At 38.5% G+C, this 114,298-nt stretch overlaps 4 protein-coding genes across 8 annotated transcripts in view; 1 reads left to right on the forward strand and 3 right to left on the reverse strand.

Annotated features, from left to right (window-relative positions):
• Positions 1-4,210, forward strand: part of znf207a (zinc finger protein 207, a) — a 12,778-nt gene extending 8,568 nt beyond the window's left edge. For 2 of the 4 annotated variants that reach the window (XM_059348678.1, XM_059348680.1), the window contains 3 exons: positions 54-275; positions 1,388-1,529; positions 2,114-4,193. In XM_059348678.1, the coding sequence (XP_059204661.1) occupies positions 54-275; positions 1,388-1,529; positions 2,114-2,277 (528 nt within the window). In that variant the 3' untranslated portion in view covers positions 2,278-4,193. Of the gene's footprint in view, positions 1-53; positions 276-1,387; positions 1,530-2,113 lie in introns of all 4 variants that reach the window. The other 2 variants (XR_009395502.1, XM_059348679.1) reach the window with 2 other exon arrangements.
• A 6,346-nt stretch (positions 4,211-10,556) lies between these two features.
• LOC131983652 (zona pellucida sperm-binding protein 3-like) lies at positions 10,557-15,251 on the reverse strand. Its single transcript, XM_059348416.1, has 8 exons — positions 14,766-15,251; positions 14,560-14,675; positions 13,891-13,988; positions 13,169-13,346; positions 12,165-12,282; positions 11,980-12,065; positions 10,791-10,897; positions 10,557-10,702 (listed from the first exon to the last, which is right to left on the reverse strand). The coding sequence occupies exons 1-8, from the start codon at positions 15,147-15,149 to the stop codon at positions 10,644-10,646; spliced, it is 1,146 nt and encodes a 381-aa protein (XP_059204399.1). The 5' UTR covers positions 15,150-15,251; the 3' UTR covers positions 10,557-10,643.
• A 3,934-nt stretch (positions 15,252-19,185) lies between these two features.
• LOC131984113 (zona pellucida sperm-binding protein 3-like) lies at positions 19,186-26,837 on the reverse strand. Of its 2 annotated transcripts, XM_059348994.1 has the most exons (10): positions 26,354-26,821; positions 25,516-25,631; positions 23,910-24,013; positions 23,650-23,824; positions 22,262-22,379; positions 22,105-22,187; positions 21,854-22,023; positions 20,012-20,173; positions 19,486-19,599; positions 19,186-19,411 (listed from the first exon to the last, which is right to left on the reverse strand). In XM_059348994.1, exons 1-10 carry the CDS (start codon positions 26,705-26,707, stop codon positions 19,203-19,205), a joined length of 1,605 nt encoding a protein of 534 aa, XP_059204977.1. In that variant the 5' UTR covers positions 26,708-26,821; the 3' UTR covers positions 19,186-19,202. The 2 variants fall into 2 exon arrangements, with proteins under 2 accessions (XP_059204977.1, XP_059204978.1); XM_059348995.1 differs by lacking the exons at positions 19,186-19,411; positions 19,486-19,599 and adding an exon at positions 19,874-19,926 and having other exon boundaries at positions 26,354-26,837.
• A 14,784-nt stretch (positions 26,838-41,621) lies between these two features.
• On the reverse strand, positions 41,622-111,115 carry tnrc6c1 (trinucleotide repeat containing adaptor 6C1). The gene is made up of 20 exons (XM_059349040.1): positions 111,020-111,115; positions 97,611-97,713; positions 94,847-94,868; positions 76,968-77,321; positions 64,322-66,826; positions 62,112-62,339; positions 60,723-60,889; positions 60,520-60,606; positions 59,416-59,634; positions 56,994-57,143; positions 55,825-55,944; positions 54,957-55,040; positions 54,125-54,365; positions 52,558-52,722; positions 51,410-51,586; positions 50,142-50,291; positions 46,847-47,065; positions 45,118-45,191; positions 44,867-45,006; positions 41,622-44,103 (listed from the first exon to the last, which is right to left on the reverse strand). The coding sequence occupies exons 2-20, from the start codon at positions 97,671-97,673 to the stop codon at positions 43,704-43,706; spliced, it is 5,565 nt and encodes a 1,854-aa protein (XP_059205023.1). The 5' UTR covers positions 97,674-97,713; positions 111,020-111,115; the 3' UTR covers positions 41,622-43,703.
• Between the last annotated feature and the right edge of the window lie 3,183 nt (positions 111,116-114,298).

A 114,298-nucleotide genomic window follows, 5' to 3' on the forward strand; every position in this document is an offset into this window, starting at 1 on the left:
CATTGTCCTTTCAGCTGAGTCTCTCTAATGTGTTTTCTTCTCTCCCCCCTCAGAGCCAGCAGTCAGGGCCCCCCCACGCTCCCCCCTCTTCCTCCTCTGACCCCTCAAAGCCCACATTCCCGGCCTACACTCAGGACGCCGTAGCGGTGGCCAGCCCCAACGCTGGCACCAGTACGGTCTCCAAACCTCCCTCTACCGTGACCAGTAAGCCTGCCACCCTCACCACCTCCAGTGCAACCAGTAAGTTGATCCACCCTGATGAGGATATCTCACTGGTAAGTAGTCCAGCAGCAGCTGTCTTTCTTAATAGCTTTTACAGTAATGCTCTCTATACATCAGAAGACTTTGAAAAGATTTGAAAAAGACTCCTGGAAAACTATCAGCTCACATCTAAAGACAAGAGTTTAGGGTTTTTAGTCCCAGTCTAGTCTCACACTGAGATTTTAGACATACTGTCAATCTTGCAGGGTAACAATTTACAAGACTACAACTAGATTCTTTTAGCAGTTTTTTTTTTCCTACCATGCAATTTTTTCCCCATCATGCTCTTAGTAAAAACGTACAAACTGGAGAAGATGCCACAAAATGCCCCTCACAAAGCTGAAAAAGGGTTTCTGTTTTTATCACATGAAAAGTTGAGTACTTTACAGTAAAAATAGATATAAGGAAGAATAAAGGGAAGTAACATTTAGAAATGAATTCATGATATACATTTATGTCCTATTTAATTATAATGTGTTTAATTGAATAATTATATTTATCAGCTCTATGAACTTTCATTTAGTTAATCATACATTAATCATTGATTATTTATGACTTAATTATGTATACATTTATGTATACATTTTAACTGGGTCTCCTTACTGTTCTCTTTACTAAGAAACATCCAAATATATGACATCACTATATTTTTATTGAGGCATTATTGTGATGTTCCTTTTTCCTGTGGAAGTGGTTTTACTGGTTTTACTGGCCGGTCTGGAACCGGGGACCTTTCCCCCGCTCATCTATTGGTTGGTGATTGTGTTACGTCACTGAGACTTGAGATAATATCAAACACGTTTGATATGATCCAAACCAAGACGTGGAAAAGACTGATATGAAACAGAGCAGATTACTACCTTGAACTTAACCATGGAGATGACGGGAGTGCCATGACTCCAGTAAAACTCCTAGATTTACTTAAGACTTTTAGCTTTTAGTCTGGGACTGGGGAAATCTTTTGGTGTAAACCCAGAATAAGTAGGATTCTGAGGAAAAACTGTTAATCATAGCTAAAGTCTTACTGTTTACATCAAAGTCAATAAGTGGCTTTTCTTGTTTATTTTTTTATTCTTGAGTTTCAGTGTCAAATTATACCTCCTTGTTTGCTTTTTGTGTCTTGTAGGAAGAGTTGCGTGCTCAGTTGCCGAGGTACCAGCGCTGCATTGCCCGCCAAGGCCAGACGCCTGCTACTGTCAGTCCGTCAGTGGCTCCCGTGGGTGGCATGATTCCTCCACAGCAGCCCGGCATGAGGCATCCCATACCTGGTATACACTCCCTGCCTTTTGTTCAGACACAAAACAAAATATATACAGCTATATATACTATATACATCCTTGAAAATGCTTAAATTTAAATGTTGTATTTTCAAGGTTTAAAAAGTGCTTGGATTTTGGATAAAGTGCTTGTAAATGCTTGAAATTCTTACTGTATTTCTCTTGCAATCTGACTATATCCATCTATAGACTATAGATAATCACATGTTCAATGTAAAAAATAATGAGTAGCCTATCTGAAATGAAGACCGTTCCTCCTAAAAGTGTAATACCGTCGCTGTTGGTATGGTTCAGTGAAATCTCCCCCTTTTAGCAACACGGCAGATAATAAACGGTCCGGTAGCAGCTGCCTTTCTTTTTGTTAACGTCGTCATAGAAACAAGTGAAACAAAGCTCAACACGGTAAAGTGCCATTCATATAAAACTCACATTAAACTTTCATATCAAGGTGGGGGCCACAAAATATTGTCACGAGGGCCACGATTGGCCCGCGGGCCGCGAGTTTGAGACGCATGCTGTAAAGTAATATCTATATGATCTTTGAATAAAAAGCCAACAAACCTGTGTGTCCGCAGGCCAATATGGTGGTCCACCTCAGGGGATGCCCGGCTACATGCCAGGTGGGATGCCTCCATACGGACAGGCTCCTCCTGTGGTCCCCCCAGGGTACCAGGGAGCCCCTCCACGGCCGCCCATGGGTATGAGACCCCCTGTCATGTCTCCTGGAGCCCGCTACTGAAGCCTGCCATCCTCTCTTCAATAGGTTTGGACACTCAACCCTTTTCTAATGTCCTCAGCTGCTAGTAGACAAACGAGTATCGGTATTATAGTACCACAACGTACTGTTTATTCTACTACTGAGCTATGAGGAAGAGACACTGAATAAACAGCAAACAAAAGAGCTATAACAGCATCACAGAGCGCATGGGAAATATTTACACTGTACCTAACCAAGACTATGAACTGTTGTTTCAAACCAACTCTGTTCTGTGGCTTTTTTTCCTTCTCATGTTTCATTCAGGTGTATAGAAGTGTAGTAGATATGGTTCGTAGTGTTGTGAAGGCGCTGGAGTTACATGGGCAGTACCCACCCTTTATCAAGGCAAGTTTTTATGTAAATACATTTCTGTTCTAAGCTAAACAGTGAGGCCTTCACAGCACGTAGTGCTGTTGGACCTCGTGTCCCCAACTTTGTTTGGTGAGGGCTTCAGAAAACTGTTTATGCTTTCATTCTGTTTAATGTTCATAGTTTTAATGAGGAGATACTCCCATAACCTTAAATAGTTGAAGTACTTAATGAAGTGGTATGTGTAATGTTGTAAAACTGTATTGTAATAAAATGTGGCAAAAATTTAAGACTCTTCTTTGCGGGACGTTAGTGGGAAAAGAGACGTCACAGCAGGTTTGTACTCCAGTTATAGACGTGGACTTTTGATGAACAATATTGTCAGAAAACGTGCATCTGTGCTGAAATTAAAAATGTTGCTAAATGTTGTAAGCAGTATATTGTTTTTTAAAGAAAATGCTCTGTACATGGCGAGTACATTGTGCAGGTGCATAACTTCGGGGTCGCTGCTGGCTGTAGTGCTAAAACCCAGATTTCTCTTCTCCCTGTAGCGATGCCATGGGGGACTGGCTGAGGCCCTGTCTCAGTGTAGCCCTGTTTCAGCCTGAGGCAAGTCTCACCATTTTCTGTCTTCTCATTCATTACCAGGGGCCCTCACAGCTTACACGCTGTTGGATCTCTATGTCCCCAAACTTGCAGCAAGTTTGGTGAAGGCCCTTGTTTGTGTTGTTGCGTTTAGGCACCATTTTCTTCAATCATGTGACTTATGTTTCTGATTGTTAAGCTCTTAGGTGTCATTCAACCTTTTGTTCCTCTTTTATTGGTTAGTGAAAACATCAGGAAGCTCTGTTTTCATGTAGTAACTTTATACTTAAAGTATGAAGCTTTTAAATGAAGCTTTTGATGTTAACTAGTCCTGAAGTCCACAACAGCTTAATGTCTGAAATGTTCATGGACACCTTTAACAGCCTGTCACATACAGCAATATGTACATAAAATGTTGTTTGGGATGTTTGTGATGTACAAGTGACTTTTCATATGCTTGTAAAAAAATGGCTTTACTACTAAATCCTGTTTGTTTCATCAGCTGTCCTCACTTGATCATTAACTTCTTACATTGAAGGAGAATCCCTACCAGTAACAGGTTAGTTAAAGCTGTAAGTACCACTGCTGTAATTTTAATGTGTTTTGTGTGCACACATAATAATATCAGATCTTAATGTCTGTCACTCTTTTGAAAAAACTAAATGAACCCACACCAATTGTTCAGCAGCTTACAATAATAGCAGCAAGTCGTACAAAACGATCTCAAGACATAACTCGAGGCAGAAAAGTCCATTAAGTTAACCCTTTATTGGGCGAAGAACCGTATTTGGTAACTTCAGTGGCTATCCAAAACAGGGTCCCCATGTCTCTCTGTTAGGTCGTAGAACCACATGGATTTCTCCCAGCTAATCAGCAAAGATCAGGCATTTTTATTATTCTTCAATGACTTGTACGAGGAGAACTTGACTATGACGGCATATTAGCGCCAAGTATGAATGAAAATACAAACCTGGGGGGGAAGGGGGGGGTAATATTTCGAGAAAAAAAGGTGCAAATTTACTAGATTTAAAGTGGCAAATCTGCGTGAAAAAAGTCACAGATTTACGAGATAAAAGTGGGGGGGGGGGAAGCAACTTTTTTCTTGTAGATTTGACACTTTAATCTCGTACATTTATTGGGCGGGGTAATATTTAGAGGGAAAAAAAGGTGCAAATTTACTAGATTTAAGTGGCAAATCTACAAGAAAAAAAGTTGCAGATTTAAGAGATTTAAAGTGGCAAATTGCATGAAAAAAGTAGCAGATTTACGAGAAAAAAGTGGGAAAAAAAACAACTTTTTTCTCGTAGATTTGCCGCTTTAATCTTGTAAATTTATTGGGGGGGGTAATATTTCGAGAGAAAAAAGGTGGAAATTTACTTGATTAAAGTGGCAAATCTACAACAAAAAAAGTTGCAGATTTAAGAGATTAAAAGTGGCAAATCTGCGTGAAAAAAGTGGGAAAAAAACAACTTTTTTCTCGTAGATTTGCCGCTTTAATCTTGTAAATTTATTGGGGGGGGGGGGGTAATATTTCGAGAGAAAAAAGGTGGAAACTTACTTGATTAAAGTGGCAAAACTACAAGAAAAAAAGTTGCAGATTTAAGAGAAAAAAGTGGGGGGAAAAGCAACTTTTTTTCTTGTAGATTTGCCACTTTAATCTCGTAAATTTATTGGGGGGGTAATATTTTGAGAAAAAAAGGTGCAAATTTACTGGATTAAAGTGGCAAATCTACAACAAAAAAATTTGCAGATTTAAGAGATTTAAAGTGGCAAATCTGCGTGAAAAAAGTCACAGATTTACGAGAAAAAAGTGGGGAAAAAGCACCTTGTTTCTCGTAGATTTGCCACTTTAATCTTTTTAATTTATTGGGGGGGGGTAATATTTCGAGAGAAAAAAGGTGCAAATTTACTAGATTAAAGTGGCAAATCTGTGTGAAAAAAGTCATAGATTTACGAGAAAAAAGTGGGGGCAAAGCAACTTTTTTCTCGTAGATTTGCCACTTTAATCTCGTAAACTTTTTATCTCAATATTACCCCCCTCCCCCGGGTCCGTATGTTTTTTTACACATTCCACAGTCCACATTCTGGCTGTATGTAATATCCTCCAATATTCTCGAGGGTTGAAATTTGGAATTTGCAAGTATTTCAATGAGTGCCCTATTAAGGGTTAATACTTGAGTGTGCAGCACATTTCTTTTCCACTAGTTTTTCATGGGAATAATAACCTCCATTTAAACTAATGATGTATTGCTTTACATGGGTAATACAGGCAGAGTCTTCACTGGTAAGTATGGATGCATTACTTCTACTAGATGAGTTAACAGATGCTGCCCTGTTATCTGAAAATATGATTGGCTATCCTGTTGCTGTTGCATTGTCGACAAGTTTTGCGCAATGTAATTAATACAGGCTTGTCTAATAATTTTGTTGGTACTATATACTATGTTGTATTTTTGAATGTGCTGTGGTTTCTTTAATCTGAAGCCTATTTTACAGGGTAAAATGTATTTTTGAGGAATAAAAGAATACAGTATGGAAGCTTTATATTACATTTGTATGGTTTATCTTATCTGTTTTTCTTTTAAATAAAAAAATGGAACAGGAATGTAAAAACTAAGCTACTGTAATTAAATATGAGCAGTGGAGACAGAAATGGTCAGCTAATGCTACTCTGTGTTTTGCACGTGTGTTTTTGTCATAACTGCATAAAAAGTTCCCTTCTTGGGCCATCACAGTGTTGTTAATGTTCATTTTTCTTGCTCCAGCTCTCTTCTGTGTAAAACATGAACTAATGGAGAAAAAGTGTTTGTTAGATTTCACATAAAAGATCTATAAAGTTTGCTTAAGAATAGAGTTCGGTGCAAATCTACATTTTTATTTCATTAGCTTGTTTGGCTAGTTAGTTATTTCATACCTTGTGTGGGAATATGATGATTTCAAGTTAAAAGCTTAATCATGACTTTGATTTTTACGGTCTGTCCCTCGGGATGATGTCTGAATGTATGTCATTTTTCTTTGAATAAACTAACTATGTTATTCTACTTCAAGAATTCTTTATTTCATATTTTGTCTTTTTTTTTGACACTCAACTCCTTCCACATTATTCAACATAGCAACTTCATTCAGTACATTTTTCTGAAATATTCAACATTTTCCAGGATTTTTTCCCTATTTTAGTGGAAGTATGTAATTTTTCATTTTCAGAGGATCATGTAGTAGGAGTGTCCATTATTAAGTTGATTGAATCAAACTTCATGAACGCCAGATGAGAAATGTTTTTTTAATGCTTGAAGAAAAAATGCACACATCATTTTCTTTTTTGTCACTTGTATTTAAGTTTTCAAGTCAATACAGATGATTTAAAAATTAATTTAAAATGTTGCCAGACATCATCTCATATACATTATGAATGGTTACTTTGTTTGGAAAAGCCACCATGATTATAGTATCACTCACACATATAATTAAAAAAGTTTTTGCTGTCAATATCTTGTTAATGTGAGAAAATGTATACAGGAACATTTTCAACAGTGAGGTTTCACAAAGTCAAAAAGATGGACACACACATTTACTGTCAAGCTGCAAGTAACAAGCACAAATTTTGACAGTTTTTTTTCATACAAGAGATTCACATTCAGATAAACTCAATATAAATGACCCTTATTGAGATGTTATCACAAGAGAAATTACAATAAGGGAAATCAACAAAAAAATGTAATAACAAAAACAACATAAATGTTTGAGAACTGGAGTATTGAATATATATACATTAAAATTAATGTGGCATATGTTTTGCCCAACAACTGTATTGCCTAAAATTATCTTTATCTTAAAATGTCATATTTGCAATCTCATGAAATTGTCCGCTTTGTTACACAAAAACACGAGGCAGACTTTCTGTTTACTGCTACAATTCAATCACACCTTTAAGATCAATAACAAATGTACCAACTGCTATATAACTGAAAATATGTTCGCAATGTTCTAAATAATTCTAATGTTCAGGGTTCATACTTGAATGCTTGAAATCCTGGAAAATGCTTGAATTTAAATGTAATTTAAATGTATTTTCAAGGTTTAAAAAGTGCTAGGATTTTGGATAAAGTGCTTGTAAATGCTTGAAATTCTTACTGTATTTCTCTTGCAATGTGACTATATCCATCTATAGACTATAGATAATCACATGTTCAATGTAAAAAATAATGAGTAGCCTAAAACTAGCCTTCTGGCTAACTCCGGCTTTTTTAACCATGTATAAGCATGTGTTTTATGAAATTGCACTGCCCCTTTTAAATAAAATAATAATAATCTGAAATGAAGACCGTTCCTCCTAAAAGTGTTAAGTGAAATCTCCCCCTTTTAGTATGTAAGTACTCATCTAAAACAGGCAATTTACAACCGGTGTAAGATACTGGAAAAGCTTGAAAATTTACCTTGAAAGTCCTTGAAAAAATGCTTGAATTTGACCACTGCTAAAGTGTACGAACCCTGAATGTTGGCACAAAAAATAAAAATAAAAATGGGCTAATGTATTTAAATATCACTGAGAACTTCAAACTCAATTATTGTAAAATGGCAAAAACATTATTACTTAGGGTTTATTTTAATTTTTTCAAATCCCTTAGCAGACCCAAGTTTTTTTTTCTTGACAATGCATTGTTAATGTATGTAAATCAGTCATCTTATGTCTGTTCTTTACTTCTACTTTGTAACACATTTGTTACATTTGTAACACATTTGCTACAATGTTAAAAAAATCCTCTGATTTAATTTAAATTTTTCAAAATGTAAAAAAAATTGATTCCTGATTTCTTGCATTTTATGTTCCTTCTTAAATCACTGTTAATGTTTCTGTGTAAATGTGATATGGCAGACTGAACAGACATGTCTCAACCTGCTTGTTTACAGGGTTTTTTAAAACACTTCTGGCCTCGTGTTTTATTTGGTGTTGTGGGAAATTATATCTGTGAAATTTAGACCTCCAACCTTAACACAGCATATGTATCTTGACTTTTATCACCATAGATATTTAGCCCTCTGGGGTCTGAGCCTATTTGCCCTTTATATACCACATACAAAATGTTGTTATCCATTTTTTTCACTTTAACCCACTTTATTAACATATTGAGCTCAAAAATACACAAAAATCATGAAATCTGAAATAGAATTATACTTTTTATTACAATAAAAAGCACAAATATGCTCAATGAACTGTTTTGAACCTATAAATGTAAACATTGGTTGCAACAAATATGAACATATAAAGATGAAATGCAAATATAATACAACTATACACAAGGAATTCCCATAAAAACATGTATATTTATAGGAATAGTGTTAGCTGATTATCAGATTTAAACTATCATATCTTTGGTTTGACCGAGGAGCATCAAACAAAAGATTTATGAAAGTTTCAAGACAACAGCGCTCCATGTGAACTCTTTTTAAACTGGATGTAATAATGGGTGTTTAGTGCCCTCTAGTGGACACAGCGAGGAACTGTATTCAAAAATGTAATTACACCATATTCACACTGATACCTTGATTATTGTCATGTTGGAGTTTATAGTGTAATCAGGAATATACACTGCCCTTTGATAGGTAAAGTGTGAACTACAGTGTATAGTAAAATACATATTTTAAATGCTTAATTCAAAAGATATCACTAAGATGTTTTGTATAGCTCAGGGATGGGCAACTTAAATGCTGGAGGGGGCCACAGTTTTTCATGGACACTACCACAGGGCCACATATAGGACCGTGCACTTAACCAGATATGATGAAACTGCAATTTTAGATATGCTTACAGTGCAGTAACTTCACATATTTCATGCTCAAATGCATGTTTAACAGTATAAATAGGAATACAAAATGTTTGAAGAAAATACAAAATAACCACTTACTGTGATTTTTTTTTCTCAGTGCAAAAACAGCAGACTAACATTAATTGGTAAAATAAAAGTAATTTTGTGCATTTTTACACTGCACTTTTAAGATTTCATGCTCAATTGCATGTAGTTGTACTGAGGGCCACTTCAAGTGAGGGTGCGGGCCGTATGCGGCCCCTGGGCCTCCAGTTGCCCATCCCTGGTATAGCTGAATCATAAAACTAATTGCCACACGTGTGCTTTTCCTTAAAAGGACCACAAGGGGGCACTGCACTGTGATTGTTAAACGCAGGTTGATTTTGGCTAAATTTTAAGTCAAAGAACGGAGAACATGACAACTTGATTCATTTCTGTTGTAGAGTGTAAATACATTTTAAGTCTGAACAGTGACATGTAGGCCTAGTTATCCACTGATGACATCACTTTTTCTAGTACAAACCTTCAAAATAAAACCAAAAAGACTGGCGTTTTAGTGGTCCACTTCCAATTATATGTCCTTTAAAATATCTGTTAAAAATCTTTACCATTCCATGTTGGTATCAGGTTTTCAGCGTTACCTCACCTATACGTCCAGATAATTAATGTTTAACTTTGACTTACTTGATAAAAATGTTGAACCCAAAAGAAACAAAAGGAAAACATAAAATCTGATCTTGGAAAATATATTTCAATACACAGAATTTTAAATGTTGCAAATATGAATACAAGTTGCAAATATATAACTAGAGATTATCCTCATTTATGTTATATTTTCTACTAAATATATTTGACATCATCTCTGGTTTTACTTGGCCGAATATCATAAAAAAAAAATCTGGTATGGAGTTTCAAGTCAGAACTTTAGAGGAAAGCTGATGGCAAGACTCAATGTTGCTTCATTTTTATGTCGTCAAATCATGAAGAAGTAATGTGCAGGTGATTTCATGGACTCTAGAGCAGCTATTCTCAACCTTGGGGTTGGGACCCCAATTGGGGTCGCGAGATGATTTCTGGGGGTCGCCAAATCATTTTGGAAGTCAGCTCTGTCTCCACTGTGTTAAAGTGTTCTTGTGTTTTAGTCTTTTTGGTCACTTAATGTGTTTTTGGTCATTTTGTGTGTTTTTTGGTCATTTTGTGTCTTTTTTTGGTCAATTTGTGTCTTTTTTGTCATTTTGTTTCCTTTTTTTAGTAATTGTGTCTTTGTAATTTTGGGGGTTTGTTGGTCATTTTGTGTCTTTTTTTGGTCATTTTGTGTCTTTTTTTGGTCATTTTGTGTCTTTTTTTGGTCATTTTGTGTCTTTTTTGGTCATTTTGTTTCCTTTTTTGGGTGATCTGAATTGTGCGTGTGAGATTCTGTTCAGTGAGCGGGGGTCACGGACAACATGCATGTTAAATTGGGGGTCGTGACTCAAAAAGGTTGAGAACTACTGCTCTCGAGGGTTAATAAAACTCCTTTAACAAATGACTGAAAGGACACAAAGAGCTTATTCAGAAGGTAAATTCACTCTCTTGATTCAGGATGTTTTTAATGTCACCCTGTGAAGACAATTAAAAGGGCATCATTTAAATATGGATGTTTATTTTGTTCTACTTGCTGGGGAAAACCATCAGAGGGCCGAGTGTCACAGCTCCACATGCCACGATATCTGAAACATCAATCAAAACGGTCACAGGAGAGAATTTTGCTGCAGAGAAATACAACAAGTTTACACTGTGAAAGAAGTTACAGCGTACCTTCAGGGATCACACGTCTCAGATGAGTTTGATCGTTGGGAGAACTTTTGTAACAGCTACTGCCACAACACCGACACACATCATCACTCCCATCCACATTCATCCATCTAATGAGAAAAATATACACAATTACTCATAAAATGTAACAACTTTACCTTCACTGGGAAAAAAAAATAAAGATTTTTTTGTCCCTGTAATTATTATTTCAATCATCTATATAAACTCTACAAAGAAATACGAATTCAGTGCTTTTATTTTGAAATAGCAGTTTTTTATGTAGTGCATTACTTAGTGATTGTTTGTTATTATGTGTCCTCAGTTTTGTATGAAAATGTAATCATTCGTTCCAAGTAATATTCACTAAACCAGTTCATTGGCTTAATTAGTTGACATTTCCAAGTAAAATGTAATTGAGGAACATCAGTGAATCTGCAATTTACTTGTGTATTTTCATAAAAAAAAGAAGTGGTTATATTAAATAAATATTACTTAGAAACAGCCTGAGTAAAGATTACACTTTCTGTGTGGAAAAACTTGCCTAGCTTTTTTAAAGTAAATGTCACTCCAAATTTTTTTCAGTGTTGTACTCACAGTAAACATACTGTACACTGAAAAAAATTGGAGTGACATTTACTTGACATAAGATCATGTTTTATGACAAATTAATACAGAAAACCAGGTAATTTCACATACACTGTAAAAAAAAAAAAAGAAAAAGATAAATAGCTACTCAATAAAATTGAGGCAACAGATTGCACGCAATATTATTTATTAAATCTAACTACATTACAAGTTGAGTTAATAACAACTTAACAGGAAGTGCCTGTCAATTAAAAACGGACTAATTCTATTGTGTTGGATTCATTCAAAATTCTCTTGATTTAGAATTACAAACACATAAAGATTATATTTAATGTGGTCAAAATAAGTAGATTCTATCTCAAACATCTTTATATTAAAGTTACTTAAACAACTGCCTCAAAATCAAGGACGCATTTATATTTGATACATTTTGTCAAATATATTAAGTCAAATGAAATGACTACAGAATAATTTATTACAGTGTACTTTTTATTGCAACTGTATATCCATAATATGATTTGGCAAAAAAAAAAAACGTTTAAAAGATACTGATCCAAAATGTATTTGCATATCACTAAAACAAAAACAAATGAACAAAACAATCCACCTTGAATGTATATAGTTGCAGGCCTTGTTCACTGGGCTGCTCCTCCACATTTCAGAGGTCGCTTTCAGATAGCAAGTGATAAATATCTAAAATAAGAGAAGAGAAAAAGATCAAGACAGTCATTAAACAGCCATGAGCATTTCCAAGCATTCATAAATCCTGCTAAAGGTTATAAAGTGTCTCACTGAGTTCCTTGGATGGTGGTGAAACAGGAAAGCATCAAGCTGCAGCTGAAGAGACGAAGCTCTTGTTCTGGGTGTGAACAAGGAGTTTGATGCTCCTTCTGCTGCGTCAGCACAGCACCTGATGAAAATTATTCTCTCATTAAAGTCAAAAGCCAGTTTGTTGTTTCACACTGAGCACCACCACCACTCTTATGCTCCCTAAACATCAGAAGACTCTGAAAAGACTTCTGGAAAACTATCAGCTCACATCTAAAGACAAGTGTTTAGAGCATGGGTCTCAAACTCGCGGCCCGTGGGCCAATTGCGGCCCTCGTGACGATATTTTGTGGCCCTCACCTTGATATGAAAGTTTAATGTGAGTTTTATATGAATGGCACTTTACCTTGTTGTGTGTGGAAGGTCCTTTTAATTACTTTTTTTGGTAATTTTGTGTCTTTTTTTGTGATTTTGTGTCTTTTTGTGTCTTTTTGGGGTCATTTTGTGTCTTTAAAATAATTGTGTCTTTTTTAAAATAACTTTGTGTCTTTTTTTGTCATTTTGTGTCTTTTGTCTTTTTGTGTGTTTTTTAGTCATTTTTACATCTATTTTTTGTCATTTTGTGTCTTTTTTTTGTCATTTTGTGTCTTTAAAATAATTTTGTGTCTTTATTATTTTTGGTCATTTTGTGTCTTTTTTAGTCATTTTTACATCTATTTTTGGTCATTTTGTGTCTTTTTTAGTCATTATTACATCTATTTTTGGTCATTTTGTGTCTTTTTTAGTCATTATTACATCAATTTTTGGCCATGTCTCTTTTTTAGTCATTTTTACATCTATTTTTGGTCATTTTGTGTCCTTTTCTGATCATTTTTACATCTACAGTCATGGAAAAATTCTTGATAATAACCAAAACCATTAAGAATAAAACAATCTTGTGTTACGTCACTGCGACAAACCCAAGACTAGGAAAAGACTGATATGAAACGGAGCAGATTACTACCTTAAACTTAACCTTAAAATCTTACCCATGGTTGTCAATGAAGTAGTATCTGGGGAGTGATGATGCGTCAGGTGACAGAGTGGCCACACAGCTGTCGATGAAGAGTCGTCTTTGTCCTGAATCAGGACCGCTGTAAGACGCTTCGAGGTGCAGGAGGTCTCCCAGGTGGAAAACACTGGAGAATCTCTCACCTGTCCAGTCATCTACATGGAGACACAAACTCCACTACATTAGTGGTGGAATGAAGTACATTTACTCAATTACTGTACATTTGTGACATATTATAGCATGACTTTTTTCCTTTCCCAAGGTCTTTTTTTAAAATTGTCAATCATGTATAAAAAAGTTAACAGTACAGAGATAAAATAAATGTCTAATTTAGTTTTTTTTGTCATTTTGTGTATTTTTTGGTCATTGTTTATGCCATGCTGTTGTTAAAGTCAGAGGTTACTTTGAAGAAAGCAAAGTCTAAGCAAGAAAAACCCGAAAATCATAGTAAAAGTGTTCTGATAAGCGCCTCTATAAAATAATGTCTATTTTGTTGCAAAGTATACCAATGAAACTATGATCTTTTTTTGTACAAATCTGATCTTGCTTCCAAACTTTTGACCTGTAGTGTATATAATATACGAGTTTCACTTTCTGAAATGATTGAAAAAATATTGAATTTTTTCATGATATTCTAATTTTTGAAGGATGTACCTGTACTTTAGTCACCACTGTCTGAATGCACACAGCAACACATACCAGTCATCAGCTTGAGAGAGAAATCAGCTGCAGGAAGTTGTGCAGGAGTGGGCAGGCTGAGGGCCGGCTGCTGGGAGCTGCTGCTCACAAGCTGTGTCCTGTCACAGAAAATAATCAGCCGTCAAGTCACAAAAACACTTTTCTGTACAAGATAACATGGTCTCACAGGAATCCGTGAAATAGCCACGGATTCGCTTAACTCAAAATCCGTGGAATAGCCACGGAATCACTCAAATTTCCGTGAAACTGACACGGATTTCGCTACAATGCAAGTTAATGACAGTCATATCCCGTGGCTATTCCAACATACAAAGTGATTATGTACATTCACTGAGTGAATATTTAGAAAATAAAACATATATTTCTCGCTAGAAATGTGATCAAAATCCATTTTAATGCAGAAACTAAGTCAAAATATTGATTTTTTTCACTAAAAATGAAAGAAGTGTCTGCCATGTTTTTTTGTTCTGACCGCCGGGACCTTGAAAGTCACGTGACTTGGACCACGAATAGCCACGGGATATGATTGTCATTAACTTGCATTGTAGCAAAATCCGTGTCAGTTTCACGGAAATTTGAGCGATTCCGTGGCTATTCCACGGATTTTGAGTTAAGCGAATCCGTGGTTATTTCACGGATTCCTGTGAGACCATGTTCATAAGATCTCACCTTTTATAGTAGCAGGATACAGGAACAACAGAATGAGCTTTTCTTGTAATGCCGTGATAACTGGTAGTTGGTGAGATTATCAGCTTGTTTGAGTAAATCACAGAGTCCTCAGATATCTAGAGATGACAATTTAAAAAAACAAAAACAAAGAGCGTCTTGAAAAACAGCAAGACTTTCACCCAAACTGTCCACCACCAATAACTTACAGTTAATTTGGAGCCACAGTTCTGCAGCTCAGCTTCTATTACATATTCAGAGTCACTGGTAGCAGCTACTCTGCACTGACTGTCCTGTGATTGATCCACTCCTCCCAATAAAAGCTCTTCAGGAGACAGCAGGCGGCCATTTTTATACAGGTCGGCCTTCACCACAATGACCATATATGTTTCTGTGCATTGTACACGGACTGGAGATCCATCGTAGAATTCTGGTGCACTTTCTGTTTCAGTTCTCAATGGGACAGATTTATATTCTCTTCCTTCAGCATCGATCATGGGTCCATCTTTCAGAGTTCGAATAGCATCTGCAACACCAAAAGCAAATGATATGAGCAGTGCCAGAGAGGCTGAGTGACCTGCGTGCACCATCATAACAGCAGTATTTTAATAAATACAGAAGGTTCAAAGACTCCACATCAGATCATCCACCCAGAATCTCATATGTTTCCCTGTTCAGACCAGTCGGACCACATGGAGACAACAGCTGGAAGCAATTACTCATTACTGAGATGCATGCATGTGATTGGCCCACCCCCAATGTCACATGGCTGCATATCCTCAATTAACACTGATGCAATGCTACCTATACATCAGAAGACTTGGAAAAGATTTGGAAAAGACTCCTGGAAAACTATCAGCTCACATCTAAAGACAAGTGTTTAGAGTTTTTAGTCCCAGCCTAGTCTCACACTGAAATGTTAGACAGACTGTCAATCCTGCAGGGAAACTATTTACAAGACTACAACTAGATTCTTCTAGCAATTTTTTCCCATCATGTGTCTTTAATGTGTCTTTAATGTCTTTTTTTAAGTAATTTAGTTTTTTTTTGGTCATTTTGTGTCTTTTATTTGTTATTTTATGTCTTTTTTTGGTCATTTTGATACTGCCTCCAGCAGCACCCAGGTAATTTGAGTTTGAGACCCCTGGTTTAGAGTTTTTATTCCCAGCCTAGTCTCAGACTGAGATTTTAGACAGACTTGCAGGGTAACTATTTACGAGACTACAACTAGATTCTTTTAGCATTTTTTCCTACCATGCTCTTGGTAAAAACTGACTAACTGGAGGAGAAGCAGCTTTTGGCTCTAGCTGCTCTAGTGTGTGCAGTGATTTGTGTTGAAAAAACAAACATACAAAAAGAAGAGAAGACGCCACAAAATGCCCCTCACAAGCTGAAAAAGTGTTTCTGTTTTTCTGACATGAAAAGTTGACTATTTTACAGTAAAAACAGATATAAGGAAGAATAAAGGAAAGGAACATTTAGAAATGAATTCATGATATACATTTATGTGCTATTTAATTATAATTTGTTTAATTGATTAATTATATTTATCAGCTCTATCAACTTTCATTTAGTTAATCATACATTAATCATTGATTATTTATTACTTATTTATGTATACATTTATTTATACATTTTAACTGGGTCTCCTTACTGTTCTCTTTACTAAGAAACATCTAAATATATGACATCACTATATTTTTTATTTAGGACTGAGCTTACCAGCATTATTGTGGTGTTACTTTTTCCTGTGGAAGTGGTTTTACTGACTCCAGTAAAACTCCTAGATTTACTAAAGACTTTCAGTTTTTAGTCTGGGACTGTGGAAATCTTGAGGTGGAAGCCCAGCATAATAACGAAAAAGTGAAAGAAAAAAAAGAATTAGAAATAAAGAATAAAAAGAGTGACATTAATAGCCTAATTAAATCATTTAGTTCTAAGTTGGTTACCATTTACCATTATTTTGGCACATATGGCCAGCCCTAAATCATTAAGAGCTTTAAAAAAAAACCAAGTTAAATAACTTTAAACTCTTTAAATGCAAACATGTTCTCTTTGCTTTGGTTGAACGAGCAGCAGAGTTCTGAATTAGTTGAAATAAAATAGAAAATAAAAAGCATTAGAATAACCTCTATAATTTGTTTGAAAATAAAACCATGTAGACATTTTTCAGCATCTTCACAGGACGAAGAATGATCATACTTGGGCAATGTTTAACCCTTCTGCCCTCCTCGGGCATTTTAAGCCATTTTCCTATTTTTTTTTTCATTTGTTGATCATTTTGGCTGTGTTACAGCTTGAGGCATGCATTTTTGCAGGAACTTTAGTAACATTTTTGAAATCCATTGTCATTAACCCTTACATGTCTTTTATACTCCATTGATGCATTTACTGCCCTCTTGTGGCCAAAAAAGGCCACACACAACTGCTGTTAAACCATACATCAATATTTTTTTCATAGATCTCTTAAATCTCTGAAGTCCAGGAGATTTTGGTTCAAATTTGTCAACTTCCCATGCATTCTGCATTTGTTTAGCATCTTTCAGTCTGCCCTTACATCACATGCATGGCTCCTTTTTCTCCACACAAACTTGGCTATCAGATTTTTAATTATATTTTAATTAAGTATAAAGCTGCCAGGAACCCAAAATACAAACGAAAGACAGGTGTCTATGGAAATGCACCATTTATACACAAAAACAGCAGAAAATAAAACTGCAAAATAGTATATTTGCATATAAATTAAAAATAGTAATAGTTTTTATTGAAGAATTCACATTTTAAAAATGGTCTAGAAACAAATGGCACATTGAAAGCTCCCATGATTGCTCTGTCAACTGGCTTTCTCAGCTTGTCTACATATCATATAAATTAAAGTAAATAAAACGTGTATTTTCAATAAATAGATGGACTCCAGAGGGTTAAACAACTTCAGATGAGTTCAAAACTACCAAACATTAATTTTCAGAATTTTAACCATTTATATGCCAGGTTATTATATTTGAATTATTCCATAATTTCTTTCAAAACAAGGGATTACATTTTTTTTGTACTAATCTTTGGAATATCCAAGACTCTAATCACCAAAACCCCAGCGCCCTACTATTATATGGAAAATAATTATTTTCCCAAAGACATTTGTGCTGCAAGATGAGCAGCAGTTTGTTGAACCTGGTCTCAGGAATCTGAAATAGCCACGGAGTCGCTTAATGCTGGGCTTACACCAAACGATTTTCACAGTCCCAGACTAAAAACTAAAAGTCTTTAGTAAATCTAGGAGTCTTACTGGAGTCACAGCGCGCTCCCGTCATCCCGATCGTTAAGTGTAAGGTAGTAATCGGCGCTGTTTCTTATCAGTCTTTTCCTAGTCTTTGGTTTGCGATCATATCAAACGTGTTTGATATTTTCGCAAGTCGCAGTGACGTAACACAATCAACAACCAATAGATGAGCGGTTCCAGACCGGCAGAAAAACCACTTATCATCACAGTATCATCACAATAATGTTAGTAAGCTCAGTCCTAAATACAAATATAGAGATGTAATATATTTACGGCCACAAGCGGGATTTTGGGGGCGCTGTTTCTTAGTAAAGAGAACAGTAAGCAGATCCAGTTAAAATGTATACATAAATAAGTAATAAATAATTGATGATGAATGTGTGATTAACTAAATGAAAGTTGATAGAGCTGATAAGTATAATTATTCAATTAAACAAATTATAATTAAATAAGACATAAATGTATATCATTAATTCTTTTCTACAGTTTCCTTTCCTTTATTCTTCCTTATATCCATTTTTACTGTAAAATAGTCAACTTTTCAGAAAAACAGAAATCCTTTTTCAGCTTTGTGAGGGCATCTTCTCTTCTTTTTTTCTTCTTTTTTTCAACACAAACCACTGCGCACACAAAAATTGCATGGTAGGTAAAAATGCTAAAGGAAATCTAGTTGTAGTCTTGTAAATAGTGACCCTGCAAGATTCACAGTCTTTGTAGAATCTCAGTCTGAGACTAGGCTGGGACTAAAAACTCTTAACACTTGTCTTTAGATGTGAGCAGGTGTGAGCTGATAGTCTTGTAGGAGTCTTTCCAAATCTTTTCAAAGTCTTCTGGTGTATAGGTAGCATAAGTCAAAATCCGTGAAATAGCCACGGAATCACTCAAATTTCCGTGAAACTGACAGATTTCGCTTCAATGCGAGTTAATGACAGTCATATCCTGTGGCTATTTTTTACTATTGGTTTGTTCCAAGTCACGTGACTTTTAAGGTCCCGGTGGTCAGAACAAAAAACATGGGACAGTTCTCATTTTTAGTGAAAAAAAAAAAAAAAAAAAAAAAAAACCTATTGTGACTTTGTTTCTGCATAAAAATGGATTTTGATCACATTTCTAGCGAGAAATATATGTTTTATTTTCTAAATATTCACTCAGTGAATGTACATAATCACTTTGTATGATGGAATAGCCTCGGGATATGACTGTCATTAACTTGCATTGTTGCGAAATCTGTGTCAGTTTCACGGATTCCGGTGAGACCAGGTTGGAACGTTAAACTTTTGTACTTCCACTTCGCTGCTATAACAGTTGCATCATGTCCCATGTGCACTCAAATGAAAATGCAAACAAGCGACGTTTTAATAATTTATTATCTCTTTGGGTCGTTCTCAGCTGAAAGGTCAGAGTCTGTTACATTTACAGGCGACAGCGTGGTCACATCCAGAGTGAGCTCAGCAGTCGGGCTGACGTGGTCGAGTTCTGATGTCACGTTACTGTCCAACACTGCCGACTTGAACTTCAAGCTGGACTCAATGGAAACCTTCTCTAGAGGGGCTGCAACTTCCTCAGCATCTCCATCTGCAATTAGACAAGTGGGATTAAAAAGTGCATGCGACAAAGTACCATTTTAAAAAGAATCTTCATATTTTTACCCTTTGGATCCGTTTCGCTTTTGTCGTCTTTATTTTGCTCAGAATCAAGAGTCTGAACCTCCTCCTGGGCCGGTGCAGATGGAGGATCAGGAAGCAGTCCCTTCTGATTCAGGCCTAAGACAGGAATAGAATTAAGCTTGCCTAATTTGACCTTTTGTTATACACAATTTTTTTTTCAGTATATGACATCCAGAAAATATGGCGTTTCTGTAATTACTGGCCATATTATGCTCCAATTTGTATCTGACTAATTGACCCATTTTAGAATTGTCATAATTGCACATTGGTCATTTTAAAACAGATACAGCTCAACATTTAAAATCACAGCGGCATCAACGTGTGATGATCAGCTAATTTAGAGCAGGAATCTTAAGTTAATAGCTCTAGAAAACCACATATGCAATTAATAAATGCATAAAAGCAGCCCCTTCTGATTCAGGTCTAGGACAGAAACATAATTAAGCTTGAAAATATTTGTCTCGAGGGGAGAAAAAAAAAAGCTCTGTATTAGCGAAGATGATCTTACCAACTCTTCTATCGTTTATTCCACTTCTCCACTTGCTGCCATACAGTGAAGGTCTGCTGATTTTATTGAGTACAGGAGGAAGGTCTTCCACAGGTACAGGCCCACTTTTCATCATGGCTGGCAAAACCATCATGGGACCCACTCTCGCCTCCTGTTCCCACACTGACAAGCAGATACAAGAGTGTTTCACACCTGAGCCGTTTGGTCCACAGGAAATTAACGCTGGTGTGTTTTGTCTGATAGAATATTTTTAGGGTTAGTGTTTTTCTTATATGCACCTGCCTAGAGTGTTTGACCAAAATCCAGACTAACAAAAGGTTTCTCAGCTGTTTTTTGTAGCATTAGATGTCCTTAACATACTAAAAGTTTACTAAAATCTGACCACTAGAAAGGTGTCATTTTGCAGGAAGGCTCACTGGAACTGCACAGATCTTTGGTTGTTAATTCAATAAATAATACAAGTGAAGCTAATAAAGTTCAATTAAATGTATGCATTTTTCAGAATATATGCACAGTATATGACCTTTATTAATGAGTTGGAAATTACGTAAATACATGGCCAAAATGAACATATCTATTTGATCAAATAATCATCTAGCGATATTCTCAATAGCTTTAAATGATTCTTTGACTCAGAAAGTGTAGATTTTGACACCAAGATTGACCTTCTGAGTGGCTTGGAAGATATATTGGTTCTCATAGATTTTATATGGCTGCCATCTCCGATCCACAATCTTGATGAATTGGCTCCCATCAAAAATGTAAACTTATGGTGATAGAGAGCATGTGGAAAAATATGGAGCTTTTGTCTGGCATGTTCCCTTTATTTAGCTCCGCCTCCTGACTAGGAGTGATGGTCATTTTAAAGAGCTGGCGGCCACTATTTTGAAAATGGGGCATTTCTTGGAGTCAGAAATTGGTAAACTTTTAGTGTGTTTTTAAGTGCATCTGATACTACTGTAAACCACTGAGAAACCTTTGTTAGAATTTTTTTTAATTTTTTTTTTTAGGGTTAAACCATATTTACACCTGACTACTCTGCACAATACAAATTCTGTAAGCTCAAAACAGGGTCTTGGTCCGTTTCCAAGTAGTTAAGAAACTAATTAGGGCTGATATGGATAAGACAAAGGAAATAAAGGCAACATTTGTGACTTTTTTGAATCTCACACCCAATACCCTAAACTAAGCATTTTCCAAAAAATTAAAATTAAAACTAGCAAACTATACAAAAAATAAAAAGCATTAGAATAATCTCTATCATCTGTTTTTAAATAAAAGCATGTAGACATTTTTTCAGCATCTTCACAGGACAAAGAATGATCATACTTGGGCAATGTTTAACCCTTCTGCCCTCCTTGGGCATTTTAGGCCATTTTTCTCTTCTTTTTTTCCATTTGTTGATCATTTTGGCTGTGTTACAGCTTGAGGAATGCATTTGTTGCAGGAACTTTAGTAAAATTTTTGAAATCCATTGTCCTTAACCCTTTCAAGTCTTTTATACTCCATTGATGCATTTACTGCCCTCTTGTGGCCAAAAAGGCCACACACAACTGCTGTTAAATCACCATACATCAATATTTTTTTCATAGATCTCTTAAACCTCTGAAGTCCAGGAGATTTTGGTTCAAATTTGTCAACTTCCCATGCATTCTGTATTTGTTTAGCATATTTCAGTTTTCAGCGTTTAAAACTAAAATTAACTGAATTTGAAAACAAAAATTCACAACAAATTTAAAACTAATGAAAAATCTAAAACCATTATAACCTTGCCTGACATCTAATGGTGACGACCAGCCACTAGTGCATGATGCCCATTTGGCCTGGTATAATAAGCCCAACCTGTATTGGCCTTCAGTGCACTCCTCCACAACGGTTCAGGTTCTTCTGGCTTCCCAAACCCACGAGGACCAAACTTGCTGGGGCTGCTGGCCTTACTTTGGATTTGGCCGACTTCGTTTTGGCTTTGACAATGTCCACATAAGTAGTCATTACCATCAGCTGACCGCCATCTGAAAAGCAGTGAAAATTCTGTATGAATATTTACCATTTTGTTGTGCATTTGGACTCATTTCAGACTGGATCTCACTTGCCTTCCATTTAGAGAAGTGCACGCCTTATTTGGTGCCTCTGCATCATTTACTGGCACAGCATTCATGTGACATGTGATGTACAACTGTAAAAATAACACTCAAGTCAAAAAAAGTTTACATAGAGTTAAGACTTGTACCAAATGTCACAGCGTCTCACCTCTCCTTTGTCCTCGTTATGAAACCTGAAGGCATCAATGGACAAGTGGAGTTTATCATTCTGGGTCCTGGGTAAAAACTGGGACCTTGAACCTGGAAGCTGGGAGTCAACCAAGCACCTATGAAGAGGAACACAGAGTCAAAGGTTCATACGCCTGCCTTAAGAGCATGCCTACTGATTTAGCATTGCACAACTTTAAATAAACTTTTGAAAGTTTAAGAATTGTAATAGTTTTAAATCATCTTATTTGGAGCGAAACACTTCTCTACAGTGTAGTTTTAGCTAGACTGGAAGCTCATGTGACCCCATTTTAAAATTTCACCTTTCAACAAAAATGCTAAAGTGTGACTGTTCTGAGCAGGGTCTTTTCTGGACATCCCATAATATGGCGCTTTCCCCTGCTTTTTTTTTGACAAACTATACTACCACATGCATCAAGACTACACTAATTTATAGCATTTCTAGGCATTTTAAAATTTGACTTTACACACACTACATACTATGGCAAGAAATGACAGAAAAAAACATATTTTCTGGGATGTCAAACTGAAAAAAAAAATCATACTATATTATGGTCTAATTTGTATCAAGACTATAATTTTTAGACCCACTTAAAGGCATTTTAGTATTTACCTTTTTTGATAAACATTCTGAAATTCTCATATTTACACATTGCTCATTTTAAACCAACAGCTCAATTAAAATCACAGCGGCATCAACTTGTGATGATCGGCTACATTAGAGCAGGAATCTGCACACTGTCACACTGCAAAAAAGGTGTCTATAAACAAGATAAAAACACTAAATCTGAGGTAAATGATGTTGCTGCATGGACATAATTTCACTTGACAAGATTTCTTAAGATTATTAAATCTAGAAATAAGCATGTTGAACGCTTAAAATAAGAAATTAACTCTTAAAAGATCAATTAAAGGTGCAAGCAGCGATGAACTGGCCCGAGCAGAGTGACCTGACAATCATTTGTTTCTTACCAAGATAAAAAAAAACCTTTAGATTTAGAAGTGTTAGATAATTTCTTGTTCGAAGAGTTAATTTCTTATTTAAAAGTGTTCAACATGCTTATTTCTAGATTTAACAATCTTAATTCAAGAAATCTTGTCAAGTGAAATTATCTGTCCATGCAGCAAGATAATTTGCCTCAGATTTAGTGTTTTTAGCATCCTTTTTTGCAGTGCATATGCAATTAATAATATATATATAAAAAAAAGTTTTAAATCATCTCGTTTGGAGTGAAACACTAATTTACAGTAGTTTTGGCTACACCAGAAGCTCATGTGACCCTTTATCAGATGCACAATACTCAAGACCTGTAAACAAAATATGCAAAATCCTACTATAACGTCAAGCTGCAGCTTTCAGGCACTCACCCATCTTCAACAAAGACGTATCTGGGAACAGAGTATATGTCGGGGTAAAGTGTTGCCACACAGCTGCTCACAAACACTCGGAGCCCCATGTGATGGCCGACTCTGACTGAGGCTTCGATGGCGATGGGATCACCGAGGAAAAACGCGTTGGAGTTTCTTTCATATAGCCAATCATCTGCACAAAAGACAAAAAAAAAAAAAAAGTAAGAGAAAATGGTAAAAAACTAAACATCCCATCATGAGGATGAAACAAAACCCACCAGTCATAACTTTCAAGTCAAACTGCAAAGTTTCCACTGCAGCTTGTGTCGACATGAAGGGGATCCAGGTCGGTGTGAGCGAAGAACTGGACAAACTGTACTTCCTAAGAGTCAGAAAAAGTATTTTAACCTTTTGAAATACAACATTACATTACATGTCATTTAGCAGACGCTAAATGACAACAAATAAAATACAACAACCCAAACTGTATATTATACATGGATACCCCCAGTGTTGGATAAAGTATTTAGATGGTTCACTTAATTAAAACACTGAAATCACTCCACTACAAGTAAAAGTCCTGCATTAAAAACACAGACTCAGTATGCAGAATGGCCTCAGGTTGTTCCATCCATTCCGACTATATTATTGGATTATTCTTTATAGATAAGAGCTCTTTTTAACTACTTAATATACTGTTATGAGATTAAATAAAGTGTCTAATAATTTTAAATTGATCACATTTATGTGAAATCTCATCCTGAAAAGTAACTAAAGCTGTCAGCTAAATGTAGTGGAGTAGAGGTATAACTCTATGCTACGCATAATGATGCCAGTTAGGAAAACAATATTGAGTGTTTTTTGTCTTAAAATAGACAAAATAAAAAACCTGAAGAAATTTTATAACTTTATTTGGAAGTTTTTGGAGTTTGTTGTCCATAGGCAACATTGTACCATAACAGTGCACAAGTGAAAAAGAGTTACCACTTATTTAATAAACATGTAAAAGATTCAGTAGCTTCAACAGGGTACAATACATAACATTTTAAATTATAAAACAAACAGTTTTAACCGGTTTCTTGTCTGAATGTTGCCTGTAGGAAACATTGTACCATTGAACCAACGACCCATTGAAAGGTGAGTAAACCTTCTTTTGATAGTTTCATACAGCCATCAGCAGGAATATATTTTTTCCAGATGGAAAAGGGCCGGGAAATTACATTTTAAGTGATTTTTTGTGGTGCAAAATGGCAATGATGTTTCCTTTGTAAATGTCTGCAAAATAGGGTTTCAATATGGCCTCCTGGAGGTCATGTGACAAATTAAAGCATTGCTATTGGTTCCCTATACTCTTCCCTCTTTTTTAAAGTATGGCATCACTCAAAAAGATGCATTGTAGAAATCTGACAGGCCAAAAATGGGGCAACACCGTACCATAGAGGGTTAAACTTACATTAAACCTCAAAATTCTACACAAGTAAAGTACTTTAGCAAATTAGTTACATCCCACCACTGGATACCACTTAAAGAAATAGGAGTTATTTAACTGATTGAGCAGTTCAGAGACCAGCTCCCTTTTGGTTGGGCCTATAAATCTTGAATTTCAAACACCGGTCTGGCTTACAACATGTAGAAGGTATGCAGTGATTTGCATTGCTCTTGTATAAAGCATGTCCTAGTTACGGCACAACATTTTTCTCTTCAGTTGTTTATAGTGAGTTTAGGTTGCATTTAAGCCACAAGCATACCGTTACCTTACATGCATGTTGGCATTATTGTTCTTCTGTTTTAAGCTTTTTCTATCTGGTATGCCAGAAAGACAAGAGCAGCTCAAGAAGGGCAAGTGTTAAAATGTTAGAAAGAGTCCAGAGAGCTGAAACAGACCTTTCATAATGACACTCAATTGGAATAACAGCCTCGTCCATACGAACCACCCCGTCTGGAGAGGCGGCAGGAGAGTAAATGAGGAGGTTTGTGTAGACCAGAGAGTCCTCAGTCATCTGGAGAGTAGATATGTTGAGAACCACAAGTTGTAATAGGTGATAGATGTCTGAATCAAGGTTATAATAGTGAAGGAAAACTAACGAAATCTAGAATTGAAAACACATTTTTCCTTAACCAAAATGAAAACATTTTCTAAAAAAAAAAAAAAAAAAAAAAAAAAAAAAAAAAAGCTGACCGAAACTGTATTGTATAGTTAGAAAACCAACTAAAGTTATAGTGAAAATGTTTAGTTTTCATCTTTTTTTTTCATACATAAACCTTTTTGGTTGATATCAAATCTTTTTCTCTGGTTTTATGACTTTTACTTATTTGGGCTGAGATGGATAAGACAAAGGAAATAAAGGCACATTTATTGAGACTTTTTTTTTTTTTTTTTTTTTTTTTTTAAATCTGGCACCCAACAAAAACCCCATTACTAAAAACTAAATCACGAATTTGAGGGGAAAACAATCACCAATGTAGGTTACAAAACCTCACTAATTTTACACAAAAAAAAAAAAACATCAAATTTGAGAAAAAAAAAATCTATTTATGGAGGAAAATATTCCAAATTTTACAAGAAAACTCACAAATTTAAGAAAAAAAAAACCCCTCAAATGTCATGAAAAAAACAAATTAAAACTGAAATTGCAAGCAAATTCACAATGAAATTGTGAAAAACTAATGAAAAGCCCAAAACTATTACAACCCTGGTTTGAATTGGGATAAAAAAAGTTACCCAGTGTTTGGTGCCGCAGTCCACAAGTCCAACCAGGATGGTGAACTCGTCTCCTGAAGACGCTGCAGCTCTGCAGTAGTCGTTGTGCTCCACTCCGAGGCGCAGGTCGTCTCCACTAACAGGAGCTCCCACTGCAAACATGTCCGCTTTGATCACAACCTGCAGAGAGTCTGGGTGGCAGGTCACTCTCACAGTGTTCACCTGCTCCTTCTCCTCAGCTGGAGCCTCTTGTTGGTGCTTGGAGCTCAGCGCGGCCTGAGGTCTCTGAGGCAAAGCATGCTGGGAGTAATCTGTGGGGGGAAAAGCAAAGGACGACCCAACAAGGAGGGTGAGGCAGAAATACAGGAGCTCCATGAGTGTCGGTGAAAACAGCAACGTGGTGCAGAATGTGTGACCCACTGCAGGCAGCACACCAGTCAGAGCTCAGGAGCTTCTTGGTCTTTATCCAGACGATCAGCCTCAGAGCAGCGCTGCACACCTGAGTCCCATCAGCCACTAATGAGCTTGTTACATAATGACACTTCTTCTTCTTCTTCTTTGGTGTTTGACAGCAGCAGTTGTGGTATTGTTGACACCTTCAGGAACTCGTCTGCAGTGGTGGAATGTAACTATTTACTCAAGTTCTGTGCTTTATTGCAGGTTCTGAAATTTTAACAGCTTCATCACATATTCAATTCATCCTGCCACATTTATGCATTTTTACAAGAGGCAGTGCCAAAAGAATAAATAAATAAGTAAATAAGATATTCATGTTTGATTGTTTGCTTATTCAATGAATTGTTTCATTGAGTAAAAGAAAGAGAAGAAAAAGGAAAGAAGAAAAAAACAAACTAATTTTTTTTTTTACTTTACTTGAGTACTTCTATTTATGCAACTTTATTCTTCTATTCCACTATGTTTTAACCCTCTATGGTACAGTGTTGCCCCATTTTTGGCCTGTCAAATTTCTACAATGAATGTTTTTGAGTGATGCGATACTTTAAAAAAGAGGGAAGAGTATAGGGAACCAATAGCAATGCTTTAATTTGTCACATGACCTCCAGGAGGCCATATTGAAACACTATTTTGCAGACTTTTACAAAGGAAACAGCTTTGCCATTTTGTGCCACACAAAAAAATCACTCAAAATATAATTTCCTGGCCCTTTTTCATCTGGAAAAAAAATATTCCCACTGATAGGTGAGTAAACCTTTATTTTTGATAGTTTCATACACTTAGACTGTTCAAGACATTAATTTCAATGGGTCGTTGGTTCAATGGTACAATATTTCCTACAGGCAACATTCAGACAAGAAACCGGTTATAAAAGTTCCTTTTATAATGTTTTTAAATTTAAAATGTTATGTATTGTACCTTGTTGAAGCTACTGAATCTTTTACACATGTTTATTAAATAAATGATGTTAAAATTAATTTTAAAAACTTTCTTTTTCACTTGTGCACCGTTATGGTACAATGTTGCCTACGGACAACAAACCCCAAAAACTTCCACAAAAGAATTATAAAATTTATCCTGTGTGTGTGTGTGTGTGTATATATATATATATATATATATATATACACGTCATATATGGACGCCCGTTTTTTTTTCTCTTTTTCTGTTCAAGTTTCTTCATATTGTGTGATGCTTTCTTTCAAATGTTGAAAATGTTTCTTATTGGAAAATAAGTTGCCCCTGAAAGTCGTCTGTTTTCCTTTATTTTCCTTATTGTTTTTTATAGATCACAACTGTTTTCTTGCCACCAGTCTGCCAGTGACTCCTAATCGGTCTACAGGTTTCACTGTAGCTGATAACTGCAGAATTCTGGTGTTAATCATATCAAACAACCAAAATCTTTTCAGATGCATGTACAGTACGTGAAATGAAATCGTATCAAATGGGGGTTTGCGACTGAATGTGTATCAGTTTTTGGGTTTTTGACATGAAAATAGTTTGAGGATCATTTGCTTTTTTTGTTCCTCACAAGTTCCAGTTTTGCATGGTCAAAAGAAAATTGGGTAACGGTTTATAATAAGGTCCTTAATAACCATTAATTAACAAGTAATAAGGCATTGTTCTCGCTTTAGATTCGGTAGTTGCAAAAAGCATAGTTAACTTATAGTTAACTTATAATAGATGAGCAATAAAGTATATTTTAATATCAATAAGCAAACAAAATAAGATTAATAAAGGCATGGCAAAGACATAATGGGTGGGTCATGGGTGTTTGTAATGCCATTATTAACACTTATATAAGCTTATAAACACACAATAATGTTAATAAGCATCTGGTAAGGACTTACAAGGGCCTTATTACTTGTTAATTAATGGTTATTACAAGGACCTTAATATAAAGCGTTACAGAAAATTGTTCTTCCTTTCCTCTATCACAACTGTATTGTCAACATACTGTATACTTGCTTTTCTAATATCAGTCCTGACCATATACTGTATTGACTCAACTTCCCTTTCAGACTACAGACCAGACATATCCGGTGATACAGCATCGAACTGATAATCTCACATCCTCTTTTCTTACTTGATATTATCAGTGTGCTTGTGAAAGCAGACGCAGTTACAGCTCAAATATTTTGCACAATTCTGTCCACAAAGCTCTCAATGCAACATAAAGTATCTTAAAATGTCACTGGTGCTTACAAATACATAGAACAACTTGACTCTGAGAAACATTTAAAGTTGTGTTCAGTTTGTGCGACACCAACCGCAGTATTTCAACGGCACGTCTTGCTTTGAAGTCCTCTTCCTGCTTTGGGGTGAGGAACAATAAATATAGTGAGGCTCTCCGCAAAGCCTCACAAGAGACTGAAGGAAACAGGAGGAGTACAATATGACTTCTTAGTGCGGTTATAACTGAAAAAAAGACCATGAAGTCGAGCTTGGCATCCATTCTTCTTCTCATTCAGCTCTTTCAAGGTAAGAGAAATTCACATCTTAATTAATACTTAGAAAAACTGTAACTTATTTATCTTTAAGTTCACCTTTTTTCCTGCAGCCTAATGTATATACAGGAGTATTTGTTTTGGTTTTTACTTCTCTGTGAGGCTGTACAGCTACATGAAAAACATGCTGACTTGATTACACTAACAGTGATAACATGCTGATGTAAGCAGGACCTAATTAGCACTGAACATTCATGTATTAATATTTAATTTAAATTTTGAGGTTGTATTTACATTTATAACTCAACAAATCTGATTTGTTTTGTGGGTTATAGTTTAAAAGTACCAAAGTACTGGACAAATAGAAATTCAGTTGTTAGGAATGTCGCCACACAACTGGAAACACACAAGCTTTATTGAAGAAGTGCACACTGTGACTTCACATAGTTCTTTTGGAGCCAGAAGTGACCATATTTGGATGAGAGGGGTGGAGCCAAGTTATCAGCAAGTGTGAGTGTGGTTTGCAAGTGTTTAATAGTACAACCGAACACTGAATATTACATTTTAAGAGGAGCAAAATGAACTGAAAACACACTGTGTAAGGTTCAAAGTTGTAACACGAAAAACCCCTAAATCAGGGGTCTCAAACTCAAATTACCTGGGGGCCGCTGGAGGCAGTATCAAAATGACCAAAAAAAGACACAAAATGACAGAAAAAAAACAAAATTACTCAAAGACACAAAATGACCAAAAAAAGACACAAAATGACAGAAAAAAAACAAAATTACTTAAAAAAAGAGACAAAATGACACAAAATTACTAAAAAAAAAAGAGACAAAATGACAGAAAAAAAAACTAAATTACTTTAAAAAAGAGATAAAATGACCAAAAAAGACACAAAATTACTAAAAAAAAAAAGAGACAAAATGACAGAAAAAAACAAAATTACAAAAAAGACACAAAATTATAGCCTGGCTAACAAAATTACTAAAAAAGACACAAAATTACAAAAAAGACACAAAATTATCAAAAAAGACATAGAATTACCAAAAAAAGACACAAATTATTAAAAAAAGACAAAATTATTGAAAAAAGACACAAAATTACTTTTAAAAAAGACACAAAATTACCAAAAAAAAGCAATTAAAGGGACCTTCCACACACAACACGTTATTTACATTATTGGTAAAAAGTGTATTACATTATTGGGAAATGCACTTTTTTACATTATCGGGGAAGTTATGACATTATCAGGTTTATTACATTTTCAATGGACTCAAGTGCAGATTTTTATGACATTATCGGGTTCTACAGTACTTTAACTGAAGTCAGAGATCTGAATACTTCTTCCACCACAGATTTTGAAACTTAAAACTTGTTTTTTTTTTTCCTCCTCCAGCCTGTGCAGAGTTGATCTTCAGGCAGCTGAGGGAGAGCCAGTCCCTGGAGCTCTCCTGCTCCCTTCAGCAGGAGCACAGCAGCCTGACGGGCCTCCACCTGTTCCACCGCAGCGCCCACAGCCAGACCACCCTGCTGTCCATGACGGAGGGCGGCGGGCTGCGGGTCGACCCGGAGATCAGGGGCCGCCTGCAGCTCCGCGGGGGCCTCCACTCCCTGCAGGTCAACGTGAGCGTGTCCCAGCTGCAGCAGAGCGACACGGGGGTCTACATGTGGGAGCTGAGCTACAGAGAGAACCGCTCCGACCGGATCAGAACCAGCAACCGGACGGTGTTCCTGCTGGTCGAGGGGACAGGTACGTGGTTCAGCTCACACCTCACAGGTCAGGGGCGCAGGTGGGATTTTTGAACTGGGGGGGACGAAGCTGTCGCCAAATGATTTCAACTCAATCAGTTATTTTTCCACTCTATGCCTTAACCCAGGGGTCTCAAACTCGCGGCCTGCGGGCTGATTGCGGCCCTCGTGATGATATTTTGTGGCCCCCACCTTGATATGAAAGTTTAATGTGAGTTTTATATGAATGGTACTTTACCGTGTTGTGTGTGGAAGGTCCCTTTAATTACTTTAAAAACTAATAATTTTGTGTCTTTTTTAAATTATTTTGTATCTTTTTTGTTAATTCTGTGTCTTTTTTGGTAATTTTGTGTCTTTTTTAAAATAATTTTGTGTCTTTTTTGGTAATTTTGTGTCTTTTTTTAAATAATTTTGTGTCTTTTTTAAATAATTTTGTATATTTTTTGGTAATTCTGTGTCTTTTTTTGGTAATTTTGTGTCTTTTTTAAAATAATTTTGTGTCTTTTTTTGGTAATTTTGTGTCTTTTGGTAATTCTGTGTTTTTTTGGTCATTTTGTTTCTTTTTTAAATAATTTAGTTTTTTTCTGTCATTTTGTGTCTTTCTGTCATTTTGTGTCTTTTTTCAGGTCATTTTGTCTTTTAAAAAAAAAAAATTTTATGTCTTTTTTGGGAATTCTGTGTATTTCTTGGTCATTTTGTGTCTTTTTTTGGTCATTTTGATACTGCCTCCAGCGGCCTCCAGGTAATTTGAGTTTGAGACCCCTGCCTTAACCAAAATGTGTTTTATTTAAACATTTTTATATGAACCGGAGTGTAAACAACAATCAACATCTTTACATAAATAAAAAGTAGTTTGTACATGAAATTCCCAGTGCAGCCAAACAAATTTACTGACTTGAAGCTGACTCAATGAATGACCCAAAAACATCTCTCCTCCTTTCATCATCCTGTACATACTGCTGGGAAATTTCTTATCTGTCCAGTCTGTCAAGTCTTTAGAACCAGTGTTTCCCACAGGATTGTTTTTGTCGTAAATGTTTGCCCTAAAAGCCTTTAGCACATTCTAATGCCACTATTCCATCTTAATCATTGCATTATTTAATGAATTATTGTAAAGGAGAATAAGGGTTCTGTTTTATTTAAGGCATCATATTTTGACTGTTTTCTTGTAAATTATGTGGTGAACTCTGCTAACACATCCATGTGCTCTTATTTTGAAAGGGGGATCGGGATCACTAGAGCCATCTGCATGCTCACAGCACATTTAGCTGCAGTTAAACCCTCTTTGCTGATTTTAATGCGTCTTTTAATTTCTACAAAATGTTTTTACAGTGTAGCCTCGCCCTAAAGCGTACCTGCTTTATTGGCTATGTTTACTCTAAATAGGAACTTAATTTACTAAATGAACATCATGCTGTATTGAAGAAGGCTTGTAGAACCTGATAATGTAATAAATTCCTGATAATGTAATAAAAATCTACACTTGAGTCCATTGAAAATGTAATAAAACCTGATAATGTAATAACTTCCCGATAATGTAATAAAGTGCATTTCCCAATAATGTAATACACTTTTTACCAATAATGTAATAAAGTATAACACCAAGCACCTTTAGATCTCAAGAAGCTGTTGAATGCATTTGTGTGTCGTCATGGATACCTCGTTTGTGAAAAACGGATGAACGGGTCAAAAGTTAATAAACATTCAACTTTGACCTGTTGGTGGCGCTAGAGCTCTTGAGCTAGAGTTGATACACAGTATCACCACTTGAACCCAAGTAATGGGTGGTCTGCTGTTGAATTATTACAATATTGGGGAATTATTACATTATCAGGATTTGCCAAATGAAGGCTAACCTGATAATGTAATAACCTCCCATTAATGTTATACTTTATTACATTATTGGTAAAAAAAAAAAAAAAGTGTATTACATTATTGGGAAATGCACTTTATTACATTATCGGGAAGTTATTACATTATCAGGTTTTGTTACATTTTCAATGGACTCAAGTGCAGGTTTTTATTACATTATCGGGGTTATTACATTATCTGGAATTTATTACATTATCAGGTTCTACAAGGCTTGAAACTTACGATTAAGACCATAAACATTAGGTAAATCATTAGGTAAATGCTTACTGAGGTCATTTTCTCATTCACTTCAATACAATCAGACTGCTATTGATTTGCAACCAGTAGCGCCATTAGACAGAATGCAGGTGCATGGCATTTTGCATTGGACTAGACACAAATATTGCTGCGGAAGGAAAAGGAGTGGTGGAAGAAGTATTCAAATCCTGTTCATGCTCACAGCACATTTAGCTGCAGTTTAACCCTCTGTGCTGGTTTTAATGTGTGTTTGTGGTGCAGGGAGGTCCTGCCAGTGTTCTCCCAGCTACCCTCCTCTGCTAATGACCATCTGTGCAGTAGCAGGGCTTCTTGTGCTCACACTCGGCTGGCTGGCCATGGAGACATGTGTGAGTATTTACACTTCAATGAGTATTTCACTGAGAGGGATGCACATTTAAGTCAATAGGTCGTTTTTGATGCAAGTCTTCCAAGGTTATAATACTGAATGAAAACTAACTGTAGCGGCACTCCGTTTGGTCTTCCTTCTTAACTGCGCCACTTCTATAGTCAGTCGATACAAACACTCTTTTTCCACGCGAGCGACGAGACATGACAACTTCTTTGTTGTTTTTAAGTAAACATTTTAAATGACAAAGTAATTTACAAGTCTGACGCACGACCAAAAGACTGTGTTGCTTCCACCATTTTCTGACTAAAAACGAAACTTAAGATACACAGTCAGTTACCATAGTTACCACTATATAGTGACATCACAATGTAAAATTTAAAGCATAGAAACATTTTTAACCCTTTAAACATTACTAATTGTACATTTTAAACTAACATACTCTAAGCATTGCATGAATTACAATGAAATTATTATCATTCATTTTTAACTGTTTTAAACTTAAATTATTATTGCTGAACTGGCCCTTATTGGCCCTTACAATAACGAAATAACGAAAACCAGAATTGAAAAAACATTTTCATTAACTGAAATGTAAAAAACAAAATGTTTAAAAAAACAATAACTAACTGAAACTGTATTTTGTGGTTACAAAACTAACTAAAATTATAGTGAAAATGTCCTTCGTTTTCGTCTTTGTCAACTTTTTTCATACGTAAACCTTTTTGGTTGATATGAAATCCATATTCTATCTGGTTTTATGACTTAATAAATTATTGGGGCTGAGATGGATAAGACAAAGGAAATTAAGGCAACATTTATTGTGACCTTTTTGAATCTGGCACCCAACAAATACCCCATTACAAAAAAACTAAAACTAACACTAAAACTAATAAAAACTAAACTAAAACTAAGCATTTAAAAAAATAAATAAAACAAATTAAAACTAGCAAACTCACTCTAAAAACTCATTAAAACTAACTGAATCTGAAAACAAAAATATGTAAAAAATATATATATGTATATATATGTATGTATGTATGTATATATGTGTACAATGTGTATACATACACATATATATGCAGTATATATGTGTATATATACATACACATATATACATATATATGTGTATATATATGTGTGTATATATATATATATATATATATTTTATTATCTCTAAGCCAGAATCATCAAAATTACAAGAAAAACAGGCTTGAAATATTTCACTCTATGTGTAATGAATCTATATAATGTATGAGTTTCACTTTCTGAAATAATTGACGTTGTTGTGATGTTTTGAGCTGTAGCTGTAGACATGAATAGATTTCTAAGAGATGACGGTGTGTGTTGTAGGTGAAGGTGAAGCTGCGGCGTCGTCACAGCCCCCATCCTCCGGCTCCCATCTACGAGGAAATGACCAGGAAGCAGCAGAGTGCAGGAATCCCCCAAAATAACCCCGAGTCGCCCTCACACCTGGAGGAAGTCAACTTCCCCGTATACGCCAACCCAAACATCCGGCAACCACAGGACAACTACTACGCCTGTCCCAGACAGCTCGCCCTCAGACCCTGATGAGACTTCTGGCTTGGCACTAAGTGAAGCAAACATTTGCAGGAAATGAAACCGGCTCATCTGCAGAGATATGATACGAGAGCGATGGGGGACTTCTCATCCAGGAAATAAAAAATAAGAATATAGGCGGATGTGTATATGAAAAACCCAACCTGGTCTCACAGTGGCTATTCCATCATACAAAGTGATTATGTACATTCACTGAGTGAATATTTAGAAAATAAAACATATATTTCTCGCTAGAAGTGTGATCGAAATCCATTTTTATGCAGAAACTAAGTCAAAATATTGAATTTTTCACTAAAAATGAGAGAACTGTCCGCCATGTTTTTTGTTCTGACCGCCGGGACCTTAAAAGTCACGTGACTTGGAACAAACCAATAGGAACAAATATCCATGGAATAGCCACGGGATATGACTGTCATTAACTTGCATTGTAGCGAAATCAGTTTCACGGAAATTTGAGTGATTCCGTGGCTATTCCACGGATTTTGAGTTAAGCGAATCCGTGGCTATTTCACAGATTCTTGTGAGACCATGTTCGAAAAACACCCACCTAATCCTAAAAAAATCAAACAAAAGGTTTCTCAGCATTAGATGTCCTTAATAACATACTAAAAGTTTACTAAAATCTGACCACTAGAAATGTGTTATTTTGCTTGAAGGCTCACTGGAACTGTACAGATCTTTGTGGTTGTAAATGTAATAAATAATACAAGTGAAGCTAATAAAGTTCAATTAAATGTATGCATTTTTCAGAATGTATGCACTGTATATGACTTATATTAATGAGTAGGAAATTCCGTAAATACATGGCCAAAATGAACATATCTATTGGATCAAATAGTCATCTAGTGATATTCTTAAGAGCTTCAAATGATTCTTTGACCCAGAAAATGTAGATTTTGACACCAAGATTGACCTTCTGAGTGGCTTGGAAGATATATTGGTTCTCATAGATTTTATATGGCTGCCATCTCCGATCCGCAATCTTGATAAAGTGGCTCCCACCAAAAGTTTAAACTTATGATGATAGAGAGCATGTGGAAAAAATGTGGAGCTTTTGTCCGACGTGTCCCCTTTATTTAGCTCCGCCTCCTGACTAAAAGGAGTAATGGTCATTTTAAAGATCTGGCTGCCTTTATTTTGAAAATGGGGCATTTCTTGGAGTCAGAAATTGGTAAATTTTTAGTATGTTTTTAAGTACGTCTGATACTACTGTTAACCACCGAGAAACCTTTTTGTTAGAATTTTTTTAGGGTTAAACCATATTTGCACCTGACTAATAATAAGCAGAGCGAAAACCACAGAGACATTTTTTTTAACAGCCAAGAAAAAAATGCTATTTTATTAATATTTGAAAGAAGCTCCATAGTTCATGAAAACATTTGTTTCGGTGCATGTCATTTAACAATCACATTCTATGAGGAGAAAGAGATATACAGAGAGAAAAAATAAAACATTACAAGCCACTGACTTTTCATTAAATCTCAGTACAGACATTTTTACTTAATATTTCCAAAACAAAAAAAAGGCAAAAAAAAAAAAAAAAGAGGAAAAAAAAAAGCAGCCCTAATCCCATCCCCCCATCCCACCCTCAAAAAAAGAAGAAGAAGAAAAAAAACAAAGAGAAAAAGAAAACCCTTGAGGGTGACAGGCTAGAATCCCACAGTGCTAAAGAGTGAGACGCTCATTGGTTTTAGGAATACACAGCATGGCGATGTAGCGCTAGGTCAATCTGAATCAGGGGAAGGAAGCTGGAGGCGGAGGGGTTAACATGAATCACCGCTCCACCCCCACCTCCACCTCCACCCCCTTAAAAATAAAGATAGAAACACATTGGATCCCCAAAACCCCTGCGATAGATCAGCCACTTAGAAGTCGGCCATAAAATCCCCATCTTCTGCCCGCCCGCCCCCAAACACTTGTGCATAGTTTCATGATCCTTTACAACCAGCTCATGTTTTACAAACATCCTCCAAAATGTGAAAAATGTTCCACAAAAGTCTGATTTATCTATTTATAATAATAATAATAATTAATAATAATAATACCCGCTGTGGGAGAATGAGAGAGAGAGAGAGAAAGAAAGAGTAATGCACAATTTTTCCTGATTCAGTCAGGACGGGACCTCATTAAGAAAACACAATAAAGATTCAAACATACAGCATTTTGCATGTTATTCACTGTCTTTCTTCTTCTTTTTTTTTTTTTGAACAATCAAAATCATTGACCTTTTTTTTGTTTTTAAATGTAAAGCAATTTTAATATATAGATTTATATATAAAGCACTCCATTTTCATTTAAAGTCCATTATTTGGTTATTATGTAACTGCTACGGATTTAGAAACAAAAGGTATTTTCTCTTCTTCTGAAATCCATAACTTTCAGTGCTTAGTTTCTTTTAAATCATCCTTTTTTTATTAATTTTTTTTTTTTTTTAACTCGTCATAAAAATGTACATTAAAATGGCGTGGAGTTGGTACTCTGGAACCCTGGCCTTCCTGAGACAAGATCCACTTTTTCGTGTGTGTGCAAGATAGTGAGCAATTATGTCTTTTTTTCTTTTTTCTTTTTTTTCTTTTTATATAAAGGAAAAATATATATAATCAACATAAAACATACAGGCTTCAGATAGTCCATGAAATCAACATTTTGAACACAGAACAAAGAAGGTTAAACAGAACAAGACAACACTGTTCAATCCCAGAGTTCTGAAAGTAGCACAAGAAATCTTCATTCTTTGAAGTGTTGCACTTTTTTAAAAATGGAAGCATTTGTCCTTTTTTTTTTTTTTGTCTTTTTTTCCAACATTCCCATGGTTTAATTCCTTTGTGTTGCTGTTTTTTTTTTCTGTTTTTTTTTTTTTTCGAACTCCAGAAATAAACAAAGTGTTTGTAAACCGTCAGTGGCCTTGCAGGAAAACAAACGACAACATGAGTGAATTTTAAGTGAAAACAGAACGAAAGCTAACAAACCAAAAAGGTAGGCACCTCTGAAGTGAGCCCTAGAAGCCAAGGCTCAGTCTGATGTCGTGTCCTTCACTCTCTCCGTTGCTCAGATTTGGGAGAGCTGAAGTCCTTCTACCCCGATCTATGGCCACAGGTCTGCAAAATACTTTTTTTGCTGCATTTTTTTTTATACATATGTGATTTTTTTTTTCAGTTTTCTCGTTTTTTTTTCAGGTTTATAGTCCGAAAAATGGTGCAATACTCAATTATGATCCATACTTTCTTGGATTATTCCACAATGAAAGCCACTAAGGTAGATAAACATTACATTTTAAAAACACACTTATTTTAGTCCTTGAGTAAACATTTACACATGAACTGTCCCCGTCTCCCCTCAGTACTTGTATCATGTTGTTCGTTTAGCTGGATGAGGGGTGAGGCCGACACTCAGTGCAACGCTAGAGGCTAGTAACAATTAACATCAGAATATATTTTTGACAAGCAAAAAGAAAAAAAAAAACAAAACAAAATCAACAACAAAAGTATACTGAATCGAAAAGAAACAAGGCGGAAATTCCTCCGCTGTAATCACGAGCTCTCGTACATATTTTCACCTCACGCACTACTAAACATTCATTCACACAACATACAGTACAAGCAGCCTTGTGCAAACACTCAAATACAACAGATGTAAATTTGCCTTTATATCGATCTTTGTTTTCAACAACTTTTCAAATTTAATTCACTCTGAACCGATGCTATCAAAAATCTCTGAAGTGTATGAATGAGACAAAAAACCACTACAAAAAGTGTTCACATTACATTATTGGCGCTTCTTTTGATTCAAGTATTTGTTTTTCATTATTTTGTATTACTCTGATATGTTTATGATCTTGTCTTCTGGGAAATATAATGTGGAGGAGGATACACAGGGTGGGGTTAGGGGGGCTTAGGCTAAGTGGAAAACAGAGAGATCTAGCCATATACACACATACACCCATTATGTACTCTTGGTTGTATACTGTATATGAACTAGCATGTGCATATTCAACCCAGGCCTTTGTTTTCTCTTAAAGAGCCATTTTGCTAATTCGGCTCTTTTCGGGGGCCCCTGCCCCAGACCCTTGTCTTATCCTTGATTGAGAAGCAGATTTTGCTTGAGCTCCAGTTGCCTTTGAGTCCGTGTGACTTAAAAAAAAAAGAAAAAAAAACAAGGGAGCGCATCTGATTTCCAACACTAGACAGGTAGATAAGAGTGCAGGCGAGGGGTGTGTGGGAGGGGGGCGGGGCTCTCAGTGCTGGTGCTGCGCCAAAATTAATCCAGGGCACATCTGAGACTCGACCTCCGTCCCAGTAAACCCGTCCTCCCACTCTGCTCCGCTCCCCGCTTTCCGACGCCAGTTGCTTGATTCAAGTCCAGTGTGGAGTAAATGCAGGTTTCCAGGAACAAACAAACACACAAACACAGGCAATAGTGATTGTTTTGTTGAATGATGCGAGTCTAAAGCGACTCTGGAAGAGGGCAAATCCCGTAAAGTTTTAAGACTTGGTACCAAACTTGAGGTGTGTCCCTATTTCTGCTGATACGTTAGGGTCCCTGCTTGGACCTCAAAGCCAGATAAGCAGAAATGTGTTGTAGAACCTGTTGTATATATATATATGCTGTGGCGCCACCTTCAGGTTGGAGGTCCAATTAAAAAAAAACAAATGAACCACCTGGATACAGCTTCCCCGGACGGGGCGAGAAGGCGGCGGCTTGCAGAGAAACAGAACATCTCAGCCTCGGAGTGCACAGCTGAAACAGACTTTTTTTTTTTTTTTTTTTTTTTTTTGTAGTTTCTAGTTTTTGCGAAAACCTTGATGATAAAGAAAAAGATGTTTTTGGTTTTTAAAGAGATGTACCCGATGTGACCCATAAACAGTGCACAGACACATACAGGAACCCCCCCCTCCCCCCCCTCCTCCTCCCGCAGTCTCCACTAAATCTCCAGTCCACTGTTGGTGTAAGACTATTCATCTGTCCTGCCCTGCTCCGACTCATCACGCCTCTTACAGCTGGAGCTTATACACACCCCTGCAGCAATTAAACAAGTCTCGTCACACTAAAGATAAATCAGGATATGGCGAGGTGGAAGTAGATATTTGCAGATCAGTTGGCACGAGACTGAAGAAGTGACCGACCACTAGTGCCTCCAGCAGGTCATTTAGTGTCTTCTAGTAGCTCTGTCCACACAGTGGGAGACTAAAGAGGCCCTTACATTAAATCCAGGAGGGTTTTTTTTTTTAGTTTCAAGGGAAGCTGCCTGGTAGTAAAAGTTGAGAGATAAGTGATTGGCAGATGTTTAAGGGGGGGGGAGATGGCTGTGATTTTCTAGATGGCTGTGAACGAACACCTCCTTGTCTTTTGCATAGAAATGGAAGGCTGTTATCAGTTGAGGTGGTTCTAAGTGTAACTGAGTGCTCCCAGAGTTAAACATAAAGCACCAGTGTGAGTGAGGCCCATCAACACTAAAGGATGTGCGTGTTATGAGACGACAGAGAGCGGAGGTGCCCCAGGATGGACAGAGGAAGTTGGCTCACTATCCTGGAGACTACACAACCTTTTTTTTTTTTTTCCCCCCACTTGATTTCACTCTTCAAACCTCGTAAAGAACTCCCCCAGCAGCCTTTTCTGCTGAGATCTGCAGTGCTTGGTGTGGCCTTGCTGCGCGGCTCAGGCTATATAAACTCTATCGGGTTACTTCTGTGTCCTTATCATGCAGTCGATGCAGAGAAGGTTTGAGAGTATGCAAAACACTGCAATTTTAAAAAAAAAAGTTTCGGTTTAATAATGTATTAATGTGAATTTAAAAGTTTTGTTTTGCTTTTTTTTTGTTGATTTGCAGACAAAAGTTTGGGGTTTGCATTAATACACGATTAATCACGAATGTATTCGTAGATTTTTAACTGCAGTGTAGATCATTCCGCTGTCAAAACGATTCAGTAAAAAAACACAAAAGTAATCCTGATAATAATAATAAAGACCTATAACCTCATACACCTGGACACTACACACTGCTTGTGGGAGGGGCAGGAGAGAAGCTGAACACTGCATAAGGACCAATATTAGAAAGCCATGAAATCATCATCATCATCATCAGAAAAAAACAATCATTATCTATATCATCAATAATAAACAGCAACAATATCAGCAAACGTCATGACAACAATCAAATAAAAATGCACACTGGCAATTCCATAAGTGAAACAAAGAAAAAAAACAAAAAAAAACGCCTCCATCTCTGGCTAAAGTGATCCTTGCAGGAGAGTTGGAGGTTGCTGAGGACAGACTCTGGCGCAGCAGTAGTAGTAGATTTAATACAGGTGGGCCAGTTCTGAAAGAGCTGCTCTTGGCCTGGAGGCCGGGGGGGGTGGGGGGGGGTGGGGGAGGGGAGGAAGAGGAGGGAAGCCAGTCTGTGGGGATCCGCAAGGAGGCAGCGAGAGAGCGAAGAGGGAGGGAGGAAGGGAGGAAAGGAGGAAGGGAGGGAGGGGTGAGGGCTGCTGCAGAGCACTGCACCCTGCAGCAGGCAGGCACTCAGTGGCCACACTATCACACAGGTTGGCAGGGCCTCCAATAGAAAGAAGACAAAAAAAAAAAAAAAAAAAAGGACGAAGAAGATGGCGATCCTCCCTGCTGGATCCAGTAGAACATAAACACGTCGAGTGTCCAGACACCAAGGCTAAAGATGTAACAGTGATATTTACTTTGATAAAAGAGGGCGAGTGCTTCGGGCTCTTTCCCTGCTGCACCCATCGTCAGTTGAGTTCTTTGTATTTCCCTTCACTTTGCTACCATGTTTGACATCCTTCCTGGTCCCACCGACTTGAGGGAAGAAGGATTGAAAAAAAAAAAAAAAAAAAAAAATCTTCACATCCATGTCAAGGTAAAAAATAAGTATATAGAGAAGCCACTAAGCAGATTGCTTTTTTGTCTTTGTTTTATCAGTTTGTTTTTTTTATTTGCCAGTGTTGCTTCTCCTTTCTTCTATTCGTTGGCATTAAGGGTATAACGAGCTGCGACGCTCTTGCTAAGTGCTATATGATAGACCGCCTATCCACAAAAGCTTTGCTTCAAACTTTTCTACCAAATTTGGGCAAAAAAGAAAAAAAAAAAACAAAGGTCATCTGGTCTTCTGGGTAAAAAAAGGAAAAACAGGCTCCTCTCATTTTGGTTTGATGCCTTCTCCCCAAGCACACAAACACACACATACATACACAGAAACACACACACGCACACACACACCTGTCCCTCCTTCTCCCCCAAAACGAGTCACTGGCATAAGTGTGGAGAGTAGGCTGGCAGAAGAAGTGCTTTGTGTCCTTTTCCTCTTGGACAGAAGGTGGTTGAAGACCAGCTCGCTCCTCTCCTGAGCTCACACACTCTTGAAGGGGGGAGATGAAGGGTCGTAGTGGCAGTTTTCGGGGTGGGGGAGGAGGGGGTTTTGCGGGGGAAGATAGCGTTTTTGCAGTTCAATCATTCCTTACAGTCTCCTCTCTGTCTGTCTGTCTGTCTGTGAGAGAGGTGGTGGTAGGGTGCTTGGACGGTAGAGTCTGTGGCTTATATTGCACGTCACTTGAAATGGTGGGAAAAGACACACGCCAGTGGGAAACATTTACGACTTGAGGTTTTCCACAGCATCAGTGAGAGGGTCCGAGACTGAGACTGAGCTGCGAGTTTTTGCCCGCAGACGAGTTGAGGTGCATCGAAGTGTTTGTCTTTTACAGTTCCTTAGTAATAGCAGTGGTTCATTTTTCTTGTCGTCCATCACTGTACATGGTGACGACCCCCCCTCCCTCCCCCCCGCCGCCGGGTAAGATTGACAGACACATTTGAATAATATCATTTCTTAGCTTTGTTTGCAATGGTTTTAAAAAGGAAGAAGAAAAATAAACACTACAAAAATAAATGGCTTGAACACGGCGAACAGAGTTGCATCATTCCCTTTGAGCGTTGTGTGGGGAACTTGATCTGCTTGCACAAAATGCACTGAAGTTGTGAGCTGTGGTTGCTTACGTTGAGCCGCAGCAGCATGTACTCTCCACTCACTGGCTCAGAAATAAGGGTGTGCAAGTGTCCGTATGCTTCTTCACCAAGTACAGAGTGAGTGAGGATAGCAGGGCAGGAAAGAGGTTAAGGCTAATATTAGTGCTGAGAGAAACAAATGTTGAGTCTGGACCAGCTGAAAGTTCGACAACCACTCTGATTGAAGGGTTTTTACTTTGGGAATGATGCCTTTTCATGGATCTCTGAGGTGCAGTATGATTGCCTGAACAGGCAAGAGAGAGATTTACGCTTTAAGTTTAAAGATGGCAGCTCGTCGTTGTGTGTCAGTTTGAGCTAAAGTAGATGTTTCACACGGCGAGTTCCCAAAAAGTACATTTCTGTAAAAAGTTCTCTTCCTTTGTTGAATGAAAGACTTCTTCCTGTGACTCCAAAAGTAAAACACTGTGACCAGAATCTCTCACTGAGATTCACAAAAATAAACTGCAATTGAAATGTCTTTAAAAAAAAAAAAAAAAAAAAAAGGAGTAGAGGAGGTTGGCGAGGGTGAGCAGCGAGGATGTGGCCCCGCCCTCCTCTCGTCTCTCCTTTTCACTGTCACAGCCACACTGATTATCTCCACAATGATTTGCAAGATTTTTGCTCCTGTTGCTGTTGGTTACGCCTTGGCTCTTCGGTCCTACATGGACTCCCCACTCAGCAGGTCCCCAGGCAACAGCGTATTGATTGGGGTGGGGCTCCCCATCACCCGTCCTTCCTCTCCACTGGGGGGTCCCCACAGGCTGGAATACTGCTGCACGCCGCCCCACAGCAGCTCTCCGCCCGTCTTTGCTCCGCCCGTTCCCAGGGACGCGCTACTGCTGCTGCTGCTGCTGCCGTTGTTGTTGTTGTTCCAGTGGGGGGAGTGACCGATGGGGTGGGAGGCTCCGGATCCGCTCCCGCCCATTCTGGTCTGATTGGTGCCTGGACTGGCCTGCCAGCTGGTTGTTCCTCCGAGCGACTGGCCCTGTGCAAAGAAGCGGTTCACTTCCTCTTCCCCGGCAAACTCTGCCAGGATGGTGGTGTTCCCGAGCACGCACCTGGACGGAGGAGAGAGGAAAAGCATACATGAGGTAATGGCTAACGGTGAAGACTTGACATCCAATCTGCCAAAGATAACGACAGTACAAGGTGATGAAATTGAAAGGGTAACGGCTTAAAAATATTTAGGGTTCACTATTGCGGTCATTTAAACCCCATATTGAAAGCCTTGTGACAAAACTGACAAAAGTAACTAACTACTTAGCCAAGAAGTTAGCTAAGTAGTTAGCTTAGCAAGCTACTTAGCTAAATACTTAGCCAAGAAGTTAGCTAAGTAGTTATCTTAGGAAGCTACTTAGCTAAACTAAAATTAGGATTCTTTTTGAGAAACAACTGAGCTCCATCCATCCATCCATTCTCATCCACTTATCCGGGCCGGGTCGCGGGGGCAGCAGGCTAAGCAGGGCACTCCAGACGCCCCTCTCCCCAGCCACAACGTCCAGCTCCTCCTGGACCCTGAGGCGTTCCCAGGCCAGGAGAGAGATATAATCCCTCCACCGTGTTCTGGGTCTTCCCCGGGGCCTCCTACCAGTTGGACGTGCCCGGAACACCTCTAACGGGAGGTGCCCGAGAGGATCCTTACCAGATGCCCAAACCACCTCAACTGGCTCCAGTCGATGCGAAGAGCAACTGAGCTGCCTCTGCCAAATTAATCTTCAGTTTCCAAGCTTTTAGATGATGTACATCACTTCTATGTGGAACCTGTTATCTCCACCCCTAAAAAAATAAGACAAAAATGACTTTAAGGGTTTAGAAACGTACATGTGCAGGGACTTCTGAGCCTTGGCAGCTTCATCCTTGGAGCTGTAGCGCACCACAGCGTTGCCCTGTGTCAGGTTGAGGTGGAATGTGATGAGGGGGCCATGTTGCATGCACAGTGTACGCAGAGTTGAACCGTCAATCTGGGACACAGACAGGCAAACAGAAAGAGTAACGTAACATTAGTGGACAAGTACACTTTATTCTCTGTGAGGCTGAAATGCTTAATTGCAGCTGATTGTATAAAGTGGTACCTGTGGAGTGAGGTTCCTCAGAACCAGCCAGCTACTGGTCCTGGTGGAGCTGTCTGTACTCCACGTGGTACCTGCTGTGGAGAAGAGAGACACACAGATGCTTATACTTAACCCTTTGATGCACAACTCACTGACACCCTTCTAATGCAAAACATGGGTCAAAAATGACCCGCATTCATTTCCCATGTCATTTAATGGTTGCTGTGTGTTTCTGTGCTCTATATTTTGATTTATGATTGAATATTCCAAGTATTCTTCTTTAAATATCTTGTTTATGATAACAACTGATCATTATTTCTGTTTTGCCTCTCATACTTTATGAAGAAAAAAAGTTTTTGTTTTGTTACATAGCTAACTACTTGGCTAAGTAGCTTGCTAGGCTTACTACTTCACCAAGAAATTAGCTAAGTAGTTAGCTTAGCAAGCTACTTCGCTAAATACTTAGCCAAGAAGTTAGCTAAGTAACTAACTACTTAGCCAAGAAGTTAGCTAAGTAGTTAGCTTAGCAAGCAACGTAGCTAAATACTTAGCCAAGAAGGTAGCTAAGTATTTTGCTTAATAAGCTACTTAGCTAAAAAATGGATATGGGTAATTTTTCCCCCCATTTTGTGCATTAGGAGAGTAGTGACACAAAAAGGGATTTTATTTAAAAAGTAATAAAGGAAAACATATAATTAGGATATATGATGGTCAAAAACCTGGAAATACTGAATGATGAAAATAATTTAAGATATATATATAACTAAAAACTCATACATATCAGGTCACTGTAGACCCATGTTGTGCATTAAAGGGTTGACATGCCTGCCTGAAACAAAAACAGTTAACACAACTGACTGGGTGGGGTTGATTTACACCCAGTGTCAGTTGAAACCCTCAAACTGTGATTTTATGCCACATCAAAGTGCAGCTTCCAGTACACTCATACTGCAAACGTAACAACACACACACAGACACAATATGACTCCATGACCTGACCTTTTAACCGCTCACAGCAGAAACAAAGGTCTTAGGCTTTGTGTCTTTGCAGAAAGTCTCAACTGATTTTCATTGATTGACTGATTTAGATTTTTGTTTATGCCCCAAATTGTAAAATGTCCACACTAGGCCTGTACCACATGTCATTGATTTTATGTTTAAAGCTTCTTGTTTTCAGAAGCAGGACAAATACCTTTTGAGAGTGTTGTTAGTGGGGTGTAAAAAGGCTCTGACCAGAAAATGTCTTAAGAAAGACAAACCAACAATAAATGAGTGGATTGATGTAATCTACAATATATATGTTATGGAGAGAATTACATTTAAACTAAGGAACCAAACTGATAATTCTGAAGAGAACTGGTCAAAATGGCTCAGCTATACTGCCCTACAGAGTCTAACTGCAGTAACCACGCAAAGGGTAAAACTGAGAGATTTCCATATTAAACATACTTTTTAAAATTGGTCTTTTGTAATATTAATTTTTTTGAGACACTGAATTTTAGGTCTTCATTAAATGTAAGCTATAATCATTATAATTAGAAGTTTAGAAGTTAATTATAATGTTTCATTTTGTGTGTAATGGATCTATATAATGTGTTATTTCCACTTTTTGAATTGAATTACTGACATAAATAAACTTTTCTATGATATTCTAATTTATTGAGATGCACCTGTATCTTTTTTATTTTGGATGTTACAGAGCAGGTTTCACTCTGATGCCTGGCTTATTAATATTTCACTATGGGACTACCTGTGGTGTAAGAGCTGCTCCAGCCCTGGGCCAGACCCAGGGAGCTGCCCCCCCAGGTTGAAGAAGGCTTGGTGTTGGTGAGGCCTGGTGGGGGGCGGGAAGGGGCCGTGTTGCTGCTCCGGGGGCCCTGGGGGACCTTCCACAGCTCGTGGGACAGAGACGCCTGGCTGTGAGAAATGGGACCTGGAGACCAAGTGGATTTCATCTCCGACAGTTTACCTGGAAGGAAAGAGGGAGGGGAAAGTTGACCTAATGAACCAAGAGACGGAAAGAGAGCTTCTCCGACAGGAAGGAGCAAAATGATCGGACTAAAACCAGGGTTCGTACACTTTTTCAGTGGTCAAATTCAAGCACTTTTCAAGGTCCATTTTCAAGCTTTTCCGGTACCTTACAACGGCTGTAAATGGTATGTTTTAGATGAGTACTTTGATACTAAAAGGGGTAATTTCACCAGCAATGGTATTACACTTTTAACAACTAAAAGTAGTTTGCTTATCTCATAAAACATACTGGTATTAGAGTCTAGGGCAGGAATGTCCAAACTATTCCACAAAGGGCCGCGTGGCTGCAGGTTTTCGTTTCAACCAAGCAAAAGCACAAAGTTTGACCAATCAACTGTCTGAAGACTGAGATCAGTTGATTAACTGAGTCAAGTCTGGTGTGCTGCTGCTTGGTTGGAACGAAAACCTGCAGCCACACGGCCCTTTGTGGAATAGTTTGGACATGCCTGGTCTAGGGGCTAGGAGCAAAAGTAAGCTCACAAAAATCATCAACCGGCAGGTGGTGGAACTAAACACGACCCAAACTAGGAGGAAAGACCCACAAATACTTCAGGAGCCCTCACATCCACTAGGAATCAGAAAAACTCCCTTCAGTAAGAAGATACAGGGTAGAGCAACAAGAAACATCTCAGAAACAAGAAGACGCAGGCGGAGCGCTCTTCATTTCAGATTATAGGCTATAGGCTGTTCAGTTTGTATATTTTTTTTCCATTGAAAATGCGGTTATCTATAGTCAGATTGCAAGAGAAATACAGTTTAGTTTTTTTTTGTTATTATTTTTGTCTAATATTTTGTATGTATTATTTATAATAATATGTAAAAAAATATTATTTATTATTATAAAAAATATTTTTATTTAATTATATTATTTAATACACTAATTTTTAGGACATTTTCAAAGCCATATTAGTGAAAAATTGATGCATAATCCACATGAAAAGGTTTATTTTAATTACAGAAAACATACAATATTGCTCGTTATTTACTGGTTATCTATACTTTTTTTTCTTAAAAATAGGTAGAGTTTAGGTCTCAAAATTCCCACAGAGACGCAGGCGGAGCGGTCTTCATTTCAGATAGGCTATAGGCTGTTCAGTTTGTATATTTTTTTCCATTGAAAATGCGGTTATCTATAGTCAGATTGCAAGAGAAATACAGTAAGAATTTCAAGCATTTACAAGCACTTTACCCAAAATCCAAGCACTTTTCAAACCTTGAAAATACAACATTTAAATTCAAGCATTTTCAAGGATTTCAAGCGTCCGTACGAACCCTGTAAAACAATCCTTCATGTTTGTACAGCACTTTCCATGCCACACACAAGGAGCTCCACTAGATACACTAACACCACAGGGGGAATAAGCACTGCATGAGAGGCAAAGTTGACAGGGAGAGAGCTCAAAGAGGATCAAAGGGACGGGAGACAGGTGGTTCTCCAGTGAGTGTTTGAGGCTCTGGTTGTAAGGTAACAGGCGGGAGAGGAGAATGTTGATTTGCAGAGATTCGGCCACTGCAGTGTGTGTGTGTGTGTGGGGGGGGGGGGGGGGAGGTTATGGATAAACCATGTACCTGCATCGTCCGACTCCGGGGACGACAGACTGAACGAGCTAGTGTAGGCACTGACTGGCCAATCGGTGGAGGGAGGCAGAGCCTCGTTCTGAGATGAAGTGGGAGAGGAGCCTGAGCCGATGCCAGCAAACACAAACAAATAGACAAACACAAACAAATAAGGAAAAAATAGCAGAAAGAGAAAATGGAGTAAAGGAAAAATGCACGACAAATGATGAGAGTAAGCGTAAAGAAGTGAAGAGTGTAAACAGGTAAACGATAAGGATTATAGAAACAGTTAAAAGCAGGAAAATGAAGAACAAAAGAATAAAAAGAAGACTCTCTGGTGGCAGCAGCTGCATGACACAATATTTTAAAGATAATTTGCGTGATAAACCCATTGCTAAAGACTGCGATATTACACTCTGGTCTTTTTTAGATAGTTGAAATAGAGTATCAGGAGAAAAAGTATTTTTTCTTTTTCTTTTTTATAATCAAACAAGCAATTTGTTGTATTCTAGCAGCAGAAAGGCAGACTTGAATACACTTTAGAATCTATTTGTGGCAAGTAATGGTAAAACTTTACAATAACCATCATTTATAAATGGTAAACAGATTATTAAAGTTTAATCATCATTAATAAACCGTATATAGGCCATTTACAATGGTAAATACATAATTTATTAATGTTTAACTAACTTAATCATTTATATTTGGCAAACTGATGGTATATTAATGCATGTTTATAGTTAATTTACCATTAACAAACCAATAAATTATAATTAATAGTTTATTAATAGTGTATAGTTGCACTCATTATAACATTTTAACACCATATTAAGTCTGTTAATGATTTTGAAATGATTCATATGCCTTTTAGAAATTGGTTTAAAACATTTAAAGATTAAATATGTATAGCACTTTGTAAATGGTTAATAATTGGTTTATAAACCATCTATAAACATCACTTAGTTAATATCCTTTTTATTTACTGATCTTATGTAATATTCTAATTTTCTGAGACACTATTATCTCTAAGCCAGAATAATCAAAATGACAAGAAAAACAGGCTTGAAATATTTCACTCTATGTGTAATGAATCTATATAATGTATGAGTTTCACTTTCTGAAATAATTGACCAAAAATATTGAACTTGAAATTATTCATATACCTTTAAGAAATTGGTTTAAAACATTTAAAGATTAAATATGTATAGCACTTTGTAAATGGTTAATAATTGGTTTATAAACCATCTATAAACATCACTTAGTTGGTTATTGTAAAGTGTTACCCAAGTAATAGTTATTCAATGTGATGTGTGCATATTTTCCTTATATTCTGCAGCCTTATTAAAATACATAGGGCTTACTTACTGGGGCTTGTTCTATAAAAACGTATTTCAGGACCATCGCACAAAAATGTCGAAAGACACGTTCTAGCTGAAAGCTCTGTGAGCTGCTCTCACCTCCACTCCGGTCCCGCAGCAGGTAGCGGTTGACATCTTGGATGTTGGTGTTGATGGTGGGCCCGCTGGGGACGCTGCCGGGGGTCACGTTAGGGTCGGTCTCTGGGTCGATGTTCTGGAGGCCCTTCCAGGGCACACCGGGGCAGAACTCTGAAAATCAATATTACAATGTTAGCAAAGTTTGGTTTTTTACTTGTCTTTTCCAGTTTTTCTTTTTCCTGACAAAGTAAGCATGCCAAAACGTCTACATTGAGAGCAAAGAATACAGCAGAATTATTTAATACATCTCAAAAAGTTGTATAGTTCAATGTCTTTTTTTTGTTCATAATTTCAGAAAGTGAAACTCATACATTATATAGATTCATTACACAGAGTGAAATATTTCAAGCCTGTTTTTCTTGTAATTTTGATGATTCTGGCTTAGAGATAATGAAAACACAAAACTCAGTGTCTCAGTATAAAACTAGAATATTGCTGGTGAGTGTAATGTGCTGGTCCTGGGTCAGTGGTGGTTTGGGGCCATGTCCTTTGCTGCTGTTGGTCCACTGTGTTTTCTGAAGTCCACAGTCAACATAGCAGCCATCTAGCAGGACATTTTAGAGTCTTCATGCTTCCACAAGCTCTTTGGAGATGCTGCTTTCATTTTCCAGCAGGACTTGGCACCTGCCCACACTGGCAAAGGTACCAAAAGCTGCTTCAATGACCACGGTGTTACTGGGCTGGACTGGCCAGCAAACTGGGCTGACCTCAACCCCATAGGAGTCTATGGGCTGTTGTCAAGAGGAAGGTGAGAGACACCAGATGAGCTGAAGGCTGCTATAAAAGCAACATGGTGCTGTAGGCTGATCTCCTCCATGACACCAAGTATTAATGCACTAATTCATGATTCAAAAGGAGCCCAACCAAGTATTGATGGAGAGAAATGAACAGACTTTTCAGAAGCCTAACATTTGTGTTTAAAATATCCTTTTTTTTATTGATCGTATGTAATATTCTAATTTTCTGAGACACTGAGTTTTGTGTTTTCATTATCTCTAAGCCAGAATCATCAAAAGTACAAGAAATACAGGCTTGGAATATTTCACTCTATGTGTAATGAATCTATATAATATACGAGTTTCACTTTCTGAAATGATTAACAAAAAACATTGAACTTTTTTGCGATATTCTACTTTTTTGTAGTTGGCTACATGGCTAACTAGATGAAACAAAGAGGTTAACAGTGATCCTCATCTGGCTCAACAGAGACGACTGTAAGTGTTTCTAACCTGGTGGCCAGTTGATATTGGTCCCATTGGCCATCTTGTCACTGGTGCTCTTGCCCTGCCCCCAGCTGTCTGGGGGGACCAGGGGGCTGGTAGGAGACTCTGAGCTGGACATCAGGTTGTAGGGGCTGTAAGAGTCCTCCAGCTGAGGGGGCTTACCAGGGGGGCCCAGATTGGCACCTGAGAAAGTGAAATTAAACATAACATAACATTAAAATAAAACATTTATCAAAGTGTAGAGGTTGAAAACAGTGAAATATGGGAAATGTTTGGATGGCCTGTAAGAAATCAAATGAGGGATGAGGGAGATGTTGGGTAGCAGCAAGTGTTATGAGGATGTGTTTATTTATTTTGATCTTTTTTACACTGGTTGTCATTTTGTGTTGTTGTTTCTTTTCCTTGTGTTGTTGTTTGTATGTATGTATGTATGTATGTATGTATGTATGTATGTATGTATGTATGTATGTATGTATGCATGTATGTATGCATGTATGCATGCATGTATGTATAATTACGGTGTATAGGTAAATTATATTTATGTTTTGTAATACAAGACATGTTTAGACAAGGATTTTAACTTGTCATATTTAAGGAGAGGGTGTGGGAGTTTATAAGTTTTACTTCTTCTCACTCCTTTTCAAATATGTATTCTACATGTCATGTTAAATGTTTTGTCTGACTCTTTTTTTTTATTATTTTGTTTTCATATTCGAAATAAACTTAAATCAATCAATCAAAAAAAAAAACAAACGAAGAAATGGCTGAAGAGGGAGGCACCTAGTGCAGATGAATGGATTGATATTGTGTACAACATCTTTGTAATGGAAATAATTATTTTCAATTTAAGAACACAAAAAGAGGTATTTATTGAAAATTGGCAAAAAATTGATTACATATGTCTCTACCATAAAACTGGATTTCAGGTAATCTCAGATTGGACTATCAGAATACTTTCATTTCTTTGTACCTTTCCCTTTTTTTTGTTGGGTGTTTTCCAATTCCCTTTTGTACGCTTTTACTTTTCCCTTGATATGTTCTGTATTTGTCTTCATGTTTGATTGTTTGTTTGTTCATTTACATGTAAATTCAAAAAACAAAAAAGTAAATAAGAAAGACAAAAAAAAGCTTCACATCAGGCTTTCTTTCCTCACCATGCTTGCCCAGGTTGGGCTCCAGAGGAGAGGAGCTTCCAGAGAGGCTTTCGATGGAGTTGGGATGCGTCCACTGTGAGAGGCGCGATTGAGGCTGGGGGGGTTCCTTCATAGACAGACCTCCCACCTCCATGCAGTTTACATTCATGTTTGGATTCAGTCCAGCTGAGGAGACAGAGAGCTGTTACTACACAAGCCCACAGGGTTACCTATTCTGCCCTTCAAAGACTAACTGCAGTAACTAAATGTTTGGTCGAAACTGAGTTATAACTAAAAATAAACTCTGTGATGTCTGTTTTATATTGTGACAAAGTTTTAAATTTCTATTTTGCTTTATTTCAGACAAATAATCACAAAAATTGCAGTAACTGTGGTTTGCTTTGACTGAGACATTGTAGTCTTGTATTTCTTCAATGTGTTGAATAGGGAAGAAAAGAATAATAGAAATTATAATAAATTTAATCTTAAGTTAATAAGATGTTACACGGGTGTCACCGTGGGTTCTTATGGGTAAAAGCAGTTTTTCCCAGTTTTACCCTTTGTGTAGTTACTGCAGTTAGACTTTGTAGGCCAGTATATATATATGGGTGGTTGACGTGACGCTCAATTTTTGTGTTCCCAGTGACAAATATTACTAAAATTTGATAATATTTCATTAAAATTAATGTTTTAATATGCAGTTCATTCTTCTACATCTAATCCATCTGCAAACAATGAGTATCGTTCTTCAACTATGCAAATATTCTGTTTTGAACATGACATTTGTCCACCGGTGCAACTGTCCTAGGTAGCATTACTTATCTTAAAACAGCTGTAATTTAATGAAAAATGAATCTAAATACATTAAAATACTTGAATGCATGTCATACGAGTGTTTACTTAATTAATCTAGAGGATATAAGTGTTAAGGTCCCTATGTAGAGTTATTATGACACATTACATTTTGTCCGCAAAACTGGTGTCGTCCTGGAGCAACGCCATGATGTAGATATAAAACAGGCATTAATGTGACCACCCCATTACTGAGAGGGGTCCTTCCAGAATCAGGAAGGACAGAAGAATCTCTGGAGCAGGTGGACTGCACACAAGATCACTTCTGTCTCAAATATTTTCATAATATTACTATTTCCGTGCAGTGTTGGAACTGGTCGTCTTGAGGTAGTCCTTTGGTACAACGCAGTTTAAGTATTGATCTAAAAATTTTTTTATCAATTTACATTGATTGATCATTGAAAATAATCTAAATTGATTAAAAATAATAAATAACTAATATGCCTTGGGCTTATCTTTCTTATCTGTCCAACATTCTCTGAATTAGATAATGACATTCTTTATTTTGTTGCACCGGTGGACACATTTTAGGACTACCACACCAAAAGTTAATAATATGCTAAATATATGAAGAATTAGAAATGGACACATTCAGTTATGAATTATTCACATATAAGGGAATGTAATTGTATGTCATTTGACATATATTTTTGAATTATTCTTTTTTTCACTTTGAATTTGAGTTCACGTCAACCACCCATATGCCACTCAGAGAGAAAAGGTATAGGCCACTCACAGAGAGAGTAGGGGCTGTAGGTGTTGGGAGATGACTGCGGCTCTTTGGTCTGCAGGTCAGGGAGGCCTGGAGCCTGGGGGTGACCTGGAAATGAATCCAGGCTGGATTTGGCCCCGCCAGGATGCAGGCCTGAGTGGGAGGGGGGTGGCTGCTGTTGCTGCTGCTTCATCAGCAGGGCCTGGGCCAGCTGACGCTGGTGCTGTTGGATCTGCTGCTGCATGTTATTGATTGTACGTGCAACCTGGGGCGACATCACAATATAGACATAGTTAGGATCTATAACAGGGGTGGGCAATTCATTTTTCGCAAGGGGCCACATGACCAATGAACTAAATTCTGCTCAATACTAATTTAATCTCTTTATGAAATACAGTAAATGATCTGGTTTTGAGCTGCTATTGATAAGGATACATGTTATGATAAGACTGTTAATGTGGAGTAAATCAAATATAGCAGTAAAAAGTAGTAAATACACCAATCACTATATCACTTTTCCATGTATTTATTTACCTTTAGCAAGGTTCCTATTGGTGTTTTTATATTATATAGCTTGTTTTTCATGTACATGTACATTTTCTAGGTGTTTTACAATGTTGTGATGCTTTTATTTTGAAATGAAAAGTGCCGTCCAGTGTGAAACGGGTGCTTTAATTTTGAAAGGTATTAGTAATATAGACATAGGTAGGATCTATAATATGCAGCTGAAATTAACACTTGTTTGGACTGTTTTAACATCAATCAATCAGCTTTATTTAGGTAAAATAATTAGAAAAATCTATACATTTTAGGGTTTTTACAGTGATCAGAGTGGGAAAGAAGAAAAAAAACTTACTTGCTGCTCTTGTTGTCGAATGGGGCCAGAAACGTTGCGCTGCGCCTGCAACATCTGCTGCTGAATTTGTAAACGCTGGTATGCCTGTGTATCAGATAGGAGAATAGTTTTAATGTCAATAGATGTCTACGTCTATATATGAAATTATAACTCAACAGTAACCAAAAATAATAAAAATGGCATGCAACAAAACTGCTTTATCTACATGTACAGAAGAAAGACAGACAAATCTATGTTCTTCGTAACCATTTGCCACGTGTTTGTTTGTTTGTTTTTATTTAGATCCCCATTAGCTTTTGCAAGGAAGCAACTATTCTTCCTGGGGTCAATCATCGTAATTCATTGTGAAAAATACAATGTAGGAATACACAGAATGATAACAGACATGACATACATTATATGAATACATAACATGAAACAAAAATAATGCGCAGACAATACGTAATTACATTTCACGTAAAACATGGTTGACATCACAAAACAATTAAAAAATAAAACAACACAAAAAAGACAGCTGCATCAATTAAAGTTGATATATATATATATATATATATATATATATATATATATATATATATATAACTGTACGTTGAATCAGAGTCTTGGATCTTGGTAAAGTGAAACAACCTCCAACTGCATGCCTTGTTGAATAATTATGATTTTGTTATTATGACATTCTTAATAAAAACATTCAGTAGTGACAAAAATCTAGTTTTCACATCCAACCAACCTAATAATTTGTGCATTTTAATAATAATAATTAGTTCTCCATCCACAAGAAAGAGCTACTCTTGTGTGCTCTACTGCAGGCAATTATACCTACTGTATGTAATAAACCTGGAAGCAGACGAGACTAAATGAGACTCACCAGTTGCAGCTGGTAAAGTTGATTCAGAAGGGTCATATGTTGAGGGTTTATTGGTGAGGTTAAAAGTGCAGGATTCAGACCAATGTTTTTTGCTGCAAACTGTAAGAGCTGTGCTTGAACCTGTCGAAAGAATGAAAACAATTTATTTAGCACAAACAAAGTGAAAAAAACAGAGCATTTGTTTGAGTCGGTGTGTCCACTGCCTATTTGAACACGAGGTCCCGTATCAACTTAGTGTATTAAGGTCCAAACAGCAAAAATAATCTGCTTCCTTGTTTATGAATATGAGTTAGAGCAGCTATTCTCAACCTTGGGGTCGGGACCCCAATTGGGGTCGCCACTGTCTCCACTGTGTTAAAGTGTTCATGTGTTAATGTGTTTTAGTCTTTTTGGTCACTTAATGTCTTTTTTTTTTGGTCATTTAGTGTTTTTTTTGTCATTTTGTGTCTTTTTTGGTCATTTTGTGTCTTTTTTTGATCATTTTCTGGTCAATTTGTGTCTTTTTTTTTAGTTATTTTGTCTTTTTTGGGTCATTTTGAGTCTTTTGGGTCATTCTGTGTCTTTTTTTGGTCATTTTGTGCCTTTTTTGTCATTTAGTGTCTTTTTTTGGTCATTTAGTGTCTTCTTGGTCATTTTGTGTCTTTTCTGGTCATTTTGTGTCTTTTTTGGTCATTTTGTGTCTTTTTTTGGTCATTTAGTGTCTTCTTGGTCATTTTGTGTCTTTCCTGGTCATTTTGTGTCTTTTTTGGTCATTTTTTGGTCATTTTGAGTCTTTTTTGGTCATTTTGTTTCTTTTTTTGGGTGATCTGAACTGTGCGTGTGAGATTGTGTTCAGTGAGCGGGGGTCGCGGACAACATGCATGTTAAATTGGGGGTTGCGACTCAAAAAGGTTGAGAACTACTGAGTTAGAAGACATCCCTGGTCTAGGTCATCAATGGGAAACCCTTACGTAGCTACTTCAAGAAGTAGGAATGTTGCCATTATCATGATATGCATTTTTTTACCCATAAAAAAAATATACCGGTATAATCGTGAACGATACGATATGGCAGACCCCTAATGCTTTTCCTAGTAATGTGTTGTATAGTAAGTGTGTGCGTGTGTCTATTAATATGTGTGTGTGTGTGTGTGTGTGTGTGTGTGTGTGTGTGTGTGTATATGTATGTACCTGAGGGGAGAGAAACTGAGGCACTTGAGCCCGTAGACTAGGCTGAGAGGAACTGAGAGGCGGCACTGACGGGTGAGGAGGCGGCTGCGGCTGCTGCATGGCCCGGGCTTGTGCTGCTCCACCACCGCCAAACATTCCACTCTGCATCTGCTGACAAACAGACAGACAGACCGGGAGTCAAGAGAGACGCTCAACAAGGCAGAATGGAATGGAATGGAATGGAATGGAATGGAACGGAACAGGAGAGAATGGAAGGGAATGGAATGGAATGGAATAGAATAGAATAGAATAGAATAGAATAGAATAGAATAGAATGGAATAGAACAGAAGGGAATGGAATGGAATGGAATGGAATAGAATAGAATAGAATAGAATAGAATAGAAGGGAACGGAACGAAACAGGAGAGAACGGAAGGGAATGGAATAGAATAGAATAGAATGGAATGGAACAGAAGGGAATGGAATGGAATGGAATAGAATAGAATGGAATGGAATGGAAGGGAACGGAACAGGAGAGAATGGAAGGGAATGGAATAGAATAGAATAGAATAGAATGGAATGGAATGGAATGGAATGGAACGGAACAGAAGGGAACGGAATGGAATGGAATGGAATAGAACAGAAGGGAATAGAATAGAATAGAATGGAATGGAATGGAACAGAAGGGAATGGAATGGAATGGAATAGAACAGAAGGGAATGGAATGGAATGACATGGAATGGAATAGAATAGAACAGAAGAGAATGGAATGGAATGGAATAGAATAGAATGCCTTTATTATCACTATACCCATGTACATTGAGATCAAAAGCTGACTCCAAAAAGCAGTGCAACAGTAAATAAAATATATATAAAATACAAAAATATACAATATAAAAAGAGGCAAGTAAATGTAAAGAAAATATATATGATATATACGATAATGTAAACATAGGCAAGAAAGGGAGTTGAGGTGCACAGTCTTCAATTTGCCAAAGCAGATATGATGCTGTACAGTGTCACGCATAAATATGTTGCACATTGAAGGACAAATATTGCACATTGCCAGGTATTGTACATTAAAATATTCATATATATATATATATCATCATTATTTCTTATCTAAGTCTTGCGGGAACTTTAGGTGCATTCTAACCAAGGTTATTATAGTTAACGAAAACTAACGAAATAACGAAAACTAGAATTGAAAAAACATTTTCCTTAACTGACAATACAAATATTGTATTGTAAAATTTTGTGGTTCCAAAACTAACTAAAATTATAGTGAAAATGTCCTTTGTTTTCGTCTTTGTCAACTTTTTTCATACGTAAACCTTTTTGGTTGATATGAAATCTATTTCATCTATCTGGTTTTATGACTTAATAAACTTATTGGGGCTGAGATGGATCAGACAAAGGAAATAAAGGAAACATTTATTGTGACTTTTTTTAATCTCACACCCAACAAATACCCCATTACAAAAAACTAAAACTAACAGTAGAACTAATTAAAACTAAATAGCAAGTTTAAGAGAAAAAAAATCACCAATGTAGGTTACAAAACCTCAATAATTTTACGCAAAAGAATGATCAAATTTGAGAAAAAAAATCTCAAATTTACGAGAACATTTTACAAGAGAAAAAAAAATCACAAATTTAAAAAAAACTCACAAATGTCGTGAAGAAAACCAATTAAAACTAACTGAATTTGAAAACAAAAATTCACAATGAAATTAAAACTAAAACTAATGAAAAATCCAAAACTATTATAACCATGCTCTGAAAAAAAGTCAACATTTATTGCGACTTTTTTGAATCTCGCACCCAATAAATAACCCATTTAAAAAAAAACTAAAACTAATTAAAACTAAACTAAAACTAATCTAAAACTAAGCATTTAAAAAAAAAAAAAAAAAAAAATTAAAACTAGCAAACTCACTCTAAAAATGAATTAAAACTAACTGAATTTGAAAAAAAAAAAAATCCCAACGAAATTAAAACTTAAACTAAAACTAATGGTAAAATCCAAAACTATGATAACCTTGGTCTGAAAAAAAGTCAACATTTTTTGCGACTTTTTTGAATCTCGCACCCAACAAATAACCCATTTAAAAAAAACTAAAACTAATCTAAAACTAAGCATTTTCAAAAAAATAAAAACTAATTAAAACTAGCAAACTAACTCTAAAAACAAATTAAAACTAAATGAATTTGAAAAAACTAAAAATCGCAAGAAATTAAAACTAAAACTAATGAAAATCCAACAGACGCACACTTTGCGATTACGAATCAGAGAAGCCAGTTTTCTATCTTTGAGTCTCCGTCACACTTACTGTCTTACACTTAACTTGGAGCTTTTAATTACTTCCCTAATTCAAATTAATTCATGAAAGTTTAGAACATTATACTGACTCTATATTTTTTATGCAAATGTATGAATTACCTTATCCATGAAGGGCAGGCGGGGGTCTGCCGAGGGGTCTTTGGAAAGCAGCGGAGGCCGAGGGCAGCTCATAGGTTTGTTGATGAGTCCGTTGTTGTAGTCGTGGCCGCCCATCCCCATGCCCCGCTTGTCCAGCTCCGTCTTCTTCTCCAGCAGGGCACTCATGGCCTGGTCCAGGCTCATGTTGTTGCTCTTCAGAGCCTCCTCTGCTGGATCCCTCTGGAGAATCAACAGGAAAGCATCAGTAATGCAGAAACAACTCGATGCCAAAGTGCAGGCTATGAACAAAATGTCTCTTTAACCTCTGAAGTCCAGGAGATTTTGGTTCAAATTTGTCAACTTCCTATGCATTAATTTCTGTCTCTGTTTAGCATCTTTCAGTCTGTCCTTACATCACATGCATGGCTCCTTTTTCTCCACACAAACTTGGCTATCAGTCAGATTTTTCATTTTATTTTAATTAACAAAGTATAAAGCTGCCAGGAACCCAAAATACAAGCAAAAGACACAGGTTTCTATGGAAATGTACAATTTTTTTTTTTTTTTACCATTTATACACATAAAAACAGCAGGAAAATAAATAAATAATAAAACTACAAAACAGTCTATTTGCATGTAAATTAAAAATAGTAATAGTTTTCATTGTAGAAAGAAAATTCACACTTTAAAAATGGTCTAGAAACATAAATGGCACACTGTCAGAGCTCCTATGATTTAGCTTTAACTGGCTTTCTCAGCTTGCACCAATCATATATAAATAAAGTTATTACTGTAAAAGACCATGTGTTTTTTCAATAAAAAGCCAGGGTTAAAACCTTCCTTTTCATCACTTATGTTAAATGGCATCGTTTGGTCCGTGCATTAAATGGCCAAGCACAATTAGGGCTGCAACTAAGTTTGGACATTTTCTCAATTAATAATTTGGTCTTAAAATGTCTTATCAAAACTCAGGACAACATCTTTAAAGTCTAGTTTTATCTAACCAACAGTCCAAACCCATGCACATTGTGCATGTGCTCCGAGCATGATCATGTACAAAAAAAAAAAAATCATAGTGTTGGAATTGATGGATTGAATGGAAGAGCAGCAGTCACTTCAACTCACAGGGAAGCCCATGTCTGTCAGCTGTTTGATGAGACGATTCATGATCCAGGCATCTTCTTGTTTCCCTGGGACCTTCCCCTGGGAGAGCTGATGACACAACTACATTGACTTAATGATACTTTATGATGAAAATGTAATATCATTTCTTTTCTCAAGGACTAAGCATGTTCTGCACTCTGCATGTTAATCGCTGTGCTTCATACCTTCTGTGGGCCCTTTTTCGATGCATTGCCCCAAGAGTTACAGGAGGAGTTGCTCTCCTGGGAGGCAGCGCTGTTCCACATGTCTCCCTCCTCGGCGTCCCACTGACTCCCCGACAAGTTCAGCTCCTCACCTCCACCTCCCCATCCGTCTTGCATAGGTTTGGGGGCTGGAAAACACACAAGAGAGGATGTAAACCAAGCAGTGATGAGGACATTCACATATCTTATGTGGTAACTTTGTATAAAAACTTTCTATAAACTTGAATACCTATAAAAGCAGTTTTAACCCTCTATGGTACGCATTATGATGCCAGTTAGGAAAAAAATGTTTTGAGTGTTTTTGTTGTTGTCTTAAAATAGACTAAATAAACATAATCTGAAGAAATTTTATAATTATTTTTTTTTGCAAGTTTTTGGGGTTTGTTGCCTGTAGGCAACATTGTACCATAATGGTGCACAAGTGAAAAAGAAAGTTTTTAAAATTAATTTCAACATAATTTATTTAATAAACATGTGTAAAAGATTCAGTAGCTTCAACAGGGTACAATACATAACATTTTAAATTTAAAAACGTTATAAAAGGAACTTTTTTAACCAGTTTCTTGTCTTGTACCATTGAACCAACGACCCATTGAAATGAATGTCTTGAATAGTCTAAGTGTATGAAACTATCAAAAATTAAGGTTTACTCTCCTATCAGTAAGAATTTTTTTTTCCAGATGGAAAAGGGCCACGAAATTTGTTTTGACGTTTTGAGTGATTTTTTGTGGCGCAATATGGCAAAGCTGTTTCCTTTGGAAAAGTCTGCAAAATAGTGTTTCAATATGGCCTCCTGGAGATCATGTGACAAATTAAAGCATTGCTATTGGTTCCCTATACTCTCCCCTCTTTTTTAAATTATCCCATCACTCAAAAACATGCATTGTAGAAATCTGACAGGCCAAAAATAGGGCAACACTGTACCATAGAGGATTAATTGTTTTTTTTTTCAAGTTCTAATTTAACCCAAGTAAAATATGAAAGTAAAGCATCCAGCCAGTTGTCCTCTTGCTAGTGTACTTTTTAGTTTTAAAATATATATTTAGATTGAGATAACTCAAAAAGTTACAAAGTTCAAGTCTAGAAAAATAACTAAGAAATAGTTACAAGATATGAAAATGTAATATGCTGCACATTCCTATATTAAACTAATCTCAACAGGCCACTAGGGGGCAGTGTGGATTTGGAGTTCAAATTTCCAGCTTTTGCATCCCTTGTACCATAAAAATATCCTTGATCTCCATGATTGACTCGACTCATCAAGAGAGAATGATTTTAACTTGGTGTCATTATTTCTCAAAACAGTAGCAAAGACTAATTTGTAAAGCCATACAGGTTTAAGTTATTTACCAGGTTTGCAAGGTGCAGATGTCATTGTCTGGTTGCCCCTGCCGTAGCTGTCCGGGTTGCTGTCTCCCCAGCCCCCATGGCTCCCGGTAGATTTGCCCCAGGCAGACGTCCCATTGTCGACGGAGACCGGAGCCGGTGTAGCTTCTCCCCAAGAGCTGTCTCTCTCTGATTTTGTGTGGGAGCTGTGGGAGCTGTGAGAGCTGTGAGAGCTGGGTATCTCTCCCCACCCTGGAGGACACACAGGGAAGGGGCCCGTCAATATAAATACTTCTATAGAACTAAAAAAAAAAAAAACATTTCTGGATAATAAGGCAACCCATTGAATCCCACAACCTTCATTATTGCCGGAAACTGTAAAAACAGAAATTGAATGGATCATGTGTGATGAAGGTGTTTGTTGGGAAAAGTAACCTAATCAAAGCTTAAAGTGGCGATATTTCATCGAAACAACTTTATTCTACATGTCTCATTTCAGAGTGTGCCAAAAATAAAGCATTTGCACCAACCAGATCCTGGAAAAAACACTGAAATCTGTGCTCCTCAGCGCAACTGGGAAGCTATGAATAACTTGGCTGAGACCAAACATCACGTGACAAAACTTCAGTGAAACTTGGACAGAACTGCAGGCTTTTTACACAGAGAAGAGAGGAAGGAAGAGACGCTGTAAGTAGAGGTTGTAAAAATGTTCAATAAGCTCAATATGTATATATACCATGTAGAGCTATTTTTCTCCCCAAAATTTTAGTAACACTTGTGGGCACTTGGAAAAAAGTTTTAAATATCTACATTCCATTTTTTTTTCTTGTCCATGTTAAAAAGAAATCCAAAAATAAAAAAAGTATCAGGTCCGATTGTTTGTGCTGGCTTGTGTAAATAACACAATTTTGCATGGTTTTGTGCTCAACATGAGAGTTTATGATGCTCATACTGTCTTCAATGCAAAATGCTGAATATAAGACTGAATTATATTAATTTCCATGACTTAAGAGCCCCAATCACAGCTCTCTCTCTCTCTCTCTCTCTAAAAATCTGATATGCCTAAAACATACCACTTGCTTCCCTTTCATTTGTTTTACTAGTTATTTCTTATTTGTTGAAATAAAGTGTGCCTCTGGTAAACACCATCAGCCTTCAGTTTTGGAGTGTGGTAGTGCCACTCGTGCAGTGAGGCAGAAACCTGGGCTTGGCTTCGCAGGATGGTTGACAGAGGGAGAAGACACCCATTTAGGATTTGGCGCAGCCTGGCTACTCTTGGCACGAGAGAGACAGCACTGTCTCTGGGCCTGTGGCAGTGCCAGGCTCAGCTTAGCTCTCTCTCCAGGGAGAGGTCAGGTCCTAAAGGCTGCTCCAAAATTATAATTAACACTCAACCTTCTAGTATGACCGGGCGAAGCACCCTAATATTCTAAACGGGGCCTACTGGGATGAAAAAACTCACTATCCCAGCATTTTCTGCCATTAATTATAAATAGTATTAAGGAGTTATCCCTCTTTGTTTTCAACCCACTGTATGCACTCTAACAGCCCTTATGCCAGCAAAAGGGACAGCAAATTTTATTGGAAAGCAGATAAATCCAATGTGGAGCTGGCATGCAGGGTCAAGTGTGGGACAGCAGGGGGCGTTAACCCCCTCTCAGCTCCTCAGGGCTTGCTCCACCTCCTCCCTTCATCAACTGACAGATGGTGGTTCCCATATAATCACACACTTCCGATCCTTCTCAAACTGTTTGTGGTGAATCGCTATTTTCACGAGGCACTTTGTAAACAGCATTCTTGTGCTTCCTTTGGGTACCCATGAGACGTTGCCAGGGTTACCCACACAGACGTGTCTGTTGTTGTGAAATGTGAGGAGCCTCATGGAGGGGACAGGGCTGGCACTGCTTAACTCATTTGGATAGTCAATTAGATGTAAATTCAATGAGGGCAAACTAGGTCAAGATTTTACCTTTAAGTGGATCAAGAGATTGGAGCTTAACAGTGCGCCGTGCTAACTACCCAACCAGCTTTCATGTTTGACACCTTTACTTTGAGCAGTGAAGAAAAAAAGACATGCAGGAAAACGTGTAATTAAACATTTTAAAGATGTGAAATCAAATCACCTTTAAAATCTCAATGCTGACAAACTAATTCATCTATATAGAACAGAGTACGTTGTTGGCTTTGAGGCACTTTTTCACATTGCAAAAATCTGAGTATTAATCATGTCTTACCTTGAGATATCAAGGGGCCCCTGTTGTGTGATGGCCCAGATTGATGTTGGACAACAGGGTCCATGGGTCCACTGGTGGGCCCTGGGTTTTGGGAGTTTTGGGTGTGGTTCTGTAAAGGTGCAGGTGGCCCGTGATAGGGGTGATTGTGAGAGTGGGGATGGTTGTTGTTGTTGTTGTTGGGGCCTGGGGGGTTATTGCCTCCACTGGTAACTTTAGCCTGGGACATTCCTGGATTGTTCCTGTCCCACAGATTTACTGACTTGCTGTAGGTACCAGGGTCACCCCAGGCTGCGGTCCCGTCATCTATCTCCATCTTACGTCGGATTGAAGGTGGGGAGGGCTCTTCCCAGCCTGTAGGCTCAGCTGAAGACTCCTTCTTGCTGCCGGTCCAGCCTCCAGCCTGCTTCACTGGACCGGGGCCAGTCCAAGAGCCTATGCTGCCTCCTCCACTACTTCCACTGGGCCCATCCTGAGGCTTGCCCCCCCATCCCTGTGGAGGACCACTGGGACGCTGGCAAGCTGGCTCTCCCCAGCCACCATTTCCTCCAGCTGCAGGTATCCCAGGTCCTGAAGAAGACATTCCCCAGCCTCGTTGGTTTTCCTTCCAGCCTCCTGGTTCTCCCTCCCACCCTGGGTTGCTGGGACTCTTTTTGCTCTCTTCGGGTTCTCTCCAGTCCCCAGCATTATTGCTCCCTCCACTATTGCCCCAGCTGTGGGATGCTTTGGGTTGATCTCCCCAGCCCTGGGATGGTGCCTTGTTGCGAGAATCATCCCACCCGGTTGACTTCTCCTCTCCCCAGGATTGACCCCCATTCTTGGATAAGTTGGTGGTGGTGGTAGTGCCTCCTGCTGGAGGATTCCCCCAGCCACCAGGGCCACCTTGGGGCTTAATGTTGTTGGGGGCATCTCCCCAACCAGAGCTTGGCTGGTTGTTAGCAGCTATGCTTCCACCCCAACCTGAAGCTCCCTGAGAACCAGGCACATCATTTTTGCTCCCAGGGTCAGTCCTCTGAGAGGGCCCCATGTTAGTGTTGGAGGGCCCATGGGTATCACTTGGAGTGTTTGGGCCAGAGCCCCATGAATCAGCGGCTGCATCATTGTTGCGTTTAGTATTGTCCATGTCCCAGGTGGTGTGCTGGCGAACAGGGGTCTGTCCCCAGCCAGTGTTACACAACACCCTGGGGTCCAGATCCTGGGCAGGCAACAGAGGAGCTGGATTATCTCTGGATGAGGGCTCTCTTTGCTGGGAATGTCCTTCCATGCTGTCACTGCTTCCTGTGCTCACAGCTCTGCTCCAAGGACTAGCCTGTGGATCCTGGGGAGGAGAGCTAGGTGCATCCCAGCCTCCTTGGGGCTCCTCAGTGCGCTGCTTCCCCCAGTTTCCACCAGACTGGTCACCCCAGTCTCCAGAGTTTCCTGCCCCACCTCCTCCACGGCCCCAGCCAGAGTCCCAGCCGGAGGCCTCCTTAGATGAAGGTGCCTTTGAGTCGCCACTATTACCCCATACTGAGCTACCATCTTCTCCATTGACCTGTGGGCCCCCTGGGGGTGTTGGGCCCATGGAACCCAAGCCTACAGGTGCACTACCCCAGCCAGGCAAGTTGCGGATGGGGCTGGGGGGTTCCTGCTTATTAGTGTGATTTGGTCCATCAGTTTTAAGGTTCTGAGGTTCTGAACTGAAAGACACATTCGTGGACGGGGAGGGGTGTGGCTCTGACGTGTCAGAGGCCATTATGCTACCCCAGGCGCTGCCAATCCCCGAGGAGTTGCTGTTAGTGTTGGCTCCGGCACAGGTGCTGGTCTGGGCTGGTGGGGGGCCAGGCGGATTACAGAGGTTGGGTGTAGGTTGAGGAGGTGAAATGGTGTTGGCTCCCCCTGAGCTGCCTCCCCCTGTGCCACCCCCATCATGCCCCAACATGGGCCAGGCAGACGGGTTGGCATTAGGGTTTAGGTTCAAGTTAAAGTTGGTGGTGGAGGATGAAGAAGAAGACCCCCAGCCCCTGCTGCCTCCTCCCCCCACTGGGCTCTCATTCTTCCCTTCACTCCCCACTGAGGACTGAGGGGTGCAATGGGAGGGTCCAGGCCCAGAGCCCCAGCTGCGATTGGCTGGAACCTGGCTGGAGAGCATGCTGGTTCCAGTATGATTGGCAGGGCTGGGCCCACTGTTGGCCTTGCTGCTAAGGTGGTTGGCAGGGAAGTGGCCTGTCTGGCTATTGGCCCCCGTGGCCATACTCACTGTACTACAACTACTACTAGTAATACTGCTGCTGCTGCCGCTGGTCAGGCGACCAGGGTCAGTGTCCAAAGGGCATCCTCCTGGAGGGGCCTGGCTCTGGCTGAGGGTAATGGAAGGCCAAGCCTCTGTGTCTTTCTGGTCAATGATCAGTTGATCCCAGCCACTGAGATTGGTGGAAGATGCAGCACTTGTGGCACTCCTGTTGGCTGGCAGGTGTCCCCAGAGGGGATTATCATACTGGGCTGCCTGGCCACTCTGTGGGGGCAGTTCTGTATGGGAGGAAAGAAAAAAAATAGGACATGAGCAAGAGGACGAGAAAAGAGGGGTATAAGTTAAGGACGTCATCACTCCCACATAGGCTTAGTGAGGTTGAAACACCATGGCAACATGAAAGGTGTTTCCTTATGTGTACACAGACATCACAAGATGCTTTATTAATGAAAATAAATAATGCAAATGCACAGAGAATGACTAATATGATAGCAGTAGGAGTTTCAATTAGAAAATAAATACATTTGTGCACTTCATTCAGACAATATGCACAATCACTAATAGTTTTCATACATTTGTTTACAAATATATGACTCAAGCAAGGAAAAATGCCAAAATAGTTTTGATTCATGATACTAACCCATTAATCATCAAAATATGTTTAAAACTCTTAAAATGGCACTAAAATACCCTGGAATCACTTTAACATAAATTTTGTTCCTTATTTTATCCTTATTTTACCACATAAAGACCCCCTTATTAAAAAAAGTCATGAAAAGAATATTCATGACTGACCACTTCATCCTAACTTTTGAACTTATTTTGAGTGCTTGTTGTTGCAATCCACAATTAAAATGTATATAGTCCCATGGCTAATAGTGATAACAATAACACTTAACAAATCCAGGTGCTATGTATAGGGTTAAAAATGAACCAAATGGAAAACCATACCACAGGCAAAATGTTTTCGTCAGTAAACAATGCATGTTTGTCAAATATGAAAAGAGAAGTCCTAACCCTAAAATCTAGGCACTGTTTCTTCCTAACAGGCCGTCCCAAGAAGAACTCTCATATTTGGGAGCTACGCAAGAGGATGTAATCAATGACAGGAACCATGCAGCTGAGACGTGCTTAACTTCTGACCTCCTAACCATTGCAGTTATGACCTCGATTTGACATGAAGCACAAATACTCTGCACAAGCCTTAGGCAGCCTGTCTCCTTAACAGCACGTCAGCTTCCATCTGCTCTGACAACGCAAAGTAATGCTTCGGCTTATCTTACAGTAGATCACCCTGAAGTGAGTTGAGCCAGCTCTCTGGACTTCCAATGTACATATGGTTTGTGTTGGTACAAACAAAGCCAACTTGCAGATGATAATTGCTGCACTGATCAACCTGCTGCCATGCTGCGGTGGCTTGTTGTTTACAAGTGCTTTCACATGCATGCTTAGTTTGTATGCAAAGACTCCGACTGTGTCACAACAACAACAACAACTATGAGGGTAGTGACAGCGTTTGTGTAGCACCCCCTGTTTTCAAGCTTACTTCAATGCTTGTAACTAAGAGAGAGCGAGGAGGCAGTGAGAGAGCAGGGGGAAAAAAGAGGGCACTGTGTTTCTGACACACACTGCGCTGTCGTTCTGTAGCGTCACTCCACTGAGAAGTGCAGGACCGCCATTTTCTCAGTCCTGAACTACAGCCAAAAAGGCTCTGAGCTACCGCCTGTGTCTCCACCATCGCTGCTTTAATAGCACGCATGTCTCATTCACAATAATAAACAAGAAGCATACGAACTCAACACCGCATGCCCGCGACGCACTGTCGCTGCAGATCGAATGTTTGAAAGTGCTTAATATCCACACAGTTTAGATACAAGCCACCAAAACAACACAGCAGAGGCAGAGAAGAGAGAAAAAGAGGGAGGCTGAAGAGGAATGAAGGGGAGATGTGAAACAGAGTAGGGAAATACCTGTGGAGAGGTGCCTCACAACCATCCTGCAAAGAGCTAGGTTCTGTCCGATGCAACGACCATCCTTGTTTCAATATGTCAACTCGGCTCGTTTCTGAAAAGCTGCCAAGGAGTTGCACAGCTCTTGCGCGGCATGAGACAACCCCCCCCTCCCTCCCTTCCTTCCTCACCCTTCATGCTGTAGGGGGTGGGGGAGTATTGGTGGTGGTGGGGCTTGGTTAACAGCTGAACGATAAAGCCTGGAGACTTTCATTATGCACTCATGAGGCATGAGTTAAAACAAAACAAAAGGGGGACTCTCATAACACCCCCCCTTCAAAACCATCACTAAATATTTAGCCAAGACCACTCCATCTGCAATTAGCACTGCCACCCACAATAGAAAGCCTCTCATATAGCAGTGGCAGGCAAAAGAGAGCAACACAAACCTCACAAAAGCCTGCCGCACCCCCTCCGGTGCTGGAATGACAATTTTGCTCACACAGGCACGTGTTTATGTATGAACAGGCATATCATTAGATCGCACATGATGACAAATGTTTGTTTTTGTTTGAATTTATGACTGCTAGCTTGGCATGATGGGACTATAAGCAACAGCATCGCGCTTTGGGCAGGAAACTGCAGCTTCATGGGGCTGCTTTTGGGTCAAGGACACGAAAGGAGCAAGCTCATATGGATCACAGTGCACGATGAGGTGATCTGGTTCCAAACATGGCACTGCAGCTACAGGGGGGGAAAGGGGCTGCATCGAGAGACGGCAGAGGAAAGCATGTATTAGGCGTAATAGAAAACATAGAGGGTGGAGGATAACCAGGGCTGGCAAAAGAAAAAAAAAGAAAAGCAGCAGTCCCCTGGATCAAGGCTGGTATTGTTTACAAATGATCCCAGCGCCCACGCAACAACACAATAAGTCAATGTTTAGTGGAGAACAGAGCCCCTTTATGGCTGAGCTTCAGCCCCCTGTGCCTCTCCACTGTGAGGACCTAACATGCGGTGAGGTCATGCCGTGCTACTGCATGGCCGCATGCTCCTTTGTGTGTTAACATACACAAAGTGTTACACACTGAATCTACTGTGTGGACTCATGCACGCTGGAAAACAGCAAAACACCACCTCCTAACTGCTCCGAGTGGACACACATGTAACATATGACATATAGTAAAGTGTGTGTGCGCGAGAGAGAAGGGGGGTACAAGGGTCAGGTAAAGAGGGATCATGAGTAATAAAAAAACAAGGACAGAGATGGATGTTGAGAGATGGAAGGAGGAAGTAATCGAGGAGGGCTGTGTGGGCCTCAGCTGCACTGAGCCGGGCTTAATGAAGTCCCCGAGGGGCAGAGAGACTGGACGCTACAGAGCTGACAATGCATGCTGCCAGCCAGATGAACGAGCTCTCTGACAGACACACACACATGGACACACACCTCCCAGGAATGTGCTACCTCTGTGTTTAATGATCGCAATCCCCACCTCCCAATTGTTTTCGGTACACTGAAAAAGAAAAAAGCCTGAAACTGCAGAGGAGCAGCACGAGTGATTATTCGACTTAATTCAAATTAATTGGCAGCTATGGAATTGATGATTGATTTATTGATCATTTTTGCTCAGGCGGAGATGCCTGAAAACTTCACCGGTTCTTGTGTCTAGGCTGTGTTTTGATTTAATGCTCTTCTTTGTCATGTATAATACTAAACCAAATATTGTTATTTTTTATTTTTAATATGTCATCTTGTAAAATATAACGGCAGTTATATATATTATTCAAAATAATAATAATTGAACAATATTAAAACATTTTCATTAGTTGCACTTCAGCTTGAACTACAATTAATTACAATGTATATTTACCTCATGCTTATGTCAGAACAACTGATATTAAAGTACATTGCTTAGAAGAACCAAATTGGGAAATACCTGGAGTTTTTAGGCAGTTTTCTGGACAATTTTGTGTTTCTCACTCTGCATGTGGGATTCAAATATTTCTCTCCCTCTCCACTCTAGGGATGAGGTCATCCACTCTGATTTCTCCATAAGGTAACATTGGGGGGATTTTGTGGAGTTTTTTTGCCAAATAATTTGAAAATCGTTTGCCAAAACCCTTAGAAAAGTCATAGCACACTTTTCATGGCCAAGCCGGTGGATTGGATACCTTTTTAGTGTATGTGCAGGAAAAAAACACAGAAGAAATGGAAGAATAAAATCTAGGATTAAGCCCGGTGGATAGTATATAGTGTGCTTTTTTAAGCACACTCAGTTATTATTATTATTATTATTAGTTTGTGCAACCACTAATGTGAAACATCTTTGAAAAACAACATTTGTCTTACAAAGTATTATCCCAGTGGGCAAATAAAAAAGTTACTACTACTTGTATGTGCAAAGGTTTCTGATACACTGTTTTTGTGTTGCAAAAATTAAAAGGTCTAAAAGGGGGCAAGGGTGGTGCCAAAGCAGAATAGCCGTTTTCAACTACAGACTGAACCAAGAGAGTTCTTGTAGGCCCAGCACACATATAACACTTGGCAGCTTTTTGTTACTGCTACTGTTGGGAATATGCTGAAGTGGCACAGATATTTTGTTGGCTTGTTAGCTGAATTGTATTCATCCTGGAACAAATAGCGGCTTTATGACAGTGGCTGTGGCGAAATATATGCAAGAAATTCTGTTTCATATGGATGCGTTCTTTGTAGCTGCTCTGCTTTTAATGAAATGTTATTATCTCAAGGGAAAAGACTAACAGAGGGACAAAACATGCCTTTTAAAAAGTACACATCTAAGACATCTGGTTGTCGTGTTTGCCTGCGAGTATCCTCTTTCTGCTCCGCCTCTAAAGGATAAACCAGGTCAAGGGCTTTCTCCAGCATGCCAGTCTTAAAATAGCTCACTCTCTCACGCCTCCTACATGAAAAGGGCCCTGGGATATGGTTTGTTAACCAAGCAAAAGGCAACACTGGGTAGGAGAAGGCTATAATAATGGGAAGATTGACAGACTTACATATAGTATGTGCAGCCCGGCTAATCCTGGCTGCCCTGGGGCCAATGAGGGTCTGTGTGAGCTGCGGTGTTCCTATAGAGGAGGTGGAGGAGGTGAACACATGTGCATCAGAGAACAGCGAGCGTGGCGGAGAGAGTGCGAGGAGCAGGGCCATAGAGTGAGCGAGCGAGCGAGGCGAGATTAAAAAAAAAAAAGAATGAGCGAGCGCTGCTGAACATTTGTGGTTAACAGAGAGCTGATGTTTAATCACATCACAAGACGTCCCAGTCCTCTTTGAGGGGATTCCCAAGGCTCTTTTACAGCATCATCAGCAGACTTAAAGAGCACATCAAGTCTAGCATGCACACTCGCTCTCTGTTCCCCACTAGACAAGCTATTAGCACATTAGCTGCACTGTTCTTTCACTTGACAATGCCCGTTTACATTAAGACGCTGTTTGTTGGTGTCGGCCTGTTGTGCTCAGCGAGTGCAATGCTTATGGGTACATTAAACCTTTATGGGCTTTATCTATGAGGTGTTAGACAAATGCAGAAGGGAATAGCTATAAATCTTAAGTGTTAAAGTCAACACATTATAGGATTACAAGCTAATTTTATTCATTAACAGTCAAACTAAATAAGTCAATGAAAGCAGGGTTAGAGGTGGATTGATGCTGGACAAATTAAAGGTAATGTATAGCTAAAAAAAACGCATAAAACTGGACCTAAACATCAAACTTGCAGTAATAAATAAAGGTTCCTCCAACTGCCTTGTATAAAACAATAAAAAATGAATAATTCAATAGCTTAAAATATATAAAATAGATACAAATATATAAAAAACAAACCTATTAGCTTTACTTTTAAGTTCTCATGTGAAAGGTGGAGGCTGCAAAGCCGTCAGCGACTATCAGAGCTCAGTTCTGCCGTTAACGATAGTATGTAAAATGTCCCATCGGCACGGATCATTCAGACAAACATGTTCATCGGTTGATCTCAAGCCATGTTTGTTGAATTATTGCCACACGAAGACTAATACATGCACTTAGTTTGAGTCCTTACAAAAGGGAATTCCCAGTCATTCAACTAAAACCCTCAATGACAATAACCTAATCTTCATCAAGATCATTTAATTACATTGAAATGAAAATCTGAATCCTGACCATTAAAATCAAAACAACGGGTTGCAGCTGATTGCCTTTACAGCTACGGCTGCAACTAGCAATTATTTACATTATGGATTAGTTTGCTGAGTATTCCCCCAATTAATTGATTATCCTTTGGTTTATTAAATGTCAGAAAAGCAGTGACTCACACAGCTATGACTGTAGAGGAAGAGAATGTTTGTGTTTACATATATTCGACCGACCGACCGGCAGACCACTTTTATCAGGCGTACTTTCCAAGACAGCAGACATGTGACCGGGTAATGAAAGACGGGGTGAGGTGAGGTGGAGTCAGCGAATGGAGAGAAAGAGGGAAGGGAATGAATGCCGCTAGTGTGCTTCTACTGTTAGCTATCTGCAAGAAATGAAAGCAGGGAGGGGGGACGATCGTTCTGTCAGCAAACAAGGCTGTAGAGACAGTGATGGAGGTGGGCTTACCTCTTGCACTCTGTATGTGTTTACTGGCATCGCTGCGTATTTTACAAATCAGGAACAAAGCTATACGGTTTTAAAGCGACAGGTTAAATAGTCATGCAAAACATCTCTGTGTATCGCAGCATGCAGCGTCTGTAGAGGTATAGATATAGATATATATATATGTATGAAATCGGTCTTTCAGTCTGGAAGGTTCTCCCGTCTGTCTGTCCTAATGTAATCAGTCAGTTCAAAGACACACAGAGAGCAAAAGCAGAGCAAAGCAGGCCTGCCAGAGAGGGGCGGAGAGAGGCAGCAGCTTTTACCGTAAGCCATGAGTCACTTCAGCCCACAGTACTGGACCTCTGCCATGCTAGCTCTCTCCTTCTCTCTTTCTTTCCTTCTCACTCAGTCTTTCTATCGGTGCCAGGTCAGGCCCACTGAGGCGCTCAGCCAACTAGCTCGCTCCATATTGCTCCTCCTCCAAAAACAGGAAATACTGTAGGGCTGGTCGGCAACGCTCGGCGAAGAGTGGGAGGATGATGATGATGATGATGAGAGGGAGGAGGAGGAGGAGGAAAGGGAAAGGAGGATAAACATCTCATCGCCATGGAGATAGAGCTGCATTCAAATGGCATCAGAGGGGTTGGAGGATGCTCAGACACACTTGTGGTAAAAATATGTTTTCCTTCCCAGACAATGAGAAGTGCCAGGTGCCCTAAAAATACTTCATCATCTTCAAAGAGCTTGTGATACTTTATTAAGAAATAACAGACCTTTACCACTCGGAAATGCATGAGAAGCTGGTTTACTGTGACATGCAGAGCCTCAGGAAGGAAAACACACACACAAACACACACACACACACACACACACACACAGAAAGCTAGCCAGCTGTGTTTACTCTTCATTCTCTACCCCTGTATTCCTCTATCCCCAATTCTAATTCCCAGCCAGGCAGAGTGAAAATAAACAGCAGCACCTGTGATGCAAGTGCCTTCACACAGCTCTACAGGTACAATGGGCTGTTATATTGACAGGGGGGGTACCAATATTGACACACTCGAGAATTGGGATATTATGTTTTGTGATGTTGTATAAATTCTCAAAAACACTGTGTTGGTGTTTAACTACCGTAATAGTTTTACATGCAAAGATTCAGAGCAGACAACGGTTCAGTTTGATACCAGGATTTTGAGATAGTCCACACCAAGGTTGTTATAGTTAACGAAAACTAACGAAATAGCGAAAACTAGAATTGAAAAAACATTTTCGTCAACTGAAATAAAATAAAAATGAGAGTTTATATAAAAAAAACGATAACTAACTGAAACAGTATGTGTGGTTACAAAACTACCTAAAACTAACTACAATTATAGTGAAAATGTCCTTCGTTTTTGTCTTTGTCAACTTTTTTCATACATAATCCAGTGTTTATATTTCTCCACCGCTGAGTGTGCGTATTCCTGCTTTGGGGGCTTCCGGGAGAATAATGAGAATAACCTCACTGGGGCTGAGATGGATAAACCAAAGGAAATAATGGAAAAATGAATTATGACCTCTTTAAATCTCGCACCCAACACATAGCCCATTACAAAAAAAATAAAAGTAACACTAAAACTAATAAAAACTTAACTAAAACTAAGCATTTTCTAAAAATAAAAACTAAACTAAAACTAACAAACTCACTCTAAAAACTAACTAAAACTAACTGAATTTGAAAACAAAAATTCCAAACGAAATTAAAACAAAAACTAATGAAAACTGCTATTTAACTATTTTAACCTTGGTCAGCACCTCTTCCAATACCAAGGAAAAAAAGAACAAAAAAGTAGATATATAGCCACTGTCGTTGCAAAGCATAACCACTTTTTGTGCACAGCTGATGTAAGTCAAACAGCTGTCAGGATGGGTTGTAAATAAGAGCGGCCACATCATGTGTACAATATGTGAGGCCTTTGTTATCTGGCTGTGTGGAAAGACCGACTAAAGCTTGTGGTGTGAGTTAACACAACGCACATGTCTAATAAAAAAAGTGTTTTCCCATTTCCCAACTACTAGAGTGGGGCTGATGGGCGACGACTGAGCCCAACATCAACAACAGTAACAAATGTCAATCAACGGTGCACACGTTGATGTTGTGAGTGCTAATAAAAATGGGCACTAGGGCTGTCACCTTCTCCCAAAGTCAAGTCTGAAAAAAATCAAAGTAAAAGAGAATTCAACTGAACTATTTGAAACTTTTATGTAATCAGAATCCTCTATTATAACCCACTATACAGCTCCTTATGGTACAGGGAGCAAGATGCCTGAGTATTAATGAATTAGTACCACACACATCATCAGTATCTTCACAGGAGTAGCCTTTAACGAGATTACAAAATACTGAAAAATATATTTAGAAAATATGATTTTTTTAGTCTGTATAAATAAATAAAAATCATACAACAAAATATAAATCATAAATCTAAATGTAGTGTAATTTGCAAATCTCAACAGTTTCCAAATACAAAAAAATTACTAAGTATTAGCAAATAATAAAAAATAATTTTGTATATTTTATAGTGCAATGTGATCAACCTCGTCCACTTTGAGAGCTGAATGTGAACAAAAACTTCACATAACCGCACATATTTTTCATAAAAGCCCAAATTTGGTGCCTCTCACACATTCTAATGCCACTATTCCATCATATAGACTGATCTTATCATTGCATATTTTAATTAATTATTGTAAAGGAGAATAAAGGTTCTTGTATGTTTTATTTAAGGCATCTTATTTTGAAAGTCTTCTTGTAAATTCTGTGGTGGACTCTGTTAACACACTGTGCTCTTATTTTGAAAGCTGCATGTGTTTAGCGACAGGAAGTAAAAGTTGCTTTTTCGTGATTAAAACAACTTTAATTGTTAGTTAATGTTAGCTCGCGGCTAACGAACGGCATAATGCAGCAGTGTGTTTGGACTCTGACGGCCCGGACAGGTAGATAGGATTTAGTGCAAGAGAGATGATGTGGGGACGGGACTGATACAGACAGCTAGGCAGGGCAGCTGGGTATATTCAGTGTGTGTGTAAGAGTGTGAATGCGCCTCATGTCTCGGAGAAGGAGTTGGGTCAGGGTTTTGACTGACTGACGGGTGACAGACACTCTGCTGAGCAGAGACACAACGCAAAATAACCTTATATTATGAATAGTGTAGATATACTTTCAGTAGCTTGAAATGTGACATTAGCGCAGCACATGAGACTATAGCGGGCCGCCACAGTCTACGTCAGGGATGGGCAACTTAAATGCTGCAGGGGGCCACAATTTTTCATGGACACTACCACAGGGCCACATAGAGGACCATGCACTTAACCAGATATGATGAAACTGCAATTTAAAATATGTTTACAGTGCAGTAACTTATCATTTTTTCATGCTCAAATGCATGTATAACAATATAAATAGGAATACAAAAGGTTTGAAGCAAATAAAAAATAACCACTAATTGTGATTCCTTTTTTTTTCAGTGCAAGAACAGCAGACCAACATTAATTGCAAGAAGTCATTTTGTGCATTTTCACACTGCACTTTTAGGATTTCATGCTCAAATGCATGTAGTTGTACTGAGGGCCACTTCAAGTGAGGGTGCGGGCCGTATGTGGCCCCCGGGCCTCCAGTTGCCCATCCCTGGTCTAGGTAATTAATGGGAACCCTTACGCCACTACGTAAAGAAGTAGGAATGTTACAAATATCATGATATGCATTTTTTTTACCCATAAAAAAAAAATACCGGTATAATCGTGAACGATACGATATGGCAAACCCCTACATAATACACTCATTGCATTCCCCTTTTTAAATCTCTTGCAAAAAAATGTGAGACGATGACTCGCCAACAGAGTGTCTCGGCTGACCTGTAGGCAGGCTGGCTGTGGAGGAAGAGGAGCAGGAGGGAGAGGAGTGTATGGCTACTGCTGCTGCAGGTTCAGTAGTGGCGGGACGTCCCGTGGTGGTTAGAGGCAGGGTCCCGGAGGGTAGAGGCTGGCCCCTCTTCAACAGCTGCTTGTGCTCCTGCTGACGGAAGCGTGGGGGCACCTCTCTTGGCGGGTAGCGCTGCTGGAGCAGAGACTGGGGCTGCTGTGCTGTCTGCGGCTGACCTCCAGAGGGGGCGCGCTTGCCATTGCCACTGCTTGGGGGTACAGACGGGACGGCTCTGGGGTTGACGGGGGAAGGAGGAGGGGTGGGGTCGAGCTTGGCAGAGTCTGGCACTGTGGAGGTGGGAGGGTGGTGGGGGGTGGGGGGAGCAGGTAACAAGAGAGCAGAAATGCAGGTATGAGGGAGGTAAAGGAGCATTAGGAAAAGCAGAGTTGTTGAGCGCACACTAGTGCCAAAAAAAACTATTGACTGAGTAGGAAATAAAGACTTTACTGATGGTTTTAATGATTGTTTAAGTACATTTGTCTAAATTCAACATTCTTAAAAGCAAAAAAACCGGACCACCAAAGAACAATAGATTACTGTTAGTTGCTGCCCTTGCATATAACTAAAAAAAAAAACAACCAGTCATCGATATAGCTCAAGTCTTTTCTGAAACAAAAACTGCTGTGGCTGAGCATTTCCTCCGCTGCCTCTTTTCAAAGCCGTGGCCACTTCTGGATGAGGACCAGGATGTTAAATTCAGAAAGGCAAATGAGGAGAAATGCACAAGATTAGCCGCCTCTCCTGGCTGGCTGAAGCTCGACGTTAGGCAGCGGTCAGTCTAAACACATGGCTGCTGTTTGGAGAACCAAAGAACTGTAATAATCTCAGGGTGGTACTGTAATAAACCTTCAGCCGTTAGGGACGCCAAGACACACAACTCTCACAGTCTGCCATGGTGCCTCGTCACAGATTAGAAGTGATGAAGAGGTCAAGTACTAGATAATGGACTTGGATCTTCTGGCTGCATTATTGTGGACTATTGTCTCCATTAGGATAGAACTGGAAAGAGTACTCAGCCCCATCAACATAAGCTATTCATGGTTTGTGGCAGGTTATGGCCCCTGAAATGATCACCTCTCAATGCTCTACCAAAGCTGTTAAGTTATTAACTGCTCGTGCGGCTGCTGAAGCCAAGTGCTCATGTCCCACTGGCTTTAGTTACCCTTAGCAACAGAGTGTGATTTTCTCTCTCTCTCTCTCACACACACACAAATAGTCAGTACAATTTTCTGTGTTCATCTATCTTAAATCTGCAATAACTGATTTTTTGGGCCACTTCAGGGCGGTGAAAAAAAAAGGTGTGAACACAACATTGACATATTTAACTTGTTAGCAACAGCTACTTATTTACTCATCCAGCAGTTACAGAGAAACGTCATTCATTTGGAGTCGTGTGGCCAATATTCCCTTTTATTTTTTTATTTTTTTATTTTTGCAGCAGTCTCCAACAAGAGATTTTCTTAGTGGATTTAACACTTAAACGAAGGGATGCAATGGATCAAAAACTTACAGCTTGGATTGTGTATCATGGTTTTGAGCCACGGATCGGGTCATTTTTCAGACCAGCAAAACAAAAAAAGAAAAAAGAAAAGGGGGGTAGGGGGTGAACAGTTCCCACTGTTCTCCCATCCCCCCTTTTTTTGGTTGCTGATAGCGTATCGTTCTTTTTTAAGGAAGCAGAGGTTACTGGGTTTGTCTGCAAAATAATCACCAAGATAATGATAGGGTAAGATTTGGATCAGTTTCTAACTTTTTTTTTTCACCAATATAATATAATTTCATTTTTAATGGTGTTTCGGATGAAAAAAAAAAGGGGGGGGGGACCTCATGGGACCTCCTGGTCACTGCCTCAGTTATTTAGTTATTTATGTATTTTTTGCAAGAAAATGCCCAAACGTGCAAGAGAAAGGTAGGTAATCCTGTGATATTTATTATCATTTAATGAAAAAATGCATACAGGTGCATCTCAATAAATTAGAATATGATGGAAAAGTCCAACTCCAGTAGTTCAAGTCAAACAGCCCCAATCAAATACTGAGTGCATACAGATGGACATACTTTGCAGAGGCCAACATTTCCATATTAAACATACTTTTTAAAATTGGTCTTTTGTAATATAATTTTTTTCGAGACACTGAATTTTAGGTCTTCATTAAGTGTAAGCCATAATCACTATAAATAGAATAAATTAAATAAATTAAGACATGAAACGCACATTCTGTGTGTAATGGATCTATATAATGTGTTATTTCCACTTTTTGAATTGAATTATTGACATAAATAAACCTTTCTTTAATATTCTAATTTATTGGGATGCATCTGTAATTGTAAGCCGTCAGTTTTGTGTCAGTTTTCCCCCATGCATTAAAAATTGTACTGAATATTGATATTTTCCAAAATCTTTTATCACAGTCAGAAATTCCAGTTTTGTGACAACTCTAACTGATTAAAGCCACTTTAAAGACAAACTCCACAGTCAAATCTGCACACAAGCAATGTCCCTTTACGTGCCAAAAAAAAAAAAGAAAAACGTAACCAAAGGTGTTAAGAGTAAAGTCCTCAGCAGGCTAACATACTGTAGCTGTATGTGGAAGTGGAAGGTCAGAGGTCACCGCTAAGTCAAACAGGATGATCAGCTTGGGGTCACAGAGCCGCTGCTGGGTGAGATGCATGATGGGACATAAAGCACGCTGGATAATCGCCTCAGTACATTTCATTACATAATAGAATAAGCCGGTAAACTAGAATGTAAACAGGATGCAAAAATGTGTTTAAAACTAACACGTACTGCACAAGAACAAACCCTCGCATCAGCTGATCGGACATAATGTGCACTCAGCCAAAATGGTGTTTGAGTTCTTGCTGGTAATAAAATACAGGAGGGAGGGAGGGAGGGGGGGGGGGGGGAGGAAGAAAAAGAAAAACCTTGTCAAGGCAGCGACCAAAAGAAAAAGAAAATCTTTGTGTGGCCGGAATGAGTTATAAAGAGCAGTGCTTCGCCATTGGCTGCCGTCCCGAGTGTGTGCAGTGAAGCAATGAATAACTCGCACACATGCGGCCAGCCCGACACACACAAAAACAAAGAGTTATGTAATGCTGAGGCCCACACTGAGGGGAGAGGACAGGATGGTGTCGTGGAATATACATCCACACACACAGCTGACATGTAACAACCAATTACTTCCTCGTTTTTCTCTGTATGTTTGTGTCTGTCATGCATGTTTCGGGGGGGGTTCCTATGTGATTTTTGCCCCTCTATTGGCTACAACCATTGTCTGCATGGTCTGGTCCAGTTTCACCCGCATCTGTCTGCGTGTCTCCCTCTCCCTGCAGCTCAGGGATCACAGGGGGAAGCTCGCCTCTCATCGGATTTCTCTACATCGACTCCATTTCCGTTCTTGTGCTTCATCCCTCCCCATCTTCTCCCTACTCCCTTTCCCCATCATTCACTGTGATCTACTATTATCCTCTTGTCGTTATTACTACATAAAGGGGCGGGAAAAAAAAAGATAATTCCCGGCCAATTCAGCCCCGCTGGTTTAAAGAGGTGATTCCCTCTGAAAAACAGAGGACTTTGCGGTCTCGCCACAATGTATAATAATAGTTATGAAGGCGATCGTTATACAGTTGGGACTCTCTGATGTGTGACGTAGATTCTTCTGGAAGCTGGGGGGAAGGGGGAAGCTGGCTGGCTGCTCCGACAGCCAATCGGAGGGAGGGAGAGGGAGGGAGAGCGAAAGAGAGAGCTGACGTATGGGAGGAAGGGAAGGAGGTAGAGCAGCAGGGAGGGTAAGTGATGAGGAGAATTGTGTGTGTGTGTGTGTGTGTGTAAGACAGTCTCCACCCCCTTGTGCGTTCCACTGCGCGCTCGAGTCTCACTGCCTGAAACCAGCTCTGGTCTAAATCCGCTTACAATTAGAACACTATTTGCCTGTAGTATGGCATGCCGTGCTGGATTCTTCTTCCCAAGACAATGACAAATCCTGCACATTTATAGTAGCGTCTATGTGACTGATGCATTAATACAAAATGTCATAATACTTGCAAATTATGTTAAAAATCATAGATTGAATCTGGTTAGGAAGTCAAAAAACAAACAGGTAAATACCTCTGGCAACAGCAAGGTGTGACTTATTAAGCACAAGAAGTCTCACAAGGCAGTGCTTTGCAGAAATAAATAGAAAAAACGAGTTCTGAGTCACTTGCTCTGACAGCCTATTTGCAAAAACACAGTCCTCAGCTGTGCGAGTGCACAGGAGAATTCCCAGTTCATCAAAGATGCACATCAAACCGTGGCCTTGGGGCTGTGTGCGCTTCACGCAGAGGAAGACATGGCTTTTTCCACTTTAAAAAGGGGTCTTAATTTTCTGAGAGGAAAGATGATAGCATGCTTGCTTGACGGTTTAAGACCTAAAGGTTGGGGGGAGGTTGTCTGGGAAGATATCAGAGAGTTGAAGGTGGAAAAAAGCTAAAGAAAGGGTGGAGAGCACTGATGCTCCCCTTCTGTCTTCCTCTCGGCCGAAAGTAGAAAAACAAACCACATGACCTTGAAGATAAAGGATCCTTCTGTGTGTGAGCTTTATGAGTGGAGGTCCACAGATAGTAACTGCTCAGGACCCTCAGGAGAACCTGATACTTTCATAGGTAGACTGGTCCATGAAAGTACCATTTAAAATAATGCTTTGTACCGACTGGTTGTAAAACAACTACAGCAACAACTTTACAAGTTAAATGCATCAATTTCACCAAATTCCACAATCAGAGTAGGGCTGGGCGATATGGACCAAAAGTCATATCCCGATATATTTAGGCTGAATATCTATATAATATGTATATGCTGATAATTTTATCGCAAAGTGAGAGCAAATGTTCAATCAAAGTCAAATATGACATGTCACAAGTGCTTTTACTAAAACCGTTTATAAGTTGTTGTTTTTTTTTTTTTTTTTTTTTTTTTTTTTTTTTTTTTTTAAAATCAAAGCTCCATAAAGTGCACATTTAAATAAAAAAATATCTTAAATAAAAATAGCCTATGAAATAAAATAGGCCAATCTTTTTCTGAAATAAATATATTTTGAGAAAAGAATAAAGAACATTACAAAATAACTAAATATGACAAACCCTAGTAAGGGCAGCATTTATATACATATATTAAAAAAAAACCTGAACTATATCGATATATGCGATATGGTCTAATTCCATATAACATTTAAAAATATATCGATATATCTTTTATATAGATATATTGCCCAGCCCTAAATCAGAGTCCCAAAATGGTTGGCAAGTTTGAAAATTGTGTTTTCTTAAAAATAAAAATAAATAAATAAATAAAAAGTAGACAAAATTGCACCATTTATCAAAGACAGGAACTGTAAAAAGAGGAAATATCAACGGATTATCAACTTTCCAACGGTCTTTGAACCAATTCAAAATTTCATCAAAATCAGTGATTCATTATTATTCATTCAAGAATGTTTGCACTAACCACATACTGTAAAAATAGAAAGAAAAAAGGTAAAAAAATAAGCACAACTGGGAAGTCATGAATGATTCTGCTGAGACCAACAGTTGCATGATAAAAAATAAAAATAGCAAAACTTCAACTAGCTGAATTGCAGGCTGCTTAAACAGAGCACAGAGGAGAGGACAAGAGTCAATTTTTGTAATTTACTTCAAAATCATAATTGTGCTGTTTCAATGAGAGGTGCAGGAGCTCAAAAAAAAAAAAAGGTGCTGCTCATCTGAACTTCATAAAGCTTTTCAACACTTTCGACTCAGGGGGCATTTTCCTCTTGCTGGAAAATGTAATATTGTGCAGACAGCATGCCATTTAACAATTGATACTGGCACAGCTTCAAAGGTGGACCTGAGTAAAAGTGCTTGGGAGATGGATCACTGCCGATTCCAATACTATCAGTGCACGTCTACCTAGAGGTTTAATAATAGCACCATGCTGACTCTGCTCGTCTTGCTCTCAGGTGGAGTATACGAAGATACACATGCAAAAAGTCCAGATTGTTAGTGATTATAAGCTTTCTGTAGCTGAGCTTTTAATCAGTCAAGTTATGGCCTGAATGGAGCTTTTACAAAGAACGACTTGTTCCTCTGAACTGTGTTGCTGTGGTTCAATGTCCAGCATGCCTCCTACTCAACAGGCAGGTTCGATGGCTTCTAACAAGAACAGACTTTCGTTTTATAGAGATGGTATTAAATCAAATAAACTAATTCTGTATAACACCCTTTACACACCAGGGAAGAAAGGAAAAAAAAATACATTTATATGTGTTGATATATTCACCAATAGAAATGGTTATCTTCTTTACTTTGCCAAATGGTGTCATAATTTTTAAGGACACTATTTTGCGAGACCAAATGGAGCAATTGATCTATATAAATATTTTTGTATGGTACCAAAAAGGTTGGGATCAGGCGGCAACCTCCTGGTCTGAGCAGGGAGGCGAACCAGAAAGTGCCTTAAGCTGCATTTTACCGAAAATTCCAGCAGGGGGCGCTAAGTGTGGCTGCAAAAACATTTCTGTCCATTCATTTCAATGCAAAATGAGAAAACTTCTCACTGGATTTATTACCTCAGAAATGTTTTTTAGGACAACACTATGGTCTCAATCACTAGTAAAAAAAATCTTCTTCAAGACAATTTGATGTGAATAGCTCCATTTAATGGCCCCGTTTAGAAGATAGAAGAAAATAGAAGATAAAGAATCGTATGATTTGGGGCGGGGCTACCTTTGATTGACAGGTCACTAACAAGGCGAGCCGTCATCAGGAGAGAAGCAGAACAATGCGTATCCATGGCAACGTGTCAATAAAGTAATATATAACGTTATATCGATATAAAAAAGGACGTTTAGCGGTTTGGTCTCATAACTTTGACCCTTTCACTGTATTTTCACTTAATGACTAGTGTAACACTGAACTCGATGCCTCAAACGAGCCACAAACCAACGGGTGATGTCACGGTGACTACGTCCATTATTCATATACAGTCTATGGTTGGGATGCTGTATAAAATATAAATACAAACAGAATGTAACAAATTCAGAATTTAGAGTTTATTTAGTTTAAAGGTTATCAGATTGGACAAAAAATATATAGTCTTTGTCCAGTTTTCAATTGAATATATGTCAAAAAGGGTTAGCGAATGGCTGCATACTGTTTTATTTACCTTCAAAACAATGTCCTTGGAATCAGGGTTTTATAATAAAAACATGCTATATCATAATATATTCATATCTTTTATGTCTATTGCCCAGCCCTAGGCTCAAAATCTTTAAACTGACATGCAATTTATTCGCACACATTATTAGTGTTTGATGTGAAAAGACTTTTAACAGTGCAACAGGAACAAAGATTCTGGAGAAATCTGAAGGACGCAGCTTTAATTACCCGCCCATCAAATAGAAAGCCATATTAAAAAAAACCCACAAAAACATATCCTGTTTCTTGAGTATAAAGTTGACTGTAGCGTTGTCATCCATGTGCATCCAGTTTGACAAACCATCTCTGATAAATGCCTTCTCTTTAGCACACTGTATTTAAAAGGTATCTTATATCTGGTGTTGCTGCCAAAGTGTCATAGTACACTACTCTAACTGAAGCGAAAAAGGAAACATGGAAATTACTGGATCCTTATCAGATGTCTATTAAAGAGGAGGCAGCGGAGAGGGTGTCGACGAATCGTTAGCGGGGGGGAAGGGGAGGCGTGTCTTTAGGGTTCTCCATCTCTTTTCTCCTGTGGGCTTTAAAATGTGAGCAGCGAGCCTCACAAGAGAGAAGATTAAAGGGCTTAATTAGAAGTGAATAAATATGACACTGTAGTTAAGAGAGGGAACACCCTCCCTCGCTGCTTCACATTCAACATTCAGACAAAAATGCTTTTTAAAAGCACTTCATGTCTGACAGCAGTGTGAAGAACACAAGGCTATAAAAGGTCAAATGGTGACTCGATATCTGAATGGTGCAACATAATCGCACACCTGAGTGGTCTAATACAGCCATTCTCAACCTTGGGGTCCCAACCCCAACTGGGGTCGCGAGATGATTTCTGGGGGTCGCCAAATCATTTTGGAAGTCATCTCTGTCTCCACTGTGTTAAAGTGTTCATGTGTTAATGTGTTTTAGTCTTTTTGGTCATTTAATGTCTTTTTATAGTCATTTTGTGGGGTTTTTTTAGTCATTTTGTGTCTTTTTTGGTAATGTTGTGTCTATTTTTGATCATTTTGTGGTCAATTTGTGTCTTTTTTTGGTAATTTTGTTTCCTTTTTTTGGTAATTTTGTGTCTTTTTTGGTAATTTTGTGTCTTTTTTGGTCATTTTATGTCTTTTTTTGATAATTTTGTGGTCAATTTGTGTCTTTTTTGGTCATTTTGTTTCCTTTTTGGTCATTTTGTGCCTTTTTTTAGTCATTTTGTGTCTTTTTTTGTCATTTTGTGTCTTTTTTTTGTCAATTTGTGTCTTTTTGTGGTCATTTTGGATCATTTTGTGGTCAATTTGCATCCTTTTTTGGGTAATTTTGTGTCTTTTCTGACAAATCCCAAAGTAGCAAGTTATTACTTTCCAAGGAGTCTCTGGCTTGAAGCTGACTGTTACACACTCAGGAGGTCAGAATGGACCTTTAAACTTATAGCAAAGGACTTAGATTAAAACTAACAATAAAATATAAAAAAATATATATAAATGCACAGACAGAGAGATGTTTTAGTTGTTGTCTGCTTCATTATTTGTCCAAAATTTGTCGTATCAACTGAGTTTGTATGACCTGAGCTATGAGATTCTGTTCAGTGAGCGGAAAACATGCATGTTAGATTGGGGGTCGCCACTCAAAAAGGTTGAGAACTACTGGTGTAATACACTGTCAGTCATCACTGGTTATTGTCACTCTTGTCTTTTAATTTGCCAGAAGTATCACTATAAGGGCCGGCTGACAGATCCAATACTCCCAGAAGACAGGTGGAAGACAGACAGACAGACAGACAGACAGACAGACAGACAGCTTCCCTGGACTCATCACTCCTCTGTCCCTGGCCTTTTGTGCCAACAGCTGCAGGCCGACCAGATTCCACTGTCTGTTATGATTTAGAGGAATCGATGTGTGAAAGAGAGTGGAACGTCCTGTCCTCCTGACCTGGGCAGTACTCGCTGGGCCGGCGCAATTCAGGAAAAAAGATTGCAGGAAAATGATTGAGGCTGCAGTATTAGCTTCATACAGAAACTGCAAGAGGCTGCATTTTTTTCCGCAGAGGAATGTCGAACGTCTTTTAATATACAGGTACATCTAAAAAAAAACTAGAATATCATGAAAAAGTTAAATATTTTTTGTCAATCATTTCAGAAAGTGAAACTCATATATTATATAGATTCATTACACATAGTGAAATATTTCAAGCCTGTTTTTCTTGATATTTTGATGATTATGGCTTAGAGATAATGAAAACCCAAAACTCAGTGTCTCAGAAAATAAGAATTATGCATAAGATTTTTTTTTTTTTTTTTTTTTTTTTTTTTTAAAGGATATTTTAAACACAAATGTCAGGCTTCTGAAAAGTATCTTCATTTCTCTCCATCAATACTTGGTTGGGCTCCTTTTGAATCATGAATTAGTGCATTAATACTTGGTGGCATGGAGGAGATCAGCCTACAGCACCATGTTGCTTTTATAGCAGCCTTCAGCTCATCTGGTGACTCTCACCTTCCTCTTGACAACAGCCCATAGACTCCTATGGGGTTGAGGTCAGCAGCAGAGGACATGGCCCCAAACCACCCCTGACCCAGGACCAGCACATTACACTTCTGATCAATATTCTAATTTTCTGAGACACTGAGTTTTGTGTTTTCATTATCTGTAAACCAGAATAATCAAAATTACAAGAAAAACAGGCTTGAAATATTTCACTCTACATGTAATGAATCTATATAATGTATGAGTTTCACTTTCTGAAATGACTGACAAAAAATATTGAACTTTTTCATGATATTCTAATTTTTTTAGATGTAGCTGTAGACTGTGAAATCAACTCTTTAACATCTGTGTGGCCCGTCAGATTACAATGTACCACGAAAAGACATTTAATGAAGAAAAGCTTGTATGCACAATTTATAGTGTAACACTCGACAACAGCCAAATCCAGCTGTTACCCCTGTTGCTCTTTAAAATGTGGTTTATCATCACCACTGCTGCATCCGTTTAAGCCGCGCTTCTTGGGATCAGACATGCAGAAGAGGCGGTGACGATGACAAGCGGCACACTGGTATAAATTTCCCCCCTGATCACACCGCAATTTATGACTCTCCGACACAAAGCGCTGGGCGTAATTAAGCGAATGTGAAACGGCAAATTAATCTGTTATGAAATTACTGCCGCGACACTACTTTATAATAATGTTATCTTTTATTGCGCTATGTAAATGTTCGCCTTGATGTGTATGTATGTTGTGTCCCATCTTTTATAGGGATAAAAACGCACAGCATGAACGGAAACACAATAGCTAATTAACCCTTAGAAATTAACTCTAGTACAGCTTGTTGAAGGCAAAGGCCTCTGCTGTGGCACATAATAGCTATGATGGGGCCAATAATTATGACTTACACTCATCTCTCTGTTACTTTCTACAGGAGCGCTGGTTGGTTCATTGTTGCCTTTTTAGTTCTGGTCCAGTTTTGACAGATTAGACAGTTTTGGCGTCTGTCGTGCTGCATCGTGGATGGATGGGTTTACTTTGTTCATGCTAAAAATCACATAAAACCCTCTATGTTTTGCTTTCAACCCACAAAATAGCCATAAAATAGCTGGAATTGGCCTGGAAGTGGCCTCAGCTTTCACATGATCATAAACAAACTGTAATAATCGAGCAAATGCACCAGTTTAGGTAAGAATGCACCCTTACAGTTAATGCTACTTGTGCTAATAAGTTTATTAATTAATTTCATAATACTACTGCAGTGCCCATCCAAAACGTGCCTGTTATGAATGGGCTGACTCGATCAAAAGTGTTCTTTACAACAGTTACATCACTGCTAGAAATGATCGAGTTTGCTAAAGACGGCAACCTCCGGGTCTGAGCAGGGAGGCCAACCAGATTTATTATCTCAGAAAGTTTTTTTAGGACACTATGGTCTCAATCACGAGCAAAAAATCTTCTTCAAGACAATTTGATGTTAATCGTGTAAATAATGGCCCCATTTAGAAGAAAATAGAAGATAAAGAATCGTATGATTTGGGGCGGGGCTACCTTTGATTGACAGGTCACTAACAAGGCGAGCCGTCATCAGGAGAGAAGCAGAACAATGTGTATCCACGGCAACGTGTCAATAAAGCTATATATAACTTTATATACATATAAAAAAGGACGTTTAGCGGTTTGGTCTCATAACTTTGACCCTTTCACTGAATTTTCACTTAATGACAGTTTATTTGAACATTTTGTTCAGTAAAAAATGTCTTGCTCAGCATTTGGTTAGACTAACAGACACTCCAAGGAGTCGCTGCTCAGTTTTCTGAGGTAAGTAACGTACATGTTTTGCCAAAACAAACATCCCAGTTAATGCTCCAGTTAATGCTAACATGAATTAGCAGCAGCTTCTCTCAGTCAGGTTGAGGTGTAGAGAGGCTGTAGTCAGTGATCAGATCTCTCTCCTCCTCTACAGTCCAAATATGGTCTGCTCCCCGTATCGGAAACAAGATGGAGACAAGTGTAACACTGAACTCGACAGCTCAAACGGGCCACAAACCAACGAGTGACGTCACGATCCCTACGTCCATTATTTATATACAGAGTTTGCTACAATGAAACATCTCCGGTGTCTCTTTCTTTCTCGAATGTACTGTAGCGAGCGACAGAGTAAGCTGTACTTGTTCAGTGGTGTAAAAGTAATAAAGTACTAATAAATATGTCCTGTAGAGCTCAAACAAGACACTGTAGTTCCTTTCAGCAATATGAAGTATGAAGTGGATCGGATGAACTGTTGTCAAGAAAACCAAAAGACAGCCTCCTTACGGTTTAGTTTGATCCTCAGTGTGGGTTAGTGAGGCACAGGGCTCTGTGTTGTATTTGTAAGTAGCAATGTAAAACTATATGAGTAAAACCATATGTGTGTGTGTTTGCACAAGCACACAATGTACATATGCTGCTGGTGTTCGCCTGTCATATAAGGGGACTGGTGGAGCGAGAAAGAGAGAGAGAGTGTCTGAGAAGTGAGCCAGTAGAAATATCCTACAAAGGGCCCCCTCAGCTGTGCCGGCAAACAGGAAACTGGCGTGCATTCTCACAGTTTCACATGGCTCCGTCTGTTTCTTCTGCTCTCGCATGCCCTTTTCTAGCTCTCTCAAATCAACCACAGGCACCGCGTTTTAGCAGCCGCCTCTCTACATTTTGCACAAATGTAACTACAACAATTCATCCCGTCTCTTTCTTTACAGCCCACCTTCTTCTGCTCCCTTTTCCCTCCTGCTGGTCCCAGAGTGGGCCTCTCTGCTAGACTAGACAGGAGGTGGTGGAGTGTTACTATGGAGCTCGGGGTCTTCCTGCAGATCTCCTGTGTATGGCTGCCTGTTTATTCAGCCTACACGCTAGCCCTGTTCTCCTAATTAGTTCCCAGTGTACCCTTCATTAGTATCAGATGCAATCTGTCTCTCTTAGTTGATTAGTCACTCATTATGTGAAAAAACTTTTTTAAACATTTTTTTTATGGCTTCTTATGGTGAACTTATATTACCTCATCTCATTATATTACAAATGTTACTGTAATCTGTGACCGTTACTGAGAATAATATGTAATTAAGTTACAGTTAATAATCAAAATGTTGGTGATTACAAAGGGTTTGCATCCATTTTGGTCAAAAGTTTATATTTAAAAATATAACATGTTTTTTCATCTTTTTGCCACGCAGCAAAGCGTTCTTCTGGACAAATTTGGTCAGGGACAAATTTGAGTGCAACACTGTTGGGAATTAAGGATGCCTCTTTTATGAATAAATGATACCTTGCACAGGGCGTCAAATATGTAAATAAAAGGGCGTTATCATAAATGCTATACCTCCCATAAGGATATCAAATATGTAAAGATGAACCTGAGCAACACTTGTGTGGATCTTTTAGATTAGATTCAACTTTATTGTCATTGAACAGAGTACAAGTACTAGGACAACGAAATGCAGTTTAGCATCAAACCAGAAGTGTATAAATGTAGTGCAGGTATGAATTGAATATGCTATAGGATATATACAGTGAATTAATATGTTATAGAAATATATACAGTAAAGAATGTACAGTAAAGCAGCAGTGCAGGTAGATGAATGGATGATAATAAATAGTCATAAATAGTCATTAATATGGGCAGTTTAACTCACGGTTCATCCTTACATATTTGATATCCTTATGGGAGCGATAGCATTTATGATGACACCCTTTTATTTACATATTTGACGCCCTGTGCAAGGTATCATTTATTCATAAAAGAGGCATCCTCAACACCATCAAGGAGCTGTCTTTATGACCAGGCAGGCTCCATCGGTTTGGCAATATGCGCCTAAATGTTGAGCGTGTTTTTTGATTAGTTTTCATTCGATTTCAAACCGCCAATCAAATCAACACGCATTGCTCTAAGCAACCTCAGTCTGCCATAACTACAGCTGATCAGGCCAAGGCAGGAGGCCATGTTGTCGGACAATAACTTTTTTTATTGTGTAGCTTCAAGCTGCAGCTTCAAGCTGCAGTCCCTTAGCAGGTCAAAAGAAGGAAGCAACACAACAACGCACACTAAAAACAGTCAAAAAAGAGCGCAAAAAAGTGTATAACATCAGATTACACACAACAGCACATCACAAATGTATGCTTGTCAAAAAAACATGTCATAGTGACACAGAATTCAAGGTCAGTGTGCGCAGAGCTGAGCAACTTTCAATGGACTTCCTAAGTTGGTTTTGAAAGTGCTAATGGAGCTGCAGCTCCTCACATCGTCGGGCTGGGTGTTCCATTGATTTGTGGCTTTTACAGAAAAAGCTGTACATTGTGGAAAAATTCAGCAGTAGTTTCTTCCTGAAGTCAGAAAAAGGCTCTAACGTTACTGTGAAAAAACAGAATAATAACCAATTGAGTCAAAAACATCCTGTGGTTGTCCCAAGCAGGACTTTCTCATGTTTAGAACAATTCTACCAAAGGATCACATGTCTGAAGAAGGCAGACATTAGGGGTGTTTCCAATACAGTCCAATATCCGGAATGAGGCGGGTCTCACTTGCCGAATTGCCCCTAATTTGAATGTGAGCTTTTCTGAGCCTTTCGACCGGACTTTTTTTGGCCCTGTGGAAGAGGAGGGCCATTTTTCTCCCCTGAAAAAGCCTGGTTGCTGATTGGATAGATCGCTAAGCAGGATATGCCGTAGTACTCGACGCCACAACAACACGCACCATTTGTAAAAGCTTGCGAAGTGTCACAAGCGACAATAAACATAAGCGCCTTTCATGGTGTGATCCTGCAAATCCGCTATACTGCTGGATAGATCTATGCTAGCTCTTCGCCTTAGGGCGTTCATAGTGATCCCACGAAGGCAACGTGATTTTCTGCTCTTTCATAGTAGCACAGTGCTAATAGGCTAACAGTTAGCTCTGTATCAGTACAGTGTGTATGTGCTGCTGCTGCAGGAGGTGTTCACTTAGCGATCTCTGTTTGTTTACAACAAGCACCGGACACTGTGTGCACAGTTAGCGATGCCGGTTAATTCACGATCATGATGTTTATGATCAGCGGAGACGCTGTGCATAATTAGACATGCTGGTTTGTTTATGATCACCGGCGGATGTTGTGCAGTTAGCGGCGGCAGCAACAGTTGCATCTCCGGTGTTTAATCCGTCATGTATGTGGTCACGGATCACGGTTGAAACTGTCGCTAATCGATTACGCAACGATCGAAAACCATCACCTCCAGAGTCTCTAAATCCCTCTGGGGCCTTTTTTGTAGTGGAGACACGCTGAGTGAGTGGACATTGGAGAGGGCGTGGCCTGAGACTTTCCCAGCGGCCACTCTTTCCCCTAAAGAAAACACGGCTATTTGCATGCTACCACCGCGAGTCAACACTAGTCGGTTTATCGTTTCATTAGTGAACACATTTAAATTGCAGATTGAGATAATTGGCACTGAAATCTCATGTTTTTCTAGTCAAAGTGGTGTAAGAAAAAAAATAAGCATTCGTTGGTGACTATTGTTAAAGACACTGGATTAAAACCCTGATTAAACTGTGCTCAATGTTCATAGTTTCAGTGTTTTCTTGCTTTGACACTCGTCGACTAGTTTAAAGTTTAAACATCAGCGAGTCGTTATGAACATCCCTATATACCCGAGTACAGTAATATGTACAATATGCTAAAAAGGCATATGTGACATTTAAAGAGGTTGAAGATCACAGCAAAATGAGGTCATGGCATGTTGCTGTTATGAGCAGCAGCCAAGAAAATAATTGTGCACATCACAGCCTAGTTTGAAGATGGGGAGAAAAGCCTGGAATATAGGTCAATTTGTGGATGCTGTGAAACAACACAAAGTAGATAAGAGACAAAGAGAGTACTAACACAGGCAGCCCAGATCACATTCATTAGTGCAGCAAACTGTGAGGGGCTGAAAGTGACTCAGACAAGAGGAAGAAGGGGTGGGAGGAGGCACCTCTGTGACATTACAGCCTCATTAACTCATCCTGCAGGGAGAGAGTGGGAGGTCAAGGCACTGACCCTTGATGATAGAGAGTTCACTGTCGTGAGCGCCCATAAGAGGAGAATTCACTCCTTTTTAACTGATTTAAACAATATTCTCACACAAACACGTTTGTCCGAACACCGCTTCGGGCACAAGAACACAAAGACACTCACACTGTAATTAGGTGTCCATTCTCTTGCTGTCATTAAGGCCACGCTGCCAAATCTGCCAGAAGTTCTAATCAGATTTCACCCTGCCCTTCCCCTGCGAGACATTAAGTCCCTCTCCCATCTGCCGGCTCATCTCGAGCAGGAGATCTGCTCCTGGGCTAACTGACTGTCCAACGCGCTCTGCCCGACTCTCTCTGGTCATTAACGGCGCTGGCTCGCGGAGACAAAATGAAGAGCGGCTCTGCAGCTGCCACAGAGCAGGAGTTCAAAACCTGCAAGCTAAGCACACTCTTCCCTTCAGAAGTCACCTTTCAGTCAACTTTATCCGCCTCTTTCTTTTCAGGTTTGTTTTGTGGTTCTTTTGCTCGCTTTTTCTTCTCTTCGGAGATTTCTCCTCACCTCTACCCTCCTAGGTATGCCCGAGGAGCCCACAGGGAGGCCCGAGGAGCAGCTGCACCGTCCCCACGCTCCTTATTAGTCTTGTATGGGCACCTGGCCTCCATTTTGGCTCAGGTAGTACAGACCACCTGGCTGCTGCTAATGTTTTTAGTTGAAGACGTTCACTGTAATAAAAGCTAATGCTTTATAGCCAAATTGCGCTGCACTGAACAGAGGGGTCAACAAATTGAGGCTCTGAGGCAAAAAAGCAATCCTGCACAGGAGTTATCCATCTAATTAGAAGGATGCACAATTTAACACACCCACACAATAAGTCTCCCTACTGTTAGAAACCATAATATCACAAACTCATTGCGAGGTTAAGGGCAGACAAGAAGAGAAACGTTGTGGTTTTGCTTGTGCAGCACATTGTAACACAGAGCAAAGGAAGATTTGCAGTTAAAACCCTCTGAACCTCACAACCAGCCAGTGAGTTTAAATAAAGTTGAAATTATCATCAGATTTTCAAATGTTTGTCCTGTGTGATAAAGGGCAGAAAGCCAAATCTAAGCTTAAAATAGTGATAGTTCATCAAAATCATTTTTATTCTACGTGTCTCTAAATTTTGCCAAAAATCAAGCGTTTCCATTAACCAGATCCTGTAGAAAACATTAAAGTCTGCGCTCCTCGGGGTAACTGTGAAGCCATGAATGACTCGGCTGAGACCGACAGTCATGAGAAAAATATTCAGTGAAACTTTGACTGAACTGCTGATTGTTTACACAGAGCAGAGAAGGAGAGCACAAGAGAGCTTGTAAGTAGAAGTTTTGAAGATGTACACTACAGGCCAAAAGTCTGGACGCAACTTAAATTTTCTGTTCATAATGGCTTTCTTAAAAACCAGTATGGATTCTTTGGAATTTTGGATGTGTTTGGATGTTACTTTCATTGAATTGAACCATTTTTCTCAATGTATCTTTAGCTTGCTGAATGAATGTTAACAAAAGAAAAGACGTTTTAGGGTTGAGAAGATTTGGAAGAGTCACAACTTCAGTGCAAAAGTAAAAAACAAATCACAGTTTGCATTATTCACTTTAACTCTTTGGCTTTTGAGATTGGATACAAAAATCCCAATAAATCTCAACTGTGTGCATATCTCTGACAAAAGAAGCAAGAGTACAGATTTATACATTAAAGAAAGAAGGATACACAAAGTATAAGCAATAAAAACCCAAAGACCTGATAATTACAGTGAAAATGTGTTCTTTTAAGTGACTCTTCATATAATAATCATGTTTATTTTGTTGCAAAGTACAGCAATGATGATCTTTTTTTGTACAAATTTGATCTTGTCTCCAAACTTTTGGCCTGTAGTGTAGTTCAATTGGTTAAGTATGTGGATAATATAATTGACACAGTGAATAAAATGTTACAGGATCAAAAAACGTCTTGAAACTGTCTCAGGTTCAGAGGGTTAATAAATATTTAACTTTGAGGTACCCATTTTATATGAGCAGCAGAATGCTCTAAATAAACAAGTTGAATACAATAAGCCACAACTCACCTTTGGTTATCTGTTCTGTGGCCTAAAAAAAAAAAGAAGAGAAACAATAGTATAAGCAACAGAGAAAAAAGGAATAATGCAGCAATAAGCATCTTTTATAAGTGAAAATTGTGGGCCGAAACGTTAAAAGTGCCATCAACATCTGAGTTGCATTGGCTGGCTCTCCAGCTGCATGACAGTGCTGGAACAACTAGCCAGGGCAATTGGAACAAAATGTTCAGGGGCTGGTTTTGCTCATCTATTGAAATGCTAAAAAGGTTGGTGTTCATTCCTTCAGCTGGACGGGGTGAGCGGGTTCACTGGGGAGTAAAATAGATAACACAAACGCTCCTCTCATACATTAAGGAGCAGACTTTCAAGCAGGCGGCGCTGACAAGAAGGGCCAAGGAGACGTAAAATGTAATGCTGAGAGCAGCAGGCAAACACTGAAAACAGATGACCCACTGAGGGAAAAAGTGAAGAGGAGGGGAAGAGGTGGGGGGCTGCAGGGTGAAGACAAGAAGGACAGCTACACAGAGTTCTGGTTAATGCTTCCTGTGGAAACGTATATGACAAAAATGCACATGCTGAATATGCATGTCATCGATGTGATGTAACTTTAGCAAAAGCACCTGAGTTAACTGAAGACCAGGGGCCGGATTCACAAAGCATTCTTAACCCTATAAAGCCTGAACCATGAAACAATTGCCAGAAAATTCTATTTATGTTTATTGAACCTGCTAACCAAAAAAAAACAACAACAAAAATCAATATCAATTTGCATGTATGAATTCTAATTTGCATCATATTTAATACACCGGGTCTTTTCGTGCAACCTTAAAATATGTTTAACCAATTAAACTTTGACTTTCCTTTTAAAATTTTTCTCAAACATACAAAATATTTTTTTTCCAAATAAGACAACATCATACATCTGCTGATATGAAGTTTTCATGCTGCAATGATGGATCCACCAGTGGAACCAGCAAATTATTTGGGCTACATCTGGTGTTTATATATTTTTTTCTTCAACACATGTATATATCAGGTTTTTCAAGAAAAAAAAAAAAAAGTCACACTGATGATTTAGAGGTCTCAAAAACTTGTGTATCAAATATGATACACTTGGCTTTATAGGGTTAAGAAGAAAAAGCTTCTCAAGTGCCACTTTATCTTAACTTTGCTCTTAAGACAAAATTTAAGAAGATTTGGTATTCATGAAGAAATTCTTATATTAGTCACCCAATCATGTTCCTATTGGGCCATGAATATAAAATAGGAAAACATCCTAGGACGCAGACTGTATGTTTCTCTTTATTCTCCATGATGCACAGTATTTCTATTGTATCGATATGTTTATATTTTCAATTGTGATGCAGATGTGATGTGCTACTCCATGTAATTATAACACTGGTTCCTGTTCTAATGTGCCTTACCTCCTAATAAAAATATTAAGAGAAAAAAAAAAAAAAAGAAATTCTTATATTTTCTTTAGTTTTTTTTTTTACTTCCTTTTCAACCCTTTATAGGGCACTCCTTCAAATTGAAAACATCAACCCAGAAGTGTTATTGGAGGATATTACAAGACTTTTTGAAAAATGTTTCATTTTTATATTGCAAATCGAGGTCAGTTGAGTCATTATTATTATTATTATTATTATTATATTTATTATAGTCTCTTTCCCACAGCAACTAAATAGACAATAACACATCATTTGCATCCATCACCACTTTCATCTTTTACCTTTAAACTATTTATTATCTTTTTAGACTACTTATTACATATGCGTAATGTCTGAATGTCTTTTTTAAAGCACCTTATATACGAGAAGCACACGTAAATTTAGTTGTATACTTTTTTAATGCATTGATAATAAAGGAAAGCTTGAATCTTGTGTGATTTACTGATTGGTCAGATGCCACAGTGTCACTATCTGTGATGTAGAAATCCATGTGGTTCTATGAGCTCACGGAGAGGGTTAAGTCTTTTCCAAAGATAGAACTTGAGAACAAATGAGATTCTTGAAAACAAAGTTCTTAGACTTCTTCTCAAATTTCTTCACAACTTCACAACAGAACCTCTAACTAGTCTTAAAACAGCTACAGTGAAAATGAAAGTCTTGATATGTTTTTACTTGAACAAATGTGCATGACATTTATTTGATTTCTTTAATATTTAGTTTATCCCTAGACAATGTGTTCACAAATTTTGTTGATTGAAGTTGGTCAGAGTAGTTTTTTTGTGAATGTATCACATAAAGCTTATTCTGGCAATTGTCATATAATTGAAATGTCCTTTCAGTCTGTATTCCTAGATTACACTACAATACTCTTAGTAAATCACAGAGGCAGTTGTTACTACTTAATTAATGATCTAGTGATCTTAAATGAAAAATCTAAGAACGTCCTAAGTGAGAAAACTAAGAAGTTCCTAAGACATACACCAATTCTTAAGAAAAAAAGGTGAATAGCATTTAAGAACATTCTTTGGAAAATCGTGTTTTTTTTTCTTAAGAAATGTCTTAAGTTTTTTTCTTAAGAACACTTTAGTGAATCCGGCCCCTGAGCTTTGTTATGCACCACCTAACAATTAAAATAGTAGTAGGAAGTGGAAATACTGAAGGTCTCAGGTGGCCTTTCTTTTCATTGTGGGGGATTTTGGCCACGCATGAACCAACACTGTATGGAGACTTACAGTGTCGTACCATGTTGGTTTTGATTAAACGGTAGGCTGAGGCAGTAAAAGCTAAAAGACCAGTGTATGCATGTGTCACCACAAGCTTACCCTTTTCTGAGCAGCTTCTTTCTTTTTCTTCTCTTCTTGCTTTTTCTTTTTCTTATCTTCCATCAAATGGTTCTCTTCTCGTGTTTTTTGCTTCTTCTCACAGCTTAAATGCAAAAAGAAAGAGAGAGATGAGCCATGGAGGAGAAAGGTACTGTAGTGATAGATTTCCAATTTCCTATTTGATTTTCAAGTAAAATATTTTTTTTCCAGCACTGAAGGCAATGCCATTGTTCCACCATCAAGTCTAGTTCGTAAAGGTCAAGATCAAGTTAGGCTACATGGTATCAAATGTGATTTTAATGCTATATATTTTAATGGGATGCACTTAGGTCATATGGCCAAATTTTAGATTTCGCCAATCCCGCTTTTGACTTCAATAACTGAAACTGAAAGCAAATTTTGATTGAGTTTCAAGTTAGAATGTAAACTATCACACCCTTGTAATTTAAAATTAGCTATCTGCATTTTTCAACTGCATTGTTCAACTCTCTAAGGTGATCAGACATACAGGTGCGCCTCAATAAATTAGAATGTCATAGAAAAGTTTATTTATGTCAGTAATTCAATAAAAAAAATTGGAAATAACACATTATATAGATCCATTACACACAGAATGAAACATTTCATGTCTTAATTTAATTAATTTCTTCTAATTATAATGATTATGGCTTACATTTAATGAAGACCTTAAATTCAGTGTCCCAAAAAATGTGAATATTACAAAACACCAATTTTAAAAAGTATGTTTAATATGTAAATTTTGGCCTCTGAAAAGTATCTCCATCTATATGACTCAATACTTGGTTGGAACTATTTGACTCGAACTACTGGGAATGGACTTTTCTATCATATTCTGATGTATGTATGTATTTCAGTATTGGCATATATGATGTCCAATATGCACCGATGTGGAAAGTGTTCTTTTTTTCCAAAATATGATGCAGAAAAATATAATCCGGTGGCAAAAAGTACACAGAATGAAAGACAAAAAGTTGCTCTCAGTCAATTTAGGAGACAAAGGCTTAAAGTTACTGTAGCAAAATACAGATGGCATCAGGAAATGCAACATTTTCAGTAAAAACTATAAACCAGCACAAAATTTACCAACATAAACCACCATGATCTGAACAGGTTCATTACAAATGCTAACAAAAAGTAACATAATACGACTTTTGGAACATAAAATAGCAAGCTTAACTACCCATTCTCCCTGCACGAATATTGGCTGACATATCTATATTTTAATTTTTTGACTCCCCAATATCGGTATCAACCTTCAAAAATCCAGTATCTGTCAGGCTAGGGGTGGGCGATATGGCCCTAAATCGTACAACAAAATAAAAATCAATCAGAAATCTTAATGTTGTGTAAATTGCAAATCTCAACAGTTGCCAAATACAAAAAAATTTACTCTCGACCCTTGAGTATTAGCAAATAATGAAAATAACCATCTAGGGGGTCCTAGTACAATTTATAGTACAATGTGATCAATCTTGTCCACTTTGAGAGATAAATGTGAGCAAACTCCTCACGTAACATTTTTCCCAGTCAACAGGGCTTTCCACTAGGACATGGAGTAGCCATGGAGTGGTGAAAAATAGCTGGTTAGGGGGGTCTGAGGGCATTTTTCATAAAAGCCCAAATTTGGTGCCTCTCACACGATTTAATGCCACTTTTACATCATATACACTACTCTTAATCATTGCCTATTTTAATGAATTATTGTAAAGGAGAATAAAGGTTCTTGTATGTTTTATTTAAAGCATCTTATTTTGACAGTCTTTTTGTAAATTCTGTGGTTGATTATGTGCTCTTATTTTGAAAGCTGCATTTGTTTAGCGAAAGGAAGTTATAGTAGCTTTTTGTGATTAAAACAACTTTAATTGTTAGCTAATGTTAGCTCGCGGCTAACAAACAGTACAATGCAGCAGTGTGTTGGACCGTTTGGACCTCTGACAGCCCGGACAGGTTGATAGGATTTAGTTCGGCTCGCACAGACGCAGACGCACACAGAGAGATGATGTGGGGACGGGACTGAGACAGACAGGTAGGTTCTTGTTTTGAAGCGCAGTGGGAGGGCAGCTCGGTATATTCAGTGTGTGTGTGTGTTTGTGTGTGTGTGTCAGTGTGTGAGTGCGCATGCATGTCTCGGAGGAGGACGGAGAGGTGGGTCGGGGTTTTGACTGACTGACGGGTGACAGACACTCTGCTGAGCAGAGAAAACTCAAAATAACTTTATATTATGAATAGTGTAAATATACTAGCTTGAAATGTGACGTTAGCAGCACATGAGACTCTGGAGCCGCCACAGTCTAGGTCATTAATGGGAAACCTTTAAGCCACTAAATCAAGAAGTAGGAATGTTGCCAATATCATGATATGCATTTTTTTTTACCCACAAAAAAAATATACTGGTATAATCGTGAACGATACAATATGGCACACCCCTATGTCAGGCTCTATGAATCATTGGTGTAACACATACGATCATGTGCGTAGTAGTAATCCAACCACCCGACAGATTGTTTACAGAGCAGGAATGTGGATTTGTTTTGCACTTTGCAAACGGCGATGTTTTGAACTGTGCATGTGTGTATTTTGGTTTGGTGGTCTTCGGGGTTGGCTCTGGAAACCATTAGGGGGGCCTTGCAGGTCTAATATAGAAGGGGCCAATGAGACGAGGCCCCCGTTCTTTAGTCTACACACCCACCCAGCCAGCCAAGGAAACAGATGCCAACACAACTAATATGTAGCCAGACTAATGGAAAACAATACATGCCAGTATTTGGAGTTGTAGACCACTTTATGCACGCCGTTCATCTGCTGCCAAAGTCTCTACACCGACCTGGTAATAGCCTACACCTTCTCTACTCAGTCCTGTTCACAACAGACACACACTGCAGCTGAAAACCACCTGACAATGTCCTGTAGTTTCATGTGCAAGTGCATCCAGCTGAGAGCTTTATCTATCCTAATCCTCTACACAGAAAAACAAATAAATAAAAGCTGGAAGCCGGGTCTTTTAAGGACGGGGGGGGGGAGAGGAACTAGTCTGGAAAAATACATAAATTGGAATCAAGTTCCTTGAACCTTGAATGTGAAATTAAAACCATCAGCCTTTTTCTCCTGCCATGCCTGTGCTGCTGCAGGCGACAGCGGTGTGTGCCATTGCCTGGCAACAAGCGCTCCCAGAGGCCCTGGTGAGCAGTCAGGTGGAGACAGGCAGCGCCCTTAAGCACTGCGCTGAAATCAGTTTGACAGTGCAGGTTCAATAATGGAATTGGAAAAAGAGAAGATGAACTTGGACATGCATCAAAAAACTAAAGAACAAATCTGAGCTTAAAACTGAGAAATTGAGTCATGAGCGTGAGGGTTCAAGAGAGGGTTTTAAATAGCCAGAAAGAACAGAAACAAAAAGAAATCTATGTCCTTTCCCCCTCTCCTGACAGTTCTTTTTTGACTTTGATGACAACTGCAATAAGTTAAACCCAGAATGTGAAAGACGGTTTATAAAATGGTAGAAACCACAGTGCTACGAGGAGTCCGTTTGGAATATACTGAACATATGTTGGAAATATTTAGTCAGCTTTACTTGTGTACAAGAAGTCAGCATTTTCTGTAGCACGCGCCAAATTAGCAAGACGTTTCAGCTGTGTTGGCAGGGAGATTCCTACTAAATGTCATCGGTCCTAATCGAGATGATAAATGCAAAAACCATTTCAGAGTGTGATACAGTTATTCACTGTTGTTTTCTAGATGACTGTAAGGAGTTACTATGAGTGGTGTGAAAAGGTTGAGATTCAAGGATAAAATACAAACAACAAATCACATTTCCTGCATCGTGGTATATCTATCGCCGATGGAACACAGAGCCCAACATCGTGATTTTAAAAGCCTCGTCTCAGTCCTGACATTATGCTACTATAATGCATAAAATTGGCAGTTTGTGTCTGGTGGTTGATTGTTGCATATTTTTGCAGATTGGCTCTCATAATGGGTCGAGTGGGTGCATAATAAATAACTGGCTGTGCATCACTAACAGGAAGGAAAGCAAAGACAGTAGGTGAGGCTGGTAGGCGGGTGCATATATGAAAGAAAAACACCTAATCCTAAAAAAATTCTACCAATTCTCAGCTGTTTTTTGTAGTATTAGATGTCCTTAATAACATACTAAAAGTTTACCAAAATCTGACCACTAGAAAGGTGTAATTTTCAAGGGCAAAGGAAGCCTCCAACACTAGTTAAAGCCATATGAGAAAGGAGAAATCTGTAATTACTGAAGGGAAACTGTAAAGTGTCACTGGAACTGACCAGATCTTTGTGGTTGTAAATGTAATAAATAATACGAGTGAAGCTAATAAAGTTCAATAAAATGTATGCATGTTATTCATTTTTCAGAATATATATACCGTATATGACCTTTATTAATAAGTTACGTAAATACATGGGGAAATGAACATATCTATTTGATCAAATAATCATCTAGTGATATTCTCAATAGCTTTAAATTGTTCTTTGACCCAGAAAATGTAGATTTTGACACCAAGATTGACCTTCTGAGTGGCTTGGAAGATATATTGGTTCTCATAGACTTTATAAGGCTGCCATCTCCGATCCACAATCTTGATGAAGTGGCTTAAAAATTGAAACTTTTGGTGATGGAGAGCATCTTGAAGAAATGTGGAGCTTTTGTCCAGCGTGTCCCCTTTATTTAGCCCCGCCTCCTGACTAAAAGGAGTAATGGTCATTTTAAAGACCTGGTGATTTTGAAAATGGGGCATTTCTTGGAGTCAAAAATTGGTAAACTTTTAGTATGTTTTTGAGTACATCTGATACTACTGTAAACCACTGAGAAAGCTTTTTGTTATAATTTTTGTAGGGTTAAATTATATTTGCACCTGACTATGGGCTGTAAATGGAACATACATGCATATAAAAAGCAAAAAAAGGAAGTAACTATATCATCGTCCATCACAACGTTTCACTGTAGACATTATGTTATCTTAATTTAGTCAGCTTTGGCAACTCTACTGTGTGCTAAGCAGTCTAGTTGTTCCAATCTGATCTTGCACAGTGTGCAGCAATGTTCTGTGAACAGCAGCTGCTGTCACCACCTCACTGAGGCCTCGATCACCTCTGCTCTCAGACCGAGCAAACAGGTGACATCGTCTTTAACGCTGCCAGCACTTGTGCAGAAATTTTTTAGTCAAGTAAGTCAGGAATCCAACTAGAGAACTGCTATTATTACATTTGTTTAAGGAACATCAGTGCATTCTGCTGTCTGAGTAGGCTGTACTACATTACACGGTTTCACAGTTTTTTTGCATCATTTTCAAAATGGCCATTTATTGATGTGCAAAACACACACAGAAAGAAATTAATAAACAACTAAATAAACAAATAGGCAGCTGGAAATCACCTGGAGAACCTCACAAGCACATTTCTAAACAGCAACTGCATCGTCCAATGTTTTCATATTGGAAAGATTAAAAATGGGGAAAAAACAAACTTTGCTATGTGGATTGTGCACCTTTTGCACCAATATGACCATGCAAAGGTACTCAGAGCACAGTATGTAAAGAATATTAGCATTGTTTCATATTGTATACAATATTTAAGATGCAATAAGTATTTTTTGAATTATGTATTCTGCAAAAAAACATTCATATCAGTGTATATCAGACAATGTATCAGCTCATATTTAGTCTTGCTCTGCTAAACTTACTTTACATGTGACTTAATTTGTGTCAAAATTTGAGTTCAACAACAAAGTCATCGCCCAGTGTAAACAGACCCAGTCATGCAAAAATACAATCGACCAAAGTGACCAATAAACAAAAACAAAATTAACAACCTGTGACTAGTTATTCCAGCATATTCAAATCATTTGTTTCCACTTTAATGATTTGTTTTACCCAAACATTTTTAAATGCCCTCATGTGTAAGTATCAACTGTAACAGATTAGCGACATATTATTTTTAGACAACGGCTCTCACTGGCACACTGGACGTCCTGGCTAGCTCAGCACATGCTTCCAATGTTTACAGGAGCTGAAAACTCTATTCAGTGAATCCTCCATCACTGCAGGCCTGACGCTTCAACAGAACAGCAATGAAAAGCTGCATGATAATAAAAAAAGAGCGTCTTTGTAACTGGACTGGAGATTAGGTTGTTGGAATTTGCTCCAATTCAAAAACACACCGCCTCCATACACATATCAGCCAATTCACATCATAAACACTTATTTTTACCCTCAAGAGGCTGTATATGGAACCTGTTGGTGCAGCTGCCATGCTAAATATAGCCGGTGCTGCTCATTTCAAAGGCGTCAGTAGGGATGGTGTCATGTAGGATCAGAGGATAAGAGAGATGCTCCAGTTAATGTGAGCTGCTGTCGCCCTCCGACCCGAATGAGGAGAGTGAGTGCCGAGTAAAGCGTCAAAATGATTTCAGTTTAAGAAACGTTGGGTCCCTGAGCAGGACAGAGAGAGTCTCTCTCAATGAGAGCCGCTGTGTCATTTGCAAACATCTGCCTGGATTGGACAGATGTGCACCCCTTGAACTCTGCTGGCCGCTGGTGAGACGGGGAGCATGCAGTAATGGTACCTCCTGCCAATCTGAATGCAGCAGCATCTCTGGAAATGTAATGGCACTGTGTGAATAGGCAAAACTTCAATTAAACTACTATTTAACCCTCTAAACCCCTACAAGCTGCCGACGGGTTTGAAAGGCATGTTTTCTTTGAAAGAATTGCCAAAATGACAGAATTTATCATAGCCAGAAGCTGTCAAAGCATTAATTATCACATTTACTTGAATGAATCATGTGTGCGTCTGTCAGGACAAATTTAACCAAATCAAAGCTCAGAATAGTGATATTTCATAAAAATGGACCTTATTTTACAGGTTTCATTTTAAATTTTGCCAAAAATAAACCATTTGCACCAACCAGATCCTGAACTTTAGCCTGTTTACACAGAGTAAGAGGAGAGGACAGGAGAGAAAAAAAAATGTATAATTTCAATATTTCATATATATCTGTAACACTACAAGAGTTTATATATAGATTACATGTTACTCTATTTTTTGTAAAAAACTAGGGCTGGGCGATATGGATCAAAAGTCATATCCCGATATATTTAGGCTGAATATCGATATACGACATATATCCCAATATTTTTAATGCAAAGTGAGAGCAAATGTTCTGTCAAAGTCGAATATGACATGTCACAAGAAGTTTAATTGAAATTGTTTATTTAAGTGAACATACTGTATAACAGGAGTACCATTTTAAAATCAAAGCTCCATAAAGTGCACATTTAAATAAAAAAAAATCTTAAATAAAAGTAGCCTATGAAATAAAATAGGCCAATCTTTTTCTGAAATAAATATATTTATATGAGGAAAAATAATGAAGATTACAAAAGACCTAATTATGACAAACCCTAGTAAGGGCAGCATTTATATATAAAGAAATAAAAAAAATTTAACGATATCGATATATGCAATATGGTCTAATTCCATATCACATTTAAAAATATATTGATATATCTTTTATATCAATATATCGCCCAGCCCTAGTAAAAAAACATTAAATAAATTCAACTTGTGTTTTATTTTTTAATAATTGCATTATAACTGTGTTATACTGCACAAAGCACAAAAGTCTCCCTACTTAGGAGGTGCAGGAATTATATATTGCAGCTAAAACAAGTAAAATGTGACAGGAGCCTAAAATGTCCCTACTTGGGGATCAGAGGGTTAAAAAGATGCAGACTCCCCCATACATTACTAATGCTTTTCAAAGTAAAGGTGCCCTGTTATGTAATGCTGATAAAAACATTATTATTATGATTAGTAATAATAACAATAACGTAAACTCCATTCTATAAATAAATGAATCTCATGGAGGAGGCTACGACACTGCAGTTTTAATTTGATGTTTACTCGTAGTAGCGGGTCGAGCTACATCATGAGCAGCCGTTTTTAGCAGGGAAGCACAGCTCGTGTGGATGTGAAGGACGTAGGTCAATGAGCTCAGCTCTGTTGTGGAATTACACCCTCCTGTCAGGACAACAGGATTAGAGCTTGGTGTCCCTCTTAAAACCAGACACTCACTCTGCTGACAAAGGGAGGCAAAAGGAAAAGAAGAAACAACACAGTCTGAGAGACTGGGGAGAGACCAAGGATGGCCTAATAAAAGCAAGTGTAAAAATTAAAACAACAACAACAACTGAGGAGTTGGAGGAGGAAGGACGGCCGATGTGTGCAAGGTGAATTGTGAACATGCAAATGCAGAGCTGCCCCACATTTGAGCGATGAAGATGAGGGGGCTGCGATTGATGGTGCTGGTTTGTGTGTATGTGTGAGGGATGGGGGAAGGGGTGCTAGACGGCAGTCGCTGGGCACAGAGCCAGGAATGCCATCGCTGCAAGCCAAACAAGAGCACGGCGAGCCCTTGGGAGAACGCTCGCTAGCAACCACAGCAGCAGCCGCCACAGCTATGGCAGACTGTGCAGCCCTCTCTGCTCTTCTGCGCAATCGCACTTCAGGGCAACGCAGCTTTTTCGACGTGCTCTGGAAAATATCCGATGGTACGCCACAGCACACGGCAGGTCTTCAACCTCAAACGCACCGCGACAAACAAAACATTGCGAAAAGCAAAAAGGCCAAATTAGTCAGTACCTTTCAAATCGTGTGACGGTTTAAAAACTGCTGGGTAAGCACTAACAAAGTCCTTGTGCTCTGCAAAGAGGATTGCACCCTCTAAAGTACTTGCAGCTATTCTCAGTGTGGTCGTGTTAATGCTTTCTGACCTGAGCTAACGACAAGGAAAAGAGAAACTTATGCTGCACTCCTGGCACTCTGAACAGGCCCTAAAATAACTTGTATGGACGCACTCCAAAAGCACTGCCTCCAAGTCACAGCGTCAGTTCAAAAAGTAATGGGAACTCTTTCACAAGCCCGGCTGACAATTATTGGTCCGGGAGATCAAAGCACGTCGCTAACAAATGTCTTTTTAAACTCTAATCATGTAGGATTCTCACTCTTTTCCCATTTGTCTTCATAAAACGTGAAAAAAGAAGGAAATATCAAGCCTCTGTGTGGAGTAATAGCCTGTACATAAAGGAGATCTCACACATCTCTGAGCTGCAGTAAGACGAACTGTATGCTGCAGATTTTTCATTTCTGTAGAGAACAATTTATCCCCAAAAAATACTGCCAGTGTGACAACCCAGTTGCAGAGAATTAAAAAATTAAAATCACAGGTGCACTGTTAGCAGCCTAGATGTATAATATGTAAAGGTGTTTGCATTAAAATGACATTCTTCCAAATCTTTCCAACAATGTTCAAACCTAGAGAACTAATTTGAACGAAGGACACACTCCATGTCCATCATATTACCATATGTGTCGTTTTGGCTGTCATAAATTGACTTTATATCCAGTCTTAAGCCACATTGTTGCAATAGATCTTGGTCATTTTTGGACGTCTGGATCCTTAGTTATCATAGCAACAAGCTAAGCAAACATTAGCTGCAGCTCAGCTAGCTGCCCCTCTGCCAGCGTTGCAAAGAGCATAGAAAACAAAAAAAAATTCATGTGAAATTGCTTTATTCAGTGTTTTTACTAGTTCTATTCAACTGGGCTGTTGATTTTAAGACAAGACCTCCGGTAAAAACCTCCTGAACGATGGACAACGAAGGATTTCTAACTGAAAGAAACTGACTGCCATGCTCTTTCGTCTGTTATTGTTTTGATTAAGAGACTCCTAGTGGCAGAAATTCACATATTTCACGCTTAAAGGAGTCATTTTCACTGACATATAGCAACTGTATGTGCAGCATTCAAAACCAAAACAAGATGAATAAAACTAGCACTGATGCAAACTTGCTTCTTTAAAGAAAAACCGAGCTTCAAGACAAAAATGTGTTTCTTTGACAGCAATAAACTGCTTTTCGCAGAATGCAAGCTCATCATTTCCACTGAGGACTCCAGCTAAGCATCCGATCACTGACACCAAACAACCCGCCAAACCAAATGACACAATCTGGCAAAATGCCCCTCAGCCCTCTAGTCCAGCGCTAAGCAAAAAGCCATCGAGTTTTGAACTGAAAGTGAGGCTATGACCTAAGCCGTATAGTAATCACCGTATTTAGTGGCCTGTTTTTGTTATCAAGCCCCCTTTGGCGCCTCTCTGTGAATACACACTGCCTCTTTCAGAGGCTTGGGTGCTGGCTGGGGCCCCTGACCCGGCAGGGACAGAAAAGACCCCCCCTCCTTCCCCTTTACCGCCACAGTCTCTTCATCCCTTGCCAGGCCCAGACCCAAATTAGGGACTCCAACACATTAGTAAAACCAGCGGGCCTCAAAGCTTACGTCAGCCTGCCCTCTACATGCATCAGGGTGCCGGCATTCCCAGTCTGTACACACGGCTCGCTCCTTTAGGAGTGTGTGCCACTGCAGGAGCTACAGCAGGAGGCGGGCAATCATGTTGGTCTCTATGGTGAAGGGAATACAGGAAGCAATCTTAAATGCATCAAACCTCAACGTTTGCACAGCTCCTCCATGCTCCAACTATAGACCGACAAGGGAGATTTCCAAGACATACAGTTTATGAAATATTAAGCAATCCTGCAATAGTTTCAACAACCATCCCAAGGTTATGTCAAGGCGATGAAAGGCAGCGGTCTCTGATCTCAGTGTTTTGTATTGTCTGCATAAAAAGCAGCCGCTCCAACCAGGGCTTTCCTCCACTTAAGGAATTCTTTGTCGACTAACACTTCTGTCCACTTGATTAGTTGATTAGACAAGTGCGAGCTTCTAAACAAAGAATCAAGCAGTATAGTAGTATTTTTTTTTAGAAATGTGTCATTTAGCTTGAAAACTAAATTAAATGAAAAAAGTATGAACAAATCTACTACAGAAATCTTTAATCTTCTTTAAGTGTCTAATTTCATCATATGCATTTTCTACACAGAAAGTAGGGCTGGGCGATATATAGATATAAAAATGTATCGATATATTTTTAAATGTGATATGGAATAAGACCATATTGCATTTAAAGTTCTTTCTTCATATATATATGCTGCCCTTACTAGGGTTTGTTGTATTTAGTTATTTTGTAATGTTTGTTATTCTTTTCTCATATAAATATATTTATTTCAGGAAAAAGATTGGCCTATTTTATTTAATAGGCTTTTTTTCAAAATATTTTTTATTTAAATGTGTACTTTATGGAGCTTTGATTTTCTTCCTTTTTTAAGATACTCCTGTTGTTATACAGTATTTATGACTATATACTACATATATATACGACTTGTGACATGTCATATTTGGTTTAACTTTGACTGAACATTTGCTCTCACTTTGTGATAAAAATATCAGGATATGTATCGTATATCGATATTCAGCCTAAATATATCGGGATATGATTTTTGGTCCATATCGCCCAGCCCTAATAGAAAGAAGTCACCCCAACATTTCTTTCAAAGTGAAGGCCAGCAAACTACAATATATTCAATAAGTGAATGACTGATGATAAAGGCTGCACGTGAAACAAATATCGTCACCCTGTTAAAATAATCGCCTAACTCATTTTTTCAAGTTTTGCAGGAAACACAAAAAACTTCACCAAAAGTGTAACATATGACATTTATTGATCATTTCACTCAAAAAGGATGTAACAAAGGATGGCTATTGGCATAGTGATAACACTGTGTGTAAATTATGGAACTTAAGAGAAATAAATGACTTAGGCAATTTTTTGAACATGCCTTTGTGACTTAAGCAAGATATGGTAACACTTTATTTTGAAGGTGTCTACATAAGAGTGACACAAGCCTGTCAGAAACATGACATGACAAGTATCATGAGCATTAATGTTACTTCAAAGTGTCATTAATGTTCATGACACATCTCATGTCATGTTTATGACACGCTCATGTCACTCTTATGTAGACACCTTCAAAATAAAGTGTTACCAATATTAGTGTCAACAATAAAACACTGATAAACTAAACTGATAACTAAACAATCTCCCTCTAGCTCTTCTTTGCTGGGTTCTTATCTGATGCCTATGAATGTGGCAAATTGTCAAAGAAGTGATGATCTTAAAGGGGTAAAATCACATGATCTGATCAACTGAGGATGTAGGTGATTTTACCATAGGTGGCTATGAGGAGATGATTTAGGCAAAAAAAAAACAATTTTGACAAAAAATGACTTAGGCGATTATTTTAACAGTGTGACGATATTCAGCCTAAACATATCGGGATATGACTTCTGGTCCATATCGCCCAGCCCTAATAGAAAGTAGTCACCCCAACATTTCTTTCAAAGTGAAGGCCAGCAAACTACAAGCTATTCAATAAGTGAATGGCTGATGATAAAGGCTGCATGTGAAACAAATATGCATAGTAAATAAAACTGGATTACGAACTGTAGGCTATGTAGGTAAACTCAGCTTGCTAATGCGTTTAGTGGCTGTCAGCTGATGCATGTTGGAGCCGTGCAGGCTCACTCTGCTGCATGTTTTGTGAGAATGAGCTGCAACAATATCCATGCACAGGGTTCATACACTTTTTCAGTGGTCAAATTCAAGCACTTTTCAAGGACTTTCAAGGTCCATTTTCAAGCTTTTCCAGGACCTTACAACGGTTGTAAGTTGCATGTTTTAGATGAGTACTTACATGCTTAAAGGGGTAATTTCACTCAAACATACCAACAGCGACGGTTTTACGCTTTTAACAACCAAAAGTACAGTTTGCTAATCTCAATATTCAATTTAGTATTTTTTTTAATTGAACATGTGATTATCTATAGTCAGATTGCACGACAAATACAGTAAGAATTTCAAGCATTTTCAAGCACTTTATCCAAAATTCAAGCACTTTTCATACCTTGAAAATACAACATTTAAATTTAAGCATTTTCGAGGCATTTCAAGCATCCGTATGAGCCCTGATGTTGGACCCGTGCAGGCTCACTCTGCTGCATGTTTTGTGAGAATGAGCTGCAACAATATCCATGTAGACTCCTACACACACAGCAGTGCAACAGCAACCAATGTCTGCCAGGCTGCTGCACATACGACAACTCGACAAGCAATAACACTGGGTGCCCTTGAATCATTCCCACCGTGCTGCTGGTTTGCACTAATCCAGGTTAAACCCAATCCTCGGTCAGTAACACACATGCACCGACTAAAAATAAGGACCCTTATGCGATAAAAAAAGGCACTCGCAGCGAAGAAAACATTGATGTCAAAGTGGGCTGAGCTGAAAATATTTTCACTCCCTTCCCAGCTGCCATTTTCAACTTCAAAATCCCGCATTTTCCCGAAAGTGGAAACTCGACAAGGTGCAAATGTGTCGTGCTAAGCGCCCGAGGGGATTAATAAATCCTACCGTGAAGCGTTCAGGAGGTTCTCGTTGGCGGCGGAGCCTCTGCAGCCATTTTGTAGTAACTGACCGGAGCTCGAGACGAGACGGTTGAATCGGTGGTAACGGGGGGAGGGGGGAGGAGCTTCACCCTGCCACGTGACCTTCAATAACAAAACAAACTGGTCCCCACGTCCCTCGCGCTCCACCCCCGGCGTCTCCATGACAACTGCAGCCCCTCCATCACTCCCCTCCGCGCTGGTTTTTGCAGCTGTGTGGCCTCTTCCTTTATGTATATATAGCTATAGAAGAAAGTGAGCCAACAAACTACACGTTGAAAGTGAATAATCCTGCAACGATGAGTAAAATATAACAGCATTTCAGCATGCAGTTTGTGCAACATGGAGCCTGTGCTGTGTTTTTGCACCAATAGAGGGCACAATTTCTACTATAAACCAATGCTGCTGTTGTCATGTTTATTTTTATATGTGACACATACAGTAGTGGAAGAAACTTTAGTGTTTTTACAATATAAATTAAATTGTATATAGAGTCTTTAGAGTTGATGTCGAATAGGAAATGTGAACGAACTCTGCTACATTTTAAAAATATATATTTTCAGAAAACCCAGAATACTATAAAATATATATCCTTTATTTAACCAGGTAAAAAGTCTCGTTGAGATTAAATAATCTCTTTTCCAAGAGAGACCTGGCCAAGAAAGCAGCATAAAAAGTGACAAGTTACAACATTTAAACATAGTTAAAATAAACATAACATAAACAATTAAATACAATTAAATACAAATACAGCATCACAACAACACTGAAGGAGCCTCAGTAGAGACTTATAAGGAGCAGAAACACAGACCAAGGAAACAATTTCAATTATTTTTGCATATTGTTCCATGATAAAGGGGCGGCGTAACTAAAAGCTTTCTTACCTAATTCAGTTCTCACTCTTGGTATCAGCATCTGTACAATGATGTGCGAGCAAAAAGTAAGCACCTTATACCCTATGTGCCTTATTATATTATTATTTTATTTTTATATATATATTTTAACCTACAGTTACTGTAACTGACATTTTTCTTTGAATGTCTTGTTTATATCCTGAATGTCTGTATTTCTCTAGTTGTTAATAAAGATCTGAAATAAAATGAAAAATAAATAAATAAATAAAATGCAGTGGTGGAATAAGTATTCAGATCCCTGACTTAGTAATTCCCTTAGAGTTACTCCACTACAAGTAAAAGTCCTGCATTCAAAACTTACTTAATAGTCAGTTGCAAATATGGTTTAACCATAAAAGTAAAAAGTAAAAAATAAATACAATTAGCTCTACTGCAGCTACAACATTAAAACGCATCTGACATGTTAATGCATCAGTGAAAAGAATGGTAATATATAAATATGTATCAACTATAGAGCCAAGTTGGCTACACAGTGAGGACATTTTCTGCTTCACTTTAAGTAGATCTGCACTTTCTTGATTATACTTTCATAATTTTGCTTAAGAAAGATTTTGAATGCAGGACAAAACAAAAACAACAACACTTGTTTTAAAAAAGTGTAATTGATTGATTGTTGTTACTGTGCAACTTTCTGTTGCTGCCAAATGTGTGCGCCATAAGCCGTATCAATGGCAGGTTTTAAAGGCCTCTGCAACAATGTTCAGACTATTTATTCTCTTAACTCACTTAATCCTTTTAGGTTCATGGTTGGCTGGTGGTTATACCAGCCAGCAGGCACGTAGACACTTTGGACATGTCAACAGTAGTTCATCACAGGGCTTAGACACAAAGTGTCCAGCTAACCTGTAGCGTTCGGCTTAGATTCAATCAAAATTTCATATTAACTACTAATATAAATGATCATGTTATGCTTCCAATTAATTAAATGATGTGAAACTAAAGTCTAACTTCTTATCTTTCGAACCGTATATTGTTTTAACCGTGTATGTTAGCCTCAGGTTTACCAGAGTCGGCTAAAGGATGCTAACGCCGGTGAATTAGCCGTGAGCTAACTGTATCCCAAACACCGTTCGGCTTAGATTCAATCAAAATTTCGCATTAACTACTAATATAAATGATCATGTTATGCTTCCAATTAATTAAATGGTGTGAAACTAGAGTCTAACTTCTTATCTTTCGAACCGTTCATTGTTTTAACCGTGTGCGTTAGCCTCAGGTTTACCAGAGTCGGCTAAAGAATGCTAACGCCGGTAAATTAGCCATGAGCTAACTGTATCCCAAAACGGACACTTGGATCTCCTCACTGTAAAACTATTGGGGCTACTGAGTTTTTCAAGGGAAATTGGATGTTTCTGGGTAAACCAAATAAATATCACCGTTATCAGCCATCGTTATGAACACACCCGACCGTACTTCTGTCCTTCACAATAAAATACAGTACAGTAAAAATACAGATGTACTTTTAGTGTTACCTGAGCGTTCTTACTGCTTTCCCTCATCAGAGTTTCTTTCATATCATAATTTGACATGTAAATCTCCATGTACATAAAGGAAATTTCACACATAGATTGTTAAATATGTATAAATCAATTATACCTACACTGGTACAATGACAATGACATTTCTCATTTTTGTGCACAATTACTTTTTTTAAATTTTTATATACACAAGCTTTTATTGCACAATTAAACTATTATACAATGTACACATTCTGGGTTCCTTTTGTGTACTATGAGATATTGTTTGAACAAGAAAAAGGTAAGAATTGTTCTGTCGTTCATCGTTATGAATTGATCAATTTTTTCATTAATTTGACACAGGGGCCAGAGCAGGGGCCAAGGGCTTCTTCACAGGGGCAGGGGCCCCTGTAGGCCCTAGAAGAGCCACTGACTACAGTTCAATTAGATATCAATTTACCTTTTTAGGGAAAATTCCTGCGTAGTATGCCTTTACCTCGACATCCTGTCTTGTTAATAACAAATGTGTTGGGAAACAAGTAAGGAGTGCATTAAACCATAAGTGTTGGAATGGTGTAATGCAGATGTTTTTTCTCTAAATATAGAGAAAAATGAAAGATATTGGTGTTTGAAAGAGCAGCTGAGGCAAGTAAAGGATAATGGAAAGTGATGATCCACAATGTGTCCTAGTGGCTCCTGTGAATCCTGCCCTGTCTACTTGGGTCCTTTGGCAGCTTATACAAAGTCGACTGTCACAAACCTGGGTTTTAAAATGGACAGTGATTTTAAACTGGACCGCCAAATTAGTGCAATAGTGAAGTCTTGTTTCTTTCACCTCAGGCAGCTTTCAAAGGTGAAATCTTTTCTTGCACACAA

Source organism: Centropristis striata, chromosome 13 (genome assembly GCF_030273125.1).
Source record: "Centropristis striata isolate RG_2023a ecotype Rhode Island chromosome 13, C.striata_1.0, whole genome shotgun sequence".
In the NCBI taxonomy this organism is placed as follows: Eukaryota; Metazoa; Chordata; class Actinopteri; order Perciformes; family Serranidae; genus Centropristis; species Centropristis striata.

What these genes read in the sequence shown, in the direction of transcription:
- LOC131983652 (XM_059348416.1), bottom strand. Translation starts at nt 15,149, where the DNA reads ATGATGGTGCACGCAGGTCACTCAGCCTCTCTGGCACTGCTCATATCA. An exon ending in GTATCCTGCTACTATAAAAG is followed by an intron (nt 13,989 to 14,559) that starts GTGAGATCTTAT and finishes TTTCTGTGACAG; the next exon opens with GACACAGCTTGTGAGCAGCA. An exon ending in GAGACGTGTGATCCCTGAAG is followed by an intron (nt 10,703 to 10,790) that starts GTACGCTGTAAC and finishes TTGATGTTTCAG; the next exon opens with ATATCGTGGCATGTGGAGCT.
- tnrc6c1 (XM_059349040.1), bottom strand. Translation starts at nt 97,673, where the DNA reads ATGGAAGATAAGAAAAAGAAAAAGCAAGAAGAGAAGAAAAAGAAAGAA. An exon ending in ATCTGCACCTTGCAAACCTG is followed by an intron (nt 60,890 to 62,111) that starts GTAAATAACTTA and finishes TGTGTTTTCCAG; the next exon opens with CCCCCAAACCTATGCAAGAC. An exon ending in TTCGACAACAAGAGCAGCAA is followed by an intron (nt 54,366 to 54,956) that starts GTAAGTTTTTTT and finishes ATGTCGCCCCAG; the next exon opens with GTTGCACGTACAATCAATAA.
- LOC131984113 (XM_059348994.1), bottom strand. Translation starts at nt 26,707, where the DNA reads ATGGAGCTCCTGTATTTCTGCCTCACCCTCCTTGTTGGGTCGTCCTTT. An exon ending in ATTGAGTGTCATTATGAAAG is followed by an intron (nt 24,014 to 25,515) that starts GTCTGTTTCAGC and finishes TCTGACTCTTAG; the next exon opens with GAAGTACAGTTTGTCCAGTT. An exon ending in TGACTTGAAAGTTATGACTG is followed by an intron (nt 23,825 to 23,909) that starts GTGGGTTTTGTT and finishes TCTTTTGTGCAG; the next exon opens with ATGATTGGCTATATGAAAGA.